A 121,634-nucleotide genomic window follows, 5' to 3' on the forward strand; every position below is an offset into this window, starting at 1 on the left:
CGCCCAGCGCCGCAACGCCGTCAGTACAAAGCATGGGGGGGGGGGGGGGGGGGGGGGGGGGGGGGCTTCAGTCTAGAGAGGAGAGAATATGTATAGCTAAGTAGGGCTACTTCTTAAAGTGAGGGTCTCATCAGAGACACATATGTTGCTGTGTCAAAGCCCAGCATTGGTCAAACTCATTGTAGTTGCACATTGCTTTATATCTAAGCGTACGTGTTATACAAATAGGGATGTTGATCAGCTATGTTCACAAACCACCTGCCTCTAATGTCTTAAATGCAGATTTCAGTGTCTTTTTTATTAAGCAGTGCAGCACCGCGCCGCTTGCCGCATGGGGAGCTTCTGCCGCGTCTGTAGAGCTGTCCGTGGTGCTGAAAACGCGCCGTGGCGCTGTCCTCGGTCGTAGCGCAGCGTCCCCTCTGTTTCCCTCTGTCCTCCGCCTGCGCGGCGCCAGCAGCCCCTGCACCGCACTGATTAGTTAGAGGAGAGAGTAAAAGAGGGGGGGGGGGGGGGGGGGGGGGGGAGAGAGAGAGAGAGAGATTGGCAAGCGATGCATGAAGAATCGCGCCCGGGAGAGAAGCAGAGATGCCACTTAAAGAGCCACGGACCGTTTTTAATGATTCCACTCCAGCGAGGCTTCCACACAAGGCGGTCTGAGTCTCTTCACAGTTCACTTAACACACGGGGAGTGCGTGCGCGTTCGTGCGCGTAGGATGCACGAGTGTGCGTGCATGCACTGTGCAGGCGTGCGCCTGTTTGTCTCTCAGTTCACGTGACTCGGCTGTGTGCAAATGTGCGCACACATGAACATGTGTAAGTGTCATGGTGAGGCGTTTTGAGAGAGAGCGAGTCAGTGTGCGCGTGTGTGTGTATGTGTGTGTCCGTGTGCGTGTGCGTGCGCGCCTCAGGCGGCTGAACAGATCTGACTGTTTAAAAGCTCATTGTGTTGCCTGTTTAAACAGCAATGAATGAACGCCTGTCTTCGTCACTTGAGACAATTCAAGTGAAAGGATGACAAGACTGCAGGGACGAATAAATGCATGTAACCTCTCTAATTGTTTATTTGATATGTTTATTTACTGATTTCTGCAGTTTTTCTCTCTTTCTCTCCGAGCATTCAGACCAATATTCATTAATCAAGGAGAGTCAATGAGAGGTAGCTCAGTGTGTGTGTGCATGTGTGTGCATGAACATGCACACACATGCTAGTGTACAAAAAACAAACATTCCTTCAGTAATTTCTTTTGAGTGGACAGTGATGCTTAGTTAAACTGTGAAGCGGTTATTATTTTAGGTAACTGTCTGAACTGTATGTTGGTGTCAATCGGCTTCAATGTTTAAGTGCCTTAACTGACTGATTTACTGACCCACTATCAGGCTGTAAGTGACTTAAAGATGGAGCGAGTGATAAGCTGACTGACAGGGCGGCCGGCTGTGTAGCTGATGGGATTGGTGGTTGTCAGACAGACTACAAAATAAACAGAGGATGAAACAGAAGAATTAAAGCGATCGAAAACAAACAGAGAGAGAGAGAGGGAGAGACAGAGAGAGAGAGAGAGAGGGAGAGAGAGAGAGAGAGAGAGAGAGAGAGAGAGAGAGAGAGGGAGAGAGAGACGAGCAAGAGGGAAGAAAAAGGATTACTGTATATAATTAAATAATTGCATGAACAGATCAACAGAGAGAGCAGTGACAGGTCCTATCATCCTTCTCACTTGCTCTGCCAGTGTGTGTGTGTGTGTGTGTGTGTGTGTGTGTCCGAGGCCCTTGCAGCCTGCGTTATCTCACAAGGAGACTCATTAACATAGAAATGACTTCAGGAAGAGAAGTACAGCATTTCACCTCTGGTGAGAGACAGGAGAGAGGGAGGGAGGGAGGGAAGCTCGAGGAAGGAGGGCGGAGGAGTGACAATACAGGAGGAGAGGAGGGAGGAAGAAGAGAGGAAGGAAGAGGTGAGAGAGACTGTGGGAGGAAGAAATGTAGGTGGTTGGGGGCAAAGTATACTTTTGTTAAGGTTTGGAAAAGATGGGGGTTTCAGTTACATGTTAAAAGAGCAAAAACATTGTCTCTATAGTGTGCATTATCTAAATCCAACATCTTTCCCTGACATTAAAGTTATATTAGTAATAATAATAATAATAAAACAACTAATACTATAAAATCAAACAAAACCCTATCTTTTATTCTATTTATGACATTTTTCTGCAATAGCCCCTCAGTGTCATTCGGTAATATCCTTTCTATAGAGCAGCTTTCAGTGTTGGTGGCGGAGTCCGCCATACCTGCACTGGGTTCAGAACGCCTTCCTAATCCTACCTTTAATCCATCATAATTTCATCTCATTGATATAAGCCTCACTGTTCATTAAAAAAAGCACACTGCACATTTCCTGCTGCTGCTGCTTCATGTTAAAAGTGTTCAATTGCTGAAAAAGATGCTGGCGTTTATTGTGAAGACGCCATTGAGGAAACCCGATGCATTTGTCACCACAGTTAGCACTGACTGCCATCATCCATCAGAGAAGAATATTTTAGATTACAAAACATAATGTAATACGGATACAATGAATGTATACAGAAATATGTTCCTTCTTCTGTTTTTGCGTCTGAAAAGAAGAAGTAGTGTATTTGACAAGAAGTAGACTGCTGACTAGACTTTCTGAAAGATACAGTATCAAAAGCACTTATTTATCATTATCATTATCATGGGAAATGCAGTTTAAAAATCACTGATGTGTCTCTCTGTCTTTGTCTCTCTCTCTCTTTTTGCATGTCTCACTTTCGTCTTCTCTCAGTTATCGGCTGTACAACCGGAGGACGAGGAGAGGAAGACTGGGGTTGGTTCTTGAAGAGAGGAGGAAGAGGAGGAGGAGGACTGCAGGGTTTCTGCTCAGTGAGCTGGAACCTTCTCACGCCTCTGGCCAGTGCTCAGAGACTGGGAGGAAGAGGAGGGGGAGGAAGAGGAGGGCAGGCAAGACAAGAGGAAGAAATCAAAGGAAACGGAAAACCACAGAGAAATTAGAGAAGGAACGATAAACTGTTTGGAGGAAGAGAGATGAGGAGGAAGTGCAACACAAATATACTGCAAAGTGAGTGAGCTGTGTACATTCAGGTGTGTGTGTGTGTGTGTGTGGGTGGGGGGGGGGGGGCATAGGATACATACAGTACAGAGACACACATGTTTTTAGCATCAAAGAGTTAGTTTCAATGAAATACCACAAAGCAGTTTTTTTGCTCTGACTGACCAGTTTATGAGTTTTCAGTATGTATTTGTAAGGATCACAGTGTGTGTGTGTGTGTGTGTGTGTGTGTGTGTGTCTGTATCTGTATCTGTGTTTTGTTGTGTTTTACCAGATGGGAAAGGCTCCAGGGCAGAGAGAGGACATATGGTGATGTGGCATGATTCTGGCGTGACGCTAATATGTCAAAACTGTGATTTATGACTTAGAAGTCACAGACACAGCCCCGGGAAACTCTCCACCAAAGAGTGTTTGTGTAGATTGAAAGTGAGACGTGTGTATTGACTCGTTTGGGAGCAGAAAAGAAAAAGATTACTGGCCAGATTTAAATTCCAAAGATTACAATTGTATCTGTATGTTTGTTGAAGTTAAAAGCTTGTGTAGTACATAATGATGTGTGTTTGTGTCGGACACTTTGAGGAAGACGCAAGGTCAGTGATCATGTGGAAGCGCTTCTAATGTGCGTGCATAATGAAAATGTGTGTAAGGGTGTTTGCATGCGTCTGTGTGTGTGTGTGTGTGTGTGTGTGCGTGTTGGACACTGATTAAGCGAAGGACTGACAGTTCGATTGATTGATTGCGGGAGAGAGGAAGTGGAGAGTGAATGAAGGGGAGACAGTGAAAGAGATGTATCTTAATTGGGAAGGCGCATGTCTCATGGTGTGAAAGTGTGTCTAATATGTTTGCCTAATGAAAATGTGTGTAGGGCTGCATGAGAGAGAGAGAGAGAGAGAGGAAGTGCGCGAGAAAGAAAGATAGTGTGAAATAAATCCAATAAGCTCCTCCGTCATGCTCCCCTCTTGAGCGTTTTTAAGACTGAATGAAATAAATAAGAGATTCTTTTGCTTTTGTCAGTTTCCCCTTTTCATCTCTCTCTCTCTCTCTCTCTCTCTCTCTCTCTCTCTCTCTCTCCAGTGTGCTGCAGTGCCCCGCTGTCGTTCACTTCAGCCTCCATCTTTTCCCTTCATCCTTTTCGTTGCATCAGCAACAGCAGCTAGCTTCTTTGCTAGCTAGCTTGCCACAGTGTCAGTGCAGAGACCCTCCGAGAATCACAAGCATTGATAACACATCTAATTGATTGCTGAACCCTAACCCCCAAACAGCAACTGTCCAATCATAGCTTAGAAACCACAACTATGCATGGAAAGGCCCGTAGAGCTCTAGAAGCTTGTGAAGCGTTAGCCGTAGTGAGAGCGATGCTCTGTCCATAAAGAGTTTTTGAGGGTGGTGTCTTTTTTCGTCAGCCTTTCGAAAACCAAAATACCTAAAAGCAATGTCTTTATATGCTCTCATAAGTTCGTCTCAGTATTTTATTTTATGCAGTAGTAATCTAGTATTAATGTTGAGGCCAAAGAGATGTTTGTGCTACATTATTTTGTCCAGATAAAAGTCACATAAAAACTGTTTAGGGTCAGCTAATGTTGGCAGCTCTGTTCTGCTCCTCATTGGTTTGGGGAAGTTTACACTCCAGCAACCTAAGCCAAAGTTAGCATTTTCTCACAGCCGGTTCCCTCGTCTCGAAGTCGATGTTCTTTTTAAATGGGATTTTTTTTTCCTCATGCGACTCTCATAGTTCACTCATAGCCTCTCCTCTCCCTTTTTACTTGTGAAGATTGCATTCACGCTTCAAGAAATCATAAAAGTGGTGACAATTATCTTGCTGAACAAAACGTGTAAGTATCTGCCACAGAACTTATTTTATGCAATAATCCAAAATCCAATGCGATGCTAACTTTTTATGGTTGGCCTACAAAAATATGTCATCTCTGCAGCAATCTACACTTTAACAGGGTTCCTGTTTTTAAAACAGGTCAGTCAGCTGGAAACATTAAAAGGCATCCAGAGGCAACTGACCCATGAAATTAATGTTAGCTTAATTAGCTAGCTACAGCTAATCACATCTGCTAGAGACAGCTGTCAATGCAGATAGAAACATTGATGGTCCTCATCAACTAGATCTGAGAAGCCTTCATCTACCTCTTTAAGGACCCAACGCTTAAATACAACAAACAATCTTTAGTTTGCATGTGCCATGCGAGAAGAGAAAGCCTGACTCCACATACATACATACATACATACGTGTGTGTGTGTGTGTGTGTGTGTGTGTGTGACTTTGGTTTATTTGAAAAATGTCCTGTCTTCAGGGAAAGTAACTGTTTGGCAGAACAGACTATAATGTTTGTATTTGTCTCTTTGTGTGTATTCTCATATGGAACGAATGTGTGTGTGTTGTACTGTAGTACTCTGTGTATAAGTGTGTATATACGGGAGTACACCGGTATATAAGCAACCCGCTGTGTTCTTATCTCCTGCTTCTTTTTATTTTCTAATCCTATTTCTTCTAAACTCCACCTCTCTCGCTCCGTCTCTCTGACTTACCCCATACTCTCTGTAGCACAGGATTATATTGATGCTGTCATTATCAGAAGGCTGATCATTATTACTATTATTATCACGGAGGCAGATGAAGCCAAGCATGGCATTATGGGATGTACATATAGAGTTGTGTGTGTGTGTTTGTGTAAATGGAAACTGTGATGGCAGCCTGTCAATTGATGATAGTATGCATAATAATAAAGATTTATTCTACCTTTGCTGTCAAGCCGGCACAATGTACTACACATCATTAACAGGTACCCCATTAATCTCTGTGCCTCAAGTAGCACACATACAGATTTACTGCGTCTAATAAACAGGTTACCTACTGAGGCCCTGTAGGAAAAGACCATGACTTTTCCTTTCAGTTTGGTTTCAACTAAATGTTCCCTGAAAATAACCGAATAATGGAACAGGTGTCAGTGGCACCGGCTGCTTTTGTAGCCAAGTTGTAACAGTGTTTAAATGAAGATTTCCCTACATTAAGATGTTGCACCACACAGACTCTTCCTTAGAGATTGTTGTAACTAAATACACCTACTCACTGCCACGTGTAACTGTTGTGTAGCTAACTGAACTTACTAAAATGTTAGCTTGTATATAATATGGCACATTTGATATTTTTCATTGATGAGTAAAAGAGGCCATTTGGAATGTGGTTGACACATCTGACATGTGACTGGATTAAAATGCTGTTTAATGAAGATAACATAAGTCAAATTATATATTTCATGCCAATAATGTTAGCATAAAAACAGACGACCCCGTCTGTTAGGTTAGTAATAATTTGACATTTCCCCCTCACTCCTAACTTCTTGAATACTAGAGTATATATATGCAAATATCTACATTTCCAAAGCATTGAAAGTTAAGTTTAGTTACTTTAGTTTAGTTACTTTTGGAAGTTATGTTACAGCTTGTGATGCTAAAGCAAATTCCTGTTCACACAATTTATTATTTTTGATTGGACAGCGCTACAGATGTTTCCTATATTTAAACATACTTCAGTTTACTACTACTATTACAATATGTTGTTTGAAAAAAGCCATAGTTACTAAGAGTGAAGTTAGGACTTTACACACAAGCTACTACTTTACAAACCCAGAAGATGTAGACTAACTTTTAGTTAGAAGACAACACAAGAAGCACCAGCATCCACATTAGACATTTGACTGGAAACGAGACAATATGTGATCTTTCAACATGATTTATTATCCTACAATTGAACACATCACAATACAAATTGTCTTATTAGTAAACTATCTCACAGAACACATTCTTACTCTTCTTTTACAGTATCTTTGCTGTTCTCAGCATGTCAAAATTATCTTCATGTTATTGTTAAACTATTTGTTGCTTAGCTCGTAAGTCCGGCTGAAATCAAAGCAGAAATAATTTCAAGAGGCAAGCATCAAATTTAAATCGTACTAATAGCTCATCAGATTTCAATCTCATGTCAAGAGAAAAAAGAAGAAATATAAAGAGACAAATCAGGGATAATGAGGGGAGGATGATAAAGAACGGATTAGAGACAAGTGGAAGAAGAAGAATAAAAAACAAGCAGGAAATGGATCGTGAAGAGGAGAGGAGAGGAGAGAGGAGAATGGTGGAGACGGTAGAGAGGGGTAAAGGTCAAGAGAAAGAAAATGAGGTAAGAAAAAGACAATGAGGAAGCTGAGTGAGAGAGGAAGGAGGAGGAGGGGGGGGGGGGAGGTCAGTCTAAAAAAATAAAATGACAGATGCAAAAGCGTGATCAAAGAGAAGGTCGGAAAGAAAGAAAGGAGTGAAGGAAGGAAGACAAGTTGGTACACATTTAGACCGTTACTGTTCCACTCTGCAGAAGCTAGAACACTGTACGAGAGGCTGGGAGGTTATACTGGGATGCTTTTTATGTTAAATGTAATTATGTTTCAGTCCTCAGATATTTGTCTGTTTTCTATTGCAACTCATATATTAATATATTAATATATATATAATTTTGTCCCTAAACACATAAACGTCTCGGTGTATAAACGTAACTATGGAAATGGAAGACTCTTACCCCTAAACATTTTAAAAATATTTATATTACCGTATGTACAAATGAAGCAGAACACGGCTCTTGTATAATATTACAGAAATAGGTTACAATGTCATGACATACTTTTATCATAAATTAAGTAAACACATACCCTATTAATGCCTAATAAAGAAATAATCACACACTGGTCCATCAATCAACACTTAATATAGGATAAATCCATATCACATGGAACAAGATATGAAAGAGAGAGATCATCACATGCATGCATAGTACGTTTCCTTATAGTCCTGATGTGGGATTCTTAACACCATTACATAACCTTAACCATTGATCGTGTTGCCGGTTCTTAACACACTGAGAATGGAGCATCGTGAGGAAAAGGTTTCTATACATGTGATTCAGTAGATACTCATTTCATGTTAGCTCTCGGTGCAGGCTCTTAGCTTCTGTCTTTACCATAACAAAGGAAGATTTATTACAAGATTTAAAGACTTATTTTAAATTGTACAGTGCTAAACATATCTGAACTACATGCATGTACAGTTACACATTCCTTCATTCACTCTCTCTCACACACACACACACACACACACACACACACACACACACACACACAGGTAGACACAGCTGTCTAGTGCTATTGAATGCTTCAGGGTCTGCGACTCCCAACAGCAGATTTTAAGAGTAGGCGTGATTAACATTAGGAGATATTTACACCCTTGACCTGAGCAATACACAGCTCTACGCTTGAGAAAGGCCAACACACAAATTATACTTTATATTCGACATTATACAACGTTGAAACAAAAGAACGGGACTGCAGAGTCAGATCCAGTGTGTCAGGAAGGATCCCGTATACTATGCATATGTATACTGTATATAATATACATGAGGGTACTGTTTGTGCTGATTAAAGAAGGGGAAAACATTCTAGGCCTGTGTAATGGACCTACAGTATATGTCTTGTGCCTCCAGGAGCGAACATTTCACCGTCATTGTCCGCCTTGTTACGCTTCACCTAATAATTCCAACCCTCAGTCATGGATTGGACTGTATAGACGTCTGTGTGTGTGTGTGTGTGTGTGTGTGTGTCGCGTACAGTGCACAGAGCTAGATGGCATTATAGCCAATGTAATGCGGCTTGAAGCTGGAAGGCAGATTTGTTGAATTTGAAATAATTGGCATTATCCAATGAAGCCTTATAAACCGCGCACGCACGCACGCACGCACGCACGCACGCACGCACGCACGCACGCACGCACGCACGCACGCACGCACACACTTTCTAGCATATGGACATTTGTCAGAACATGCACACGTTTATTCACACAAACACAGCACTAACACACACACAGCACTAACACACACACACACACACATGCAGATGGGGAGGAGAAGGAAGTACAAAATAAATAATTGAGAAAAGCAGCATTGCTCTTGTTATTATTGCCGTTTGTGAAATCGCTCACTCGGGGGTTGTCAAAGCAGCTTCTCATTCACTGTGTGTGCATCAGCATATGTGTGTGTGTGCTCCACTAGTGTCTGCCGCATCGCCAACCCTGTGACACCACCTCATACTAGGCTCCCAGTGAGGCCTCGTCAGAAGTACGGATGAGAGCCAAAAACAAAAAAATAAATAACTAAAAAGGAGAGCCAAAGGAAAGGAGGACGAGAAGGACGAAAAGATTTGACAGGCTGTGAAGTTTGCTCATTAGGCATATTCCTCTGTGATGGCCCAGTGTGAGACGCTCAGTCGTGAGTGTGTCGGCACTCGCACAGTGCAACTCATGAGCACAGGCTGCTTGAAACAGGCAACAATGGTCAAGACACATAAACTGAAGTGATACACAGCGGCTACTCACGGTGCACGTTAAAACGCCTACGAGTGGAGGCAAAGCCTGCGTACCTACGCCTCGAGTTAAATGGCTGCAGAATTGATCAGTTTATACATTTTTACAAAGTGATGAGGGTAACAACATTAAAATATATAAAACTGCTAACATCACGACATGCTAACAATTACTCAATTTAGTCCACTCATGATCCAAAGACATTTGTTGATCTAGAACCAACCAGGGTACACGTTTCCGTCCCCTTGTCGAAACTTAACGTTATGATAGAAAAAAAACAGACTAAAAATTAGGAAAAGAAAGATTGTCCTCCCACATATTCAAGACAATGCTCCTTTAAACATTGCTCATGAATGGCAGCTATTTTAACTGCACCAGGCAAATCACACTCTGGAGACCGAGCCTGCTGCTTGTATCCATTCAGATTTGTTCAACATGTCACGTCACATTCAGTGATTAGTTCCTCTTGTTACATGGTTTGCTTTGAGATGTTGAGATGCCACAATGATGGAGTCAAACTGGTGGGACAACACTAGAGAGCATATCTCAATACTTTGATGAAGCGAGTGAGCTGGGTTAGGGTGGTTGTAGGATTTGAGCAGACGTATTCCAGAAGCAAACCGAATTATATCGTTAATATAATTGTGGCACAAAATTAAGAAAAGGGAGCACGTGTTAAACTGGCACGTAAGACTGGTGTGGGCATCTGGGCTGCCTCTATCATTTTAATGCATTGTGCATTGAACTGGTCAATTATAGTCATTTGGAATTAATATTTTCCCACAAATCTAGATTGTATTTTGTCCTGTATAAGAAGCACATTTTGACTTATTGGGCATTATTGATACAATCCAGTCGACTGTGCAAGTTTGGTGTTGTGATGCCTTTCTTGTGCTGAAGTATTGGACAAACCCCAGTGTGGCCTATAAGGAATGCAGACATTTAGTGAACGTAGACAAAACAAGTGAACTTGCCTTCTTATCTGCTCTAAAAAAACAAATTCTCTACCAGTCCATCAGTGGGATCAAGCGTGTGTTAATTCCCAGGAGCCACATATTCAGGGTTAGTGAAGGAGAAGCCGAGGAAGTCGTCCTGGTCCAGGTTCATGATGACGAGCTTGTCAGTCGGCGTCAAGTCCACCGGCATCTTGGTGAACTCCTTGTCAAAGTTACAGGTGTCCCGACGATTCTTCTGCAGGTGGAGTTTATGAGATCGTGAAGGAGAGAAAGGAATGATGCGAGGAAGAATTGAAGAGGAGGAAACATGGGATGGATTGGAAAGGAGAGGAAGAAAAAGCATTTCTGTCAGACACCTCGTACAATATCATCTGCATAAAAGCGCAAGTCATCTTCCTTTGGACTTTACCAGGGGGAACCAGCAAGCTCGGTCTGAAAGTACCCAAATCAGAAGACTTTTATGTTACTTCCCTTTATTTCTCACCTGAATATCCAAACTCTCCAGCGCTGTCTCACCAGCCAATGTCTTTCTTTTTTTCAAACATTATCTCTATGATGCCAGGATATTTCTACAGCTCAACAATGAGCCTCCCCTTGTCCACCGTGACAGGTACAAGACTACAGAAGACATACCACACCTGACACGAAAAGGATGTCGGCACAGTTGCCTGGATGTGCTATGAGCAATGGAGGGAATCTACGAAAATGCTGCTTCTCTGGAGTTTCAACACTGAAAAATAGGACAGTGGTGTATTCTGTCTGGCTGTTTTGCTGCTGCTGGCGTGTGGGTTTACACAGAAAACAACAGGAACAAACACAGCACACTATTCTGGTCCTGTCTTTGCTGTGATGGTGCCTTTTGTTTATGCTATTTGTAGTCAGGTCACAAACTTGATGTGAGAATGTGATAATGGCTTGTTAATGTGAAGATGCTACGAGCAGAACATGTATGAATGACGACAGATGAAAGGAAGGTAAAGAAAGATACATAGAAGGATATTTTTTATAACTTTGTAGTGTCTCTCAGTGTGAATGTCTCCACTATAACTACAAAAGTACTGAAGCGGACTCGGCCAAGCAAAGGAATCGCACTTCCACTCTAAAACGGACGTAACATTACACAATGACGCAATGCGGAAGCGCCCAAGAGTTCAGAGGGTGAAATAAAAAGACATTAAATACATTCAAGGATAACGTAGGAGAGTAAGAAAAGGAAGGTACAGAAAGGAGAGTCAACACTAAGAAGGAAAGAGAGAAAAATGCTAAGTGACATATATGAAGACAACAAAGAGAGACCGGAGTACAGGCAACAGCAGCTGTGACTTTGTGTAGGAGGTGAGGGAGATCTCTCTCTGTGTGTGGTAGTGGAGGACGACTCCAGGGCAGAGGCATTGTTAATGCTTGGCTCAGTCGGCGGACGGACAGAGGAAGGGAAAGAGCGAGCTGGGTGTTAAACATGGAGGAGTGTATGTTAGTGAGCGGGGGAGGGGAAGTTAGATCAATGCCAATTTGATTCACTGACATACTCACACTGTTTACGAGCTAATTCATATCGAAGCTACCCATGCTAGCTGCACTCATTGTGCTTTGAGGCTCTGTGCACGAGAGCAAACACCAAAGGAAAGATGGTACACACACACACACACACACACACACACACAGAGTCATATCACTGTATGCCATATATGGCCTGTAGGATGTTCTCACAGGAAGATGAAGTGAGGAGAAGCATCGACTGTGTGTGTGTGTGTGTGTGTGTGAGGGATTATGTGTGCGTTTCATGTGTTTTTGCTATAACCAGTGGAGCAGGATTGGTTAAGGGCATTCAGATACTTCATGTCCAAGGCCTGTAAAGGTTGTGATACCCGTCAATCAATTTAGTGTGTGTGTGTGTGTGTGTGTGTGTGTGTGTGTGTGTGTGTGTGTGTGTGTGTGTAACCAGTAAAGGTAATTTTGTGGACATTATCCCCAATTTTCAACTATCACACTCAGAATTAGAAATTCTATAAATACATATAACATATAAATATTAAGATGCAACAGAAAACAATAAGTATTAGAAATATACAAAGAGAACAGTAGATTAACGTTTAATTAATTATTTTCACACAAACCACGATATTTTCTGTCATTTTGTTTCCTAAACCTACATTTCGTCCGTGGTGCCACCACCTCGTAATTCACTGCGGTCATTTCATGTGTATCTGTGACATCACGTTGTTCTGCCCTTTATGTATCCATTTGTTACTTTGAAGGACTGTGTCAGAGCAGCTCTTTTGAACTTCCTTTCCCTTTTTGTTTTATCTTTTTATGAATGGAAAGATATTCTCAGCTAGAAACTTGTTACAGTTTTGAGTGCAGTTAGCAGGAGAAAGACCCAAATACAGAAACAGAGGAGGCAGCAGGAGCAATTCAACTGTTTGATAAATGGATTAAAGGCGACAAGGGAACAGACAACAAAACTCCAAACAAATGATGCAACGAAGACGAACAGACAGGCAGCAAAGGAACTGGGCCAGTATAAATAGTGACTGACTAACAGGTGAGCAGGTGTGGTGAGTGCACGGCTAACGAGGGACAGGTGGACCTAATCGGGACGGGACAGACGTCCAAAACTGGTGGAAAAACACACAAAGACAGGAAGTGAAGAGATCTGACACAAGAGCGGAGCGACACAATAAGACAGGAACCATGAACGATATGAATGAAACAAAGGAAAACCATGGAGCGTTGCAGATTAGAATAAAAGCACTACATTTTTCAGCAGAATCTAGTAAAAACAATATATAATCGCAGATAGTTTGGTAGAATCACGAGGTGAAGGGGGATAAAGCAGAGAGAGAGAAAAAGAAACGGCACATAAATATTCACATCACTGAGCAAGTATAGCGGTCACAGAGAAAACCACACAAGGGGCCATCTCTGAAAATCCATGAGCATAAATACATCCACAAAGTCAAGAGACTGAGCCTCTAACGGCGTGAACGTTTGACAAACACAAACAGCTGAAGCCACAGTCCAACAGCTCACAGCAGAGGAGAGGACAGGAAGAGGTGGAGAGAGAAAGAGACGGAGCTAAAGAAGAGGAGGATCCAGCTAATGCTGATTGTGACGTTGGTCCGATGTGAGCTTTCTGCTTTTTAACAAGAGCGAGGCAGAGGAAGGTGGAGACAGAGAGGGACAGGAGAGCTTTAGAGATCACAGGAACCACAAACCAACGTCTCCTACCTTCATCTGCCAACTCTCCCTCCATCCACAGGGACACACCTGCCACAGCTGGCCCAGATCCACCACATGTTCCTGGGCATGATATCCACCAGAGTGCCCCTCGTCTCAAGAGAGGCCTGGTACAACACTCGAGAGAGGCCTGGTGTAATTTACATTCCAAATGATCAGATATGTAGTTATGTTTGTTTATTTATTTAACCGTGTCAATTCACAGTTAGCGGACCGACAATCTTGCTGTGCAGAAATTCACGGTACTTTATCCCAAGGATCCCATAGTTTCCAAATATGTCATTTTTCGAGAGTGGATGTTTAAATTTGATGGAAAGGCGTGGCCATAAAAAACATGCAGATTGGGTTTTAATATTTCACTAAGTTTAAACATAATATAGCTTCAATGAAGAGATGGAAGCTGATACGGAATATATGATGTCAGATAATGAGTAATAGGATGATTTTTATATCCTTGAACCCACAAAAGTTGAAAAGAGCGGACACTGTATGTTAAAAGACCCACATGTGTGTTTTTGATGTGTTTGATTAGACTTGTGGAGCTATATGCTGGAATTAATATGGAAAAATTAAACAATATTTTCCTAATCATATGGAATATGCAGCTTTACCTTCAGTCGTTTAGCACAATATTTATAATATTATATAATATCATATAATTATCCAAGACCCTTTTTACAACATTCATGTTGAAAACGAGTCAGTTAGGAAAATTAAAATATCAACTGGAGACTTTAGTCAATCAACCCATGGAGCTAGCATTAGCTCAGTTAGCTACCTAGCTACAGCTGGTGGAATCTGTTAGCAAAAGTTTGATTTCAGTTGAAACTCTGTCTGAAATCAAGGTCCCATTAGACGCATTTCCATTTAAGTGTCGAGCTAATTTTAAAGTGAATTTTAGAAACGTCACAAAAAAGAAAATACAAATTAGTCGTGTTTCCATCAGCTGGTTGGAGTGAATGATAGGCTATAGCGCAGTTTGGTGAGAAGTTGGCACTAAAGGCTGCGCATGGCTGTAATCCAGCAGGAAACAAGTTGTATTTGTTCCTTCATGTCCGCTTGTATTGGCCATGTTTCATGTTGTCCGAAGAAGAAGAAGAAGAAGAAGACAGGCATCTGTGCGTTATAATATCCAAAAAGATGACGACAGCAGAAACATGTGGGTTAAATGTCCGCTACGTCAGAATTCATCCAGCAAAGACATTTATTTCTATAATTTATTTTGCGCATCAAGTCTCTTTCAACAACGACTAAAACCACCATAAGTGAGCGAAAGCTTTTACGCTCAATTGCACGTAAGAATACATCAATGGAAACACAAAAATTACAAAAACATTTGACTGGTAAATTAGCTTGAATACAGCACAGTGGTCCTGCATACAATTTCGTTTTTCACATCCTGAAGGAATATTCTAGGAAATCTTTCTCATCCATGTAACTGATGTTGATCTATATACGGTCAAACTAAATCTCAATCAACTTATGACTGGAACTGGAACAAGCAGTGATGTGTATGCGTGTTTATGCTTCCCAAACCGTGTAAATCCTCCGTAGCCTACACTGCCCAAGACCGTGCATGCAGCTATTTACCAAAAATACACACACACACGCACAGCTGGCAGCCATGTAGGCCAGCTCATAATGTGTTCCATCTCAACACGCTTCAATTGCAGTTGATGCTGTGAGGCAGAGAGACGGAGATACGGAGATACGGAGAGAGAAAGCGATGCAGCAAAGGACAGGGGGTGAGATAAATATCAGTGGCCCTTGGTAGAGATGTATAGATACAAAGCTTGGAATATACAGTAGCATCAGGGCAAAACACACAACTGGTTTATTTTCAAGTCGCTGTGTTCCAGAGGCAGCGGTTTTAATCGAGAAACACGACTCAGAGTCTTTAATTTAGTCTTTGCCTCTTTACACCTCCCTTCCTCCCTCTCTCTCTCTCTCTCTCTCTCTCTCCCCATCTCTTTTCAGTAACGAGAGGATTAGTGGGAGACGAGCCTATGTCAGCTGAGGATGCGGAGGAGAGCGGGAGGCACAGAGGAAAAGGGGAGGTGAAGAGGAGAGGAGGGTGAATGAAAGGCGGTATCGAACGCTGACCTGTTTTGGGCTGATAAGGCGCAGGCTGCTTTGTGCCGAAGCCACTGGCTTTAATTTGGGGGCCGCAACATTTGGAATTAATTATCACACACACTCCAGCGCTGCTGCGGCTTACTGTGTACATGGCTATTACATCCACTCCAATAAAAACTTTATACAGCTTATGTGCTGGAACTTACTGTTACACGGGAGTTCGTACTGCTGTTATGGTACATTTGCTTAAAATACAGCTGCAGCACAATGTTAGTGTACAGCTAACAAAGAGGAATGTGTGGGTATGCCTTCTGAGGAGAACTGTACAGGATACAGAGCAACAGGAAGCCGTTGTTTTTAAATGTAAAGAACAGCATTTAAAACGTATTTGACACAAGATGAAGCAGTAACCAGGGAAGGCTCCTCCACTGAATGGAAGTCATTTCACATCTGAGGTGAAAGTGACTCTTCAGCCGTTTGCTCAGAATGAATCACTAATCTATCGTTTAATACTGTATATGGATCCTTTTAGCTTGCCTGCTAATCAGCTAAAGCGTTCTGTGGATAAAAGTTCATCAACCTTGTCACTAAACAGGAACATTTATCTGCTCAAGGAAATGAAAATGAGACTTCACTTTAATGTCACACTTCTACAGAGTGACATTAAAGTGAAGTGTTCCAGACCAGTTTCAGTTTCCATAAAGTCTGAAGTCTGCACTCGCCCGAAAGCACGTATTTCAGTGTTTTCATTTCCGTTTGTTGACGGAGCAACAAAGATAAAACATATGCTAATTAGAACGCTTCACAGGTGCTGGTAGACGGATTGTTCATGTTTCCCCTCAGTCTTCATGCTAATTTAAGCTAACCATCTACTAGCTTTAGCTTCATATTTGATGCCAAGAGTCGTATCAATCTTTTCAACTCTAACTCTCTACGAGAACATGACTCAAGCTATTTTCCAAAATGTGCTAGCATAGCGCAAACTATGCTATTTAAACATGTGACATGGCTGATGTAAAGAACACACGACAACCTCCAGAGAAACATTCCTTTGGGTGTCTTGAGTGTGGTGTCTTGATTAGCAAACATTACACTGCAGGTGCTGACCCATAATCTAGCATGGGTAAAAAAAAAAAAGATTGGTTAAATTGTGGACAGTAACAGCAAAACATCCTATTCTTAAACAAACATCTGAGCCAGATGTCACCCTCTTATGGTCACGTGCCTCGGCAGTCCACCTAAATGTGAAGAACCCGAAAGTCATCTCAATGCGTTTGATTAACTCCATCAAAGTTTTTCTCTTCTCATCAATAGATTTTGAACCTCACGTGCTTTCACCGTTCTTGCGATCACAGACAGAAACACTCCCAGTGGATAATTGGTGTCTTGAAGATGCTGTTTTTCCATCGTAAACACGATATTGTAGCCTGCTAGCTAGTGGAAAGTGGAGATCCAGTAACCCCTGTTCGATGTAAATGTGCAGCTATAGTGGGAGCCGCAGCTCCACTTCAGCTGGATAGCGAGCAGCTTTAAAGGCGGCTGAGTGGCTCAGCAGGGCTCTGTGTATGTAGGCCGTGTTCTGCATGTTATTTCCTTGAAGTCATCAGACCTACGCTTCCCCCATCAGGGAAAGACTCTTATGATAAGTGGCAGCCATGAAATATGCACAGCCTGTCGTAGCCACCTGCCCCGCTTCACAGAGCCTCACTCTGCTTCCTCGTTCCCTCCCTTCCTACTACCTCGTCCTCCCTCATTGTGGAATTGCTTCCCTCTGGTTTTCCTCTCTCTTTCACCCTCCATCACTCTAATCTCTTTCCTCCCCCCCGATCACATTGAAACTCAATGAACTTCATATGAATATAAAAACAACAGCAAAGATCCCCTAAAACATCTTTGAATCCTTTATTATATGCCTGTTTTTCCTGGAAAACAAACAAACAAAAAATGTTGGCACATGGAAAGCATTGTGAGAAGCTTTTTTTTTTTTTTAAACCTTTCTTTGTGTATATAATTTTCTCATATAGCACACAACAGTAGCTTTGATCACACCTTTGAAGCAATGCAGACACAAAATATGAAATTACCCTAATATGTCAAAAGTGTATAAATCCTATAATAAAAAGATTAAACAAAAGCATTTTCTTTTTTCATGCAGAGTTCACTTTGCTTCTCCTTCAGCAGAAAGGAATCATGAAAACAGTAAGACTTCTCCTCTCGTCCGTTACAATACTGACCACATGGTGTAAATATCAACATTTGACACAGTTATAATATGTTTATGTTTCAGTAAATATAGTTAACCGTTATAATACAGGAGACACTGACTGCAATAAATACCGACAATGAATGTAGACACAGATGATGGACACATATTTAGCTGTTAAGTCGTTAAGTCATAAAAACACAACAGCTGCATTTACTTTCAGACTCATAATTTGTGGATGAAACGTGAAAGCGCTCAAGCTGCTCAACTGTGCTCAACTCATCAGCAGAGAGAACAGACAGGACCGACTTTCTCCAGATGTTAAGATGTTAGTTCTCATCAATTAACCCAATCAAAATGTCAAATTACGTCACAGAACATAATGCAAACAAGCATTACGGATGTCTGTGTGTGAAAACATTTAGATCAGTGATGAGGCAACTAAAGGAGACCTGGATCACTGTATCATCTGGGCCGCATGTCAGGAAGCACAAATCTCCAGTGTCAACCAAAAGATATCTCTTCTAAATGCAGGTTACATTTTTCACCATTAAATGTTACTGAGATTAACTTAAAGATTAATTCTAGACAATCTGTCTGGAGAACAGTAACACAAGTATATACAGGCCCCCTGACGTATTTCTCAGCACCTTCCACGCAATGTTGGCTGCATTGAAGTGTATAAGATGCGGCCATGTTGTTTCTATTTTAGCTGGATAAACGTGGCGACTAACAAGCTTCATAACCTCGTATCCTTTTGCATGTGACTGACTGACGGTCCTAACCTGAGCCCTCTGAAGGCTGCTTCAGTACCAGTTCTGCCTTCCTGTCAACAAGGTTATTGCTCGCTAAGGAAAACAAGACGCACAAAACACACACGTGTTGTCCTGCTTCAGAAGGAGGCCTATAGCTTCCACCTGTGTCCTCATGTGCTGCTTGAAAAACACCAATCATAGTGAGTTGAGCCTTAAATCCGTTCCCACGTAACCAGAGAATCTCGATCAGAAGTAGAGCTGCATGACATATTGGTCCGCTGTTTGAAATCCAGCTCGTGGCATTTCTTTCTTTTGTTTTTGCTGTACAAACGTCAATGATTCAAACACAAGGCTTGAGGAAGTCATTAGGACTTCATGTAAGCACACATTTTCTCTAGTATTACTAATCTCTAGTCGACATTTACTGAAACCTGATATGATCTTTAAATGTTTAAATTTAAATATCATGCATCTCTCCTTCTATTCTTCTCTTCAGCCACTTGTGGAGCCGCTGTTTGGAAGTAAAGTGGATCATACCAATACTGCTGTATTTAGAGGGGGTGCAGACATTCACCACACAAACAAATGTAAACGCAAGGCCAATGCAAGGCGCTGGGAAGGCAGGTACTGACACGCATTCAAAGATGCAAACGTGCGTTTTCATACCCAGTGCTCGTTCGCACACACGTGCACGCACACACGCGCACACACACACACACACACACACACACACACACACACGCTGTAAACAAATGCCCAGGTATCTGAATCATGCTTTTGTGAAACTAACTGCTAGTCTCTTTCATTGCTTATATACTAGATAACAGAAAGTGAGAGTATAAGAAGTAGTATTATCTATTTAACTGACTTAAAGCCTGTATAAAGACTACCTTTCCCAACAGCATTTTACCATCATGAGCCCAGTGCTGAACAGCAAATAAGACACAACGAAAATCTGATATTTGTGGTCTGTTGTGGCACAAATCTTCCACCGTCTCAATGCGTAAAATCATACACCAAATACATATTTTGAAAAACCATGAGAGCACAGGGGTGCAGAGGTAAGATGCTAACATGCTGCTGGGAGACGAAGTCCCGGGCTATTATTGATATAGAAACTCATGCACAAGTATGTGAAGCATTCCGGTTAAAGATAAGGATCAACGTACAGACACCATTATTACTGCACATTAACAAAAAGCACACCAGAAGTACAGAATAGTTGAGGAATGAGTGAAAGAAAAGTTAAATCACAATTTCCACCAAAAAAAAAAAAAGGTAACAAAATGGAATGCTGACGCTATGTTACATGTGAATTATGCTGTCGTGCATTTTCATGTGCTGGCCGTGGACTCACGACTTGACTACTAATCTGGATTTAGGGCGTGAATTTACTGCGTTTATGACATTTTTGTTCCCCAAGTTAAAGTCTGGATTTTAAGGGTCACCATTTATTCTGATGAGGTGTGGCCAATGAACACAAACACTTTGTTCACACTGTGAGCGACACAAGTTGAATCAAAGCTCGGATAAAGTCGATGACTCGTATCTTGCTAAGTAGTCACATTTTGACCACGTAGAAGCATGAAAAAAAGGATTTGTTCAATCAAATTATCCCAATTTCTCAGTCTGAATCCTATTTTCTGGGCTGCACTAGAGTGCTACATGCATTCAGGCCCTTTCATAGAGCACATGGACCCTCAGAAGAAGGTTGCAGCAGTGTGAACAACAAATGTGTGTGTTTTTGGGTATACAGTGTGTCTGTGTATCAGTTTAAGTCATGGCTTCTTGGCTCCTGTAACATTGTAAATCATTTAAAGGATATTTAAAGTTGATATGTGTGTGTGTGTGTGTGTGTGTGTGAGTGATCCAGGGAACACGGGTTGATACCGGGGGGGGGGGACGGACTAATTATGTACGTGTTTGTGTGCGTGCATGAGCTGAAATCAAGCCTGCTCGGCGGCAGTGGGGGTAGCATCAGCTCCTGGGAACTCTGGGTTGATAAAGGAGAATCCCTGGAACTCGTCCTGGTCCAGGTTCTGAATCACTTCCTCATCGGGAGGGGTCAGCACCGGCGGGTGGCGTGTGAAAAAACGGTCAAAGTTCTCGGCATCTCGTCCACACTGTTGAGGAGGGTGGGGAGGGATGGAGTGCAAGGGGAGGGGCGGGAGGAGTGGGGATGGAGAGGAATGGATGGATTGGGGGAGGGGGGGGGGGGGGGGGGGGGGGGGGGAGAGGAAAACAAAAGAAGGGGAATGGTGGGTTGAACCAGGGTGTGAGATGACATCACTTGAACATGGTTTCAAATATCAAAACAAGGTGCCAGCGCCGTGGGTGAGCTCGATTCAACTCTCCATGTGTATTGGCTGAAAGGTAATTTGTTATTACTTTCAAAGTGATGCAAAAATACCATCTCAGGAGAGCATAAATCAAGCGCGCCTCAGGCACATGCTTCCCCCCCTTTTCAAATATTTGAAACATATTCAACTCCAATTTTAAAACAGAAAAAGGCCACTGAAGTCTCAAACGTCCTGTGGCAGTGCGTTACACTGGATTATGAATGGAGCTATAACAATTTAATAACGAGCATTTAACCCCCCCCCCCATGGCTGTACGTTAATAGCCAAAAACAACTTTTCCTTGGTATTTCATCTTGATTTTTGGGCGGTAATACTTGGAATTTATCAATAGTAGAACAAGAAAAGGCTCAAAGCCATGTGATGATAATAGTGTAATTGAGGGTTAATTATATGCTGCAGCTGTGAAGACCTGCTGATATACGATAAAACAAATCAGACAACCAGCTAGTATGCAAATAACTGAGAATAACTCAGAATCTCTATAGATATTTGCTCAGAAGCGGCGCAATTTGAGAAAAAATAAAAATTCTACATGACGATTACGCCATCGTAATGAAATTACATCTGCTAATTAGAAATGCTATTATTGAGAGTATAAATTTAGCAATAGTAGAAGATCAATTATCACTATCCAATCAAACTCTCGAAGTGCTTACAGAAAAGTAAAATCATCTCAGAGTATTGTGCAGTTCACATTAGGAAGAATTCATTTTCTCAAGAAGCAATTTGGAAGAAAAATGAAGTCATTGTTCATTTCAGTCCACTTCATCTCCTCGTTCGGACCACTGGGGACCCAAAAAGAGCTTATATACCCACGAGATGTGCGTCCGTCTAAGTACATAAAACAAGTTATTAACTTGAAAACTAGATTTTCCCGACAGTACGCCTCACGGGGACGTCGGGCCGAGCTCTTCCTTCTTTCTCTCTCTCTCTCTCTCTCTCTCCATCACTGCGCGGAGCTTTAATTAACACAACAAGGATTCAGTGTCTTCTGACAACATCACCCAGAGGAAAACTACAAACTCATTAAATCTCTGTAACTTGTCAAAATTAAAAAAAAAAAAAACAGATGAAATTAAAGCCAGATTGTTTATAGTTTGGGGAAATATGTGAAATGAGGAATACACCAGGGTCAAATTGTATTTGCAGCTAATTACTTGCGTTTGTTTTAACTTGTGTGGGGAACCAGGTGGGAAGAATTCGCCACAGAGGGAAATGAAACGAGTGCCACAAAGTACACGAGCCGGCTGATATGGTTAGCACCTTTGTTTCTTATTGTATTTGATTTGGGCCAAACTATGAGCCTTGTTCACGCAAGAAGAGGTGAGATGTTCCTGTTAGATTTGAATTCTTTGTTTTTTAAATGAAAGCGAGTATACTGTGAGCTTTCTGTTAACAGGGGTGCACTCCAGGACAGGTTTCGTTTGAGACCGAGACCCAGAACATGCAAATAAACAGAAACCAACGTGAGAAAACTGTGAACACAGAGAGGACAAATAAAAATGTGTCAGGACAGATGGGTTGACGCGTGGCAGCAGTAAACAGATGGATGGATGGAGTGTTTGAGGTGAAGGATGGATGAATGGATCGACGACAGATTGCTCGATGGACAGACAGATGAACAATGATCATTTAAGACGACAGCTGTAAATGAAGCTCCGGGGACCCATTCTTTATCCGTCTGTTAGTCAATCACACATTTAAAAGCTCATCTGATCAACCATCAGACCAACAGACTCTTTAAAAGGCACGCAGAGTGTGAAGCAGACCATAATCACAGTTAGGAACCTCTGACCAAAGCACCACTTCAACCAGTGATACTGGTTTTAATCAGACGTCCTTCTTCAACAATCGTCTGGAGACAAACACCATCACACACCACTCTGAAGGAACATGGTTTTAGTGTGAAATCTACGGAGCACCTCTTTAAAAGAATGCACACATGACCGACCAACAAGATCAAAGAACGACCTTCAGGAGCCAAACTGAACTGTAAACTTTTCTGCGTGGGTAAACACTATGGTTCTTCAAAAAAAGAAAATCTGAACCTTTAATTGTTCTCAGAAGGGAGAAGAAAGACAGGAAGAGAGAGAGAGAGAGCGAGAGAGAGAGAGAGATGGGAAGCGACAGCACAGACAGGTGAGAGATGTTAGAAAGACGATCAAACAGAGAGAAGAGGCCGATACAGAAGGAGAGAAGAGAGAAGAAGAGATCAGACAACATATGTTAGTAGTCACATCAGAGGACTCTGCAGAAGAACGCACCTCCAGTGTGAAAGCAGGTCCAAATGGTGACCTCTAACACACACACACACACACAGTAACACACACACACACAGAACCCCAGCGGGCCAAGACAGCTGCATAAAAAGCTCAACTCAGGAAAACTCTTCAGCAGCCGTGTGGCCTGAGGCTGTGTGTGAGTGTGCGTACATGTTATGGTGTGTGTGTGTGTGTGTGTGTGTGTATGTCTTAGTATAAGATGACATCATTCTGACTCGTTATGATCAAACTAATTTGGTTGTAGAAGAAAAAAAGAGAAAAAAAAGCACAGCAAAGGAAAAACACGAGCACACAGTTGCTTCAGGTGAGACTCTAAGGACGCTCACTTGTTCCCTTGAGGTTTACTCTAAACTCAATCTGACCCACAGACTGTATTTAGGAAGTGGACGTAGTCATCGTGACGTCACCCACTGGTTTCTGGACTGCCGCTAAGAAGCCTCGAGTTTGGAAGCTGGTAGCGGCAGCGACCTGTCAATCACCGTGTAGCCCCGCCCTAAAGCATCCCCTGCTTTATGGTCTGTTTGACTCTAAATGGACCATAATGTACTAAATGAACATCATGCCGTATTGAAGAAGACTTGAAACTAGAGATTGAGACCATAAACTCATGTTTACAATGTTTACTGAGGTAATAAATCAAGAGAGAAGTAGAGTCATCTTCTCATAGACTTCTATACAACCAGAGGAGTCGCCCCCTGCTGGTCAGCAGAGAGAATGAACGTTTTAAGACACTTCCACATTGGCTTCACTCGCCTGATCTAACCCTAACAAAAGCACCAAACTGTTTTAGCTTAACTCCCAAATCAAACAAATTCTGACGATCTCCACCAGCACGGTTGTGGCTGTCACCAGTGTGCTCCTCATTCCCGGCCACTGTCATCGCCAACATCTTCCTCATCCGACCCACATTCATCACCGCACCTTTCACTCTTTCATCGTCGTCCTCTTCACGATCACCGTCATCAACATTCTCTGTGTTATCTTCATCAGCGCACAGTCAACCCAATCACCATCACCATATCCTGACTTACCTGTGTCCATTGTCCCATACAGAGGAGGGGGAAGAGACAGAAACACTCACATTGAAAGTGAAAAGATGAGTAAAGTAACAGAAGAGAGATAGGTGTTGAAGTTAGACCCAGAGAGACGTCGCTCTAAGCAGCTTCTTTACCAGGAATTTAACCACCAACAGGAATTAAACTCCTGGTCTCTGCTGGCTTGGGGCGACTAATTAGCCCCACGACTCATAGGAGGGATTGCATCTCCTTATTTTGGGGTCAAGTCGGGTTCAGACTTACAGCTCTTGGTTTGAATGGCGGCTGCACTTCCTTGTTCTCCAGTTTCTCCCAGTCCATGTAGCGGAAGAAGCTGTGCTCCCTGATGTCTCTCTCCCCCTCCGGAGCACAGCCGAGCCGCTTCGCTGGATGCTTCGTCATCAGCTGGACGGACGGAGAGCAAAGAATTACTGTATGTCCCTCCATAAGAATCTCCATCACAACCTCTCCCTCTCCGTAGGACTGGGCTCTTCTGTCACGATATAGCATGTTTTCTGGTATATCAATAAATAAATAGTATGTATGAAAAGAAAACACATGGAAAAGCCTATTCTTGTGTACTCCTGTGTGAATTAAATACTTGCCAAATGAAAAGTGCAGAGTAATTCAATTGAAAGATGCAAAATGATATTTATTTCACTGCCTCCTCCTTTTCTTTACGACCTCCATCTTTCCTTCACTGTTTCCTGTTTACATCCTCATCTGGAAGGTAATATTCACCCACCTGTCTCTCTTGCTAACAGTCTCGACACAGACTTTTCTTAAGCCCTGACCACATACGAACTCTGCCCCGCTGTATTTTAACACTAAATCAGCCACATTAACAGAGTTCTTAGCTTGCAGGAATGTCACAGAATAAAAATGTTTAGCTAACAGATGGCAGGCTAAATGACTTTGATTATTACATTTCAATAATATGTGATGTCTTGACTTGTCACATTTGCATCAGCTGGACTGTAGGCATAATCCTCAAGTACAAGACAGGTCTGCATCTGATCTTCACTCTCCGGCTGCGATGGCCCAAATTTCCCCTCTGGCATCATTAAACTTTCATCTCATTCATTCCCGTCTCTTTTCCTCAGTGGTCCATGATTCGCTCTTCCATTCATCTCCGTTTATAGATAAGCGTCATTACTATTATTATTTCTTCACCTTCATTATTTCTTTCCTTTCTTTTAACCATCCTTTAATACCCCCCCATCGACGTCTCTCTGTGAGAATCAAATATGAGCCACCGAACCACCGCCTGCAGACACATGAAGAGCTGTTGCTGCTTTCTTCCTCTGTTACCGCGGAAGTTTTCCAGAGGCATAATTAGGGACCGTTTATCGTGTCTGTCCACAGGAAACCTGAAGAAAAGCATCCAGGCTAGTGACGTCAGTGTGTGTGTGTGTGTGTAGGTGGGATGTGCCTCCCTCAGGAGGAGCAGTCATAACTCATTACATTAGAACTAAAATAACATTTTCCACGGGTCAGTCAACCTTACACTGAACACACACACGCACCCATGTGTGCACATAAACACACACACACACTTACTCATCCACACACACACATTCCTAAATTAACAGGATTGCAGAAAGTCAACAGTTGAGTAAAGAATATTTTATATAAAACAAATGTAATTCATTATTTGAACTGCGCTCCCTCTCTCTCTCTCTCTCTCTCTCTCTCTCTCTCTCTCTATATATATATATATATATATATATATCGTTTTGCTGGACTGTGGCCTTCTTTACTGACTGACTGACTGACACACATTGTTGAAATATGCATGCACAACCCAGTGGGGCAGACTTAAAACCACACCTGTGCTGCTACAGTTTTTTTACAAGATTCTAAAACCAAATCTGGTGGTTTTTTTTGGGCAGGCATCACAGTCACAGCAGCTTCTTTCCTTTTGAAGAGAGTCTTGGTGGATCTGCAGTCTTTGTCCCTGTGAGTATCGAGTGAGACACATTCAGCAGACCCCAGAGCAGCCGGACCGAAACAGGTCACCGACTGCAGGAGTTAACGGCGTATGTGATAACGGCACGGCTTACTTGCTCTGGTCATCTGCCATCTGGTAGAACCTAGTTCCTACACAATCATGGCATTTATTTTATTTCCATGCGGGCGGCAGCAGAGCAAACAATGTCGCCATTTCAGTGACGGGTAATTTCAGCATTTTCAGAAATAACCAAATGTGTGCCAGGGCGTGAAAATGGTCTTCTGCTATCAAATACGTTTGTGACTCTGAAGGAAGCTGCTGGCACAGAGGTGGGTGGAGTGGTGAGTTTTTGTGTTGATGCGGATCAGATGCAATCGTGGTTCACATTTTGGCATTAAAATTGCACATAAAAGAGAACGTTTTGAGGCTTGATTTATAACGAATAATGTCATCCGTTTGTAGAATGTGTAAGGAGTTGATTAAATACTTGAAGCCATTATAAAACAGCAGGAATACTGTAATTCACTTATTACAATAATGCATTTCATCGGCAGTCTCTTATTTAAAAAGGTCACACAGGTTCAGCGCGTCTATACGACACGAGGAACGAACAAAATGAGCGCACAATCACCGAAAACCAGATGTTGCGTGTGCCTCCTCCGTTACTGTGGACGTGGTGCGTTGCGACGGCTCAGCGCGGACGTCCGCTGACCTGCCTGACCTATCAAAGGTGTCGATAAGCCAAACTCCACACTTCCTGTCCTCTGGACGATCGATACACTGCGTGTTCACCTTTCATGCGCTTGTGCTCTGACTTCATACTAACGATAACACCATGAAAACTTAGCCATGCTTCTTGCATCGCTGAACACAATAAGGAATTGCACTGGAAAAAGGCTGCGTGTGTGTGTGTGTGTAAGTACATCCTTGCATAATTACTCTTTGCTGTAGAATCATGTGGTTGAAGACATCATCTGCCTAACACTACGAAATATTCTGCAGTAGCAGCTGTGTTTGTGTGTGCGTGTGTGTGTGTGTGTGTGTGTGGCCCATTGCTGGCTATGAAATATGGATGCTGGTCAGGGTGGAAGCAGGCGAGTGGAAATGTCTCTGATCATTCCCTTTCCACACATGTGCTCAACACACACCAACACACACAAGCAAACCACAAGGCTTCCTCCTACAGAACATGACCTCAGTACTGAAGGAAACATGCACCTTCAACACAGATAACTGGTGAAGGGACGATGTTACTTCATGCTGAAAGGGTTGCAGCAGTGTGTTGGTGCCAGTCATTCAGAAACCAAACAACCTTCTTCCTTCAGCACAACACAGAATCATCATATTACACTCCACACACTAACTGTTGGTGTTAATCGTAGGTTAGATGTCAGCAGTCGCACGCAACATTCGGTTTTTAATATCACACCGACATGTAACATTTATTTTGGAGGATCATGAGACAAGGAGACCAGTGTCTGTGTGGATTCCAGCAGCTGAAACATACCAAAATAATATGCAATGAAACACAAGACAGAAAGCTGCAATGAGCTTTGACTAGAAAACGTATTTTGTATTTGACTGAACTCCTGTTCCGACTGAAAAACTCCACACAGGATGTCCCTGATTTCAGTATTTTCGGTATATAAAAAACATCTACTCTTATAAAATACATGAAGCGCTACAGAAAACTGTCAACAGGCTACTCAAGCTACAGTTTGACTCAACATCAAGCTCTCAGGCTGCACTGCATTCACAGCGGAGCACTGAAACATTAACTTTACAGGATTCTTCTCTTTTTCTTTTTCAAAATGGAAATATCTTGCTTCATGTAGTCTTCACACACACACACACACACACACACACACACACACACACACACACACACACACACACACACACACACACACACACACACACACACACACACACACACACACACACACACACACACACACACACACACACACACACACACACACACACACACACACACACACACACACACACACACACACACACACACGGGAAGTGTCAGGGCATCATTTGGTACCGGACGCTCTTTTCTGAAGAGGAGTTTCCACAGTCAACTGAGCACACAGCACAGACTTAGGCTATTAGAGCAGTGCAATATGTGTGTGTGTGTGTGTGTGTGTGTGTGTGTGTGTGTGTGTGAGAGAGATAGAGAGGATGTACAATGAAAAAAGCAAAACAGCGGCTTAACAATGAACACTGCAGAGAGAGAAGGATGGGAAACTAGAGCGTTAGGACAGAGAGAGAGAGAGAGAGAGAAAGACAGAGAGAGAGAGAAAGAGAGAGAGAGAGAGAGAGAGAGAGAGAGAAAGAAAGACAGAGAGAGAAAGAGATGGAAGCAGGACAGATAGCGAAAGCAGACAATGTTGTTTCACTCCAAATAAATGTTCCTCACAATGGTTTTAATTGTGCAGATAATTGTGGTGTCCCTCTCTGTCTTCTTCTTTCCCTCTTTCCTGCTTCCTTTCCTCAAACAAATTTAATACCCTACTCTGTGTGTGTGTGTGTGTGTGTGTGTGTGTGTGTGTGTGTGTGTGTGTGTGTGTGTGCGCACTCACCCCTTTACAGATAGCGACTGCCTCCTTGGACATTGACTTGGGGTAGGAGACGTGATGCTCCATAATGGACTGAAATAACTCATCCTCATCTTCACCGTCAAATGGAGGCTGGAGAGGAGAGGAGGGGAGGGAGGAAAAAAGGAGAGGAGAAGCAAGGAGAAGAGAGGAGGGAGGAGGAGAGGAGCAGAGAAAAAGAGAGAGGACAGTTAAGGAGGGAGAAGGAGAAGAAAGAGGTGGAGAGGAGGGGAGATGAGATGAGGGAAGAGGAGAGGAGAAGAGGAGGTGGAGGGAGGAGAGGAAAGCAGGGAGGAAGAGGGGAAAGGAGAGGACAGTCGAGGAGGAAGGAGGAGGTGAAAGGGGTTGAGAGGAGTGAAGAAGAGAGGAGAGGAGGACAGTTGAAGAAGAAGATGAAGAAAGGGGTGGAAAGGAGGAGGGAGGGAGGGAGGAGAGGGAGTGAAGCAGAGGGCAGGCAGGACAAATAGAGGACATTTTAATTGAATCATTAGAAGCTTATTTTGTCTGAACTCAGAATGAAAACACTGCAGGCCTTTAACACTCACACATTCACAATATGCACTCCAAATGAGATACCCAGGATTTGAAAATGTCACATCTACTCTAAATATTATTAATGCCACGAGAGAAAAACTCATCAAGGGGTATAATTTAATAGCTAACCTTTCATTACACCATGTCACGTTTTAAAGGCTACGATCATGAGTGTTTGTTTTTTGTCACATTCTGTCATGAATACAAATGCTGTTGATAAAGGAGTTGTTGTTGTTTTATTTCTACTGGGTTTAGTAATTCTATTCATAAAACTTATTACACACACACACACACACACACACACACACACACCTGTCCAGCCAGCATCTCATAGAGCAATACTCCAAAGGCCCACCAGTCCACAGATTTCCCATAGGGTTGGTAGGCTATGATCTGAAACACAAGAGACCTCGTTTAGAAAAGTCACTTAAATCACTGAGGCAAGGAAGGGCAGTTAGAATAATACTTGTTAAATACGACCTAGAATACTTCAAAGTGTGTGTAAGTTATGAACGACCAAGCTGCCGGCCGTCCTTCCTCTCCTCACACACACTCTACCTCAGGAGCTATGTAGTCCGGTGTTCCACAGAAGGTCTTGGTGGTGACTCCGTCGTTCATATTTTCTTTACACATGCCAAAATCTGCTATCTTAATGTGGCCCTCACAGTCCAGCATCACGTTATCCAGCTTCAGGTCTCTGCAGGAGGGAAACGCAACGTTAACGGGGGGCCGACACTCAATTCATGGACCACGGAGGCTCATCGTCCCAACATTTCCTCTCCTCTGCAGTCTTTCTTGCTCAATTTAGTGTTTAGTGTTTAACAGGGAACAGTTAATCCAAGAGGTTGAAGCTACAGTTACATTAAACCAGATGACGGATTCTGATTTGGATGGCGTCATTTGTGGGGGCGGATTCTCGGCATGATATTATAAACAGCAGGAAGCAACCTTTTAACTACTAGGCCTGTTTTTAGCCCCCTGCTCGAAAATTGCATACTCCTACTCCTTTGAGTACACTACCCAAACTACAAGGTCTATTTTAATCATTTTGATGCTAGAATACTGGTAACACTTGTGAGATGTGTTGATATCCATATAGATTTTGTATATGTTACTGGTTAATATAGAAAAATAAGAGATTACACAGCTGAAATTGAAAACATTCAGCTCCGCCTGGAAAAAATGCACTTTCAGTGATAAAAAGTTATTGAAATAATGCAGTATGATCCCTAAAAACTTTCCCAAGTCATAGCATAACTGATCAGTAGTTATTACAAAATGGTTAGAGTGGAATAAAGTGAATAATAAGAGGTTTTTATTACAAAGGGGTCAGGCGAGGTCATCATTTTCGAACCAGCTGTTGCAGCTCTTACATTGTACTTTTATACACTATATAACTATATATTTCACTTTCTTTATCACTCATATGATTCAATACATCCAAATACAAATAATAGGAATCATATTCATATTCATAACATCATCAGAGCCAGTTTTGGCTGTCATCTGTAGGATTTTCTCATTTCATGTGTGTGTGTGTGGCTGGATCTCAGCCTATCCTCGGTCGATTTCCAAAAACAACCCCTCCTTAGACGCGTCACAGGCTTAGGAAGACTCATGCCAAATTTGGTGGTGATCGTCAAAAGATTTCGTACAATAAAGTTGCCAGAAGTGAGGCGTGTACCCCGGCGGAAATTTCCGGTCGCAGGCAGTCTGACCACTCGCCCAAGCCCCCTTGACCGCTCTTATTCTGGAAACAAGTCGGAAGTCAACAGTATGCAGTTGGCAGCAATGACTTCAGCTTTGGAACGGAAATTCCGCGACGTTATTATCCATATTTTGAGAAAACTTGGGCGCATAACCACGATTTTTTTCGGCGAAGTTCAGCATGAAGGTACGTTTGATCACACACAACGGTTTAGTGCTTCTACGGATCGTAAAACAGAAGTTAGTTACGTGTTCCGCCACGTGTGCTAATGCTAATAAATGCTTTGTATGACTGGGTAGCTGTTAGCATGAGGGTACAAACATTGATTTACTGTACTCATAGCGCCGATTTCTGGCCCGGATTTGGTGCTTTTATGCCACGATATTGTTATACTTATATGAGTAGCCTATAGTTGTCTTTGGAGTTTATAATAAGTGACTTATATGATGTTGTTGTCCACACGTTGCTATTTCATCCAAAAAAAAAAGTGGCCGTGTCCACACTACTGGCTAATAATCATGCTATTTTCCGCATTTGATTTTGGGGTACCCTCAACCCGAGCGCCCCCCAATTGGGGGGCGCTCGTAGCCAGAAGGTTTGTAGTTGAAGTCTTAAATGTCAAAAAGCTACTTTGCTTCTTCTGTGGCTACTGAGCGTGAGTCAAGTAGTCAGAACATCTGATTGATGATTGAATGTGATACCCTGTCTGAATATTTCAGATTAAAAGGAAGGTGTGATGAACAAACGACACGGAAATGCAAAATACTTGCCTTTCGCATCAAAGTTATTAATACTGGCAACAAGAGATGTGTGCATGTGATTAGTCTGTCTGAGGTAAACTGTTGAATAGCTTAAGCTATGAATTTGAGTGTCCCCTGGTAAACAGTTAGACAGTGTATGTGTCGTGGGCTTTTATTCTGAAAGGTAAGAACGGAAGGACTGGATCAGTGCTGCATTCGTCGAGGTTGAGAGTAATAAAGTGGGCCGTCTGTTGTTGTACACTATACATTTTGAACATGTGCGGTCCACACAGCGGGATTGGTCGATGCCTTTATTCACTGAGAAAAATAAAAAGGTCTGTAAAACAATTGCGTCGCTTTTTTCGCTGTGTAATATTGTCGTTCTTTGTGAAAGTATTCAAGACAAAAACAACACTTTAAAAGAATATATTGACCCGATTTTAAAGCAAATACTTAAGAATATGGTCCTTTATTATTATTTTGAACTCAGATTGTGCAGAAATAAACCTTGTAAAATCCAATGTATCAAACATTTTATACAGCACTGCAGTACTTCAGTGATTATCACACAAAGTTGTTACAAAGGGCCTGCTTTTCAAACTTTAATACTATTATCAAGACAATGCATCCTTTCATAAACGGACAGAATCTTCCCCAATACATTTGTTGTTCTGTAAACGTTGTATACTCAGCATGTTGTGTGCTGGCGGTTACCTGTAGATGATGCCCTTTAGATGAAGGAAGAACAGACCAATGGCGATCTCCGCTGCGTAGAATCTACACACACACACACACACACACACACACACACAAAAACAGTAATTAGAAAGAGTCTGAGGGAAAGGACAGCAGGAAAACAGATGGATGAGTTGTGTGCGTGTGTGTGTCTGCATCAAAGGTCAGCGCTGTCTCTTCAAGGCCAGAGAGCAGCTGATAAGATCAACAGGAGTCTGGACACACGGACCACGCAGTCAACTGTGTTTGCGTGGGCCGCGCGCAATCAGTGTCTGTTTGTAAAGTGCACCTAAAAGATGTCAACGGGCCTCTTGTCGGTGACGGAGAGCCGTGTAGGAACCGGAGGAGCCCGTTGAGAGCTTTGCTGGATGTTTTATCTAGTTTTGAACGCGGCTTTGGATGCTAAGCAGGAGAACAAAATACAAGAGACGAGACGCTGAGACAAAAGGTTCAAGGCATCATCGTCCTCATCACCCACGGAGCAGAATACCCTGACTATTGTCTAATAAATAAATTAAACGGAGCAGAACAAGTCGATGGCCTTACATAAAAGAGCTCCTCACTCCGTTCAACTTGCCCTGCAGCAGTCTAAACCTTCTGCCAGAGGGAAGAAGCTCTAATTCCCTATAAAGCAGATGAAGGGCAAACTCCTCCACGGCTCTCGCTTTTTTCCCCGACAGCCCGCTTGTCAAATATGTCAGCCCGCTGGTTTGACTTGACACCAGTGATCTCGCCAGCCACCTTAATTATATTCTGCAGTTTTGGAGGTATTCTACCGCACACTGGAAAAACTCGCAGGAGCTGCTGGATTACTTTCATTTCTTTGAAGTTCTTCAGAGCAGCGACGTGCATCGGGGCGAACAACATATCTCACCCAGAGGCCCTGCTAGGCTGCTCATCCATCAAACCGCTGATGGCTTATTCAATATGATTTTTTAAACACACTGCCAAACTGTGAAACACCTTATAAGCGTGGGATTAAGATCTTGTGTTATGATGGCATCAGAATGTGTCTTTGTGTGCGTGTCTGTACTCACACAGCATGGGGCTCTTTGAACTTGCCGACCTGCTGAATCTGATACATGAGATCTCCTCCGTTTATGTACTCCATGACAAAATATAAACGGTCCTACGGAGACATAGAGGGGAAGATAAAGAGAGAGAGAGAGAGAGAGAGGGGTCAAAACGTACATGTTTCAGGGAAATGGGAGGCTACAGGGACAAAAAGTAAGATACTGTAGAGAGAAAGGGATCACTCAGAGGTAGATAGAGAGTGATAGGTCAAATAAGAGAAGATTAAAGGAGAGAAAAATGACATAGGTAGTGAAAATAGGGGGACAAAGGATGGAGAAAGAGGAAAATGAATCGAGGAAGAGGCGATTGGGTTGTCGTCCAAGCGGTCCTCAACTGAGGGAACACAGCAACATCCATTTAAGAGCTAATTCTCCTCCATTATCTGCAGAAATTGCCAATAACGTACAGTATGTGAGGGATTTGTGTTTGTGGCCATGTGTGTGTGTGTGTTTTGTGTGTGAGAGTATACTTGCACTGCCTGATAAGCTTTAGGAACAGTTGTTTGTGCAATATGGGCTCCTTGTGTGTTTGTCCACAGTTTATGTGTGATTAAAATGTATTAGTGTGTGTGCATGTGTGCATGCATGTTATAATTGCCTTTATGTGTGTGTGTGTGTGTGTGTGTTATAACTTCCTGCTAAGTCCCATGTATCAAAAGCCTTCCTCTGGTCAGAGAATTAGTGCTGAGGAGGATTAACACACTCACTTCTTGTGTGTGTGTGTGTGTGTGTGTGTGTGTATGTCTTTGTGTGTGTGAGAGAGCGCGTGTGTGAGTGTGTGTGTATGTGTGTGAGCGAAGGCCAGGTCAACTCTATTTGTCCGGCCTTTAACCACACCCTCACACAGATTCCCAACACGTTGTGTTCACTGATGAGTGAAAACATGCACAAACGAGTACGTTTGTGTAGCATGTGAATGTAAATGACTTGTTCTCAGTGTTATGAGACCAGAGAGCTATATTTACTCCTCTGTTGACTCATCTTTAGCGTAATATGGATTGTACGTCAGGAGACGAACGTGAATCAAATGTGAATCCGGCCTGCGTGTTCCAGCTGTGAGCTGGTGACAAGCTGTTCAGACCACAGCGCTCACCAGCAGCGCGGCTGTGCTCTCCAGCAGGACGCCGCGCTGTGGCCCCCTTCAGATACGATGGAATGTGAAGGTGTGGGGGCCCACGGATGGAGGCGGTTTGCAAGGAATGTAAAATTGACACTGTGTGTTTGTTTCTGTGTGTGTGCGTGTGTGTTTGTATGTATGCAACCAACCAAGCAAACATTTCCCCATTAAACAGAAGTTCATAGAGAGCCTGAAGCAGCAGCAAAAAAACTGTAAAGTGCAACTGAAAACCGTCACAGAATGTTGGTGTTGTTTTGTACGGATTAAACAAACAGGATATTTATGTGTCAGTTAGCAAAGCATCAGAGGTGCAAGTAGGTAGACTTTGTTACCTTCTGTTCGAGCCAGGTTAGCTTGTTTCTCCCTGTTTCCAGTCTTTATGCTAAGCTAAAGTAACCATAGCCTCACATGTGATGCACAGATCAAGGGTATGATATCAGCTTACTCTTGGCAAGAAATTAAACATGAGGCTTTATTTTTTATTTTTTAAATAAGACATGGATATATTTTTGTACATCTGTTCACATACCATGCTCTGGAAAGTGGAGTGCAGCTGTGTTAAGAACGGGGGCTTTCCAGCCAACGCCAACACTCTCTTCTCCACCATGGTGCATTCCACGTCATCATCCTGGATCACGACGTCCTTCTTCAGGATCTTTATGGCGTACAGCTCCTCTGTTGTTTTACGCTCCCCCAGCATCACCTAGAGAGAGGAGAGGAGAAGAGGAGAGGAGGAGAGAGAGGATGGATAGGAAACACGAGAAAGAATAAAGTCATCAATATTCGAAATCCTTATGCCACACAGCTCCCGTCAGGCCTTTATAGTAACATCACCTTGGAAGAAAGAACGGTGCAGGGGAGAAAGGGACGAAGGAGGGCAAGGAAGGGAGGGAGATGTGGGAGGCAGGGAAAGATAGAGGAGGTACCGTAAAGGGCAGGGACAAAAGAGTGGAGGGATAAAGGAAAGCTGTTTTGGGTTAGACAGTCAAAGTAGGAATAAAAAGAGTGAGGACAGGAGGGAAGGAGAGAGAAAACCGATTCATCATCTTTCAAGATGTCATCTGACGAGAGAAAAAAAGGAAAAGAAAGGCAGGACAGAGGGGAGAGGAGGCGATAAAAGGCTCTATAACAGTGTGACTGCATGTCGCTCAGAAACCCTGTCAAACGGTGAGGTAAACGCCTGGTGAACGTAGCACTGAGAAAATAAAGCAGACATGTCATCAACTTGCATCATCCCTCTGTGCTAACCTCGTTTAAAATAAATAAATAATAACTCCACAAAAATGGAGCTCGCAGTGTTTCATCTGCCAGGATATTTTGCGTCCTTTTATTCTGATTCCACCTGGTTGGTTTGTTGACATCATAAGAATGAAGCGTTCGCTAAACCACCAAAAAAACGACCGTCCAATCACAGCTTTAGAACCGGTATTTGTACGACTGCTGAGGTTTGGATTAGTCCACATGTTGGAGCGGTGCCCTTCCTCTTGTCTTCCTCTTCAGTGAAGTAAAGACGGAAACGAGCTGCATGGCGTCAAGATCGTGGAGAAATATTAAATCATCGATACGATTCTGGACTGAAATCTTTGGTTGTGGACAGAAAAGGTTTATCACGCAGAGTGCAGATCATTTTGGGCTTCTGCACGAGTTTTATACTGTTCAGCTTCTCTGTGCCCTTCAAGAACTTCAGGGAGGAGAAAAAGTAGAAAAGAAAGAGAGGGGATTATGTCATACTTGTTTTTCTTTAGGTCACACTCTGCGGGGGTGTGGGGGGGGGGGGGGGGTGGAGATAAAAGAAGGTGGATGGGTGAGGGTAGTGGGATTAAACCAAAGGAGGAAGAGATTGAAGGAGGAAGTGAAGGGCAGGAGGAATGGCAGAGAAAGAGACCGACAGCAGTCAAGCTATCAAGAATCCTGTTTGTTGTAATTGTGGAGTGTGAGAGCACATCTGCTTGTAATTACACCTGTGTAACCACTGTGAGATGCCTCCGCATTGCTGTGTATATATATGTGTGTGTATATACGTGTGTGTGTGTGTATATGTGTGTGTGTGTGTGTGTGTGTGTGTGTGTGTACACTCAGCAGTTTAAAAGTCTTGTAGCCAAGGTCAGACTCATGCCGCTCACAGCCTCTCAAACAGAGAAGTAAACGTTTCCGTCTCGTCTTTCTCTCTCAGGTCTCTTTGTTCACCTCGTTCTCCTTTCATCACCATTTCTTCCCTCTTGTTCCTCCATTTCTTTCTCACTTCCCTACTTTGCTCTTGCTTTCTCCTCCCCAGTCCTCACATATTCTTTCCTGAAGAAGCCCGGAGCCGCTGCAAATAGCAGGCGAACTGTAGGTCAAGTCTCAGCTCGCAGGTCATCTCATAAAAGTTGCAGCAGGCTTGTGACCAGGTCGTAAAAGTTCAACTCTCTGGATGGAAATCTGTACGGTGGAATTATACGAGCAAGCGTAAGCGTTAAAGGCGTCTGAGCTGTGTGTGTGTGTGTGTGTGTGTGTGTGTGTGTGTGTAGCAAACCTTAAAGGCTTGAGAATTTGGGAAATACATGTATTCACTTTCTTGTCGAGAGGTAGATGGAGATCACTCTTCATCTCAGTCTGTTCAATATAAGGCTACAGCCAGGACATGTTTATCTTAGCTTAGCATGAAGACATAATGAGCTAATTGGGGAACTTTAGAGGTTATGTGGTGGTTATGTCTTTATGCTAAGCTAAGATAACCGACTGCTGGCTGTAATCATATTAAACTGACGGATATGAACGTGTACTTCCCAAAATGTTGAACTATTTCTTTCAAATTAATTTGGTAACTAACTCTTTAAAGAAATGACAGCACACAAAATATACTTTACTAGCTAGCGAACATGCTCGGTGCAAAGAGTTAAAGAAATCAGATGCATCAGGACGCCGTATGACAAAGCTACAGTGAGACATGGAAATGCTTATTTTAAGAAGTCAGATTAAAGCTCATCAAGTCTCTCGACTTTTATTTAGTGTTGCTGTGACAGTAAACTAAAAGCAGGAAGAAAAGAAAGAAAAGAACATTTTCAGAAACAGGAAAGTTGTAACTTGTGTAAATTCTGCTGAAACTAGTCGACTGACTACAGAGTCCTTTCACTCTTCAACGAATAAAAGTACTTTAACATTTTATCTTTAAACAAGGCAGAGAACAGTCGAGAAGAAGGTGGAGGAAAAACGGCTGAGCTTCACATTACACGACTAGCATGCTGTGTTTGTAGTTCCCACAAGGCTAATTGAGTTTTGGGACCTCGACAAAAGGATCTTTCATCCAAAAAACAACTTTTCTTATGTTAATTTGCATAAAACACAGAGTGAACCTCGTGAATTTTGCAACTGCTCAAATGCTGAAGTTAAGCTGAGTGTGATTGATTTATTGATGTGTTTAATACACCGTTCCTCTGGGGAGGAGAGATAGTCGAGATCTCCAGTGAAGAAGAAAACAGCACAGCCGACATGTTCTATACGTGTGGATATGTGCTGTGAAGCGCAGAGAGCAGAACCGCTACCCGCTCACTGCCTCGCTGTCTTTTGGACGTCAGCTTAACGACGTAAACGGGAAACATATCACACTCACTATTCTTTCCAAAACCTCCAAGTACAGAGCGATGAGAGTGACCTTATATCCACCTCATCAGTTTTTTCCCCTTTGAGATCTGAAACTTAGCAGCTTTACGCCACATAAATATTCAGGTATGATAATGTAGAGGGGTTACTGGGTTTGGGATACTACAGGGAGCGCAGCACAGATGGACAAAGACACGCAGGTATATGTAAGTGTGTGTGTGTGTGTGTGTGTGTTTGCATAGAGGGCAGCCACATGTAAAGAATGTGCATCAGAAACGTCAGCTTTAAACTTTAGATATGTATTGAAGTTGGATCTATGCTGGTGGTATCCTTTGACAAAAGCAGCTGTAAGTGTGTGTGTGTGGACTCGTCCCATATGTCGGCAGTGTGACTCTATGTAAATACAAACTGTATAAAGTTGAAAACAGAGAGGAAGGACACCATCTGGCCCGAAGCTCATTTTACACAACCACAAGGACGAGGACGACACCAGAGGACGACGTGAAACCACAGGGTTCCATCGGAAATCAAAAGATGCACAAGACACAGAGCAACAACAGGAGCTTTTCTTTTTTTGCCATAATTACAAGCTGCCCATGGTGACAAGCACAAGTTGTTTGTCATTATACCTCTCACGCTGGTTTCAGTCTCATTCATAAACTAACTATTCTACCATGAATCGGGGCTTTTGTCACTATTGGCGACGCCCTTTTTATCCAAGAAAGTTGTCCGGGGTCATTTGGCAGAAAAGCAGTCCTCAGGATATTAACTGTGTGACGACCCCTCCCCTCCACCAGCGGTCTGTGTCTGTTTCCTGTCAGCTTGTCTTGCAGGATGTTGATCAGCAGCTAACGAGCCCCACCTGAGCCTGCTGAAGTGGCCAGCTATAAAGAAGCAGCCTCTTCTTTGGCTGGTGCGCCTCTCCTCCCTGCCTCCTGTTTGGAGGACCTGGCTGCTGTTTAGTTTAGTTGTTGGTTCATTAAATAAATGTGTATTTATTACTTTTAACTCGTCTCGTCTCCCTCATGTTACGGCCTTTTGAGCCGGGTCGTGACAAATGTCGTAAATGATGCCGCGGTGTTTTCTCCGCTGACCTTGCGGAGTGACTTCAACCATGAAAAACCAATGCGCTGCACGTCACTGCATGACACCGCTCTGTGTAGCATGACAGAGGGCTGTGCTCTGTCACTCTAAACTGTCATGTATCATGTAGTCTACGCTGTCTGTCTGGCCCCACACAGATGAGGGACTTCTTCAGGCGCTCAAGTGTGCTAACTAATACATTTGAAGTTTTTTATTCCTAAATGAAATCAGGCCTTTGGTGATTTATTTCTGGTTTTATCAGACTTTCATAATATGTCCACATTGGCATCTCATCCTACAGAGGACCACAGTAAGTCGAGAGGCATTACGTTTGGGCTTTTGTTGCTGTCACGAAGCCAATTCTGAAACTATCTGCAAAATTGAATATTTAAGAATAAATAAGCAAAAACCAAAGTTAAGTTCCTAAACACCCTAAGACTCCGATCACGCAGAGACGTTACAGCAGATCTTATTTTTTCTATGTAACGGTGTGGCCGGCATGCCCTCCTCTCTTGCACCACGAGTCTCATTTTTTATCGGTTTGTAGACTCGCAAAAAAGTTTAAATATTCTCAACTTTTCAGCCCACGGCTCAATGTCACACTTGGCCCAGTGCAGCCAATCAAATCTAGCAAGATGCAGTCTTTACTTCTTTACTACTTCCTTTTTGAGGTCTTTACACAAACACATCCACGGACCATCTAACTAACTATGGTCTGATTCTATAACTTTCTGATACGCATCTGTATGAAAAGCCTGCATAGTGTAATAGTATAATTACAACTAACGAGTACACATTGTCACCGTCGCTGTTTTAACAGTAACATGACGAGCTGATCCCAGCGTTGTGCAGAACTGATTTGAGCCACAATAAAGAGAGAGAGACCTCCACGCTGTGTGTGGTAGGTGATTAAACTGGTCAGGTTTTTGCTAAAATGCAGGCGGAAGTTGCAGATGTTCATCTACACATCGAGTTAAAAGGACAAAACAGCGAAGTTGGAGCACTTCCTTGTTGCGGAAACGTACAAAGTCAATAAAAGTCTTGATGATTTTAAGGTTTGGCTTTAATTCACACAACACAGACTAAAATGCTCTCACCAATGACCTGTAATACCACCGAAAAAATGCAGCTTCATGCGCGTGTTTGTGTGTTTCTGTACAGAGACGTGACGCTACAGGGTGTGTGTGTGTGTGTGTGCGTGTTACTGCCACACTGCTAGCATGTCCACAGAGAAATGTTTGCAGCAGTATTGTGATGCAGATGTCCTCAGACACTGAGGCAGAAAGAGCAGCTCTGACGGTACCAGCCTCCCACACAAACTCAGGAACCATTAAAATGACACACACGCATCACATGAACGCCTGTTTGTGCTTATGTGTGTGTGTATTTCTGTCTAATGCACCATGTGTGTACTGTGTGTTTCTCTTTCTCTGATCTATTGTACTGGTGTGTGTGTGTGTGCGCACAGAATGGGCCTAAATAAGGAATATGTATGTGTGTGTGTGTGCGTGTGTGTATCGACATTTTTAGTGTACTCGTGTGTGTTTCAGGAATCTGCGTGCATGTGTGCGTCGGGTATTCCAGTAATGAACGACCTCGACTCCGTCTCTCCACACCGACATCCACTCCACTGCATCGCTGTGGCTTTAAAACGCCTGTTACCATGGAAACAGGCAGCCGGCACACAGGTCTGGTACACAGACAATGGTCTCTCTCTCTCTCTCTCTCTCTCTCATTTACCCAATTCTCTCTCTCGCCACATCTTCCCATTCTTTCTGTTACTTGCCTTGATTTTCATTCATTCACGTCAGTCTTCCCTCTCCAAGGTTCCCCCCCCCTCTCCCTCTTTTCATTCAGTCTGACATTTTTACCTCTCTCTCAATTCATTCATGTCAACCTTGCCGCCATGCTCTCACATCTCTGTCTCTCTCTCTCTACTTTCATCTCTCCCTCCACTTGTCACGTCATCCTCTTTCCCTTCATCAATCTCTGTCTACCTGTGCTCCATCTCCTTTAATTCTCTCTATCGCCATCCTCTCTTTCCCTCCATTTTTTCTTCTTCTTCTTTACTCTAAGGTCTGTGTGTGGATAGAGATCTCTGATGCTCCGTCAAACACAAACACACACAAATGCTCATGCGGTATTCATCGTAGCACACAGTTAAAGCACCAAAGTACTTGTTTTAACTGTGTCTTTGCATACGCATGATGGCAGCTATGTGTATAGTAGGAAGCATCCTTAAAGGTAAATGCAACATTAAGCCCATGAACGGTGGGGGCAGTCTATCAGGATATAAAGTAAGGTCAGCAGCAGACTCCTAAAAATGACAAAAACAATGCTGGCAAGCTTTCAAGTAACAATCTGGAAGAATTTTATTTGCATAAATGTCCGTTAAGCCTCTAAATATATCCGAAACACAATGGTGACAGTTCGTAATACTGTAGTAGTGATACTACTACTACAGTACTACGACCTGTGTGTCTGTGGCAACCTCCCAGGAAAAGGTGACACTGTCTGGATCTCTGAACAAACACACCTGCAGTCACAGCTTATCGCCAAAGAAAAGGAAACGGAGATCTACGAGACTGTTTTTTTTAAATAGAAACTAATATATTTGTATTTATTGTATTTAGCTTTTTGCAGCTACAGTCTGACTTGGCCTCATACTCATCTTTATTGCTGTTTACCTCACATTACTTAGACTTTAGGACTATTCTGTACTTGTGCTAGAGATACAATACATTAGAATATTCACCATTTTCCTGTAATTACCATCTTGTGGCCACAGTGGCTGCTGGTCAGCTAAAGTTTCATACTGTTGGCTCGCCTTAACATTAACAATACAGGAACCTCCTCACGTCTCCACATTACTTTGCGCAAAACTAGGAATTCTCACAAAAACATTGCGGTGTCACTCAGTAAAGACTCACAGACAACACAGACGTGGACACACACACACACACACACACACACACACACACAAACATTGTGGCCTCACCTTGCCGAAGCTGCCTTTGCCCAGCACTATCAGGAAGTTGAAGTCGGCCAGCTTCATGCGATCCTGGTTCCCGTTGGAGTCGAACCTGGAGGCAGCATTGGCCGACTTGCCTTCTGCATTCTTGCCCGGTCCAATCTTGGCTCTCTAGATGAGAGACAGAGGGAACGAGAGGGCGGCATTAGACGAAGAAAACAGGCTGAGAGTAGACAGATGTATTTAAACAAAAGAAGTTATGATGGGGCAGCTGGAGATGTAGGGCCTTTAAACAGTTGTAGCCAGCAACTGAGGTGCTATTTGTAACATTTTAACCTCCATTAAAACATTTGAAACACTATACGGTATCGTAAACAGATTTGTAAGCATTACCATGACGCTTAATGTTTCACTATTAAAACAGACCGAGTTTTCAGATGTTTTCAGAACGCCAGATGTGAGGAAAAGGCCTTGAAGGAAACATCAGTTAAATATTCATTTCTTTAGCGTGCCAAGCATTGGGGGCCAAGAATTACACCCTTTTTGATAATCATTAACATTCATGTGAAATGTTGTCATCATTTGAGAAGCTCCCCTTAGTAATGCGACTAATAATCTGGACCCAGGTCTGATTGCTGCTACGCTTAATATGCCAATCAAATGAAAAGATGTTTGACAGCTGCTTAAGAAACGCTACGATGTACAAAAGAGACGAGAGGCTTCTCTTTGAAGCGTAGGCAGGAACATGTATGTTACAAAGTTATGAACTAAACAGGACAGAGAAGACAAAGTCACAGTCAATGTTTGAGAATAAAGAAAACGGAGACTGAACCCCAAAATACATCAAAATACATGCAGGCCTTCAGCCTTAAAAAAAAGCTTTTTGTTAGAGCGTCAGAAGTGGAAGTGATGAATATGTTAAAGAAACTTTTTAGCCTTTTGGTTCATTCGGTTTCATTCATTCTGTGCAGGCTTCACACTTTCCATAACAAATATGGCTTCTCTGTGAGTCTGCCACTCCACTCAATCACGACTGTCACCTCTTCCCTTGTCTCTGTCCTTCAACCACTCAGAAAGTTTTAGTACCATTTCTCTTCCTCTCTGTTCTCTATAAATTATTTCTCCTTCATCTTTATGAATGTGGCCCGTGTCTCCGACTCTCCATTTATTCATGTCCGTCACCACTTCCCCGTCTCTCTCCTCCGTTCACTCGGTTTCATTTCCAACTCTCTCTCTCTCTCTCTCTCTCTCAGTTTGTTCGTCTCAGCCTTGACCTTGTCAGGCTCTCTCTCTCGTCCCGTCCCCGTCTTAAGAAACTATTATAATCTAATCTAATTATAATCTTATTCTCCACTTTGTAAAGCCATGCTTCAATTTAAAAACAGTCTTAAGACATTAACAAAATGCCTGCACACACGGAGGTGCAGGATGAGTACATCTTATCCTATCTTATCTGAAATTGCTGATCCGCACTGAGGCTCTCTGCACTTCTTCTGCCCTGTGCAGTAATTTCTCCGCTGTCTCGTCTGGAAAATTGTCAGAGTGAAGCATCCAAGTACTCTGCTGCTCCCTGCACTGTTTGTTGTGTGTGTGTTTGTGTGAGAGATGCAACCCATACGGTTCCCGACTCATCAATGGATAAAAGGCTCTATCTGTCTCCATCTGTTCTGACACACACACACACGCACGCGTGCACACGCACACGCACACACACACACACACAGAGGAGCAGTTGAGGTATCTGTGAGCAGCAGAGCATGCTGAAGGCAACACTCTTGAAGCCTTCAGAGAATAATGGTGCTCTCTGTCTACAGCCATGTGTCCAGAACGTGTTTGTGCATCTTATAAATGCTAAAAAGGATGAATGGCAGCAGCAAAACCTGATGCATTTTCTTGGAAACCTCCAAATAGTTTTAGCACCAAGTTAAGGTGTTTTTTTTGGGGGGGGCTTTTCTGGATAAAAGAGTATTTATGCGTTTAATTGGTGATGGATCTTCATCATCTGTTTCATCCCAGATACTATCCTGATGCAGCAACCTGACATGTGAGAGCTGTGACACCTTGACTCTGTAAAAATAATTCCTGAGGACCTTCATCCCGTTTTCTCTCATAAATGAGTTGTTTTTTACTGGCACAACTATGTCTTCTTCCTATGATTATACAGACATCTCTGCATCATCACGACCTCCATGATCTTATTTTGATTTGTTCCAAACCATAGAAATAAAGCTAATTCTTAGACTGTGTTCTTTTGCAAAATAAGAAAAGTTGGGTCAAAATGTCTTTACTAATTACAGTCGATGGAAACATGTTGTGCCTCTCTTGATGTCAACAAATCTCCCACTGCCTTTCCATCTGTGAGTACTTCTCTCCGTCTCTCTCAATACCGCAAGCCACCTTCATTCTACCCCCGTTTAACCCTTTCACTCTCCTCTGATGTAGCTCCCTGTGTGTGTGTGTGTGACAAAGAGAAAGGAGATGGAGGAAGGAGAGGCGAAAGGAAACAGAGAAACAAAAACTGCGGTGGATGAGCTAGAAACAGTGAGAGTAAAAGTATATACTTTGGAAAAATGTCTTTTGATCAAAACTTCATGCCAATAAAGCTTCATTAAAATGAATTGAGAGAGAGGAATGTGTCTCAGCTTCACATGAGGATAACCTCATCATAAATTTAGCTCTCTGCTCCTTAACTTCTTTGAATGCTGCGAGTTTGTCTGTCTGTGTCTCTGTGTGCGTGTGTGTGTGTGTGTGTGTGTGTGTGTGTGCGCATACGTACGACATGCATTATTTATCACTGTGACTGTCTCGTGTGTGTTTTTGTGTGATTGTGAATGGAGGCACGCAGGTCATGTTACCAAAGTGAAATCTCTCTCTGTTTGTCTCTGTGTCGTTCTCTCTCTCTCTGCCATCTCCCTGAGAGCTTCACCCTCGGGGTTGCCTACATGCTTGTGTGTGTGTGTGTGTGTGTGTGTGTGTGTGTGAGAGAGATAGCTGGCCCCATGAGAATGTGTCTTGGTGAATGTCTGAGGACCATGACCTTGAGGAGATGGAGGGAGAGAGAAACGGATAAAGAGAGAGAAACACACAGGGGGGCACTGAAGGTGACGGAGGACAAAACAGATAAGTGAAGAAGAGAAAGGGAAGCAAAATGAAGACGAGGGGGAGGAAGAGAGGAGAGAAAGGAAGGATGGGAGGCTACAATACCTCCCCAAAAAGTCAACATCCAGACTTTTAACCAAAAACACTATCAACAATCTCATTCCACCGCACCGCACTAAAACTGAAAACTAAACTACAACTTAGGAGACCAGGTGAGACAAAACAAAAGGATAAATCATCAGGAATTACAAATAAATCACTGCATAAAAACAATGTCTTGTCAAGTCATCACATGGCCAACAGCAGAGGAAATAGTTCCACACTACTTTCCTCTATAGCTCAGAACCTTTGAGTTAAGTGTTCCCTATGTGACTGAGTGACTAAGGGTTCTTTCACAGACAACCCGCTTGGGTGGGTCTTGGTTCATTTCCAAGCCGAGTCTGCGGTTTGTTTGTGGGGCGAAAGCCAATGAACCAACCACAGGATTCGATGATAGAAGACGTGTGATTTACACTTCGGTTTGTGTTCGGATGAAACAAACTCGATTCATAACATTTTAATTAGCGAGCTTTGGAGGTGCTGGTGGGCGGATTTTGTTTCCTTTGGACGGAGCCAGGCTAGCTGTTTCCCTCCGTTTCCAGTCTTTATGCTAAGCTAACTGGGACTAAAGCAGGGACGGGTGGGAAGACAAAAGCACAATTGTCCTCAAACAGCTCCACTCAACTCTGATCAACACATTTTAGAACGACTCTGATGTTTTGTAGCTTAGTGCCAGCAAGAAGGAACGAGGAAAGGAAAAGAGAAGAGAGAGGAAACACACAGAGCGGGGTTATCCTCTCCACTGCCAAATGTGTTAATGAGTGGGAGTACTGGTCAGCCACACACACACACACACACACACACAGTGTGCCAGACCGGATGGTACTACAAGTGTGCCTGCCAACTGCTAACAGCTCTCCCCGAGAGGCTCTCACTCAGACAGACACACAGACACACACGTTCACAAGCGTAACACACAGACACATTCAAACACATGCCGGCACACATTTGCAAACGCTTCCACATAAACACACAAAAAGACTAAAAAGGTGCAAATGTGCACACACCTCAAACTTCTGCCGGAGCTCCTCGTTGCCCTCCTCCCCCTCCGGAGCAACGGGCACGTTGAAGTACTCGCCTTCTTCCTGGGAGAGCAGCTTGAACCTGAAGAGAGAGAGAGAGAGAGAGAGAGAGAGAGAGAGAGAGAGAGAGAGAGAGAGAGAGAGAGAGAGAGAGAGAGAGAGAGAGAGAGAGAGAGAGAGAGAGAGAGAGAGAGAGAGAGAGAGAGAGAGAGAGAGAGAGAGAGAGAGAGAATATTTCCAGTCAAATCAATTCCCAATTAGTTTATACAATTTAAGCGTTTAACTGCTTCCATTAGCTGAAGCGGCTTACTGTTAGCGCACCGATTTAAAGTCCTAAAGAATAATCAGCTGATTATTCAGTAATTCACTCTCCTTCATGGTGATCCAGCAAAGCCCGACAGAGAGACGGGCCCAGAACACAGCGCAGAAGCTTATCATTTAACTAAATCAATACGATATCATTTTTCACATTACGATATCATTTTTCACATTTTTCCTCATTACCACTCGCGGCATCATAACTGTATTCACAGTAAATAATATTGTGTTTGGTGTTTATGATTTAGTGAAACAGATCTCAACTATTTCCCTTTTATTCTTTCCAGGTTTGATCTTCTCAGAAGATGTGGATCCTGTTGGTTGTGAACATTTTTATCTGGAGTATCCAACACACTTGGATACGAGGTGGGATCAGAAAGCGGTTATCATAAATTCCTCAGATGAAACGTATCGGCCAGGATGTGAAGACGAATATGAATACAGCTCAAATATACAGGCAAGAGCGGTTAGTACTAAGAGTGATCAATTGTGTAAATTCATGTGAAAATATTGATTTTAGCCACTTTGAAGATGACTGAGAATATAGGTTTAGACACCTTTGCACAGTAGAAACATCCAAAAAAATGAAAGGCGATCAAACACCGGCAGCAGGTTGCAGTTTGTTTTTCAGCTAATGTTAAAGGCACTTAATACAGGATTGGGAGCATTTCTATTCCCTCTTAACGGCTCTCAACATGGCGACAGATAAGCCGGCGGTTCGCAGCTAACAGCGCTAACAGCGCTAACTACAACGAGTGCTGGGAGAACCGGAGGGTGGCTGCTACGCTTCCGTGACGACGATTAACATGATATCAAATCACATCAGAAAAAGGGAGATTATGTCACAAGCTTAAGCCTTTTGAACATGATTCCAAATACCTCCCATAGAGGGCGGTAACATACAGAGGTTTAGCTTCGGCTGTTCGTGTCACTCTCACTCTGTCCCCCCCCCCCCCCGGCTGCTGGTGGCAGCAGGTGTGGGGCTTTGGAGCTTCATATAGATGGAGTTGTGGAAAACACACACTTTGCACGGGTTCTCTTTGCTCTAAATATCAGGTTTTTAATGGCATCCCTCCACCTCCACCATTCCACCTCAAACGCTGGCATCTCATTAAAAACCCTGACAGGGCAGCGTCAGCAAAAAAGAGAGGAAGATAGAGAGATATAGAGACTGAGCTAGAGAGGGAGAGGGAGGGTGCTGGGGAGATAAAGAAGCTGAGATAAAGAGACGGGGTAGAGATGCTTTGGCACAGAGTATCACCAGAATAAAAAAGAAGAGCTCCAACTAAAGTATTTCTCCAACGGTGCAGTAATGAACAAGGTCACCTTCCCTCTCCCTCCTCCTCCACCTGTGTTGTTTCTCTGCCTCACGTCTCTCTACCCGCCTCCCCCGTTCATCTCACCATCCATCCACTCCTAGTTTCTGGAGCTCCGAGATGCCGAAGGACAGCGATCCCATGAAGTCGTTGCGGCTGGTCAGGTCCCAGTCCCAGATCTCCACCGACAGACGGCGGTCCTTATCGTACTCCTTCAGGTGGCTGGGGGACAGACAGGGACCATCAACAGTTGGATGATACTTCTTTTTAATATATTAATAAAGAACAAACTAATTATATATGTTTTTTCTGTCATCTCTTTTTTTGATTTGTTGGAGATGTGAAAAAAAAAAAAAAAGCCTTTCAAAAGGTAACATCTGCACCCAGATGCCGGAAAATGCAAATCTCGGTCTCCTTCCATGCAAAACTGCGATGAAGCTGATTAAGTATGTAATTGGAGCCAACTGCATGAAACGACCCCGAAAGCAAGGTTCTATGAATCTAAGGAGCCAGATGTTTTTATCTGAGCGCCAGCGGTTACACATGCTTGGAAAGACGAGCATAATGCGCTGCTCTTAAAACAGTGATGGAAGAGATGAGACAGATAAAAAATGGAAATAATAATAAAAAAAAAAAGAACAGAGGAGAGGCACAGACAAACAGAAAGATAAATAAATAAAATCACCAAACATGGTGTGATAAAGCCTTACAATTTAAAGGTCTCATTCCAGGTGGGGTTGAGGCAGCACTTTATGGTCTTGGTCTTCTGTTTACTCTCGCTGCGGGGATCTGGGATCAGTTTGAGCTTCACGTAGGGGTCTGACAGACCGTTGGGGTCCATAGGAACCAGATTCCTGCCCTCTTTGACTGGGGGGGGGGGGGGGGGGGGGAGAAGAGAAGGAAGAAAGAGGGAGGGAGAAGGTGAGAGAGGAAATTTAGAAAAATAAAAAAAGACTTTCTGAGACAGATTCAGTTTCAATGACATTTTGTGGAGCGGTTTGTGTTTGAGAGCAGAGTTTGAATAGCAAACTGAATCATGAATTACAGTACTCATTAAAAATGTCGATAAAAAAAAAGACACAACATTAAGTCTTTATATTTTACTGTTAAACTGAGATGAACAGAAACACAAGAGACATGAACAGAGAGAATCATGATTGGATTTACTTGAAATTATTATGATATTGTTATATACAAAAGTAATCAAACGGGATTAAAATGCAACTTTATTAATCCTTTGAGTAAAACAAACTAAAGACCACCTTCACAGTAATACAAATTATATTAATTATCTAACACATTTATTTATCATTTACTGCACAAATGTTAATTGGCTGTTTCCCAAACTTCTTTTCTAGGGACCCACTTTTAGAAAATAAACCAAATTCCCAAGAGGCCTCATCTATAAATCATGAGAAGAGCGTATTTGAACGTTTCTGACAATCTTTACTGCCATTTATGCATCACTTCATTTCATCTTGAATCGGTAAACCAGCCATTTAAAGCGATAAATGTTTAGTAAATCACAACGTGTGTTATTAAAAACATATATACATATTAAATATATTATGAATGAGACCAAATAAAAATAATTTGGGCAGAGTCAAGGGTATCCCATCAGTAAAACAAACTGTGAAAAATGTGTACTGCAGATATAAATGTATATTTTTGTATTTGCCAACACTGATCAAATCAACATCCTTTTACTTTTATTCTCTTAAACTCTAGACGCTGTTGGAGTCATATCTACAGTGCTGCATTTCCAAACGTCCTACTCTGAACCTCATAGACGACAACATTGGAGGAGCTGGTATGGATTCTCTCCTCCCATTGGTGAGCCAGTTTCCTTTGAGGCTATAAAAGGGAGTAAAATGATGATTAATCACCACTCGCTTGTATTAACATTCCACTCTACTGGACTCTTTTGCACACACTGTGCTGGAGGTGGCTGGTGGGTTCAAATACGCCCTCGGTGTACTTGTGCATGACCTGGAGGACGTCTGCCATTAAAAGAGGGTGTGAGAATTTGATTTAAACCTGCCAATAACTTATCATAATTCCTTTTAACCCATATTTTGCAGGTTGGCAGGTGTTGATTTGAAGCTGTGTGTGTGTGTGTGTGTGTGTGTGTGTGTGTGTGTGTGTGTGGATTTGGAGAGCGCTTCCTGTCGAAAAAGGCAACGGAAAACACACCAGACCTCCAGAGTTGTATTGGGGGTTAAACCCTCAAGGTTGCCAGATCTGTCTGTAATGACCATGTGGACAGATGAAGGTTGCCAGTTCCAACACTAATCCTTCTTTTGTGGCCGTCTGTTATTGGGCTGTAATTGTATTCCAGTGGCGTAACACCCCGTGATTGTGAGGTGTGTGTGTGTGCACAAATATTGTGGCTGGTCAAGTTGTGAGGTCACATCCAATTACAAGAAGCAGAGCTGGTGCTGCTGTGTGTTCGGCTGCTCGCTGGGAAAGCACTCAAGAACACACACACACACACACTCACACTCACACTCACACTCACACTCACACTCTAACTTTTCCAACCCCCTCTTCCGTAAACAAACACACACAACAAAGAACTTGACAGGTAGGAGATTGTGGGAGAAAGCCACGAGAAGCTAAGGTAGGAAGTGTGAAGTTGCATGTGGTTTAGTTATTCCCAAAGACTGGGTCGGGACCCAAAGGTGGGTCGCAGGAGATATTATTAGGGTCGCCAAAAAAATTAGCAAAATATCCTCCGTCTTATATTTCAACTTATCCTCATACAACGGTTCCTGAATTTCCGCTCATTAGATGCATACAGTCTTTTCAAAGGAAACAACTTAGGCAACAAAATGACTTAGTTCAGGAAAAGATCGTCGTTTGGGGTAAAATAACGAGGGAAGTGCCGCAACTGAAGTATGCAAGTTACGTGAAACTAAAAAGTGATTCATCAAACATGTACATCTCTTCAAAATGTTTGGTTTAGCTGTTCAGGATGATAAAACGTGACGTGGAAATGATGGTCAGGAACATTCCTTACGCACAAATTTGCTCTACGTACAAATTAAAGATGAGACATTACTCATTTATGGCCTTTTAAGAACACTGACTCGTGCCCAAAGATCCATCTACAAATGTGGAAACCTAAAACCATGTCTCCTGGCGTCTCAATATACCGGATCAGTTACATGAAGAAAATGGTCACACTCGTAGTTTACGTTCCTTAAAAACAAAAGAAAAAAGGTGCACTTTGTTTTTGCTGATTTAAGGTCCAAACTACTTACAAACAAACCAAGACTTTTAAACAAGCAGCCACATGGACCGACATGTCACTCATTCATTGGGCCATTTTGAATACTTATGTCCACACTTTCTTCAGTCTAATCTGGTATCACCACGGCTTCAACATGTCTAATACATGAGCAGACTCTGTATCAGCTCTCTGTATTTGGGTCTGTCAGGCTGACACCATTTTGAATCCAGTCCAATCATCCTACTTCGGTCTATTTTGGGTCCAATTCAGATCACATCTGTCTGTTCTGGGGTCCCTTTCAGATTGAGTTGTGTGTGGTTAGTTTGACTTTAGGTGGGTTATGCTGCACTTTACTGCTCAATGCATCTTCTCAGGTTGTCCGAGAGGCAAAAAAGCAAATGAAGAAACAGTTCGATGTAAGTGTTACAGTAGATGGGACTGCAGGTGGAGAAGCGAGGAGACTGCATGTTATGTACAATCAAATGATGGGGAATGGCTGCCATTGTTAGAAGAGAAATTATGAAAAGTGACAAGCGTCACATAATATTGAAGCATGTCCGTCTTATATTGTCACCACAATTAACAATTGAGATGCAAATCTGTCGGAGCTGCGGGGAACACGCGGCATCCTTTTCAAGTCAACGACTGAAGGGAGAGAGCTTCCCAGGGAGAGAGCAGTGTGAGAAAAACCTGGAGAAGTCAGAGGAATTAGCTTTTCATGCTGTTAGAGCGCCATGCTACGCTAAGCTCCGAGAGGTTAACCACAGCACAGACCCAACGGCCAGCACTAAACCCTCAGCGGAGCGGCTCAATAAATATTAGATGATGCCTGTTAAAGTGACCATCAAATGCTGGTTGAGGTGAGCTATAAAGAGGGTAGCATGCCAAATGGTCTCACAGGACACTCACAGTAAACAGAAGAGGGTGGGCGTGGTCTTGTGCTTATGTGTGAGCGAGTGAACGGATATGCTCGTGCATGCACAGGTGTGCAATGTGACCGTGTGTGTAGATTTTTTTGCAGTCATGTGTGCTAATTGCAAAGAGCATGCATGGCTCTGGGTTTACATGCGTGTGTGTGTGTGTGTGAGAGAGATACCGCGTGTATTTGAGTCTACAGGGAGGGCGAGTGGAGATGAGAGTGCAGTAACAGCACAGCAGCGTGGGCGTTGGCAGTGCACCTTTTCCCAAGTGAAGCAGCCTCGTCGGAGTCTTAGTAGGATTCTTATGTTCTGTCCAACTGCTGCTTGCTTTTTTTTTTTTTTTTTATGTGCTGCACAATTAGTCTTAATCTCGAGGCTGGTGAAACGGTGTTAGCAGTCATGCCGAGTACATTTACGTGTTCAGATCAGCTTGTTGGTACCGGTGAGAACAAGTGCAGCCAGAAAGCTGCACCAAGAGGCCTGAAAGGGTCCAGATCTCCCCGTGTGAGATCAACATCTGTATGGACCATAGACCGTATATAAGACGTGGACTTAGTCAACGTGACGTCACCCGTTGGTTTGTGGACTGTGGTTTTGAAGCCTCAAGTTTGGCATTTTGGTCGGCGCCATCTTGCTTTTTTTTGCGAGCAGTGAACAGAAGTCGTCATATTTGGAATGTGAAGGAGTGACGTAGAGACGCCGTATACGTCTCTGGTAGCGTTAGCTAACTGTCTATCACAAAGTAGCCCCGCCCTAAAGCATCCCCTGCTTTATGGTCTGTTTGACTCTAAATGGACCATAATCTACTAAATGAACATCATGCTGTATTGAAGAAGACTTGAAACTAGAGCTTGAGACCATAAACTCATGTTTACAATGTTTACTGAGGTAATAAATCAAGAGAGAAGTAGAGTCATTTTCTCATAGACTTCTATACAACCAGAGGAGTCGCCCCCTGCTGGACACTAGAGAGAATGCAACTTTAAGACACTTCAGCATTGGCTTCACTTTTCAGAACGGGAGGTTGCCGCCTGGTATTAACTAAAGCAAACAACCCCAACATTTTGTTAAATGGGTCCAAATAGACAGATGTTGGCTTGGTGTTCATTTTAGCAACGTTATTCCTACATGTGTCGCTAGCTGGTGCCAACACCAGAGAGGTTCATTTGGGTGTACAGTCCATCAGGACAATTACTTTAGGGACAGGACTTGTCTTTGTTTTGACGAACCTACTCTGAAACGGATCAACTTTCCCCTCTGTGGTTCAAACCTAAGACAATGAACTGGTGATTGATCACAGCTGAGTGAGTGTGACAATGCACAACACACTAACTTACCTAAGACAAAAGACAGGTGCAACATGTGTTCATTTCTAGAGGAGGACCTATATGTCTTTAAGTGATTCTACTGTGGACATTAATCTCTGCAGGTTGGAGGAGAAGTTTAAAGCATTTGTTCAGCCTTTTCGGAGGAAATGTATGAAACTACAACTTACTCCTGCTCAGATAGCCCAGTGCTACCATGCTGTATGATAGTGAAGCAGTTACGGGCTACTAGCTGATATTTGATCATTGGATTATTGAATTTGAGCGTTGAAAAGTCAAAAATCAAAAACCCCCAGTGAGATCAAAAGCTTAATCATGACTAATTGCTAAAGCACACATCTCTGAGCCTGACATTAAACTTTCTCATTCCTTGCTCACTTTGAATAAAAGTCCACTTCCCGAGCTCTGGTGTGACAGCAGTGTCCTTCAGACCAAAGCTTGTGTAGTATAAAGGGGTCTGGTGTTCAAACTCCCAAAGGAGCCATCTAGGAACTATCACGTCACCAAGACACCAAGATGTGCTCAATGGTCCACTTATAGACATCTATGTGCATATAATCGATGAAGCTGTTATTTCTTCGGCTCCTTTTTTTGAATATATATATACGTTTTAAACTTTGCTTTTAGGTCAACACACAGGCAGCCAGAGTCGACATTAGTGTTTCTGTAACTTTCCGAAAGTAAAAATCCAACATTCAGGACATCACACAGAGGTGAGACAGGAGGCAGAGTCTGGACTTCTCTCTCAAGTTCTGTTCTCTCATTCCTCACACAACTATTACATTTCCTGAGAACAACCAACGCCAACACCATGATTGCCTTTCCAGCAGAGACTGTATGAAAATGTGCCCCGTAATTAAACAGTTATCACTTCTCACCCTTCTCGATGCCGACTGGCTTTTTCCACCCTGCCTTTCAGAGCAGCTACAAAGCCATGAGGCAGAGTGTGCAGTGCCAAAGGGGGAAGGGGGCACCTTTCAAGACCCCAATCCCACGTCCCACTGCATTCTCCCTGCTGGAGTGTCCTTGAGCTAGATACTGATCCTCCATCTCCATGGGGCACTGTTCTGCCTCTGACCCTGAGCTCGGACCTCTTAAGATGCCTTAAAAGTGATCAATAAAGTGTCACTTTACACCCATGTCCATTGCTTTGATTAAATCCACAGCTAGTCCACAGCGCAGATGCATTTCTGAGTGTGGCAGCCATTTCCACCAGCTCACTGCTACGTTAAGCTGTAGAATAATTCTTAGTGGTTCTACAATTCATTCTCTGTGGTGGTGTTTTTTAGTTTTTTTCCTCTACCTAACCGCAATGAGGGAGTGAGCTTCTGCTGGCTCCACACTGACCCCTGTGGACAGAAACGAGTACTGCAGCTCTCGTTGCCCCTTACTATTGCCCTTAAACTATTATCATGAGAGAAATGAGAGGAGGGTTTATCACAGCTGGCTGAAATCAGGAATGTCACACAACTACTTCAAGTGTAAGTGTGCAAGTGTTGAAAATACAATCCTTGCTGGCTGGACAACAATACCCTGTGGGACCGATTGAAAGATATGATATAAACTATATAAAATACCAACATTAGCTGTCTGTTTTCCTCGACAGCTTCAACCATTCAGCTCTATTTTATTCTATTCTGTAGCACTTGTGCTGTTTAGCCTTTACTGCTGTCCTAGCAGTGATAAGTCGGCTCTCTTATCATTTCCCACAGTAAATCCCAGCTAATGATCCGTCTACGAGCGTGGGAACCAGGAGGAGAGAGGAGGAGAGAGGGATGAAGCCCAGCGAAAGATCCTGAAGGGAAAAATGCTTTTACATGCAGAAATGAGCTGGATGTGTTCGTCTCTTTTCAGGATATTCCCAAAGTTCTCTTAACTGTTTAAGGGGTAGTTGTGTAGACTTTGTTTATGTGTTTGACTGCATATTAATTATTAATATATGCTGTGTAATCCCAGAGGAATCTGTTGTCTTTCACAACAAATCTGAAAATCTAAACAGGAAGAAATCGTTTCCACCATCTTGGATTCACAATGAAAGTCATGTTACCATTAAATTACATTTAGTTAGTAATTACTCTTCAGGGTTTAAGTAGCATGGAGAAATGGATGGACGGATACAAACATTTATCATCACTGATCATCTAGTACCTGGGGCTCACTGACGCACAGTAGACGGTAATCCACCCATTCACATTAGGACGTAAATCAGATTATGGATATGAGATTAACTGTGTATGTACGTTTGATAAATGCGACACACTTTTAAAGTTTACAACAGCCAATGTATTTATGGGAATTCAACTAATTTAGCACCAAAGCACAAGATGGTGACATGTGACAACTAATAATTTGTCGTTCATTAAGAAAGTCTGATGTTTTCACTGTGAGTCACGGCTGTGTTTGAGTCGACGGGTGCAGAATAAAGTTGTATGAAAACCTCTGCTGTCACCTGCAGGGAAGACAAGGCACTACAAGTAAACAAAAAATAAGTGGTGACACTGTTCTCTACCATTTAATCATGTTAATTTTTTATTTGATCTAAAAGATATTGAAATAAAAGACGAGGCAAATCAGAAAAACTCTCGTTAGGAAAGCGGCCAGCGAACATTTAACTCATACCATTGATGCTAGACTTGTTTGGGCAACATTTCACTGGTAGAAAATATACTAATAATTCAGGTGATATGCTGTGAACACCATGAACCCCGATGCAGAAGGTCAATAGTGAAAACGGTCCTAACGCTGTTATCAAAGTCACTTTTTCTCTAAATGTACATTGATAACCCACAGGAGCCCAACACCTTTAGCTGAGAGCAACGAGTCAACAAATCCCACTCCGGGTGGGTCGCTGAAAGGCATTCTGGGAAATGTTCTGCGTTAAACGTTATCCTCTACAAAAATGTAACAATGTAATGTAATTGTCTCTCGCTGGCTGGACACACAGCGAAGAAACAGCTTAATCTTGATCATCATTGACAGTCAATCTAAACACTTCATATTTGTGAGACGTTTGACAAACTGATGTAAAATAACAGACAACACAGGTCAGTAGCAGTCCGATTACTTCAGTGAGACTTTCTGGGTTGTGGTTGAAGCTAAATTGACATCACTGGTTAAGTTAGTAACACATGTTCCATTGAGATCTTGTACCCTGCTGGCTAAATACTAAAATACAAATAAAGTCTCAGAATATAGTCGCTAAAATTAACTTCAAGAGAGAGTTGGACGTCATCTTAATGCAAACATCACTAGATTACATATTTCTTATCAAATTAATCAAAAATGATGTTCATGAACACTTCAGTAAGCCCAAACACAGTATATTCAGTACTTCTGTTGACTTATTAAATGTGAGCTTTCATTGGCCCACTGGAGGGCCTCAAAGCGCCACCTAGTGGGCCAAAAAGATTCACTAAGCTAGTTATGTTAATATCTAAATGTGCTCTAGAATTACCACGTTAGAAGCAGTGACAGTTTATGAAAAAACCTGCGTCACATAAAGCTCCAAAGTGTGGTGAAGAAATCTGACCCTGAATACATTCAGACGTTTCTTAACAATCAGAAGTTGGTCTCAAGTTAGAAAATGTTGAGAAAGCATTTTGTATTGATTGACACAATACACTCAGTATTGTGATCACAGCGCATGTTTGACATGTTGATACATAATAATGCATCAGTTTACTGGAAGAGAACTGCTCATGGGCACAGAACGAAGGGCTGGCTTCACTGCCTTCACCTCTGCTGGTCCACCAGTAGAGGGAGAAAGAAGACTGGTTTCTCAGTAGTGTCTGTGTACATGTACATGTACTGTATGTGTGTTTCTGAGATATACGTACTGGTGACAGTGAGTACATTAGTCTTGACCTCAGCGGTGATCTGGAGGCGACCTCTCCTCTCAGTGTGGTCCGTCCCGCACAGGCTCGGCACATTGGCCACACAGCGCTTATGGATGTTCATCATACAGTCTGGAAACACACACACACACACACACACACACGCACACACACACACACACGCACACACACACAGAGAGAGATGTATTTGTCATGTTATTTAAGTGTGTATTCTCTGAACATAGAGTTTATATTTACACAAAAAAATGGCAGTATTTGAAAAGACAACAATATACGTTATGTACATCTCATTATGAGACCGCCTGCTACATGGAATATAACTGATACTGTGTGTGTGTGTGTGTGTGTGTGTGTGTGAGAAGGACGTACGGTCACATCTCATGCCCTGGTGTAAGAGGCCGTAGAGCAGAGAGCCACAGTGGTCGCAGAAGGTTGGGCTGGAGTAGGTGTGGATCTTAAACTTGTGCTTTGCCCTCGGGTCCTGAAAGGAAAGTAATTAAGTAAGTTAATAGGAAGGAAAGAAAGAAAGCAGGGGATTGTCATATTAATCATAAAATCTATATTTGGTCTAATTTTCTGTCTTCTACGCCTTAGCGCACACGACGGAAGGAAGCATCATTCACAATAGAGCAGTGAACGTTTGCTGATGTGCTGTACTCATGTCTGTTTGCCATCTGTGCATCTATTGACATATAGTAAATTAATGACTGCCAGAGATAACTATTAGGCCCCATGCTCTTCCATCACACTGGCTTCTATTCATACACATCTTTTTACAGCACCTTCCACTTTTGCACACGTTTTGTACAATGTAGCATTTATAATTCAGCCCTACTACTTACCCACAACTCGTGTCTTTGCATCTACATTTTAATCTGACCGAGAAAAGTTTCATTACAACTTCTTTCTTCAGTTTAGAAAGACTACAAAGGCAGCTACATGCATGCCCTGTGTGTGTGTGTGTGTGTGTGTGTGTGTGTGTGTGTGTGTGTGTGTGTGTGTGTGTGTGTGTGTGTGTGTGAGAGAGAGCTCTGTATGAAGTCAGTCCTCCATGAATCCTGCTGAATTTAAACAAGAACTGATATACTGTAGGTAGGCAGGAGTTCAAAGTCACAGGTTCAGGCCTCTTTTCTGCTGACTTTACGCGTCCCTCAACAACACTGTACACACAGATACAAAAGTATTTTGGACATTTGGTGAATGTTAATTATGCGCTTTAGATTGAGAAAAGGAAATTCGGGTACCGATTCCTCATTTGAAACTGAGGCGTAACTAGGGCAGAAACAGAGGTTATTTCTGTCTGACGTGTGTGTGCGTGAGAGACACCTGCAACCATGGCTCAGTGGGCTGTTCCAGTCGTTAAAAAAACACACACACACACACACACACACACACACACACACACACACACACACACACACACACACACACACACACACACACACACACACACACACACACACACACACACACACACACACACACACACACACACACACACACACACACACACACACACACACACACACACACACACACACTCCAATCCACCGCTTGGGACGGATCCAGATCTTGTGGTGAAGCGGGGATGCTTCAATGTAGGAGTTTGAATAATCCTGCCAAGGGGATCCATCACAGTTGCCAAGCATGTAGCTACAGCGTTTAAAAGGAGTTTCCAAATGATGCCGAGGTGCTTCGACGACGGCAAATACGTAAGTGCTTCCTGCCAAAGCAAACGTCTTTCGGTTCAGGGGGCGACCTCAAGTCTTTGGTGCACGTTCATGTCTTTGCACCTCATGAGCCAGAAGAATGTGCTGATTGATGCACACCTGTCCTGGGAAATATTGTTTAGTTTAGGCTGCCACTGAGTTATACCGAGCTTCCCCAAGGTGTCTTCAGAAGTGTGTGTGTGTGTGTGTGTGTGTGTGTGTGTGTGCTTATTAAGTCTGAATGATTGTGCGGCTGCGTGTGATCGCCTGTGTGTAAGTGTGTGTGGGTTTCTTTGCACAACGTGTGCATCTGTGTGCGTTTGATTCTCTGCTGGTTCTCAAGGACAGGACCGCCTCCTGCTCGTTTGTGTTCTTCTGAAGAACGAGGGAACATTGTGCTGCTGGAGCTCCAGTGATGAGCAGCAGCAGACAGCGAGCGATACGAGAGCTTCTCGAACACTAATGACTGAATGCATGCACGCTCAGAATTCAAGGATTGATCAGAAAATAAAAAGGTAAAAGCCGGGGACCACAAACATCTGCAGGGTTCATCCTCTGGGGACCATCATTTCATGGTAATCCTTTCAATAGTTATTGATATATTTCAGTCTGGACCAAAGTGTCGGACACAATGTTGCACAGAGGAAGACAGAGCAACTATCAATAAAAAAAATAACTTGAAGCCAAAATTGTGAATATGAATCAGTTCTTTCTCACAGCATGTGAGCAATAAAGAAAAGGGGGTCAGGGCGACATGATGGAAATGAACTGTAAGTCAGCAGCAGCGCAGAACAACGATGAACTCCAGTGTTTCTTTGTCGGGGACCTTTCATTTAAAAACAATGTGATGTGATCTGTGAAAGGTGGTACATTAATACACTCGTACTTTTGTTAAAATATATTTCACACTACGGTTTGTGTACATTGTATTTTTCCTGCCTGCGTGTTGACAACTTGTTTGTGTTTGTTTCACTTGGTTTTACTCACTGAGACCCCACTGATTAAAAGCAGATGGCGGCGTGGTGCACTTGGACCAATGAGAGTGTTGCACGGCGCATGTTGTGTCGCTGGGTGTCCAAAACTGAAGGCCCGCTCATAACATCAGTACACGGCGCCAGACCAGCCATTAGTCAGCACACACACACACACACACACACACACACACACACACACACACACACACACACACACACACACACACACACACACACACACACACACACACACACACACACACACACACACACACACACACACACACACACACACACACACACACACACACACACACACACACACACGACTGTTTTCTATCACTCTTATTTTCTTTTGTTTAATTTTAAACACACTGCTGTCTATTATTTTCCCTGCAAATAACATCATCAACTCCCCTCCACACAAAGACACAGACACACACACACACTGTCATGTGTGACAGACACACAGGCAGGTTCACATTAGACAACACAGAGAGTCATTGACATAAAAACTATTTAAAGTAGTTTTCTTCCCTGATTGATTTTGTCTTCAGTCCACTCACTCTTTACAGTTGGTGCTTACTGGCTTTCTGATAATTCTACGGAGGCAACCATCATCTACTGTACAGAGTCATCTCATCATAAACCTGCAACTATTTTGATAACTGATAAATCGTGTAAGTCAGTTTTCAAACTGACAATCGTTCTATTTACAGCGTCTCAATTGGGATTTGATGTCATATGTGATATTAAAAAAGGCTGCACAACTCACCAAAATTTGATTGAAATTGAATTATGCAATTAGGCAAAATGTTTGCAGCACAACAATATTTGATTTAAAATGGTATTTTGACAGAGACACGCATCATATTCTACGTACTTAAGGAAACATGCTTGTTGGTACAGATCACTGCAAAATGTACACGATAATTATTCAAATATATGAGATGAGAACAATATCGTTCCCTCTAATATTGCAATTCATATTCGCATTCAAAATAATCGCAATTAGATTTTTTTCAAAATCGTTCGGCCCCAATAGTAAAGTGAAGATCTTTGGGTTTTGGCTGTTACTCTACCGTCGGTGAAGCATTACGATCGCAGCACAAGACGAGCCTCTTCTCTCCCGTCTGTGCTCCGGAAATGAAGCCGTCAGCACATTACAAAGATCTGGTGAATCAGTGTTGATGACTGATTGAGATAGCGATGTGCTTTCCTACGCTGTGATGAGCGTGAGTAGGTCCGCTCTCCTCCTGGTGAAGGCTCCCAGCAGGGTGGGGGGGGGGCTAATTCTCTCATATGTGGTCTGATTAACAATCCATCACATTCAGTGCCTTATATTGGTATTTGCTAAGCTACTGTAGCTGTCATATTTGTCGAGGCTTTCGTCATACGGAAGTGGGCGTGGACTAAGGCTCAGACTTTTTGGGGTGAAGCCGCACTTTAAATGACATCTTAGAGTCTTTCCTGCCACTCTGATTCACTAACACACCAAGGTAACGGAATATTACAGAAGCTGCCTCTGCTGTCCTGATCAATAAAACAAATGCAGTACCATCGTGTTCACCCCCCCCTCCCCTCAGGCTCGTAACTCTTCCTGACTGTTTAAGTGTTTCTGTGTGAGAGACTATTTACAGGATTTCTTGTTGATTAAGGCAGATATGCAAAGCAGTCACTCTTGGATAAAGCGGCATAATTGCATCACAAGAGCAGTGAAGAATGAATGATTAAAAACATAAAACAGAGGGAGTAAGGAGGTGAGGAGAGGGCTGAGGGTGGTGGTTTCATCTTCACACCCCGAGTGTAACTCCTCTCCTCGTTCCCTTCCTCCATATGCTGATCACAATCTCTTCATCACTTTGTTGACCCTCCTCCTCCCTCAAAGGCTACCTCGTGGTTTTTAACCATCTGGTCACACAGGCTGTTACATATATATCATTATATCTGAATATGCAATATAGCACGCAGAGATATGACCCAGAGATACAATGGGTCAACAGAAAGGTGTTGCTGTAACAGTGGATCAGTGGGTTTGAACCTGAGACCAGACGGAGCTCTTTCAGTGAGCCGTCCGTATGGGTTTCCTCAAGGTGCTTCAGTTTCCTCTCCCAGTCCACAGACGCGCAGGTTCGGTCAACGGTACAGTATAAAAGGTGGGTGTGAGTCTGTAAATGGGCCTGAGGCCTGTGAGTAACCGGGGGGGGGGGTCATTATCCTCCTGCTTCAGTTCTCAACAAACAAAATAAATGTCTGCAAATGCGAACATGTGTTATTATGTGTTCATATAAATTATTTCTGCACACAGAAATGTGTGAGCGGAGACTAAATGTATTCCATAAGTGCACGTGTGCATATGTAATGGCTGTTGTTACGCGTACATAGAGGGGAATTCACAAATAATTGATTGCGGCCGCTGATAGCGATGTGAAATACGTATAATTCACAACCGCTATCTGCCTCGCCTCAAGGTCCGATTCACGAGAGATATCGTGTTCATGATATTACAGCGTGAACTCGCCCAGAAAGTTTTGCAGATGAATGCAATTTTCCCGTTTTTTGCGGAGGGCAGGGAAGAAAGATTTGTTTTTCTCTTATGTATTTTCCTAAATGACATGTGGAAGAGCTTTATTCATCTGCATAGAACGGGTACCATTTGAGCCAAATGTCTGCATATTACCTCATTCTAACACGTGCAAGTAGCGATGATTCTATGTATAAATTAGATCGATTCCAGTTTGTAATATCTGATAAATAACCCAGTGACATGCTCGACGTTCTCTTGTATTATCTATTATATGTTTGCAAGCCTTAATATTGTTATCCTAATTTTCAAAATTTTTATTTTACAATTGTCATTTTGTTCTATTTCGTACACACAGCGCCTGTTGTATGTCGGCCTCCTTCTGGCAAAAGTTTGTCACTTTTTTCTTTCCTGTTTAAAGGTTTTTTTCGTCTGAATCGAGGGTCTGAGAATCGAGGGCGTCGTATGCTGCAGTACAGCCCCTTGAGGCGAAACTGTGATTTTGGGGTTGTATAAATAATAGTGACTTGGCTTGACCTGACTTTTCTATCTGGCAAAAAATACGTTAGGAAATCCAGGACCAGTGGGAAATAAATATATCCTAAATCATAGACACAAGCTAACCGTCTTCCACATTTAGTTGTATATCTTAGTATCTCAGCCTCTCTCACAGACACACCCACACACTTCTATAGCATTAGCAGGCTGTGTGCATGAAATGTAGGTTTCATTAGAGGATCTCATCCCTCGACCTCTCCCACAGGGAACCCATTCTATTAGCCCAGATCTATAATTGACTTCTTCTTTTAAACATACATCGCTGACGGAGAGAGACGAGGAGGGACTGGCAGGAGGTAAAACGGGAGCGGTGGGCTGATTGCTGCAGACAGTGAGACAACACTCCTGATTATGTAAAATAAATCGGCTTTCTGACTTTCGTGTCTTTGTCTATAGCTGCAACTCTCCGGTGTCCCGATACAAACATCTCCTGCTTTGATGATCCTTCATGTATTTGACCCGCAAAACTGATTCTCAAACAGTATTAATCTGCTCAACTATTCACTATTGTCAGTAACTATTTCACAGGTAAAACTGTTGAGGACTTCTAAATATGTTGCATGATCGAGCTAAAAATGACTAAAATAAAACTGCTGAAGATGTTTTGTTCTCACAGTTTCAAAAGCCATTTCCGTGCAGCTGTGCGTGGGTGAAAACATCGTGTCAAGCTGTACAGATCGGACAGCATTATGAGAAAGTCTTTAGTCAGAGAGCTTTCATGATCTAATCATGTGATGTTTTCCTGTTTTGGTAACCGCACAATGAGACGGATATGTAAATGTCTGTGCTTTGCCCCGAGTATTGATCAAATCCCTCATATACTTCTGTCTTGAACAGGTATATATTACAAAACTATTATATGACGAAACCCCCGGTGTTTAAAAGCTGTGCATTGTGAGCCGGGCTACCTGTCTCTCTGTCTTCCTATATTTAAATGTGCAGTAGAGATACGCTACATTCCCACTGTGCAGGAACCGAGGTCATAAGACCACGAACTCATTAAGGAAATGACACGGTGGGGGTGGTGAGGCCCCGTAATTAAGCGCTGGGGCCCCCCGGGTGGAGTGGTATTTAAATAGAGGATGTACAGAAAAGAGTGGCGACAGTGGGAGAACGATTCAGGGAGAGGAGGGTTACATGTGTGCCAAATAAAGAAATATAAATATAGTGCCAGAACAAGAGGAGGGGGCATTCAGAGGGGATAGGTGGAAGGAGATCAAGATGTGGAATGAAATCTCAAGAGGCTGATGAAGAAGAAAGGTTATCTGCTGGTTTCAAAAAGTCAAGTGAAAGGCCTTCGAAGACATTTTAAAAGGAGGTTATGGAATGTTTTAAAGGACAATTCAGATGCATTTCAACCCATAAATGTGACTCTATGGGGTGGTGATAACTTTGCATTTTACACCTCCGTTGAAGAGATTCAGGGGAAGAAGGACAAGAATACTTCATCAGCAAAAGCTGCAGAAGCCTCACACAGCTTTCCAAATAAACATTTTCATCAGAGTCTGATCCCTGCGATGGTCATAATGGCTAACTGCTCTACATCCCGGTCAACTTGATGACGTACGCCATCGGCTAACTGTAATATCGGATCATAATCGGTCATGGAAAATGTATAACTAAGTGGGAAATGGGAGAGGTTGAAAAATACCAACATTTTCTTTTAAGCTTGAATTAAAAAAAGAGAGGTGGAGAGATTAAAAGGCGCCGTCGGCCTGAGCGTATCAGCACAGCGACAGGTTGTGGAGGCCACACTGTACACCTGCATGAATATGACTGTTATTATTATTAGACACGGAGCTGTGCCATTGAGACACAGCTGATGGAACAGCAGCTACAATTAAACTAGCGCGATGTTGCATTTGTTTACAAGAGTCACTTTAAGTATTTTAAAGGTAAAATAACACATTTCAATACAAAACGAAAAGAGTGCGTTCCTCAAGTTGTTACTTTAAAAGGACTCCTCCAGACTTTCTTAGAACTTGCAGACATTGGAGGAAGACAAACATAGAAAAATGGTTTTAAAGAAGCTTTAGCATCTGTCAATGAATGGCTCTGACTAAACTAGAAGCTATCACAGAAGAAGAAGAGGCGACTTGACCCAAATGAAAAAGGAAGGGGAAGCAGTCAGGTGAAAGAGGACCAAAAAAAAAAATTTAAAAAAGTGAGGTAGTTGTTAGACAGATGTATAATAAGATGAGAGAAAAGACAGCGGAGGCATAACCGTTATACAGAACACACCACAGGAAGCCAACCAGCGAACACCAGCGTTTGCTCTGGAGGCGGCTCGCTAAGTGTACTTGTCAGACTGAAAGGGCACTCCAGAGGGAGGTAAAGACATGGCTGAGGAACCTAAAGCCCCCACGGTTCCTGAGAGGATGAAGATGGCATCCTGAGAGTGCTCTGAAGAGAACTAATTGTGTTCTCTTGATAGGATACGTTAGCTAGGTTTTAAGAATAAAAACTAGAGGAAATCCCCCACTTCTCAGCTCCTTCAGAGAGTGAATGAGATTATGATAAAAAAGTACCACTTAAAGGCACTTCCTGTTATTACAGCAGAAGAGAAGGGGATGAGGACAAGCACGACTTTTAACCTCCAAAAACACTGTGTATGTGGCTTATACAAAGCACTGGAACACATAACCAATGGATGTGATGTTGTAGAAGGTAGGCCTTTTATTTATCATTTTCAAGATACTGAAGAAGAAGTTTAGCAGAAGATCCTCTGGCAGGGAAAACAAGAGTAAGAAGAGTACATTTAGACAGCAGCTAGAGAAAGTTCTCCTCATGGAGAGAAAACTGTAAACTGATGTCTCAGACGGATGCACATTGAGAGACTGACCCCACCACGTAAAACAAGACGTTACAGCTGAAGCAGATCTAACCACTTTTAACTTCCCATCATGCTTGTGGAGCTGCTCAGTGGCCGATAATGGCAGCAGTGTTACATGTATCTAACTTGTATTGATTCCACCAAATGTAAACACTCGAGGAACTCCTGCGTGTGAGTGTGTGAGGGTGTGAGGGTAAACTGTAACCGTCAAGTCAGGAAAAGGAAAAAGAGAGAAAAAGATGGAGGCAGCTGAACCGTAACGGTGGGGTCGACAGGTGATGGAGGCTCGTGAGCTGGAAGTGTCTCTCTGGTATCATCCGTCTTTCACCAAACATTCTCGCTCTCGCTCTCGTATGCAGGCAGGATTTTAAGTGATTGGTGTATTTGTACTCACATCTGATGCAGGTCCTTTATCGGCACCAGGGCAGCAGAAAGTGACGAACTCATGGCAACGTTTGTGGACCACGAAACAACACACTGTGGAGAGAGAGAGAGAGAGAGAGAGAGAGAGAGAGAGAGAGAGAGAGAGAGAACATTTACATGTGCACAAAACACAGTGTTGAGTTTCTTTCTTTAACTTTGCTCAGTAAACATAGAATGCCTTCATAAAATCCTACCAGTACTGACGAACAACTCAATAAAATACATACAATTAAAAACCAGAGTTTATTCAGGCATGTCTTCATGATAATATTGAATAGGTTAACGGTCTTTAGACTGGTTTTAAAGACATCAATGGAGGGGGGGGGGATCTAATTGTTCTTTAACTGGATGTGTGGAATAAAAAGAACGGCGAGAGACAAATATTTTTTTGATCCCGTTTGAATTTTGCCAAGAATTACAAAGTGATGTTTGTCAAAAAGGTAATTTCTGCACGTCAAAAAAAGTCACATTTTGTCATGAAGCTGTTGAAGAACAAGACTCTTCTATACTATAAATACATGATTAGAAAGATTACACACAGAAAAGTTGCGTAAGTGACGTCCCTCTCTGGAGCTTGGTAGAAGTGTTTCGTACCGTGACGTTCTCACACCAAACAACGGGTCTTCTTCTGCTTACCAGCTCATTAAAATAACCCTAAAACCCGTCAGGTGAGACAACGCTACATTTGCTCATGAAACGTAAGTCACCTAGCTAGCAAGCCACAGTAACGGCCATGTTGGTGTCGGTGACGTAATTAGTGCAAGACGAGAGATGTAGTTCTTGTTGTACCAAGAGTGTGAACTAGAGTCCTCATCGTTAACAGGCAGGAATGATTTTAACCTTGCGTTATCTAAAATGGTAAAAGCGTTGAGAGTTGATGTGAAAATCAAATGTGAAAGTGTATAAATCATTTTTCTTTTAAGATCCACAGTGGCGTCCAACAGGATCCCACACCTGCGTACATACATCATGGTTACCAGCAAACGTTCTCTCGCTGACTCGTTAAAAGTGCGCTTTAATTTAAGGTGAAGTTTGAGCTGAATTAGATATGGCTTTGAGCGGGCGGCTGGATGAGAGCGGAGTCATTTCGCCGTCTCTCCGAGCTCTTAGAGCTGCAGCGCTCACTTAACCTATGAAAAGCTTTCGCAGCGGTGAATGTACAGATGGATGCTGTGCTTCTGTCTTCACACCCACACACTCTTATTGTCACTCCCGCACCGTTGACTCATTGTCAGCCACTCTGGAGAAGAGCACCTTCTTAATGTCTAAAAATGTAAAAAGCAACCTCGTATTCATGTTGCAGTGTGTACAAGAATGACTTCTTATTAACAGAAGTGACTGTGTTTACAAAGTTTGTTGTCAACAGAATTATAATAAATTTACAACAAAGTCAACTTTTTTTTCTCCTCTCCATGTGCAGAGATTTGTAGAAACTAACGAGCGTACACATAAACACACGTGTGCGATCAAAAGGAAGCCGGTACGATCACAATGGAAGTGAGATGAAAGGCGTAACATGGCTCCACTTTTCAGGTCGGTTACAATCAGCGGTGCGGAAACGTGTGAAAGCTGCGATGCACAGCGAGCCCGTCATCTCCGCCCTGATCCACGTCAGCTCCACTGACAGGCAAGAGGAACAGAGGAGGCTAAAAATATCTCTCAATCACACACACACACGGCCGTCATGATTGGGCCCCAGAGTATATTTACATAGAGAGACAGAGAAGTGCAGTAAATGCACCCAACAATAGATTTTGTGGTGATAGGCGGTTACAGAGCCGGAATAATACAGCATATTTGAATCGTCTTGCTCTTCCGTAGGGCTGATGAAATCGAGTAAAACCTGCTTAAATATATAGTGACTCCATAAAGGGGGTCAGTGCGACAACTATCAACAAGTTAATCAATGATTGACAGAAGAATAATGAAGCCGTTCACCGTTTGAGTCATTTTTCAAGCAAAAAACAAATTATTCTTTGTTTCTGTTCAAGTTTCTAAGATTGTCTGCATTTCGTTGTTTTAAATGTGATAAAAAAATATCTTTGGTCGAATGAAATAATCTATTTGTAGACGACACCTTTGACTTAAAGATGTAGCAATAGATGTTCTTCACAATTATTTTGACATTTTAAAGACTTGTGGTTATCAAAACTCACCACACGTTGCAGCACTAGAGAAGAGTGAGAACCGTACGCTGTGGCAGCCGACAGGAAATGTATTTGTTAAACAATAGTTCCCAAGTTTTAATATTTGCATAACTCACAATAAGAGAAGTGAGGTCACACAAGCATGAAGAAGTTTAGTAACCACAGTTCTGAATAAGAACAAAGAGGTTTGTCTCTGCACTTTAGTCTAACGTTAGTATCAGTGAGAGTATTGAGATGTAGAATTACTGCAGTTTACGTACACGTCTGTCCAAGATCTCATCAATTCAACCTGTTAGACCATTTGTGTAAAATTTCCATAAATAAAATGTTGATAGGATATGCCATTTTGGTGTCACAAGATACAACATGATGTTTTCACTGCCGGTGGTCTCCTCTGCTGTGTCATTTACATATTTGGAGACCAGCTGTTCTATTCTATTTCATTCTATCTATTATCGAACCTACACTGATAGGAGGGGTTATAATTAACACAAACACCCACCAACTCACACAAATCATGTGCACCTCAATGGTACTTCACTCCCACACAATATCCTCTCTTTGGTTACACCACCCACTCACTGCAATGATACCACACACACCACCCACTCTTTCCAATGATATCGCAGATTGAGGGTGGAGGGGACCGAGGTAGAGATAGAAATGGTGAGAGCTATGTGCACATATTGCTTCAAGGCAACTGCTCTTTTGGAGAATTGCAACTGCTAAATCCCTGAGACAGACACACACACACACACACACACACACACACACCTGAACGCCATCCAACGGTACGACCCTTGGGCCAAAACAAAACAATTCCTCTGTACAGAAATATTCTGTGCCCTCCATTCCTCCCTCTAACCAGACCCCGAGCTTTTGTTCCGCCCCCATCATTACCTCAATCATCCATTTACACGTCCGTTCAGGTAAGTGCACACTCATTCACAATGGAAATTCATAAAAAGACAGGTGGCCTGATCTAATCTCACAATGCACAGACCAACCCGTCAAGTTTGCAGAGGGCCTGCTGGAACACATGAGGCAGATGTTCGTTTGGTTCTTACACTTCCAATGAGGTTTTACATAATGTTAATGAAATTATGTTAAACGTTACGTAGAAGTATTATCAGTAAAATATATGTAAAGACAAAAGAAAATGTAGTCGTTAATAGGGCTGACCTTTCAGGTTTGATCCTCATTGTGCCTAGATCTACAAATAAAAACGCATTTGAATGTTTTTTTCCGCAGCCAATCACCAAAAGAGATTTGATGTTGCCCTCTACCACAGTGGCTTCAACCCATACAGCCGGGGTTGCCTGCCAGCACAGGGCCCCGAACACGGAGATGTCTGAGCGAGCATCTCACGGTGCCAACAATGACAATGATTAGCCAGCCAGTGGGACGTACACACACAGTGTTCATTCACATGATGGGCATCAAATTGAAGCATTGGTATCACTATAAGGGTACTGGTGTTGTCATTCTAAAAAGATGCTCAGCCCGATTCAGTCTGCTGAATGTCACCCGACAGCATTGTGTTGGAGCAATGTGGTGTCTGGTCCAGATGGAGCGAATTCTAATTTGGTTGTTTCTTTTGAATCTGCAGCGTGATTCTGTATACGACTGTATTTTCTCACCATGTAGTGTTTTTTTCCTAAATTGGTGAATATGTTATTGTCATGTTCTTTTCTTTTGTGCTCTTTGTGTTGAGCTCTCACGGCCACCGTGTGACATTGTAAAGCGAAGTGATGGGAAGCTTTAGTTTTCGTTCCACCGAAGCTTTGTAACATTCAATCTGCTACGGTTTCCTGGCAAAGTTTGAGCACCAAATCATTTAAACGGAGACAATTTAACTTGAGTTCAGGGGCGGGACCAGGCCTCAAACACTTCCTGTCACATGTCTATAAACGCCTTTCTGCCTGCGTGCTTGTTTGTTGTTGTTTTCTGTGCTCTGCTCCTCCACCCTCCATCTTTTTCTCTCTCTTAGAAAGTATACTTCCTCCTCCTCCTCTTCTTCCTCTTCCTCTGCTCCCCTGGTGCCCCTGTGTGCTGATCTCAAGCCGACTCTGGTGTAGCTGGCACGCTGCCTTTGTGCCTTCATTATTGATTAGTAGACATTAAATATCCATGGAAAGCGCGCACACACACAAACAGTGTAATACTTAGGTTACTGCAGAGGTAAGCAGCCATGTAGTCTACCTGTAACACCGGCTGAGCATTAGGTTACAGTACAGGCTGCAGTTAGCACCTCAGGAATCCTTTCTCAGCCAACAGGGAGCTTCTTGTTTCACTGTCAACTTAGACTGAGGAGGATCAATTAGGCTTGTGAACAATAAAAGGTTTACACGGGACTTATGCTATTGTGTTGATCTTGTTTCTGAAGATAAAGTCACAGAAGCTCACCTGTTGCCACCTCTTTCTCTGTGATTGTGTGACTTGTGTTACTGCCATGCAAGTGTCAACATGTTCTCATGTTGTCCCTAACGCAATGATTTTCTCCAGCCGTTTTCCCAGGAAAGAACATGCCACCGCATGCAAAGTCACTTCAGTCGACCACATGATGTTCTCTTTACATCCGGGTCCCTATGTATGTACAATGACAGTGACGGTTCGGGGCAAAGTCTAATGTATACTCTATGAAAGAACTGAATGTGACGAAGGAATTTGAAGGCACCGCCCCGCCTCGGGCTTTGGGAAATTTTAACGAGCATTCTTTGCTATTTCCTCAAACAATTGATTCATCGAGAACAGAATCATCGGAATAATCCGTAATGAAAACAACCTCTAGCTGCAGCTCCAGTGATTATATTCAGGGATTGTGTCGAGGATGTTCAGGTCTTCATCTAATCCTCGTTCACAACATTAACTGCTGCAGGCCAGAGAGTCATGAGCCTCCTGCATAATAACCAAAGATTAAGACGATGTGTAAAAGTGCAAGTAATCACCAAAGTCATTTTAAATCTTATTCAGCAGTAGTTATACTTGCATGAAGCTTGTGTGTACCTTAAATCCACTACACTCCACCGGCAGTACAACAAACACACACACACACACAGTCGTGTTTCCAACACTTAAGATGACGTTACATTGACTTCTATTCATTTCCTGGAGTCTTCGCCCTAAAATGTAATGATTGACATCACAGGGATGTGCATTTTGTCCCCAAAAGAGAGGCGAGCCCCCACAACATGAGTAATACACGCCCACACAGTAACTACAGAGTGAAACTTGTTGTCAGCGACATCTCTTTGAAGTGTCCCATGTTGCCCCGATCCCCCCCCCCAACAGTCACATGACATCATTATGTAACGGCTGGTTGTCAATCAATAGCATTCCTCCCACCGAGCTTTGTGTGTATCAATACAGTGTGAGGAGCGGGGCTCAAACACACACCGCCTACCTCTCACAATTCAACGGGAGCGCCTCGTCTTACAGTCAGTAAGAGGACAATAAACCTTTTGTTTACTCTTGAACTGAAACAAGTAACAGTTGATGTTTTCTTTAAGCATAATTTACATCCTACTGGAGTCAACATTTGACTTTTCTCACAACTCAACGCTTCACTCAGAGTCTAAAACGCATCAAACGGGAGCAACTTACCAAATGCCCCTGGTTTACCAAATACTAACAGCTACACAGACTGAACCTTCAGGCCTTTTAGATAAACGGAACGATGGTGATTGACTGTTTTGAAAATCGTTTCTTTATTTGCTTCTTTTCACTCGCCTCCCTTTCATTCCCCCCCCCCACCCGCCGCTCATCTCTTTTTCATTCCACCATCTTTTGCTCCTCTCCCTCTCCCCCTTGCTCCTCCGGTGAATTCTATTTCATGAAATGTTGGCAGAACACTGGTGTGCACAGCCGTTTCCTCTAATGAGCTGCCAATGTGTGTGTGTGTGTGTGTGTGTGTGTGTGAGAGAGAGCTGCAGTGACATGCTGTACAGTGATGTCCCAGATTTAGACACTGTTAGATTCAGTGAACAGGTTCAAGCTGTTGGTCATATTTATTAATCTATAGCTGTAGTAGTACATCGTGCATCACTCACACAAACACACACTGTTTGCTGGTTGAATACCTGCTGTAACCAACTGAGGATCTAACGGTTTGATCAGTGATCGTCTGCATTTCTGCGTTTGTAACTATTTCTAAATCTTTATCGAACATTTGAGTTTAATCCACTTCGTCCAACGTTTTCTATTAAATCACTGAGGAGCCATGATGCTCCCATGCTGCTGTAGGTTCTCACTTGATCTCTGCATAGCGATGACACAACATGAGTTGAGCTTTGGACACATCACTTGTAGCCTGAATATCAGCACAATGCATTCTGCGATGACTAGAAGAGGAAAGCACAGCCGTGTATAAAGGCTTTGCTCTGCATGTGTGCATCTGATGTGAAAGCCTTGTTACTTTCTGACGGACATGATCTGCTAATTGAGACAACACACTGACTGGTATACCGACTTCACTGACTTCCATCAGATCTCCTCACGTCCTGGCAGACCTGCCACGGTGTACAAACAGCGTGGAGAAGAGACCTGGGCGAGCCAGACTACAGTTCTCGTTTGTGTTTCTAGCTCCTCCTACTGTCTCAGGGAAGAGGAAACATCCTGATGAGTCGGGTGAAAGACTCAAAGAAGAGCAAGAAGATAAAGAAGAGAACGCAAGAGGAAGAAAGTCAATAATCTGAACAAAACACGCCATTCACCTTGGGCACCCCCCCCTTGTGCGTGTGTGTGTGTGTGTACGTCCCTGTAAGGGCTTATATAAGGGGGCTGAACAGCCTACGCCAATGTATAAATACCCAGAATGCCACTGGTGAAGCAGGGAGAAGGGTCAGGGAGTGAGTCAGCACACCCATATCACTCCTCCTCTTTCTCTCTCTCCCTTCTATCAATCAATCCATCCTCTCTTCTTCTCCTCCTTTCTCCTCCTCCAGCTATACATCTATCATTTCTCATGTTGTTATAGTGTTTCTATTCATGGGAAGAAAACCCACAGAGGATTTCACGTGGCAGGGTGAACTATGACCTCTGGTTGGTGGTGATCGTAACACCGTAAGAAGCAGCAGCCAGCGTCAACAAAACGAAACAAGCACACTCACTTTTGAATTGCACTTATCGGATGTCCAGGTTTTCAAAACATCAAGCTTGATTATTGTTAAAAGCGTTTCAGATTTAAGAACTAAAACTGTTCAGCATGTCATATTCCAGGTATTCCTCAAATCATCGTCTTTTTTGATTCTGTCTTTCGGCACCTTTTACTTTTTCAGACAGTTTTTGTATCATTAGCCAAACTTTCCATAAATCCAAACTTCTCGTGTGCATTTCCTGAGGAGATAAATATTCCATCCATACCAGGTACTCCTGTCAGGTACACGCTGAAAGGTTGTAGTTTGAAACATGTAAGTGTTATATATATTCTTTATATTTCAGGAAGCAATGCTATCCCTAAATTGATTAGCGGTTCAATTTGAAGACAATTGGTAAAAAGTATGTCTGCTATTAGACGCTGTGGTATATTTTCAGGTCTTACACAGTACAGCGAAGACCCCAAGTGTAGTTGTCTTAGATGAAAACCAGATGTGCAGGAGACCAGGGGCAGAAGGGGGGATGTGTAGAATGAGGAGGCCACATACATTCTCTTACGTTCCGCCCAGATGAAAACATAACATGTACCCTATATAAAGATGAAGCGAGCGCCCTAGAAGGAGGGACTTTCGGATTCGACTTGAGACCTCCGGACGATCTAGACGTCCGTAATGGCATGTGTTGCTTGTTTGTAATAAACTTTATTATAGCAGCAAGAACAGTGTCCACGGAGCATCCTTCCTCATCACTTCAACAGAACTGTCGCATGCAAGATACGACAACGCATTAGCCAGCCTGAACTGATCCGGAACAACTTGTATTCTGACATGAAGACGTCAGACTTTCACTAAATTATCACAGCGTCTTCTCAGCTTATCACACATGAATCACACATGAGTCAATTACAAAGCTGCCTCTAAGTATCAATAAACTTTATTTAAGCAATGGAGAAGTGAGGGACGGCAAAAAGCCAGAACGAGCACCAGACGGAGAATAGGAATGAAGAAAAGAAGAAAACAGGATCAAGTGAAAAGACTAACGCCGGGTTCACACTTCTTTTCATTGTGACTTTTGTCATTGGATCAGGTCGCATCAAGTTAAAGTCTGTACGCTCTGAGGCCAGACCACAGGTCCAAAAGTCTCAGACCTCGTTGTGTACTGTGAACATCAGTGTACATTATATGTTATCTCTGTTAAAACTGTACTATCTTACATACAATTAGAAAAACAAACAGGAGACACTACAGTCTGGCTGGCTTCACGCTCCGTTCGATTTCAGTTTCAGAGCTCTGCCAGCGCTGTGAAAGAATTCTGGCACAAGACAAGTTTACGTGGTCCAGCTTACACCTCCACCCTGATCCTCTCTCATTCTCCCTCTCTCTTTCATTCACTCCATCTCACGTTCTCCATCCGTCCGTCTGTCTCTCTCTTTGTCTTTTTCCTGCCGTGCCTCCTCCTTCTGTCTGATACTTCTGTCTCTTTTGATGTCACTTTTAGTTCCATTTCCCTCCTCTCTATCACTTTCTGTCTCCATCCTACTCCAGCTCCGTCTCTCAGGCTTAATTTCATCGCACTTGTGCTTTTTTTCTGTCACCATTGCCTTGATTCACACTCACAAGTTTGCAAACTTCCAGACTGCACAGCAGCGTGGATGCTCAGTGCCTTGCCAATGGGCACCTTGATGGAACTTGTAGAGAGTTGAGAGGAGGATGTAAATCCGTATCTCTTAGTCTATATTAACTTTGGCTGGGTTTTGATTGAACTGTGTCAAAACAATAACTAAATAACATTTACAAGGTTACTAATATTGCAAGAGACAAAATATCTCACTTTTTCAAAGGATGTTAGCTCGACGGACTTACGACTCACGTGACGATTGATAAACGAGTCACGTGACTTTTGCACGGAACACGACCAGCCTCCTGTGTTTGTTTGACCCATCAAAGCTCCGCTGTCGTCCGCCCTGTGTGGCCCATCACGCAGCTGCTCTGTAACGCTGCGAGTGGGAGCGTAGCATGCGCACGCTAAACGAGCGTCCTTGTCAGACGGCGAGGAGCATCGACCGAGCTGCGTTATCTGACGCATCGAGAGCAGGAACAGGTCGTCGATCCACGAGAACGATGATCTGACAGTCAGTGAAATATATCCAATTCACTGCTGAAAAGCAAATATTTTTTGATCAAAAATGATTAATCTTCCATCGATTACTAATCAATTGCTTGACTAATCGTTTCAGCTCAGGTTTGGGTATTCGACAATTTGATTCTATGTACTTCAGATGTATTTCTGTTAAAAACATACAATTGTTAAATATCCAGTATAACTTGTACAGAAAGAAATAAGAGAAGAGGCCGATTCTAAAACAAATAGAAGATATTTACACTGTCTGTCTTTGTACCAACAATGGTTGTCTGTTCTCTTTCTGTGTGTGTGTGTGTGTGTGTGTGTGTGTGTGTGGGGAGGGCCCTTAGTTTCCTCTCAAAGCTGAAGTACATCTACCTCCACAATATGACCTGAACAGGCAACTGCTGAACATGTCCAGCCAAAAACACACACACACACACACACACACACAACCCTGTAATCTCCTGTACTGTACATCAACTTCTCTCCTGCCCTCCCTCCCTCCCCTGCCACTCTCTCTCCGTCTCTCTCTCTTAACTCCCCCACAAACAATACCTGCTGTTTTGGTCCAGACGATAGGAAAGGAAAAGTTGAGAGTGCATACATTTGGTGTGTTTGACTGTTCACTGCATTTCACTTGCTGAAGAGTATAATCGCCATCCTCAACATGCCGTTTTATCTAATCTGCTGATTTACTCATTAATTCAGAGTGAGAGAGAGAGGTGGTATGAAGAGGATGAGTGAGCGAGAGTGGGAGAGCGAGGGCAGAGGGGTGAGAATGAAGAGCTGCAGATATTGACAAGAGAGTCGATGAGACTAACGGAGTTGAATACCAAATAATGAACCAAATACAAGTTGTACAAATGCTAGCATCCATGAAATGGAAAAATAAATGTGGGCGCATTACCACAAGTCTGATAATGTGACATATCTTCTGGAAAGAACAATGTCACAATGGACACAATATGATAGACATGTTCAATATAATAATAAACAAATAGTGTTTGTGAACATCTGTTGTTTTCTGAGGCAGATGTGGATTTAAGTTCAGGGTTATTTCTGAGGCTGTAACATCTGTTGCGCTGGATGGCATTGACGGGAGAGTTTGTGAGTAGTATTTGAGAGTTGAAAGTTTCATATTTCTGTTTCTTATTCAGTCTACTGTGTGTTCGTCCTACAATATGATGCATCACCGACAATAGTCCACTTTGTGAAAGCTTCTACTGTGCTCATCTAAACTGCTATTGTGTGCCATTTCTTTAAAATCCTTTAGCACATTGTAAGTGCTGCATTACAGGCCGCAAAAAGACTTCTTCAATGCCTTCATCCAAAGCTCTTTCCACACACACACACACACACACACACACACACACACACACACACACACACACACACACACACACACACACACACACACACACACACACACACACACACACACACACACACACACACACACACACACACACACACACTTCATGTAAAACACCCAACCATCAGGTTCAGTGTGAATGTGGACAGGAGGCGCTCGGGATTGAACCAATCAAGTCAATTTTACAATTAGTTTACAATCTGCTCCAACTGTGAAGCTTCTGTCGCCCGTTACCTTTTACTCTAAAGCAACTTGTATTCTCTTGTACCATTTGCTCTGTAATGAGAACACAATGTAAAGGAAGTTTACACAAAACAATGATATCTCGATGACCGATTAATTGATGACATCTTGAAAGATTAATATAATATTAAACAACTGTTGTCTCTGTAAAGATATAGTGGAGTAATGTCTCTTTGTGTTGTAACCAGAGCTTCTGCTGGCTTTGCTGACATGGCCGCCCCGGCCGCCCGTGCTTTTAGTGCACGTTTGTGCACGTTTGTGTGCCCCACTGGCCCGACCAATGGCATCGTCGTGAAAAACGTAGCACCCGCCCTCCTGTTTCTCCCTCAAGTAAACACAGTTAGCTCTGTCAACACCGTTGTTTGCACGGCAAGATTAGTTGAGAGCCGTCGGCTTAGCTGTCGCCATGTTGAGAACCGTCGTGAGTCAATAGAAATGCTCCCAATCTCATATAAATAGCAGCTTTAAACCTACATACACATCAGCATTAGTGTGCAGATACACTGTGAAAGCTGTCGGGCGGTGAGGTAGAACCTCTGGTGAAGGGTGTGAAAAGAGGAGGAACTTTGCAACGTGGCAATAAAAGTTGTGTGGAGTCACATTTACAATTTTCCATAACACACCGGATGCTACGGTTCATATGGTAACTTACGAAAAGTCATTTTGTTCATTTTGTTTACTTGGTTAGGTTTAGAATAAGAGGTCTCCTGGGTGAAAGTCAGGTCTCATCCCTGCATGGACGGGCTCATGGCTCACCATCATGTGGATTATATACGGATCGTAGTGCGTTACTTTCCGTAGGTGTAGCTACGAACAATGTTTGAGAACAACATGCAGTATGTGTACGGTCCGTGGCTTTGTGTGTGTTTTGATTCTGAATCGGAGATTGTGCGTGTTAGGAGAGGGAGAAAACACAAGAGTGTGCGTGCGTGCGTGTGTGTTTGAGGGCAGGGCATCATCTACAACAACTCGCTCAATGCTTGGCAACAGACCAGTGCTGCCTGGCTGCCTGCTATCCTCCTTACATGTGCAGACACACACACACACACACACACACACATACAAATGTACACAAAACATAACAAATTTTGTCAACAAACAAATGTAGTCCTGTTTACTCTTGTTCTGTCTGTCCCTCTGTCTTTCTAAAACAAACGGTGCAACAGGAAACACACTGTTATGGTTTTACAGGTTAATTAATCAATCTGTGAAGAACAAACAAAAGATAACGATGTCAGATTGAAGATACCGTGGGTGGATGATAATTATACAACACACTCTCCCAGAGCGATGAAGTCTCAAACTCAACAATATCATATTGGTAAGCTGACAAATGGTTGGACGGGAAACCATAAAATGGAAACTAATGAGAGAGACAGAGATGTGACGGGAGAGAGACATGAAAGCAGAAAGACAAATAAAGAGAAAGACATAAAGATGGAGGGAGACACAGAAAGACACAGAAAAGGACATAAAGATGGAGGAAGACAGAGAAAAGGAAATAAAGATGGAGGGAGACACAGAAAGACACAGAAAAGGACTTAAAGATGGAGGGGGACAGAAACAGAGGTCTGGGATCACTGCACTCCTGTCGGCTCGTGTCTCTGTTGCTAGGTTACCATCTATAGATGAATGGGTTAAAGCATCTCAGGAGCAACACACACACACACACACACACACACACACGTGACATGACCTTACTGTAAACGAAATACTGCCTTTAAGAACACGTTATTGTTGCAGCTGTGTGCAGTAGTAACTGTTGTATTTCATGGTTTATGCTCATTACTGTACAGGACGGTGCTACTGGTGTGTTTAACGTAGACGTCTCTGTGAAGACAGAGCTGCACCGTCTCAACCTCGTACGAGTTTGGGGTTCACTTTGAAACTGTGACTGTATATTTATTTTGGTAAAGCTGAGCGAGGATTCCTTATATTATTGATATTTTGAGGAAATCATATAGCGAGATATTGTGATATGCAATTACGTCGTCTAAATTGATCATAACGAGCACAGACTAACTCAAACTTCTCAGATAATCTGATTATTTTGCACATAAGCTCTTAATTAAAAAGGGACACTACTCAGTACTTTTCATTCGTCAAGTATTAAATTCACACAGGAGTATACAAATCCATGTGTCCATGTTATTTCATGCAGACCATTTATTGAATAACCAGAAAACATGCTGAATGGTGATAGAAGACTTCCCGTCCCTATACGTTTTGGTGTTATTTCAGATTCAACATCAGTATTAAGTCTGTGAACTTTTGTCCACCAAGAGACTGACTGACCTTCTGTCCAAGAAATTATATCACTGTACATTTTCAAACCCACAACAACTGCATCCCACCCCCAGCAGTTAGTAATCCAGGTGAGCAATCCCACCTACACGCCGTGATTCACGTTTTAGACTCATTCTCGTCGTCCCGAGTCAAATTGGCCCCCCCGAGTGCAACTGATCAGGTTCAATTGGTAGATCACCGCCATTACAACCAAATACAAAGAGGGGCGAAGGTCCCGCGACGGTGAAAACGAAGGAGACAAGTGGTGGGAAAGCGAATAATTAAAGAAGGAGCGAGCGGAGGGGGGCAGATGTTATTGCGGTGAGAGCGATGTGGGAGTTAAAAACACACCTTTGGCTTCTTCACTCAGACTGCAGTATGCTGTGTTTTTACCACTGTGTTGCACAATGTTAATGCACAAAGCATGATAAAATTGATGTTGAGGTATGAAAGTTATGACAAGACAAACACCGTTACGTGAGCTTTCATGTGAAGGTCTTCAACCACATGAAGTAGAAGCTCACCTGTAGAGTCATGTCACCATAAGTAACATTCAGAGTGGAGTTGATAGTACTCTCTGGGACACAGATCCACAGGGAGGTAGCACCTTTTAATGTGTTACAGCTAACAAAAAGATGTCAGCGGCCGACAAGACATTGGTTTAATGAGCTGACATTTTGTGATACCAAGATCTTTGGAAAACGAATAAACTCGTTAACTCTATCGGACAAATGGCAACTGAAACTGGGCTACTTGGTTACAGTCACGGAGAGACTGAACTCCAGAAACCATGGACAGAGAGGATAGTCAGTATTTGCAGAATTGCAAGAGGTCGCTTGTCGGACGGACGGACAGACGGACGGACCAGCCGAACACATAATCCTCCAGCCACGGCTCAGAGGCAGAAAGCTATAAAAGCCCTTTTTAAGGGTTGTCTGGTAAAGAGGCCTCTGAAAGCTACAGGCTGGAGTTTGTAAGAAACAGAGAAACAATTGTTCATGTTCCCACCCAGGATGAATTGTGATCACTTTGGTGACCTCTTTATTTTATATATAGTGCCATTATCAGGTCACAACTTTAACCTGTTCAGCACTTTGTGCACAAAAGCTGATCACATTCCCATCAGCCTCAGTTAAACTCTGTGTTCAGTGCTAATTAGCAAACATTAGCATGAAAACACCTCATTCAAAGACGATGACGATGGTACACCTGCTGAACATTTAGCTCAAAACACTGCTGTGCCTGAGTTGAGCCGAAAGCATGTCTGGAGGCTTTAAAGTCTTGTTTTCAAGTTCATTAAATTTAATGTGACAAAGTTGTTTCATTATCTTCCCTTCAAAATAGTAAAGTCCAAATTTACATTTAGCTACAGGATATTTTCGACTGCTTTTTGGGTTTGTTGGCAGACAGGTTTGACCCACATTGGCCGTCTGATCCGTCCCGATATGTCTCCGAGGTGTCACCGGGTGTACTATTGCCGCAAATGTCAGCAGCAAGGACAACCAAGCCCTGGAGGTGGTCTGTCAATATGTAACTGAAAGTGAGTTTGAGTGCGCACACGCACACACACACACACACACGGTGATCAGAGTCTTCAGATGTGTGAAAGTAGATCAGATCAAAAAGGAGTTGGCCCTCACTGACAAGTAAAATTAGTCTTTATCCCACACACTCCCACACACACACACACACACACCTGTGGAATAACAAACACACACACACAGGCGCATCAGATGGTCACTGATGGCTGATGAACAGAAACAGTTAGAACTCCTGATGTGGGTTCTCACTCACTTTTCTATGTACAGCAAGTATACTTGACGAGGCATCCAGACATATGCACAGTTACTCACATTAGACTCGTGTTTACACACTGACAGATACACACACACACACACAAACACACACGACAGCTCTTTAGCACCCTTCACATTAGACTGAGAAGAGGAAGCAGTTATGGGAGGAAACACACTGGGTGTTACTGCAGAATGAGTGTCAGAATAGAGTTTCGGTTTACATGCATGTGTAGTGCAAGCTGAAAATGTGAACATTGAATTAATTCAATCGACCTTATAATGGCACTTCTCGACTTCCTCTTTTCATATCGTGGCATGTCGTCATTACATTCAGCGACCGCTCTAATCTGGAGCTTCAAATGGCGTAAAAACATTGTAGATAGATTCCAGTAGAACCTACACAAAACAGCGTCTCCTCCACTTCTCCATAAGCAGAACCAGCCTTCCCACCTAAAACATATGATTCATATTATGTTGTGTGCCGTGAGCTCAAGCTAGTTTAGGATGCAAGTTTGTTGTGTCTGAAAGGCACCGGGGGAACGTAGGAAAAATCAATGCACTATAATGCTGCAATATTTTCGGCCCCATCAATAAGGCTTCTAAAAGATCATAAGCATGTTCTGTTTCTTGACAGACCAGACATCTCTTTTACCAGAGAATGATAATAAAAACAATCTAGAATAAATTGCCATGCTAACGAAAGTTCAACTGTACTAAACAATAAGTCCCCTATTTCACACCTATGATGTGTTTTCCTTATTGATAAGCCAGCCCGATATTAAGCACATGTCAAACAGCCCCCTCTTACATTTGCAGAACATGTTTTCACATTTGCACAACAAGAGATCACTCACTAACCAAACTCACAAGAAACAATCATGGCTTACATCTTCTAAGTGCTTCCCTGACTTACTAGTGTGGAGACAAATTATGAACTTTAGGCAACTAAGTGTTCCTTAATTGGAAAATTTGAGTTTAAATCTAGAAATCATCTCAATAATATATATTGTTTTGATAAGACAGCAAAAAAGGAAACTAATTTTTCTAAAAATTCTACTTCCCAATGCTTGAAATGTCAGATCTCTGATGCAGTATGCATATATTTCATATAACAGGAGAAAGCTAATTATTTTAGGAATATCTAGAGACCTTCGGCCTCCTGAACTACAGGCATTTCTGAAGGCCAAAGGTTGAGAACCGCACACTTTCACATCTTTATTCTCCGATCAGTGCTTTCTGTTATCTCAATAAACACCTCTGTCTGCCTCCGATGCTTTTTAATCCTTTCCTCTTTTCCATGTTCTCCCTTCACACCTACGTACTCAGCCCTCCCTCCTCCTCCTCCTCCTCCTCCACCCCCCTCTCCACTCCCCCATCCATCCATCCATCCATCTTTCCATCCCATTTGGTAGTACTCTCAATGGAACACTTGGGCTATTTATAAAAGCATCAAAGCCCACAGCTTCCAACACTCGGCCACTAGAGAGACAGAGGGGGAGATGGAGAGTGAAGTGGAGGGAGAAGTGGGGAGCTGGAGGAATGGTGGAAGGAGGAGAGAAGGGGGAACTAAGATGAACATGGAGGGAGAAAGAAAGAGGGAAAGACAAGAACAATGAAGGGCAAGAGGCGGGAATAACTGCGTGAGATGGGAAAAGATGAAGAGAAAAGGGGGAAGAACAGAAAGATGGACAGGGGGAGAAGATGAGGAAGAGAGAGAAAAGAGAGGGAGTGAGATAGAAAGGAGAGAGCGGTAGGTCACAAAAATACGGGTAAAACAAAGAGCGCAGAGGAGGTGGAAAAAACTAAAGACTGGATGACACAATCTGATGTTTTTATCTTTTCGCTTTTCTTCAGGATCTCAGTCACACACCTCAACATCAGTTTTTCTGCGTTAAATGTTTTCATGCATGAACACACGTTTTGTTTTTGAGCGTGTGTGATCTGTGTGCATGCATGCGTATGTGCACACGTGTGTGTGTGTGTGTGTGTGTGTGTGTGTGTGTGTGTGTGTGTGTGTGTGTGTGTGTGTGTGTGTGTGTGTGTGTAGGAGGCAGGTTTTGGATCCGGAGACCTCCCACCCACACAGGTCGGAGCAGCAGAAGCACCTGAGCTGCGTTCACCACCGTCAACAGACACAGATGTTTGCAAGCGTTGACTAACTCGTTTGAACCACAGCGGGCTCATGAAAAAGGCAGAAAACGTATCAACCACATCCAGAGGAACTGTGGGCACCGTGCCCGGCGCTCACTGGTGGTTGCTGGTGAATGCGAGAGACACCCAATTAAACCAAAACGCAAAAGACGGCATGAGTCAAAGGGAAGCTTGAATACAACTCCTGAACAAAGCTTTTAATGAGAATAAACATGTTTCCTATTGAAGAGTGCCAATAGATGCGGCAAACGACACCTTTATGGGCTTGTTTTAGGTGCAATCTACACTCCATGCCTCCTCCATTTAGTCTCCCCCTCTTCCTCTCTCTCTGTGTTCTACCTCGTCTTCCTTGTCCATTATCTCCTCTGCATGGCAGAAAATAAATCTCACCCACCACCTCTCTGCTCGAGTGTCATTCCAGCATACCTTTCTCATTCATCTGCCTTGTTTAATTTATTCCTTCTTTTTTTTTTTTGAGTATATGTAACTGTCCTCTGCCTACAGGAACAAATCACTTGAGTTTTGTGCAGTCCTTGTGCAGCCATTTGTCTAGATGGCATCATCGCCAGCAGCACAGCGTGGTATCGCATGCACAAGAAGACCTCACATAAAAGGATTATATTTAGGATGCTCAACAGAATTGGATTGAATACATTATGGAGAATTTACAGAGGGTGCGTCTCTTCTATTGCTGCCCTAATTTATCCTTCCTCAACTCCTCTTTTCTCTCTCTCTCTCTCGGCCCTGTGTCCTCTTGTTTTAGACCGTACAGTATGTTTCACATTACATCATGTGACAGAACAAGACCACAGCGGAAACGGCACTTTTCTCGTTGCTCTCGGAGGACATGTAACAGGTCTTTCATCCTTCGGTTCCTCCCTGCGCTTGCTATGAGCTGCTTCCAGTGGAACTTTCAAGGAAATCACATGTAATCCTCCTCTCCTTCCTACACCCTTCCCACTCACACTCCCCCCTCCCTCTATGAATTCCACCCCCACTTCATCTTCCTTGATTCCTCCCTCCTCCCCTTCTCATCTCTACGTTCCTTCTTTTCCATACTTTCATGCATGCAGATTGTTTTCTCCGTCTGATCCCCCCCCCCTTCCTTATTGCCATTTCTCTCTCTCAAGCTCGCTAAAAGGGATAATTTGTCCATTATCCCAAATCTGAGAGGAGACAGTGGAGGACACTTGACAGCCTGTTACACACTGAAACCCAACTCATTATTAACACACTCATTTAGGAACGCGTGCATGAAGACACGCACACACACACACACACACACACAAAACCAATCACGTGGAGGCATTAGAGCACACATGGCTCTGCACAAACAGCCATTAAGGAAATAAGGGCTCAGCAGCTCATTAAATTGAGCATGAAACACGTGCACACTCAAACACACACACACACACTCCCAACACATGGATGTATAAGCTACTATCAAAACTAACATTTTTTAGAGAAGCCAAAATACATGGCATATAATCTGCCACCTCCTTTTGACATTTTTTGAAGTATGGAAAACAAGAATGTCACTGACACATCATCATTTATTGTTTACAGCTGCTACAACAACACTGAGGCAGTGAGCTGCTCCGACTAGCAGCTCTGTGTACACTTACACAATATGCAAACTGTAGCCAGCATCAGCGCTGGCATTTGCAGTAAGACTGTGCAAAACACCAGTCAAACATCTGGGTTAGACTCGATTCTCCATGTGAAGCATTCAATCAGTTTTACAATGAAAAAGCAGAGATGAAAATAAAGGTGTACAGTGAAAAGAGTGAGAATAGCATTTGCATCAATAAAAGATAATTCTACATATTTCTCATCTCTCCTCCTAGTTCTTCAAACGTGGTTGTTTAGAGTCTGTGGTCAGCTTGCAATAGCTTGGACAGATACTGGGCGTACAGATGGACAGCAGAGTGCTACTGTACTTTCCCTGTTCTCTGTTAACAGCAGATATCGATTGGTGTGTAATGGAATTGCGGAGATCAAACAGACAATCTAACGTTTATGTTCGTTCAGGAAGGAAATAGAAGTCGTATGCATGAACTGCCGTCTCTCCACAGCACCACATCCTTTCTGGGTAGATATGCTTCCACAAAGTGTCTGCTTTGAGAAACCTGTGAAAGGCGGCCGTTCGCCCCCCCAGCCTCCTCCTGCTGGGCCCACAGCAGCGACCTGTACCACCGAACACTGCACAACAAATCAGACGAGAGTCTTACAGACTGAGCTACACCGCAATGTGCAGCAAGCAGTACGGTCCACTAAACAGTGGGCACAAAGCGAAAAAATTTTCATAATCTATTTACAAAAAGCAACTAAAAATACTCGATGGAGCAAAGGCACTTCCAACTTCCTTTTTTTTCTATCGTGACAAGGCAGAATGACGACAAAGAGGAACTAATGTCACAATGTTAAAATACGCTCATGAAGCTGAACTTTATTGAATCTATGAATCATTTCACGCTCATCTACAACAAAACGGGCCAACGGTCATTTTCACCGAGCAATATCCATCAACCGTAGCTCAAATCATCCCTCACTTCTGGATGAACGACACTTTAAGAAAGCAAAGCGTCAAAGCCTTTAGATGGTACAATCATCAGGTGATCAGAAAAGCAAAGAGAGAAGAGAAGATCATTTCAGTGTGATTGGATTCAGGTGGCGCGCGAACAAACAATCAATAAACACGGTGTGAGACCGTTATGGCACCGATTTGTCCGCTCAGGTCACAAGAAACAGACGAGCTGTAGTTTACACAACCAGCCCGGTCTTATCGACGGTTGGACCTTTCACTGAAAGACGTGACATCACACAGGACATCAACACTACTTCTCTCACATTCTGTTTGCATTATTAATACAACACAAATACATCAACCAGATCTAAATGATATGAATACATCACACTGCATACACACAAACATCCTCCATTTAGTTGTGTGAAAACTATGTGACTGTCAAACAAACACAGCCATGTAAACCCAAGAGGCAAAGCACACCTAAACCCTGATCTCACGTCACTCCAAGCGTGTGTGTGTGTGTGTGTGTGTGTGTGTGTGTGTGTGTGTGACCTTGCAGAGGAATTCCCTTTCTCCCCGAGCTCTAGGGAAGTGATACCCTGCTCCAGACGGACAAATGAGTCAGAGAGGAACTCAGTACATGCTCACAAATGCACACACACCTGATGAAAGGTTAGTGCAAAGTGTTGCTAAGTCTCTCTGTCACACACACACACACACAGTAGGTGCCCCCCCCCCCCCCCCAAACACCTGCGACCACACCCCTTCCTCTCCAGGGGCCCTGCAGTGTGGCGGATGCTTCCTCTAAAGGACACCATTGGCCCGTTACGTACACACACGGGCCAATTATGAGCGAACCCACTGCTGTGCCGAGCAGCGCCGTCCTCCAGCATATAGACGGTTTTAATATTTCACTGTTGCTAGGAGACGTGAAAATCCTTGAACACATCCAGTTGGCTGTTAATACAAGTGGAAGAAGACATGGATTTCAGGCAAATTGATTAAAAAAAACACACACAAAAAATGCGTTTTTTTGTCGACGGGATATGTTTCTCTGATAATTTATGTCATTTCCTGTGGCGACGCCCACAAAGACGATGCTGGGTCTGTCTCTGCTGTACAGTTAAGGAGACGGTGAATGAGCGACAGAGAGGAGAGGAAAGCAAAGTAGATCAAGGTCTCTTCCTCAGTAAGGATGTGTTAAATGGCTTCAATTACTGCAGAGTCTATGAGCTTCATCAGTCTTCTTCTGAGGAGATGAATCCAGCCAGAGAATTCCTGATGGCTGATTTCCATTCAGCCGCTTCAGTTTCAGGCTTACTGGGACATGTGTAGGCCACAACAGTGGGAATGGAACAGAGCCATCATCAATGTTAACACATGTGCTCTTCCTACTTTTTTTGGATAATACAGCCGCGTTTAATGCCGACTCACCTCCTTCCACATCCTTGGTCACCTTCCAACTATCAATACCTTAAAACTACGCCTACAGTTTGCTCTGCTATGAATAAAGTCCTGCCTCCACTTCCAGACTTGCCTCTGTTGCACCTTTCCCACACAGACTCGTTCCATTGATCTCTAATGCCTCTATTCATTTGAAATAGCTCTCCTTAGGTGGAGGTGGAGAGAAAGAAAAGGAAGCAGGTAGTGGAAGGAAACGACAAAGGTGAGGCGGAGAGAAGCCTAAAAAAACGCTCTAGACTATTGAACCACCGTAGCGACGGACTAAGCTATGATGTTAGCAGGTGGAACACACGCAGCATCATGCAAAACCCTCAATGCCCGGCACACAGACAGGGTTAATGAGGAGACAGACGGGTCAGGCCCAACGGCCGGTTAAAAAAACGTTCTGGATTCTTTGAAGGCCCACCGGGATCTGTGCCAGATGACCTGTACACCACTGCTAGCTAGCAAGCTGTAGGCTGTGGTTGAGTGAGAGTTGTACCTGATGCACTGATGCTATGTTTCCTAGTTTTTATATAGTGCTAGGTTAGTGTGTAGGGCAGAGGTAGCCAACACGGTGCCCGCGGGCACCCTGTCGCCCGCAGGGACCACGTGAGTCGCCCGCAAGGCATGTTCTAAAAATAGCACTAGTCACCATGGAGCTCCGTCTAAAATTGTAGTTGCTGTTCTTTTTTAATCAAAAACGCTTGCATTAGTGTAGATTTTAAAATGACAATATTTCTTGTCATAAGAGAGTTGGGTACCCGGAGGCGCACGGCGGACAGCCAGGACGAGGCCGCCGCACCGCACTAGGTTTTCAGGTTCCGAATGGCGGGCGCTTCCCGTTAGCGCCAGACGCGCACCGCGAGCGCACCCCGTCGTCAGGTCCGTAAATCCTCGGAACAGGCCGCGGGGCAATCCGAGCGAAAAGGCCCAGACTAGAGGTTTGAACGCGGGCGCCCGAAGACGCTCGCGCGCCTCGGAGGGTTGGATCCCCCGCTCGGCTATAGACGAGACTGGTTACTAGTTTCTTCGTGGAGAAAAAGGTACCGTAGGAAAAGCTGGTGTCGGTGACAACAGACGAGGCTCCCGCGATGACGGGCCGGCATGCAGGCTTCATTGCGCAATGCAAAGGTGACCCAGACTTCGCAAAATTTCTACATTACCACTGCATCATTTACCAGCAGGCGCTATGTGCAAAAGTAACCGGCTTTGATCATGTGATGATACAAAAATATCAGAGATGTGATACCTCTGACTTTCAAATGTTGAAACAGATTAACAGAAATAAAAGTTGCATGTTTAAATATGTATGCGTAGCTATACCATCATTGTTGTGGAAATCCTTTTTAATAATTATTGTGAGGAATAATTAACTGACATGTGATCAAACAGTCTCTTCACATATATTATTATTATTAAAAGGTGATCTGTGCAATTTTGTTATTCAGGAAGTTTGTATCAAATAAGTAGCCCTGCGTACTACTCGGTACCCTTGAAGTAGCTCTCAGTTTAAAAAAGGTTGGTGACCCCTGGTGTAGGGTTACGCTAAAGATGGCTCCAGTGTGTCATTAAGGCCATGATTTCAGGCCTCGACTAACAGTTTAACAATATAGTTCACAGTGTTTTCTAACATGTGTAATGAATATATATATAAAAACCCAGGACTTTAAGCAATGGAGCACCACCTAATAGTGCGAGTGTGTGTAATCCACCTACCTTGACACTGGAATCCCTGCTTGCCAAAACCCCTGTAGAGAGAACATACACAGAAAACAGGTTGAACAATGTACAGGCACAGACGTGTGTACGCACGCACACACACACACACACACACACACACACACACACACACACACACACACACACACACACACACACACACACACACACACACACACACACACACACACACACACACACACACACACACACACACACACACACACACACACACACACACAAACAAGGAACTCGGAAAATTAATTCTGACACTCTCTCTCTTTGTCTTGAGACATTTGCGTAGAAGTGAATGTCAAATACTGTCTGCCATTTGTGTGCAACGCCACAGATTTCCATCCAAAGGAGCACAAATGTAAACACATGCACACACACACACACTGAAGTATGCAAGCAGCAAGGCATTGGATTATTGTTTACTGTAGAGTACATGTACTAAGGTCAACACACATACTGTTCTGTAAGGCAGGGCTGCATCTGCCCCAGGGCACAATGGTCAACCACACCTAGTGCATGGATTGGGGAATGCTGTGATACCTGCACACACACTCACACACACACATGCACTGTCACACACATTCAGCTCTGCTCATGTTCATATTGTGGCTAGAAATAGATAATCTCTGAAGGTTTGAAACCACTCATTGCTCTTTTCATTATGCTTATTGACCCGGATAGATGGACAGAGAGACGATTTGATAAACAGGTCAAGCAATTACAGTGTTCCTCTGTTTAGTGTATACAACCAGTGACACCATGCCATTAGATTCCCATGAAAACACACACACACACAGTCTTCTAGGTCAAATCATTTAGCCATTCACAAATTAAAAAGCCCATCACAGGAGTTAAATAACACCCATTTTGGGAATAGTGCACAGCACAGATAATAATAAACGGGACAAATTAGGCCAACCTAAAGCCGGAAACTCATTTATTAACGTGAGCTAAGTCACCGTGCGGTAGACATAGGTGGGTTGCACGGTGACAAGTCTGCACAGGTGAATTAGAGGAGAAAATGAAGAGAGGAGGAAGGCTGACCTCCTGTCAGTGTTTGACCCGTGTGAGACTATTTAAGTGACAGCAGGTTTTTGTTTTTGTTTCATTTCTGCTCAGCCTCTCTCAGTTCCTCTGCTTACTTCAAACCACATCAAACGATGGTCTGCAGCTACCCCTTTCTTACCGTGCAGCCCATTATCTCTCCGTCTCTACCAAACACACACATATATAGCATCAATAGCATCAACGAATCAGGCTAAAATCAATGTTTATTTTGAGGAATCCGTGCAACCGGTGCAGCCCTCCCACTTTCTTTAGTCCTGCTGGAACTTAATGATGTAACACTATCAAACACTATAGGCTACAGCCATTTTGTCTTTTTCATATCAATATATATATATATCTCTCTCCACTTTTCTCATTTGAACTAAACTCAGTTTGTCCTGACGTTTTACTGATGTCCAAACTTAAATAATTTATTATTATTCTCTTTGTGTACCAATAAAAATCAAAAGGCTTGATTGCAAAATTCATCTTTCAAACTGCTCTCCTGTGAACCCCCTCATCCATGCATCCATCCATCCATCCATGCGTGTGTCCGCTCCTCACCAGATGAAGTCGGTGCAGTGGCTGCAGAAGGTGGGCTGCTTGAAGAAGCGCGCGATGAATTTGTGGTCCTTCACCTCGTGCACGTTCTTCTGGCGGAGGGCACCCTGGCGCGCGAAGCCCCGCATGGGCTCCCCGGGTCCGTCCTCCCCGTCGCTGTTGGACGCGGCAGCCGCCGCCACCGCCACCGTCGCCGTGTCTGCCATTCTCCAGCTGTCTGTCCGTGCAGCTGTCTGTCTATCTGTCTTTTATTTTACTTTACCTGACTAACGCAAGCTGTCGGCGCCTCTGAGGTGGCACAAAGTGGCTTCTCGCGCGATGTTCCGAGTGGAGGAAAACCCCTGCGGTGACGCGATCAGCTGATAGTTAGCTTTCGGTAGTTTGTTTAGTGGTTTGATTTTCTGCAATCTTGTTCCTCAATTGAGTAGACGAGCTGCCGCTGAGCTCCTCTCTCTCCGCTTCCTCCTTCTCCTCTGAGCGCACTGAGAGCCGGTGACTACCAGCGAGGGAGAGGGAGAGGAGGGGGAGGAGAGAGAGAGGAGGAGGGAGAGAGATAGAGAGAGAAGGGGAGGAGAGAGAGAGAGAGAAGAGAGAGAAGGGGAGGAGAGAGAGAGGAGGAAGGAGAGAGATAGAGAGAGGAGGAAGGAGAGAGAGGGGAGGAGAGAAAGAGAGAGAGAGAGGAGGAAGGAGAGAGAGAGATAGAGGTTTGAGGTTTAAAAGTCCCTGTATTTGCAGTGAAAACAGAAAACTTCCAATAGATCAATCAAATCAAATAAACAAATTAAAGCACCAAAGAATAAATGAACAATCAATCTCAATGATCGATATGTTCAGAAGCTCTCCACCAGCACCCACTGAGCATGCAATGCTCCCAGTAGTCCATCTGTCCCTGAAAGCCTGTAAATTGTCCACCGTCTGGTAATAGTGTGTATAGTGTTCCACCCTGAGTCGGGCTTCTTAACTGTCCCGACAGGACTTTCACCGGATCCTCACTACCGGCACTGTGCCCGATTCTTCCGTGTCAGCCAGATGGCCAACTTGGCGGAACCAGACAAAAAGTTCACCAGTGTGTGGACAGCCTTGTTTTTTGTGCAGTATTTTGGACCGAAAATAAATAAAATGAAAGAAAAGTCCTCTCCAAGGCCCTGACACCATCCCTTAAACGTGCAAAGAGTGCTGAGAGCCGAGGACACGAACAAGTGCTCCAGGGTCTCAGTCTGACAGAAGAAACAACACTCCTCCCCAATGTGTGGATCCAGGTGTGCTCGGTATCTATTTGTGGCTATAGCCCCATGTACAGCCCTCCGCTGGAGGTCTGCTGTCCGTTTTTCAGCGGGCAGCTTGTACATGAACCTCCAGCTGCCTTTCGGGGGAAAAACCTGGGCCAAAGAACTCGGTCCACCTCGACTCCTTCAACCCAGAGAGCGTAACTTCACAACCTTTACGCAGATTTCATGAATTGCTTTTTTCCCTGCTGCCTGGAACTAGTCCAGGTGAGGGGTTGTGAATGTCAGCAGCTTATTTCCTCCCCCCTGCCAGTCCCCCACAGCTGGGGCAATGAGCAGAGTGTGTGTGTGTGTGTGTGTGGGGGGGGGGGGGGGGGGGGGGGGTACTCACTCTTCATCCCACTGTTCAGACAGAGTACAGTTTCCTGCAACTGCTCTCAGGTGTTGTGGCAGGGCGGCACAGACTTCCCACTATTCTGTTGGTCAACCTGACAGACGTGATGTTGGCGTTCTGCCTGAAGGTGACCATAGATGATGCTGTTGATGACATCTTCACCAAATGTCCCAGTTTAGTGCAGCCGGCTTCTCTCAGTCGCGTTCGCAGGCTGGCAGACTGCAGTGTTTGAGTCCTTATGACGCTGCTGAAGAACAAAGGTTCCTCCAGCAGCCACACGCCCAGATTGATTTGTTGTCTAGAGATAAAGCAATAGATCATCATATTATCCAACACTACCTGCATGGACTATGGATACACGTTCCATTTTAAGATCCGGACCAAGTTATGGAAATAACTGTGAAAACAGCCGAATAAACATCATTTCTTAGATCAGGACTGTGCAGCCAACAGTAAACACAAGGGATGACGTCCAATATTTGAAATTGAAAGTGCTCCTTTCCAAAACGAGATAGCTCCCGTTTGGGGAAGGATGAACACACACAGACTCCTTAAGTCTGAGTGCTGGCATTGAACGCAAGCACAGTTGCTGAGTTGTGACTCATCTTAAGACTTTTGCTTTCAAAAGGGATTTCGGAGGATCATCATCTGCCATTGTTGGACCAATTTCATGTCACACACAAAGTTTTTCCAAGATGCATTTAAGGTGTCAAATGATACGGCTCGCTGAGTCATTTGATCTACGAATGTGATGGGAAGAGTCAAGAATCCTCTTTTAACCACCTGCATCTCCCAACAAAGTAAATGTAGAGATGAATATATGTGATGCGGGGACAGGGGGGTGACTGATGGTTACTGAGAGTGTGAAGCAGGACATCACTGCTGTGGCAATGACGACATAGCCTTCATATACACACAGCAAAAACAAGATGTATTAACAATGGACATATTGATCTTCCACCTGGTTTAAGGCCACACAATCTCATTTCAGGACAGTGACAACCACAGTCCCAACTGGTCCATGCTGTGTGGGCACACACTCACACACACACACACACACACACACACACACACACGCACACACACACACATGATGGCAGTCAGCTGGCAGTGAATGACCTAGATGAGATTGATTTAGCTGCAGGACAGATAACTGTATGCAGCTCACCCTGGTCTCATCAATACAAGGTTTACTGTAGATTTAGCTCCCAGCTCAGAGCTCACTTTTGAACCTCTCTGCTCCCTATTACCTCGTTCAACATCGGAGGCACACATACCGCCATTGTTACATATTTGTCTGCCGGCAGTGGGTGAAATGGTTCATTCGGGCTTAATTTGCAATGGTACCAGGTGTCAAGAGGCTCTGGTAGTGACGTAAGCGTACCCCGAGAGTACCTGACTGGGGCCTGGGTGTATGGACGGTGACACAGTGACCCATCATTTCGCACCATAAGCCACTGATCTCTTTCCATGTCATCAATACACAGGATGTTATGTAACTATTCCCCTCGGCTGTTGAACTAGGGCGAGCGTCCATGTCGGCGAGCCAGCTTCAATGTCCAATACGATGTGGATGACAGCAGGTATGTCACTGGTGTTTTGTTTTTTCTTTACTTTTGATTGCTTACATCAAGTAATTATTTTTGTATTACAAGTTTTCTGAAATTCTATGTTTAAATATGCAATTTGTTTTTTATCTTCTCTTTTCTTTACTCCATTAATTAGACAACTGTAGCCAAATTGTGTCATGTTTTTAGGTGTAAGATATAATGATTTTTAACAAAAAAATTGAACAAGAATACGTTCACACAATCTATAACGTCAGTGCTAAATGTTACACTTACATTTTTGACTGCGGTGAAGTTAGCAGACACTCGGATCTCCATGTAAACACTAAAATGTTAGTGCACCTATATACTGACATTCATGGTAAACTCGTTCAAACGGCCCAGATCGGGAGCGAGCGAGGGATCGACGTGAACAACTTCCGGTTTTCAAAATAAGATGTCAACAAAGCGTATTGCATACATGGAAATAAGATTAAACAGTGGCGGCTGGTGGAAAATGTTGAAACTGCAATGTCTTTATTCTTTGATTTGAGGGTTGCTGGAAAGATAATTAAATGAATATCTGACTGACTGATATTTTTGACCACATCCATAGAAAAATCAAACATCTTAACTGTACCAACTAAAATATTTTACAAAGTAAAAGTCCTACATTGCACACCCAAATCTAACAGTTCACCCTAATAAAGTTATCAGTCACACCTGTGTTTGAAGAGTCAACATTTCTGCAACGCGAAAGGTCAGTATGACATCAAGTGCACTCCAACTGCTTCACATGTGGATTTGTATGTGTGAGAAATGCCTGGATGTATATTAGATTAGCCAACATTTAACTGGATATACTCCACCGCCCCAAAATACATTGCAATGCGTCTCTTCAGACGATGGTGGACTGCAAAGCAAACGATTCAAATAATAAAACCAGTTGGGTAAAATAATTACCAAATGATGGCGAGTGACGTAGAACATTTGTTAATTTGAACTTGCCTTAAAATAATACTGGAAGATATTACATAGAAGAGATAATGTTGATTCACATTTGCGATAAGCAATTTTCATTCGGACCAGTGACGTCTAAAGACGTTTTGCTTATTTATTATACTACTTGATTTTGAACACGACATATTTTCTGGGTTGTTCCTTTCTTTCTCTCATGTATCCAATCCTCCAAAAGATCCCCTCTGTCTCTCTCTTTCTTCTAATTTATATCTCTGTCTCACTATTTCCCCCCATTTTGTCAATGCTCCATCCTCCACCTCTCTCTCTGTATCTCGGAGCATATTTCTTCTCCGATCCCATGGTCCCTTTTTTCTCATCTTTTTCCTCCACATGGGAGGGAGTTGTTATATAAACCTGTTGTTTCCTTCGTCATCCAGTGACTACAGCACAGAACATGTTCTGACGCACAAATGCAGACACACATACACACACACACACACACACACACACACACACACACACACACACACACACACACACACACACACACACACACACTTACTGCACAACATCGCTGTATTGAGTTTTGATCGCTTGTCTTGATTGAGTTCTTGGATTTTATTTTTTTTACACTTCAAATGAAACATAATCATTTCATCTCTGCATCTGTTTCTGGTTAAAATGATAGCAGAAATGTACACACACTCTCTCCACACGCATAAACACACACTCACACACAGCCAGCCATTAGCACAACTTCGCTTTGAAGCTATAACCCTCACACACATACACACACACACATAAACACATTTTGTCTACCTACTCCCACACACTCTTTGTGGCCTATACCAGCCGGTCTGTGGAGGGATACGTCCTGCTGTATTGCATAGCCACACACACACACACACACACACACACACACACACACACACACACACACACACACACACACACAGGTACGTGTAGCCAAAGGTAGAATGTGGCAAACCCACACTTACAGGCACATTCACCTCACTTATGTAACTTTTGTATGTCCCTATTGACTCTATTCATTCTGCCTCTCTCTCTCTCTCTCTCTCTCTCTCTCTCTCTCTCTCTCTCTCTCTCTCTCTCTCTCTCTCTCTCTCCCCTAATCACTTCTCTGTATCTGCCTCTCTCTTCCTGCCCCCCTCACCCTCCCGCTGTCATTTTAAGAGTTGTTAAATGCGGCTCAAACATCATTGACCTGAAACAGAGAGCTCATTCTTATGCTTCCATTTGGAGATCTGCACTTCTCTCTTTCTCTTTGGCTGTGTGCACGAGTGTGTGTGTGTGTGTGTGTGTGTGTGTGTGTGTGTGTGTGTGTGTGGCTGTGTGTGCTTGCACCATAGGGTTGCACGACTGTGTTCATTATGCATAACATGTTTGAAGCTGTGTGATTGTGTTTGCATGCGATGTAAGTTGTGCTTCTGTTTGACACCTCCAGCAGCACGCAGCATAGGGTGGATGGTGTGTGTGTGTGTGTGTGTGTGTGTGTGTGTGTGTGTGTGTGTGCGTGTGCGTGTTTCTAAGGGGCAACAGGAAGAGATACAACACCACTAATAACCAGCATTCAATACATTGGGCATTACAGCTTTACTTCCAGGTCATTTTTGTCATACTCATTCATGATCTCAGACTTAGTGGCTTACAAGAATGGCAGCTGTGGTTCTTTATACGTTTAGATCAGAGGGGGGTGGCTTCATTTCTAATGAGGTCAAATGAATTTGAGAAGCACAAACAGGTCAGCTCTGGATCTGTGATCAACACTCAAATCTCCCACTGTTTCTTGTCAAACAAGGTACAACATGAGGGTACAAACACACACACACACACACATACAGACACACACATTTACAGACACACCCAAACATGCACTCACTCGGTTTGTATTCACAGTATGAAACCACTTTTAATAAATGTGTAACACCATTATTCTTCACGCTGGAATGTTACATGATATACAGGGTTTAAAACAACAACAAACATCATATCTGCAGCAGTCTACAGAACGACTGCTGGAAATTAAAGTTAATTTGGCTCTTTGAGTCATGAGTCATCACAAGACTTTTGCTTACATAACAGTTGTCTTCATGAGGGTAGAATCCATCTGTTTCAGATACTCACTGATGACTCTCAGGTGGCTCTTTGTGTTTTTGAAAATGAAACCTTCAAATGTCGCTAAAAACAATCTATACATGTGGGTCACTGTGCAGCTGTATTTTAGTTTCCCCATTTCAGATAAATTCCATCTAATGAAGAGCATATTGTTGGACGTTAGACGTCTTTCTAAAGCTATCCACTCAGACTCGCAAAACATCCTCAGACTCAGAGGCTGCTTTGGTTCTTTAGGAACTTTGAGAACCTCTATTGTACATCAGAGCTCCTTAATGTATTATAATAATGTCCAATGAACATTTCTTCCTCTCTTCCTCTTATTAAAATAAAAACATTTCTCCATACTGTTCACAAAAAACAATACAAATTTGAAATAATCAAACATATTATACATGAGACCGAAACACACAGGCATTGAAATCATAATGGACATTTGACAAGCTCTATGTATATGTGTATACGTATGTATATGTGTATACGTATACGTGTGTATATGTATACGTATGTATATTAGGGGTGGGAATCACCAGAGATCCCGCGATACGATATTATCACGATACTTGGGTCACGATACGATATTATCACGATACTGCGATATTATCACGATACTGCGATATATTGCGATTTATTACTTTTTTCAACTTCAAATTATGTCCCCAAAGGAAAACTGTGTCAACATGTTTTATCTAATAAGATAAAGTTTTCAGTCTGTTCATCTCACTTCAATCATTTTTATTGCAGCAAAATAGGATTGTTAAGCAGACAGACTGACCAACAATGTCATAAATGTTGCATGAACCTGACAAACTGAACCGTTTGTATTACTACATAGTCCAACTTAACTAAATGCAAACGTGTGGACTCAGTATATGAACTATAACTTATATGAGTAGGATATAAGAGTTATATACCTCAGTATAACTTGCGATGCGTGGACGTCAAGGGCAGAGAGACAGTTATGCGCTGCACTCTCCCCATGAGCCTGGCTACTGTTGGCAGATTTAACCCCGTTGTGAGGCCAGATGTCTCTATCTTTGTTTTGACCAACTTCCTACCAATCACGCTGACCCAGGACCTTTCCTGACCTCACCAGAAAACAACTCAGCACCATCTAGTGGACTGAAAAAGCAATTTTTTTTAAAAAATATAGTTTATGTAATAAAAGATCGATGCTTGGCGTCCATGTATCGATACAATATCGCCACGCAAAATATCGCGATACTATGCTGTATCGATTTTTTCCCCCACCCCTAATGTATATATGTATGTGTATACGTATGTATATGTGTATATGTATATGTGTATATGTATGTATATGTGTATATGTATACATAGGTATACATATGTATACCTATGTATATGTATTCGTATATATACGTATGTATGTATACGTATGTATATGTGTATACATGTATACATATGTATATGTACGTATGTATACGTATGTATGTATATGTATGTATATGTGTATACGTATGTGTATGTATATGTGTATACGTATGTATATGTATGTGTATGTATACGTATGTGTGTATATGTATACGTATGTATGTGTATACGTATGTATATGTATGTATACGTATACATATGTATATGTATATGTATATGTATATGACACATATATATACATATATATATATGACATATATATATGACACATATGACATATATATGACACATATATATATATGACACATATATATAGACACATGACACATATATATATATATATATGACACATATATGTATATATATATATGACACATATATATATATATGACACATATATATATATGACACATATATATATATATATATGACACATACATATATATATATGACATATATATATATATATATATGACACATACATATATATATATGACACATACACATATATATATATATGACACATATATGTATATATATATATGTGTCATATATATATATACATATATATGACACATATATATATATGACACATATATATATATATATATATATATGACACATATATATATATATATGACATATATATATATATATATGACACATACACATATATATATATATATATGACACATATATATATATATGACACATACATATATATATGACACATATATATATATATATATATATGACACATACACATATATATATGACACATACACATATATATACATATATATGACATATATAACATATATATACATATATATATATATGACATATATATATGACACATATGACATATATATATATGACACATATATATATATATATGACACATATGACATATATATATATGACACATATATATATATATATGACACATATATATATATGACACATACACATATATATATGATACATATATATATATATATGACACATATATATATATATATATATGACATATATACATGACACATATGACATATATATATGACACATATATATATATGACACATATATATATATATATGACACATACATATATATATACATATATATATGACATATATGACATATATATACATATATATATATGACACATATATATATATATGACATATATATATGACACATATATTTATGACACATACATATATATATGACACATATATATATATATATATATATGACACATATATATATATATATGACACATATATATATATATATATATATATGACACATACATATATATATATGACACATACACATATATATGACATATATATATATATATATATATATATATATATATATATGACACATACACATATATATATATATATATGACACATATATATATATATATATATATATATGACACATACATATATATATGACACATATGTCGTATATGTCCTGCAGGGAGGGGAGTGAGTGAGGGGAGTGATGTATATGTATGTATATGTATACGTATGTATATGTGTATATGTGTATGTATTTATATGTGTACTTGTGTATATGTGTACGCATTTATGTGTACGTGTGTATATGTGTATACGTATGTGTAGGTATATGTGTATATTTATACTTATATATATATATATGTATGTATATGTGTATATGTATACATACGTATATATATATATGTTGTCATAACCCGGCTCCTAGGCCATGACAAATACGGCAGAGACACAACAAATGATGGTAACGTAAAATGTTTATTTGACTAAATAAAGAAATAGTTAACTTTATGAAGTGTGTCAATCAATAACATCAGTAGTGTCACCGTGAATGCGTGTGGGATGAAGTGTGGGTGTTGTCAGCGAAACCAAAGGAAACCCAAGGGATATATGTATACATACGTATACATATGTATACGTATACATATGTATACGTATATATACGTATGTATGTATGTATACGTATACGTATGTATATGTGTATATTTATACGTATACGTATGTATGTGTATATTTATACTTATATATAGAGAGAGAGAGAGAGAAAATAGTGAGATTTTCTACCTCCAGCCGAGAGGCGATCTCCATCTCTCATCTGGCAAAACACGCCCACACAGCACCTTATCATGACCTCTCTCTCTCCCTCTCTCTCTCTCTCTCTCTCTCTCTCTCCCTCTCATCCAGCTCTCTCTTCTGAAGCACACAAATTGATCCGAAATGACAAAACGGTGCACTCTAGTGGCCACGTGTTGTAGTTTTGAGCTGAAATGCAGTCAGCTTGTCTTTCTCCGGTTCATCATTTCTGGAACTTTTCGTACTTTTCCACCTTTTGCCATGCACACACTTTTGGCCTTTTTATTTTTCTCATGTCGCCTTTTATCTTATTGCTTGTTGTATTTCTTTTTAGTTTTCACTCAAAAAAAAAAAACGGGTTGATTTTTGTCATCAACAAGTGTTTTTTTTATGTGCAAATCATTTAAACATCAGACGTGTGGAGGGTTATTTAGTTTATCATGTATTCTTTCACATAATACTACATAAAACATATAATATACAAATAGAGTCCTGGTACTCTGAGTTTTTAGACCAGTGTCTAAATCGTCACCAGCCACTAGAGGGAGACAGAGCTACATCTTTGTAGCGTTCATGCTGTACCATAAACTGAAAGTGTCTGTGCTCACTGAGCTCACAGCCAAACTGGAGCATGAAGAGTTGAATTTCTCCTTCTTGGCGCCGCATACAGGCTCAGTTAATAATGCAACTATATATTCATGTTAACGTGAGAACTTGACAGCTCTATAAATGCTATTATTGCTCTAGCAGTAGTATAAAGTACCTGAGCTCCTTTATTTTTCAGCAACACCAGTGGACACCTTTCACAGTAACTCCACCCAATCGTGAGAATGTGCCTCCTGTTTGACAAGCACATCCCGTTAAATACTGCAGATAATAGTTGCAATTTCCCGTGACTGATGGGAGGAGGTCCCTCTGCCACTGGATACGTGTGCTTTGAGGAAACACCCAAACTTAAATACTTGTTGGATAACCTTATAGTCTGTGAAAGTTTAAACATTTTCCACAACCTGTTTTGTTGTTATTCACCATCTTTTCCTCAATCTGTTTGTCTGGGATTCCCTACATTTCCCTCAGTTCCTTCAGCTGAATATATACATCTCAGTGATTTTATTAAACATATTTCAATGCGTTATTTTCACAAGCAAACAGGTAAGATCTCGTGTTTTTTCTTTTCCTGACGACTACAGTTGACAGAAGCACAAATACGACAATTAAAGGACATACTGTGTAAACTGAGCACAGAAATAAACATGTGGCTGATTTCTGTGTATAACAATTTGCTGACACGTGTGAAAATAGTTCCACAAAGGTAGAACTGTTTTATTAAACTAAGCAACAGCATTGACCACACAGGAATGAAGTCCTACATACATGCTGATGTGTATGCAATCAAAACAATAAAGCCCCTTTAAGACAACATCAACACAGGTTAATCAGTATCAGTTGCTTGCCAAATTCCTAAAAATGAAATTGAAACATGCGCTTTTGCTTTTTATATCTTCAAATACCCCAAAAAGCCCCCTCTGTTCTGTGGCAAGTTCGTCAGTTGACACACATTTAGCTTAAATGAGAAAATAGCCAAAAATAGCTCGAGGTCGGATTTGCTGCCTGCAGATGTTAATCTTTGTCATCAGACATACTGTGTAATAATTAATATCATTGTTCAATATTTGTGCAAGTATGCTTATTTGCTTTCTTGCAGAGTGTTATGAGAATATGAAAAAACGAAATGACACTTTATTTTACAGAAGGTTATGTGCAGGACTAGTTCTTGGCCTTAACTGGTAACTGGTAAAAATAGCCTGACACATATCCCACTTTATTTTTTTGTACAGATTAAACAGAAAAGGTTGTGTTAATAAGTGACCTTTGGAGGAGCTGGTGGGTCGATTTTGTCAGCTTCGGAATGAACCAGGCTAGCTGTTTCCCCCTGTTTCCAGTCTTTGTGCTAAGCTAAGCTAACTGCCCGTTGGCTCCAACTCTATCTGAGAGTGGTGTTAATATTCTCACCTACCGCTCAGAAACAAAGGTTTCTTGGTGGTTTTCTATCTTTGAACATCTATCTCTTAGAGCTTTTCAACAGCAGACATGTTCCCTTATCTGAGAGAGGAGAACACACAGGTGTTACTAACGACACTACGACGGCTCCTTTCTGTATAAGTGCACCAGTAAGTCATTGCAGTGTGACAACGAGCGACACCGGGACCGAACCGGAAACTGGAGCAGCTACATGGAATTCAGCCGTCGTCAATTCATTCACTTACATCTGTGCTTTTCCTTCATAGACCTATTTGTGAGTCTTTCCCAGCCTGAAACAGGGCGTGAAGATGACTGTCAACTTTTGTAACTGGTTTTGTTAAATGCATAAAGTTCACTATTATTAGCAGTTTTCTTGTTGTAGCCTGTCCCCATCCTCATGTCTTTGTGTTGAGTAATACGGCAGTGCACTGTTAGGTAATCCAGACTTTAATCTCATGAACCAGCACACTGTCGGTGCTAAATGATCCGTGGCCTTTCTGTCACCACACGCTCTTTATGAACTTCATCAACTGACCAAATCCAAACAAGCATTCTTCAGAGTCTAACATTTCTGTAGAAGAAGCTGCGGTGACACAGTGGTCACAGAGAATTTAAATATCCTGGAAAGTTCCTGGATATTTAAATTCCTCATACAGTTTTATCTTTAGGTGACACATACTGGTGAGGTCATGTGACAGTTAATTTGGGTACCCATGACATCACTTCCAAAATGGCTGCCTGGCTGGTCAGAACTAGCTAATTTCAAAAAGCTTGTTTCTGTTGCTAAAGGTAAGTTTCAACACATTTAACATTCTACATTACATCTAAACTGTTCTAACCATGTTCATCAAACTCATTTATGTATAAAAAGTTATCAAAATATTGTTGTGACAGTTATGTCACATCGGGGTTTTAACCTTATAGTCGTAATGAGCTGCTGATTTAGCTGAGTCAATTATTTTTAATTAAAATATGTTCTGTTGTTCAATTCAAAAGACATTTAAACAAATATAAACATAAATGATGTCAAATTGATTCAATTATTAGTAATATGTATTATGAAAGCATGTTTGCATCACAGTAAATACAAACAAACTTTAAATGTAACTATCCTATTTCGGTCCTATTTCAAAGTCATTTCAATATTTCTTTTCTCAGTATGGATTAGAATGAACGATAGTGTTCAGGATGCACTGAAGATCATCCAAGGAGAAGATATGTTTGTCTTGTAAAACAAAACTGAAAAGTTATAATTTTGATATGTGTTGTTGAAATGCAAATAGAAAGGCATAACTTAAAAAAAGGCCAAGTTGATTGATTTTCAAATGAGTAATACATTTATATTAAAACGCCCATCGTGACATACATGTAACATTTCAGATCTTTGGCTCCAGCGGGTATATGTATTTAGAAAATATATTTTTTTATCCCCTATAATTCTGCTTTAAGGGACAATTAGTTTGGGTTCTTATGGGTTAAATCAAAGTTTCTGTTTATGTGTTTCTGTGTTGAATTACTGTAAATGGCTTACATAGATCCTCTTCTTCTGAAATGCTTAAATATCATAGAGAAGTGCCACTTCCCTCTTTTAATGGCTTCATACAGCCAAACCACTCCAAACAAACACACACACACACACACACACACACAAAATCACACACACACACACACACACACACACACACACACCGTTTACAGTCTAGACAAACATGGGCAGCAAGTATTTGACCACCAATAAACAGTCATTTTAGTAACAGTAACTATTTCCTAATTTTGTTTAATAACAGTGACATCACTTTCATTTCATCATTTCATTTCTTTGAAATAAAGATGACTGCATCATAGGGAACATCTCTTATCGCTTCTACGCAGATACTGTCACGTAGGATTGTATGATGCTTGAAATGTGCAGAAGGACCTAAAACCTTCCCAACACAAGTGTGTATATGCAGGCGTGTGTGTTTTCGTAAACAGGTCACGGTATAGATGCACACACACACGCACGTACATACTGACATGCTCGTCTGGGTTGTAATCACACCAAGTACTACCAAGATGATAAGAGGTCACATGACTTCATAAAACTGAGTCAGTGCGAAAAAAGGGGGTCGACCACAGAGCTGTGGTGTGTCAGCGTGTGTGTGTGTGTGTGTGTGTGTGTGTGCGTGTGCGTGGGTGTAGTGTAGTGTGTGGGTTTGTGTGTGTGTGTCTATCGATGGTAAGCTTATGACTGACAGTGTTTAGTGGAAAGATCAGAATCACGATTAATGAGTGTGTACGGTAAGCTGTGTGTGTTCCTGTAAGTCGATCGTTCTGATGGTCCTGAGGAGAGGCGGAGCCAAGATATGGATGCTGCAACATACAGCTGACAGTTACCTCAAAAGATAACTCGTTAAAATAGCAGCAGTAGAGGATTTGAAATGTAGAAAAAGTGGACAATGTTTCCCTGATGTGGAATCCATATTATCTGCCCAGAGAATTCTATTGTTGCTGTTGTTTACATTAATACTGATGCAAATAAAAAACAGATGCACGACAGGAATGCAGCACTGTTTTTGTTTTGTCGTGTTCCTCTTGTGTAGCAAATGGGCAACAACTGCATTTCGTTGTGCAACCCTGTGTTGCATAACGGCAATAAATTATCCTTAAATCCTTAGTAATTACAGCAGCAGTATGACAATAGGCAGCAACTGTCATGATACCTGCAAAGTATCTAGAAAGTAGTATAGGAGTAATATGCAATGTGGTATTAGTTATAATAGTGTATTTACATGCACACAAAGTATCCTGATTTTGTGGTTTAGATGTTCGGGATAAGGTGGAACATGAGAAACCTGCTTGTTTCTATCAAATGGTTCTGTCTAGATTCCTCATCATGCTCAGCCACATATTTAGTTTACATGGAACATTGTCACGGTTTCCATCAGAGTGCTGCAGAAAGTTAATCCAGGATTCAAGAGGAAAAGTGTAGAAATGTGTCCATTAGACATATAACCCTTCTTAGAAGTTATATAAGTAAAAAAATAACACAAATGTTTCTAAATCATAGAGGAATCAAACCCTTTCTGCGGTCCACTTCCAGGCCACCATAGCCAGCAGATACCACATGACTAAGTGAACTGAAAACAAACAGCTGGGCCTTTTTCTTTTGTCTTTCTCATTCGGAACAAAAGACAATTAAATATGAATCGTGGTAGCAGGATGACAGTTATCAAACCAATAAATAAGCTGCATGCAAGTTGCTTTTTGTTTCCGTGAGAAAACCTGAAGGAATCAAACTTTCTACAATGGTTTGGAACAAAGACAGCAAACCGCGGGTGTGTTCACTCCCGTGCACGGCCTTGTTTCTATTGAAAGTCTGTGGAGCAATTCCAGATTAAATCCTGCGAGAGAGTGAGTCACTAAAAAAAAAGGGCCGGACTGCGTGCTCGTGTGTTTGCATCCATGTGTATGCAGGACAGTGAAGAACACAGTGTCAGCTATCATGCCGGTGTATCATGTTACATTCAAACAAAGCGACGCAGAAAGAGAAGGGGTGCTCAGTGTTCTGTGTGAGCAGGATATCACATTGACGTCAGCAAGGAATAAACAAAGGACCCAGAAGGACTGCTTTACTGTACATGCCTCACTCTTTATTTATTTATCTCAATATGATATGTTATTATTTCACTTATTTCATGATTACTGTTTACGGCAGGGGTTGTAGCACTCACACACACACAATAATCAACTTTTCAGATAAGCCTTCTCTTTAGTGTTTCTGCTAAATGATGGTTCCAAGAGAACCTTTCCAAGAAACCTGACATACTGTACCTTTGGTTTCACTTTGCATGGACATGTTAAATCCCCCAAAATGACCTCGATGTCAACTCACTATTCCACGGAAGTCTTTTCAAAAGAAACCCTCCAAAATACTTTGTTTGTACGTCGAGTTTGTGATTCCAGGAAGAAGAGATCAAGAAGCAACTATAGTAGGGCTAACGTCACGCCCTCAATAGTTGCTTTAAATAATTTATTATCAAGTAAAATCTGTTAATTGTTCACTTTAACTACGGCTCTTCAAGGCAGCATCATGAGCCAATCAGGGTTTTAAAGGCTCAGATGCATCATCTGTTGCCATGCTACCACACAGAGCATCACTTTCACTTTCGGGTTCTTAGAAAACGGAGCATTTCTATCACAGTGCGGCCGCTGACATGGACAAAGACCACAATTTGAAGCCAACACACACAAATATGCTGTTAACTATATATAGTTTTTGCACACAGATACGCCAAACACACTTTATAGCGTATAGACACACAATAACGCAAGGCATGATGAGTATGCACTTACGCAATAACAATAAAAACCTGTGTGTGTGTGTGTGTGCAGTAGTAGTTTGAATCAGAGTGTGCATGCATCTATTTGGGTGTTGACATCCAGTTATTTTCTGCACTCCTCCCTCCATCAATCCAGTTTCTTCAACTGTAGCCTCTTTCCATAGAAATAGGAGGGACAGGAGGGAACTACAAGTCAACAGGACTCAAACCCTCATCTCAACAGTCTGAAGACCTCTAATCTTGGCTTTCAGTTTCACTCTGACGATGTGCTCTTCTTTGACACCTCCTGGATTCCAGCCACTCAGCAGATGGTTACCAAAGACACGGCTTTGAAACGGTGAAACAGTGAATTTGCCAGGTTCCCCTGCAGCTTCAGAGCTCTAGCTCAGCCTCACACGTTGTGCTTTTGTCAAAGTGAGTTTTGGAAAGAGCATCTGTGGCGACTAAACTCTCAAACCAAAAGTGAATCTGCGCAGACCTCATATCAGCAGATATCTAGACGCTGAGTAGATTAACAGCTGTGTGCACGTACAGCATGTATAAATAACAAAATGTGTTTCTATTGAGGGAGAGATTTTTGCACACTATCAGCCGATCCTCTGCTGGGATCTGGAGGCTTGTGTGTCTAGTTTACAGAAGCAGGGCACGAGGCCAAAGCTTGAATGAACACAGCAGTGTTGCCAATGGAACCAGCAAGACGGCAACCTCCGGATTTAAAAATTAAGCCAATGTGGAAGTGCCTTAAACCTACATGCATGTTTTACTTATTAACCACCAGGGGGCGACTCCTCTGGTTGTATAGAAGTCTATGAGAAAATGACTCTACTTCTCTCTTGATTTATTACCTCAGTAAGCATTGTAAACATGAGTTTATGGTCTCAGTCTCTAGTTTCAAGTCTTCTTCAGTACAGCATGATGTTCATTTAGTACATTATGGTCCAATTTAAAGTAAACTAGACGATAAAGCGGGGTGTGTTTTAGGGCGGGGCGACAAGTCGCTACCACGGCGCTGTGCGGTTTGGGAGTTGTTTGTGTTTTCGGCCTACTTTAACTTTAACTCTTTCAGAGTGTTTCAAGTTCATGAAAGTTTATTGTCACCTTTTTGGTCGCTCTAAAAATGTCTTATTCAGAGCTCGGTTGTACTTGGCTCCACCCTCTCCTGTCGCTTCTGGTTGTGCAAAACTAAAATGGCAACAGCCAAAACACCGTCACGGTGACTATGTCCGCTCCTTACATACGGTGTTTGGAGCTGATAGCACAGATACACTCCAGGATGACTTTGACATTGCTCATGATTCATTGCTGCACTGTTGAGTGTTGACCAAAGACATGACAGGCTTTTGTCTTTCACAGGAAGTGCTAAGAGTGTCAGAAACATGACTGGGATATCATGATGACTGGATTTAGGCCTCATTACATTACAGTCATTTAGCAGACGCTTTTATCCAAAGCGACTTACAATTCAGAGTCTATCACATTTCTACACCGTAGGCACAACTACGGGAGCAATTTTGGGGTTAAGTGTCTTGCTCAAGGACACATCGACATGCGACTAGCGGAGCCGGAGCCTGGGTTCGAACCGCCGACCCTCTGATTGAAAGACGGCCCTGCTATCCACTTAGCCACAATTGCCTCAGACTCAAACAGCGCTGCATTTCCTCTTTCCTCACAAAGACAAAATGTACTAATATATTGTTGTTGTGTGCTGAACACACCAGATCCACATAACACATTATACTGCTGATTGACTGGGCGGAAATGGACGGACTGCAGACTAAATGAATGTCAAGCAGCAGAGAAGGATGGACCGAACAGTGTTGGAGAAACTGCATGAGTTGACTGGTGTGACAGAGGACCCTTGGCTGGGTGAATACTCTCTTAATACTGCAGGAATAGTACAGTAGCAAACTTGACCAACAAACAGGGAGCACCCAGAGGCTGTGCTTTAAATACACTTTAGAGGCCAAATGGAATAACGCTCAGACCGGTCAATTATTGCTGTGATAACTTTCCAGAGTTAAGGAGAGTTTCCTCATGATATGATTAACCACTTAGATATGCTGTGGCAACATATGGGCATTCATCATTGTACTGCATGACTCAGATTAGCCTGCCATGGTTATTATATGAGGTCCCAGACAGCATGACGGCAGGGATGGTGTCATTCATTGTCAAAAAATGCGAGCAGGCATTATGAGTCTGAGGTGTAGTTTATGATCACAAAGCACACCACACTGAGCACATACATGAACATATAGTGTATCTAACAGTTAACAGTTAATAGTTACTTTTCTGAATTCAATTTGACTCTAAAATGTATTAAATACTAAACATGTAGAGAGGCGAAGTCCCGTCACTGCCTGTTAACAACTATGGGAACTTATTTCAGAAGAATGATGTAGAGACAGAAAGAGACAGAAACCTTTTTTGATCCCGTTTGAATTCACATAAGATGTTTGTAAGTTTAAAAGATACATTTTGCACGTCAGGAAAGTCACATTTTGTTGTAGAACTTTTGAAATATAAGATTGTGTAAAAAGACTACACACCCAAAAGTTGAGTAAGTGAAATCTCTCTCTGAAGCTATCATACCTGTGTGTTCAGTACCAGGATGTTCTCACACAAACAACAGGTATTGCTCGTTCTGTCGCTTCGCTGATGAAAAGAGTCGATGGATAAAACACATCAGGTAAGAGAACGTTACATTTGTGGCTGGAACAGAGCTAAGTTAGCTAGCAAGCCAAGGTAACGGCCATGTTGGTGACGTACATTGACAATAATAACACGACATATCTGCCACAAACTGTGACTTTCTTGAATTGCAGAGTTATCTTTTACATTGACGAACATCATGTTTCATTCATGGCACAATTCAAACGGGATCAATAAACACGTGTCTAATAATCCACAGACCTTGTTCGGTCTAGGGTTGAAAATAGCTCCTACATGAAACTGCTCACAACAAGGTCTGTGGATTATCTTTAGTCGTTTCTGGAAAGAGATATCGCTGTTGAGTTTTTCAAATGTATTATTCTTGGCGCTTTGAGCACCACAGGCCAAGTGCCATAAAGCTACATTATGTTGGAGAGAAGGCAGACATCTCTTCAGCTGACATCTCCAAATCGACGGAACTCACACCAAAACAATCTAGATTCATAAATAGAAATATGTATTTTTGATTTTGGGGTGATCTGACTCTTTAATTCAACATTTCACTGAAAAATAAAGATGCCAAACTCCGTCCAAATCAGAGAATAAATTACATTTAATCAAAATGAATATGATTTAACGCTTTGATTCTGCAAACTAGCTTTTTCATCTTGATTTTCTTCTAACGATAGTCATAGCTAAATGCTGCTTTTTGCGTAATCTGGTTTACTTGGCGGCAAATGAGCAGCAGCTGAGGGAAGAGCTCCGGGCGTCGGTACGACGGAGGAAAGCCGAACATTCTTCATTTGTACGCACCACCCACACTGCAACGACACAACGCTGGTTGAGTTTCCCTTTGTTGTTTTTACTATTGGGTAAAGATCTTGATACTTACTCCACAATGGTTTGTGGAGTAAACAATGGGAAAACAAAAGACAAAAGTGACACTTTCAGGACATTGTTCCTGAATCTCACATGATTAGTGTTCTCTATATTAACTGTCAGCGCAGTTATAAAAATCCTGAAATGCTGCAACGAGTTGCATAATTTAATTGCCATCGACAACATTAGACACAGCTTTCCTTTGGAGGCGTCCTCTGAGGTTTAAAACGTTACGCACTTAGTTTGGCTCCTCTTCAAGCAACAGGCCCATTTCTTCACTCGGCAATATTTACTTTCCCCTGAAAGTTTCAAGGCTGTGTCATGTGCCTGCCTTAATTAAGTATAGTACTCAATAATGAGATTCTGACATCAACTAATCAATCAACAGACAACCATGGACCTTGGCAGCATTTTGCTGGCACAGTGTGGGCAGCACATTAGTGAGAAATAAATCTCTTCTCCCGCACAGTTCCCCAGAAGACATCAGAAGCACCGCGTCGTGATGGGAGAGCTCATACTGGACTTTTAGCTGCCAGACTGGTTTCTCATACATTTTGTATTTCAACAGAAGGGCAGATGGTTCTCTTTGACAATGAATCGATTCCAGAGACATTTCTGCGGCCCACTTTTGGGAAAGAGCAAGTCTAAATCAATGACACGGCATTGTTCTGACAGAGTACACAACAAAGGCACTTCAGTTACTGAGATGTGACTGGGGGACGACCAGCTAAATAACTTGAATACATAGAGCTTCTGAGTGGTTTGTTGTTGTTATTTTCCAGATCTTTGACTACATTTGGCCTCATGAATATCTTCTTTAAAAAGCAGCCATTCTGGGGAGAGAAGGGAATAGAAAAAACGAATTGTGTACTCAAAGAAGTACGAAAGTGACTACTTTGAGAATGTACTCTGTAGGAGCTTGTCGTTTAACAACACACTGAAGACCAAATCACAGATCAAGAAGATTTTTAGAGTGTTCTTTTTTCCACTAACATTTAACGTGCATTTTTTGAGCCTAATTACATGAACTTGTTTAACATCCAGCAGCTCTGGAAACGGTTGAAGCCGAAGGGATTTTATTGGCTGGCAATAAAATGTAGAAATGCTGCAGCGTTTCCCATAAGCATCAAAACTTCATGGAAGACATTCTGCTTTCACATTTAGCAGAATTACCTTCGGCGCAAAGGTCACTTATTATGCCTTGTATCAAGATTGCACATCAGATATGACACACTGTGAATGAGAAAGTAACTAATGTCCCAGTGCAATTCTAGAACCTCCTTACAATAATCAGTAAGGATTCAGTGAAACGCAGCTTCTCATTTCCCTGCAGCTCTACTTCCACTTTCATCCCAACTCAATCGTGTTTTGACAGATGAATACAGGAACTACTGGATCAGATTTACTGCATCGGAACTTCATCAGGTGCTGCAGAGGCCTGCTGGTTCTTGTCTTCCCTCTGACCGACTCTTACATACACTCTTAGAAATAAAGCCCACTAGAACCATAAAGGGTTCTTCAGCTCATGGTTACATTGCCACCTGGCTTTGTTTCACATTCAGGTGTTTTATCTGCAGGTCAGAGTGATATTTTGGACTACTGGCCAAAGAGATAGGGACATGCCAAAATCATTTACTATTTTATGAGGTTTCATTATGATTGGCGCCAACCGAAAAAAAAGTGGATGTCAAAGAAGATTCACTTAAAACAATAATATTGGTTTTTTTTTCACAAAAATCATCTAAAAAAACATAATCTTCGAGAACACAAGAAGACATGCACCTTCTTCAACAAACTTCCCTAGTCTTGTTTTTAATGAAGCATCATACATACAAAAATCTCATTAATGTGTTTAATTATTCAAATTATAGTCTTGCTTCTATTTTCTTCCTCTAGCACCTTCTGTCTTCTTGTAAAGCTCATCTTAGGCCAAAGACTGGTTTGTGATGATAAGCCACACAAAATTAAACTGTAGAACACACACACACACACACACACACACACACACACACACACAGACACACACACACACACACACACACACACACACACACACACACACAAAAATAAAGGTTTTACAGCGCTTAAAGATAATTTAGCAGTTGGTTTAGTGCACCATGCAAGATAAGCTGCTACTGCCATGACATGTACACGACAAAAGCGTCACAGCTGGCTCATAACAGACGTATGTGCAGTAAATGTGTTTACAAGAAGATAACTCTTTACTGTAACCGTCATTAAAGCCCTATTATTGACGCTGTAATCACCAGTAACCCTCATCAATGATTACACATAGAAATGACAGTAAAGCAAACTGAAAGTGTAACCCAGAAGATAAGAAGCTAATGTACATTTTGATTGTTTTCAGATTGTCCTCATATTGAAAGTACATTCTGCTATGGTGCAAGGCCTGATGTCCGCATGCCGCTGGTCACCATGCAAATGTTCGTCACAGCCAAAGAAGAAGAACAACTAGAGTTTAAGCTTTGAAGAAAGTTCCTGTTCCCAGACAAGGAAGTGCAGATGATTCTTTGTGGACCGGTGGAGTGAGACAGGGACACGCTATGAACAGAGCGCCTCTGGGATGCAACAGTTTCATTTTACTTGACACAAAGCCACGGATGAGGACACAGACACATCCTCTGTCTGTCTTTGCTGTGTGACACACTTTTGCTGGCTGAAAATTGCAGGTCGACAATAATTTGGAACAATGAAACTTAACTAGTTACCAGTACGTATCTCAGCAGATCCCAGAAATCTAAAAGTGAAAAACAACAGCACCGAAGCATCGGCTTGCTCCTGCAGAAACTTCCAGAATGCATGCGCTGAGACATTTTTCATCTGCTGATAATCAGTAGTCATGTCTCAGGATCTTCCAAGCATGCAGACTCATATGGTTTAATACTAAGAGCTCCTGCAGGACTAGAAACAATTGATTTTCCCTACTCTGTATTTTCCATCCATCTGTCATGCATCGAGGGGCCCTCACACACTGCAGGCTCTCATGAAGTGTGTAAAAGAAAGAAACAATAAGCTTTATTACAATACATTTATGTGGCTACAGCGACAAATTAAAACTGATCCCAGATTATTTGAACCGCTGCATTCATTCATTCACACACACACACACACACACACACACACACACACACACACACACACACACACACAGTCAGTACTCTGCATGGCTCTGTAATTAGACACAACATATCCTCTGTTAAGCTGGCTGTGTTTCAGTCTCTTGCTTCTCTCCCTGTTTCACAGAAATGAAACTCATGGAGTACACGCACACCTGCAAACAAACACAGATTGCGTATACTAACGAGCACGCAAGGCACATGCACACGCTGTTACAAAATGCATTGTGCAGAATGAGACAATAGTGATTTAGAATATGTCTTCAATGCACGAAAGAAATGCAAAACAGACGTGCAGCGAGAGCAGTGTGTGTGTGTGTGTGTGTGTGTGTGTGAGAGTGTGTTTCTGATTAAGCAGAGACAGCCAGAGAGCTGGAGATCCGGCCCTCCTTCTCTTTGTCTCTCTCTCTCTCTTTACTTGAATCATATCTCGCTGCACTGATCGGAATGTATTCTGCATGCTGCAACTTTGCATTGGGAACATAATGTTCAACACCCAAAAAGAAAAATTTGATTAGATTTGATTACAGCGATTATTCTCAAAGCCACCCCAGCTAGTTATAAGCAAAGGTGATGAGCTCCCTTCTTTCTAACTCCACACCACCAGACATATTTTCCTTTTCTTACTTATAGTCTTCAGTCCTAACTGACTTAAGTGGCATCACTGTGCAGCTACCTCCTGGAGCCACGGAGGGCTCGGTATACTACGTCACTTGCTCGGCCCGAATGCACAATCGTCCACATTCAACGTGTCCGCGGTTTGCAGGAGCGTGCAGTGCCAACATTTTGAGTGAGGAGCATGAGTGAGGAGCAAACACATTTTAACACCTGATGAAGAAGATGAGTGGTGCAAGACTGGAACTAAGCCCAGGAGGTTTATGTCAGCGCTGCAGAGTGGGCATGATTAACACCAACAGATTTAATGGAACCAGCAGGCTAGTCTGAGTGCTAGTTGAGTCAGGCTAGTGCTGATAAAATGAAACTGACCATAACAGAGACTTACACACAGCCTTTCTGCCTCCCTGCCTCTTTAAGTAATGCCAGCTGACCTGTAGTCTTTCCTTAACTTTCAGTTTGCCTCCCTCGCTCTGTTGTAACATGACCACTTGGAGCTTCATCTGGCTCTCACTGAAAAACAAGTTTATATTTACTTGAACTGTAACGCCCATATTTATGTGTGTGTGTGTGTGTGTGTGTGTGTGTGTGTGTGTGTGTGTATGCAGACATTTGACAAGCTCTTTAGGACGAGCTGATGCAGCGTGTAATGTTTTAATGTGCAGGTACTGTATATCTAGAATGGCCTCACTGTACATTACACTACTTATTTAACAGATCTATGCCGAACACATGAATCATTTGGCGTGAAACACTGATTAGGTAATGTACACGCCCCCCCCCCCCCCCACACCCCCCCCCCCCCCCCCACACACACACACACACACACACACACACACACACACACTTATAATAAAGTAAAAGTGAGATTGGAAAAACATTCAGTGAAGTGTACTTCAAGTGAAACAGCTGTTACTTAGAAACAACACTCTTCCGAGTCTCACTGGTCATCATAACCACCATTTGACCACAGCTAAAGAGGAAGAGGACAAATGCTCCACTGTATGATGGGTTGATTGCGTCTCATTAATACTACACGACAAAAGAAAATGGGATTCAAAGGGGAACTGTGTTGATGTGACTTTGGTGTTGAAAGTCTAAATAGTGGAATGACTGTCAGGGTGTCACAATATGAGCATTTCTGAGATGAATCACCCCAAATGTGGAGGCCAGAGAAACCTTTCTGTGGAAGAGCTATTAACAACAAATGAAGAAGTGACGCAGCGACACTGGTTCGGTTTCTCTCGAGGCCCGAGTCAACTGATTTGTCCGCTACTGCCTCTTTTTTTTTTTTTTTTTTTTAACCTAAAGATCAGAATGTTCCTTCTTTTGTGACTTGATATTATACATGAGTGCTCTCTGACTGCTGAGATCATTATCATAACAGGACTTACCTTGTGGGGCCAAATGTTTAAAACATGCACCTGATGTGCACACTCTTCTGGAGACTAATGACGAACGTGAAAAACATTTAACGTAATGTCTAATGATAAAAATACACTGAGCACATCCTGTGCTCTTCTGAAATGACATATGGATTACAACCGTACATTTGCAGTGAATTAATACTACAATTTTTATGACACACAGACTGAGAGAGACTGACTACAAAGCCAAATATTAAAGGGACAGTTCAGCTCAAAATCAAAATGACATAATTACAATTACATAATTGTGCGATAAATGTAGATGTCTGCCTTTTCACCAATTTAAGGGGACTATATGTCACTCGGCTTGTGGTGCTCGAAGTGCCAAAAAAACAACACATTTAATAAAACTCAACAGTAATGTCTATTTCCAGAAATCAGGACCAAGTTACTTACAATAATCCACAAACCTGGTTGTGAGTCGTTTCATATGTAGCCGCCCACAACAAGGTCTTTTGGGGTGAACTGTGCCTTTAAGAAGGCTCATAAAACGCCACTAAAAACCCCAAAAAACCAGCACACCTTGTGTAGTAAACGCTGCCATTACTCGGATCTGTCCCCATGCCTTTCTGTAACGTCCGACTGTCATGTGGCTTTTGCGGTTTTCTCCAAATAACAAGCGCGTTCAAACGAACTGAAAGACCAGAGGCGGCCGAGCCGAGATCAGTTTCACTTTCGTTTCATAGAAACTGGCTGGCTGCCGCTAAAGAGTCGTGTCTATTCGTGGAAGCGGGCGGAGCTGACGAGAGTATAAAGGAGTGTTTATCAAGGGAGGACACGCATTCACACAAACACACACGAGAGTCTTAACCCTGACGGGTGGAAATCACGGTTCAGTTGCTCCCGAGGTGTCAGACTCACCGTTGCTCTCCACCTCGCGCTGCGTCACGGATTTACCTGCAAGATAGCAACTCATCTCCACGCGCTCTGAGATTATAGACAAACGGATCTTTAATTAAACAACCGCTGTTGTTAGAACAAAACGGTAAGACTTTTCAAACTGGAGTTATTTTTTTCCTCTTTTTTTTTTTGGTGCTTTGCAGCATTCATGTATGTTTTTTTTTTTCTGTGCCTTGTGCAGTGGAACAAATAAGTGATTGAAATGTGAACTGTGTGCATGGACTGTTATTTGGGGCAAACATTGCATGCTGGAGTTTCACTCTTCTTACTCGTGTTTGGTTCTCACTGTCCAGATGTTTGCTGTGGAAAGTAAAACGTCACGAGGCAATGCAGCCACTGAAATAACAAAGATAAACATTTTCTCTAAAGATTTACAAAAAAAAAAAATCTGAAATATGATTATAATTTGAATTTTGTCCCCATGATCGTCTGACATTGAAACTAAAAAGATCCCGCAGAATTACATCACCTGTTTGTTAATCATTACCTTTCCCTGGATGTTTTGTTTGTTGGTAGCACAAGTTGTTCATTAATTCACAGTGGACACACAGGAGCTGAACAGCACACAGGGCAGTTGATATGTGAGGAGAGTTCTGGGAACATCTGGTGTAGATTGTACTCAGCTGATGAGAATCTACAGGTGTTCATCACCTCATCTGAGTCCAGGCTCCAGCGTCTAGTATGACAAACTACATATCCCCAAAAAACTCTACAAAAACTACTTTCTTTTCCTAACTGCGTAGCCTTTTATATCATTGGCTTGACAAAGTTAGATTTCAACCCGGGATTTCAGTCATTGTCGGTAGAAGTGAGAAAGAAAAAACGCAGCAAGAATCCCCATAAACTGTGTGTGTGTGTGTGTGTGTGTGTGTGTGTGTGTGTGTGTGTGTGTGTGTGTGTGTGTGTGTGTGTGTGTGTGTGTGTGTACAGTCCGTGTACAGTAATCTGACTGTGGCTGACTGTATTTTGGCCTAACCACAGACTCCAGTCATATGAAACAGAGTACCTCTTCATGGAAACTTGTATTTCAAACCTAAACTCAGACAGTCACTGACTTGTGCACACACTCCCACACACACATCTTTGTCTTTTTAGAGCATCAGAGCCAAACATGGCCTCCATTGCCTAAAGGTTGTGTGTTGTTCTTGTGAACAATGACCTTCACTGCCACCTTTATAGTTTTACATGAAGATGTAACTGTTATCTTGAGTTTGAGCAGGCTGCTGTGAAACTAGTAACGCATGAATGAATGTTCGTAGTGAAGATAATAACGTGCTCTTTCTTGTCTCGTCTCTCTCAGGATGTCAGTGTGGTGGTTAGAGATGGGAGAGGGTCTGGGGCCGCTCTCCCCTGTAGGATGGTAGCCGACAGCACAGTGGAAGGCCATGACAAGACCCAGTTGTCCAGCTCTTCATCCTCATCATCATCCTCCTCCTCGTCATCGCCGTCCCCGTCATCGCTGCTGTCCAGGCAGCTCGCTCTCAGCCCTCGCCGCACCGAGTCGGATCAGCTTCAGCGTCGGGCCGCCCCGGATCCGAACCCGAGGTCGGCGTTCGTCCCCTCCGTGTATCTGACCCACTTCCCCACCTTCTCCTGCAAGGAGGACTGCAAGATCATCACAGACACGGCGTCCAAGCTCGAGCGCAGCGCCTTCTACTGGGGCCCTCTGGGAGTGGAGGAGGCCCATCGCATGCTGCGGGACGCCCCGCTGGGCAGCTTCCTCATCCGCGACAGCCGGCAGAAGGACGTCTTCTTCACACTGTCCTACCACGGCAAGAGCGGGCCGGTCAGCGTGCGCATCGACTACAAGCGGCAGAAGTTCTCACTGGCGGGCAACGAGCGCTCCTTCCCGACGCTCTTTGCCCTTTTGGAGCATTACGTCAATTCTCCCAAGAAGAGCCTGAAGTTCCCGTACAGGAGATGGGAGCCAACGCTGCAGGAGCTGTGCAGGAAGCGCATCATGGAGCTGTGTGGCGACGGGAGCCGGGTGCCGGAGCTGCCACTCACCCACGTTGTCCAAGACTTCCTGTTGGAGTTCCCTTACAAACTATGACCAGCTTGCCATTCAAAGTTCTGGTTGTATTATTCTTCATTTCAAGAAGGCAGTTTTCACCAAGAAAACAGGAGTGTTTACACATAAAAGCATCTCCCTGTATGGTGCCGAAAAGCTGCAAAATGTATCATAGAAGACAAGTACGGGTCTTCAGTTGCACAGGGCGAGACATTTCAACACACATTACCTCCAGAGACACAACTTGCACACGGACAGAGCGCCTTCTGGTCTTGAGGACGCACGGGAAGTTGGAAAAGGCTGCATTAAGAGAAATCTACACGCGCGATGGCGCTGTCACAGCGGCGGGGTCCACTGTGACTGCTCCACTGGAAACTGTAGGGTCTGTATTGTGGCCCCCGGAGGCCCGGACACGTTTTAAAGCGGATCGTGGAAGGACATTAAGAGCATCAACGGTGTGGACTTGTTGGAGGCGGCTGAAGCCGTCAGCAGGCGGTGGTACCAGTGGGACTTGTAGCAGACTTTTAATACTCTAATGTTGTTGAATGTTTACACATCACACGTGAATGTTTACCGGTGCCGATGGCTCAAATACCACCTGATGTCTCTTTCCAATCCGCTGTCATGGTGAAATATTGAAGAGGATGTCAGACGGTATCTGGAGTCACGAGGTCTGGTTTAAATGTACTGTATGTAGAGGCTTACCGTCTCTTACTCCTACTCTCTGCCAGGCAGATCATGAGTGTATCTTTACTGAATCAGATATGCAAGAATATTTTTTTAAAATATATTTTATATAATATTTGAAATAAAACTTATTTAAACTAACTTTGCTGGATTTTTAGTAACTTTTTTTCGACTGTGGTATTTCTCTTCCCCGAATCATGTCATTTGCAGGGAGAGGTAGGGCTGGTGTGAGAGAGAGAGGGCGGGACAAACGCACACACACACACCCTCACAATCACGCAGACAATAGGCCATACGGACAGACAGGAAGTGCGACGTGGTAGCGTACAGTATCGTCACCACAGTGATTCATCTGTGCAGTGACAGGTGGGTGGGGTTACGTGGACTGTTGCGCTTAGAAATGCACACACTTACCAGAAACAGGGGCAGAGGTGACACATAAAGTGTGTGTGTGTGTGTGTGTGTGTGTGTGTGTGTGTGTGTGTGTGTGTGTGGTACTTTTAACCTAGTGGGGAGCCAGCGCAGATCAAAATTTCCTCAGGAGGAAGTGGGAAATTTCTTTTGGGGTTAGTGGTTTTGACAGACATGTTAGATCAAGGTCAGGGTTAGAGTTACAGTTTCACATTTTTATTTTGGAGTTATGATAAACGTTATAAGTATGCAGCGCATATCTAAAACTGTTGTGTATAAGCAGTACGGTATTAAAGTAACAACACTTTATACTGTACGTAAAGGCACCGTCTCTTAAAGAAGAGATTTAAAAGATGACTGCTTTTTAGACAAAGTGCTGCCATTATTGACTGACAAGTTCTTTAATGGGTGTGGCCACACCGATCCAGGTGGGTCTACCTGGTTTGAGTGTACGACTCATTTGTTTGACAAACACGCTGCACAAACTACATGTAGTCAGTGTCACATTGGAGCAAAGCCCAGCTGAGCACTTCTCTGAAGACTGATCTAGTCTGGAGACGACGCTATGTTGAAGGGGTGTGACGGTGTTCAGACAGGAACCTTAAACCACACCTTTTACACACTCTTACACAGAGCCGTTGCGTTCATCCACGCTGTGTGCGGCAGAAACTGACGACACTTTCTTTTTGTCTGAACCACAAGTTGAAGAGTTCAACTACAGCATAGATCAAGGAGACATGGATCGTTCAATGTTATCTAAAATGTGGAGTCTCCAGCTCACGGAAGTATCAGACCACCGAACAACAATGGCGATGCTTCTCAGCAATTTTTCAAGAATAACAAGTTTTTATTTTTTCCTGACATGCTGCGCTCCCATCTCCGGTCTGCTTGGTAATTGTCCTGAGGATGTAAGTATCCGAGTCAGTGGAAATCCCGGGCTTTGTTAATGAGCCCAACTACAGACAGAAAGAAACTGTTCATGTGTCGTGACGCCGTGGTACTGATGGACCGCAGCTTCCTGCCAGATGGAAGGGGCACGGACAGTTTGTGTCCAGGGTGAGAGGGGTCGGCTACAATCTGTTCTTGCCCGCCTCAGAGTCCTGGAGACAAAGAAGTTCTGGAGGGACGGCAGATTGCAGCCAATCACCCTCTCGGCAGAGCGAATGATACGCTGCAGTCTGCCCTTTGTCCTTGGCGGTGGCTGCAGCGTACCAGACCGCGATGGAGGATGGACTCAACGATGGCTGTGTAGAAGTGCACCGTCATTGTCTTTGGCAGGTAGAACTTCTTCAGCTGCCTCAGACCAAGTCCATCCTCTGCTGAAGCCTTCTTGGTGATGGAGCTGAAGCTGACTTGAGGACTATTTTTCATTCTATATTAATGCTCTCAACCGCGTACTATGCATCTTTAAGTTTTACATCTGTTAAAACGACACCCTAGTTTGTGTTGGTAAAAATTAAAATGCTAAAACAGATGTCACGTCAATGTTAAAAAGCACAGCGTGTATTACAGAATGTGTGCACAAAACTTTAGAAAGCAGAACTATTTGCTCAAATTGAGCAGTTTCATGGAATTTGTGAGAGCATGTGT

General features: G+C 42.6%; 2 protein-coding genes across 3 annotated transcripts; one reads left to right on the forward strand and one right to left on the reverse strand.

Moving 5' to 3' along the window:
- Positions 1 to 6,788: 6,788 nt before the first annotated feature.
- LOC142945122 (protein kinase C beta type-like) lies at positions 6,789 to 91,694 on the reverse strand. 2 transcript variants are annotated; one of them, XM_076086489.1, is made up of 17 exons: positions 91,228 to 91,694; positions 89,599 to 89,630; positions 66,665 to 66,747; positions 58,042 to 58,153; positions 57,655 to 57,783; positions 49,052 to 49,208; positions 48,429 to 48,563; positions 46,693 to 46,789; positions 42,515 to 42,658; positions 35,381 to 35,554; positions 33,699 to 33,790; positions 32,641 to 32,703; positions 30,037 to 30,175; positions 29,791 to 29,871; positions 28,930 to 29,037; positions 24,652 to 24,792; positions 6,789 to 10,675 (listed from the first exon to the last, which is right to left on the reverse strand). In XM_076086489.1, exons 1-17 carry the CDS (start codon positions 91,428 to 91,430, stop codon positions 10,520 to 10,522), a joined length of 2,046 nt encoding a protein of 681 aa, XP_075942604.1. In that variant the 5' UTR covers positions 91,431 to 91,694; the 3' UTR covers positions 6,789 to 10,519. The 2 variants fall into 2 exon arrangements, with proteins under 2 accessions (XP_075942604.1, XP_075942603.1); XM_076086488.1 differs by lacking the exon at positions 6,789 to 10,675 and adding an exon at positions 17,642 to 20,834.
- Positions 91,695 to 116,798: 25,104 nt separating this feature from the next.
- On the forward strand, positions 116,799 to 119,121 carry socs1a (suppressor of cytokine signaling 1a). Its single transcript, XM_076086491.1, has 2 exons — positions 116,799 to 117,020; positions 118,236 to 119,121. Exon 2 carries the CDS (start codon positions 118,293 to 118,295, stop codon positions 118,986 to 118,988), a length of 696 nt encoding a protein of 231 aa, XP_075942606.1. The 5' UTR covers positions 116,799 to 117,020; positions 118,236 to 118,292; the 3' UTR covers positions 118,989 to 119,121.
- The last annotated feature ends 2,513 nt before the right edge of the window (positions 119,122 to 121,634 follow it).

Source organism: Anarhichas minor, unplaced genomic scaffold (genome assembly GCF_050575085.1).
Source record: "Anarhichas minor isolate MPS153535 unplaced genomic scaffold, ASM5057508v1 ptg000007l, whole genome shotgun sequence".
In the NCBI taxonomy this organism is placed as follows: Eukaryota; Metazoa; Chordata; class Actinopteri; order Perciformes; family Anarhichadidae; genus Anarhichas; species Anarhichas minor.

Excerpts from the sequence above, each read along its gene's own strand:
- LOC142945122 (XM_076086488.1), bottom strand. The coding sequence starts at position 91,430 with ATGGCAGACACGGCGACGGTGGCGGTGGCGGCGGCTGCCGCGTCCAAC. Across the intron at positions 58,154-66,664 it reads ATAAAGGACCTGCATCAGAT|GACCCGAGGGCAAAGCACAA; the intron begins GTGAGTACAAAT and ends CTTTCCTTTCAG. Across the intron at positions 33,791-35,380 it reads ACTCCACTTTCCAGAGCATG|GACCGTTTATATTTTGTCAT; the intron begins GTATGTGAACAG and ends ATGTCTCCGTAG.
- socs1a (XM_076086491.1), top strand. The coding sequence starts at position 118,293 with ATGGTAGCCGACAGCACAGTGGAAGGCCATGACAAGACCCAGTTGTCC.